At 39.7% G+C, this 121896-nt stretch overlaps 1 protein-coding gene across 1 annotated transcript; it reads left to right on the top strand.

Moving 5' to 3' along the window:
* The first annotated feature begins 1699 nt into the window (after positions 1-1699).
* SPOCK2 (SPARC (osteonectin), cwcv and kazal like domains proteoglycan 2) lies at positions 1700-100364 on the top strand. Its single transcript, XM_072129989.1, has 10 exons — positions 1700-1987; positions 77033-77078; positions 79371-79485; positions 81693-81807; positions 84629-84758; positions 85301-85420; positions 89500-89718; positions 92735-92797; positions 95489-95626; positions 96809-100364. The coding sequence occupies exons 1-10, from the start codon at positions 1820-1822 to the stop codon at positions 96952-96954; spliced, it is 1260 nt and encodes a 419-aa protein (XP_071986090.1). The 5' UTR covers positions 1700-1819; the 3' UTR covers positions 96955-100364.
* The last annotated feature ends 21532 nt before the right edge of the window (positions 100365-121896 follow it).

Raw genomic sequence — 121896 nt, 5'->3', positions numbered from 1 at the left:
AAAGAAAAAATATTCATGTCTAGTATCCCCGTAATCATACTGACCCATAGAATAAAGATAACATGATTATTAGGCCGTATTTCACCGTGTACGGTGAAAACCAAAAAATCTGAATTGATGCTTTTCTACTCCTGCCCTCAAAAAAAAGTTTCTAGATTTTCAACAATAGGGTATACCAACCCCAAAATGGTAACACTGGAAAAAGCATCTCATCCCGCAAAAAAAAATGCCATCACATGGCCCCAATAGCGAAAAAGCAAAGATTTTATAGCCTACAAAAGGGGCCAATGAGGAAACTAAAATCCTGGCAGCTGAAGGTCCCTCCTTCCCTTTTGCATCTCGCTGTGCGCCCATAAAACAAGTAACGTCCACATGTGGGGGGTCTCTGTACTCGGGAGAAATTGCAGAACAAATTTTATGGTGGGTTTTCTCTTTTTGTGTTTTGGAAATGTGTAAATTTTAGGGCTAAATGAACGTATAACCGACACAATTTTACCATTCTAAAATTCCCCTCCATTTTGATTCAATTACTTTGAAGATCTCAAGGGGTTAACAATCTTCCTAAAAGCTGTTTCTGATAGTTTGAGGGGTGCAGTTTTGATTATATAGGGGGTTTTGATGTTAAATATGTAAAATTTCATTCAAAACTGTGTTAATCCCCAAAATAGTCAATTCTGAAATCCGGAAAAGCGATATTCGATTTGTAAGCCGCGTGACATTAAAATAAATTATCCAGACATTTAAAAAATTATGAAAAAGTAGACATATGGGAAATGTTATTCAGCAACCTATTAAGGTGGTAAATCTATCTGCCTGAAAATGCAATGATTTCAAATTTCGATAAATGAAATTTATATGTAAATAAACGCACAATTTACCACTAAAATGAAGTACAACATGTGGGGAAAAAACAATCTCAGAATCACTCTGATAAGTAACAGTGTTCAAAAGTTATAACCATATAAAGCGACGCAAGTCAGAATCCAAAAAATGGGGCTGAGCCTTAAGCTACAAAGTGGCTGCTTCCTTAAGGGGTTAATAAATAAAACTACGTGGCTGTTTATGCCCTTTGAGACTATTTGCAAAGTTACTTACATTATTGTTTATATTTTAAATACTTTGGACAAAAAAGGAAGCAGAGTAGTTTCAAAACTTGCAATAGAGAAGGATTAGGATATCCTCTGTAACTCCTCCTGGCATAGAAAACGGCCTTTTGCATTGACCTGACATGTACAGAGTTTTCTGCGCAACTTACTGAGAATAAAAAAGCCATTTATGTATGTGTGTATGGCAAAATCAATGCTGTATGTCTAGACCCAAATATTTTAGTGTAATACAGCAGTGATAACAATTAGCAACCCAGAAATTGATATGTGATGTGTTTCCTCTAGTTACTCACAATGATTAGTGTCATCACTATCCCATTGATTGGTATGATTATTGATTAGTATGCAGCTACAATAGATCACATTGCTACTGATGTGTGTGATGAGGGGCAGGTTTATGTACAGGTTACATTGGGATGTATGTGCACTGTGGATGTGATGCAGTAGTGTGTATGATGGTGATGTGTTAATAGCACAATATCTTTCCAGCATGCTGTCAGGTTAGAGCAGGTGTGGAGCCAGAGCAGCCATCCCCTCCCCCACCTTCCTATGATGCTGCTGTGGCGCAGGCTCTGTGCTCCCCCTCCATCCATCCATCCATCCATCCATCCTGTACAGTTCCTTCCAGTCTGTGCCTCTGCTGTCTGCTCTAGGGCTCTCTCCCAGGCAGCTCAGGTCTCCAAGCACATCTCCTGCAGCATCCAACCTGCAGCATGAGGAACCCCTGCTTCTTCCTGCTGCCCCTGCTCCTGCCCTTCGTCTGCACCCAGGGAGACGGCAAGGAGCTGGAGAACACCGGCAATTTCATGGAAGATGAGCAATGGCTGTCCTCCATCAACCAGTATAGTGGCAAGATCAAGCACTGGAACCGCTTTAGAGATGTGAGTCCGGGGGAAGGGGTTAAATGGAGCCAATGAAGGGGAGGATGGGTGTAGTAGTGCACCATAGGCATCAAGAGTGACAGGGATTCACTGTATTAGATGTAGCTGCAATGCAAAGGGGCATCACTATGCTCAATATGCAATGCACATGGGGTGTGGGGGTTGCTTGTTACTTGGATAAATAGGGAACTAGGCATGGCTGAATGAGTAATGCAAGTGATGCTGATGTGGACAAATGCAAAAACCTGGATCAATGGAGAGATGTGGGGTTAATTGGTTTATGCTGTGAGTGTAAGACTGCATCCTCTGTATAGTAGTTATTGGTATATACTTACTGTGTTCTGGGCCATCTTCATTGCGTAGTAGTAGTGAATTGCATATATGACTGGACAGTACAAGGTTATAGAACTAGATGGTTGGAGAATTCTAAAGCACATAAGAAATACTAAGATGTTCTAGAAGAGGTTGTGGTGCAAGACTGTGCAGGTGGGGTTTGGGGGCTGTAGTCAGTCTGGTATGGGACTTCTGCTAGAGTTCATGCTGTGAATAAATAAAGGTCTATCCATCTATCGCCAAATTTGTTATGTATATGCACCAATATGTAAATGTTCTATTACAACAGATATAAAAAGCTAAAGGTGACTAGAACTGGCAAATGTACAGAATAAATATAACAAATCATTTTTAAAAATGAACCAATATGGAAAAGCTAAACAAATTAATACAATCTAATAAAACTGTTACTTTGTTTACTGTTGTTACTATTTCTATTGTTTTTATTTAGTAAACATTATTTGTAACTGAGTAACAGGATAGAAAGAGCAAGCAAATGTCTGCAGCCAGGATCAGAGGCTGTCATAAATGAGTCTAGGCAGGACAAGGTGCCAAACTTAATAGAAAAATAGCAAGAGGAAGTGATTTGTTACCAGAACTACAAAGGTTGATATTTTATGTGGCTTGTGCTATGGGTTGTATAAGGTAAAGGAGTGAGCTGAATACATCAAGCGGTGGTATAGTACAGATGGGTGTTGTCAACATAAAACCTGATGGATGTAAGATAAGTGGTTTAGTAGCTTTTGATGGAGGAGTGAGGTGGTGCAGATGAAAAGGAAGTGCAATGTTCTTGGTAGGATCTGTATAGCTGCAGGATATGAAGTATGAGCACAAGAGTAATATTTTGTACTGAAGTGATGACCTGCTATAACACTGTTCCTCAGTCTGTAGTCATACATGGGACGTATAAGCTGAGACTATCATAGCCTGCTGGTAATATACAGTGCAATAAGTTAGAATGAGAGTTTATGATAAATAATAAGCAATACTAGGAAGCTGGTGGCGTGTACTCAAGCTCTGTTTGTAGTCAATTGCAAAATAATATAAGCAAATTTGGGATGGACAAGGTTTGCTCTTGTGCTCCCCTAAGGATGCACTAACTAGCAATGTAGAAAATGTCTATTATTTTGTCCAACACATTAACAGATCCTCCAGAAAAAAATGGACTTACTGGCTTATGAATATCAGCAGCTATTCTATTATAAGCTTTAATATTTGCAGCTTTATGTATTGTAATGCATCTTGTCCTTTCAGTTTACTGGTCCTTTACTCATTTTAGCGTGGGCAGTGCTATGATGATATATTATCTCAGAAAAAGGTGATAGGTATGATCTAATGAATTCAGACACTGGGTGGAAGGATATTAGGACCCTTATGTGAGCCCTAGAACACAAAGAGAATTATAAAGGACTATCTGGAGACAATATGTCTAGGGTTTATGCTTAGACAATCAGAAAAGTACTATTTTGGATAATAGGATATAAATATTCACATACATGACTGGCTTATAGCATCACTCCCTAGAGTTGAATTGAAGTGTTTATAATTCTATAAAAACCTGCTTTTGCCATATTTATTTGCCTGGATGTTATACGCTGATATACCTCTGTATAATTAGCATTACCATAGAACAACATATGCATCTGTGAATGGATACTGAAATGACTGGCCGTCTCACAACGTTGGCTAAGAACGCTTTGCAGAGCACTGCTGACCTCCTTCTCTGTAAAGGGGTTAATGAGTAAAACCAACACTCCATTCAGTAAACATCACTAATGAGAGAACAGGAAAAGAAGCAGATTTGTTAGTAGAGAAATCTGAAAGAGGTCAAACAGCAGGTTGAATATAAAGCAATTCCCCAGCCTATTCCTCCTGCAAATATCTACAGGAATAGGTGAGAGACTGCATCTACCCCTTTGTCCACAGTGTCATTTGCTTCTTCTTCATGTAGGATCTTTCAGATTTCTCCGTAGATCCTGCACATAGTCGTCTTATTTGTGTTATTGACAACCTTCCAGAATGTATAATGTCTGCATCTACTCTCAGGAGATGTTTGATTTCAGTCTAAACAGCTGGCGCTGTATCATCACATATCATTATAATATTACATTGTTTCTCATCATTTCCTACTTTAATGTGTGCGAATAACAATAAAACACAGGTCTGGAAGGCAATGGTGCTGGCAGTGCCACTGCAGACCCTTTCTAATTCTCTACATAGCTATGGCATCGCTGATATTGTTCATAATGAGTACAAATATTAATTTCTATGGTATAGTTAGTTGCTGTTCACATTCTCTTTATTAGCTGTGGGCTGCATCTATTTGGCTCTGTAAATAAGGCTACTTGTATTGCCATATCCAGGAGTTTAATAGATAGGACTGTGGGGGAGTATTGGTGTCCACAAATGATACTCCCACACATCAGCAGAACAGGGAAGGTGCTTGTTAGTGGGAAAACCTCTGCATATTGTATGAGGTGCTTCATTTGTTTAAATAAGCAATAAATTGGGCCTTTTTTTTCTTCTCTCTGCAATTCCAGGACTGCAGTGTAGCTGATCAGCCCCTCCCTATAGTACATCTCCACACTCTCCACTGTATAATAAAGGAGATTGCCTTCTGCTACTTTATTGAGCTGTACAATTAAGAGGAAAGTCAATAAATCTGTAGGAGGAGTTTCTGAATACTGTAGCAGTTATGCAGAGCATCCATTGCTCCTTTAATTCCTTATAGCAGGATAATAATAGGACAGACAGATCCTTGGTCCGACCTTTGCTACTAAATTTCATTATGGAACAGTATATTTGATATAATGTAGATACAGGTCATAAGACAAGTTACTGACATGAAAATTAGGATAAGATAAGGAGCTTACAAAAGTGCATTGTTCACATTGAATTCACATGTGAATTTTAAAGTCAAATAGTACCCCCAACTATAAATAAAATGCAATATTTATAAGATGACAATGCATATTACATCGTCCAATTTTGCTTTACTTGGTGTTCCAAAATGGGAGGCCTTTCTGAATGAAACTGCTCACTCTGCCTCTAGCACAGCACTGAACAGGAAGTCACAGCAAGGTCACAATGATTTCTCTTTCAAGGTTTCTTTAGGTTACCTTTACATATTGAAAATGTAGTCTTAAGTATTGATGTCTGATGTGCAATATAACTGTCCTTTGGTTATCTTTCTTCTATGCTAAGAAAGATTGTTCTACCATCACTCAGAGAAGGCATTAAACTACAGAGCAAGGAGGAGAGAACCAGAACTGTACATATCTTTGCAACCAGTGCAATTTTAACAAAATGATAGATCCAAAGACAGGATGAAATTGATGCTGTAACTACATTGTATTGACCCAATTAAAAGTAGAAGAAGGGGCACAGGTGCCACAAGTTGGAAGTGTAATAAAAGAAGATTCTTTAATGTTCAATGTGTATGTAATTTTTCAAGTGAGTGCCAGCCCTATTTTTGACCATGGTGTGACTTGTGTCCTGAATCTGTAAATTAGTATCTCTAATAGCAGTAGTGTATCTGTGTGTCTCTGACTAAGCTATAGTGGGTGATAACTGTCACCTGATCTCTCAGTGAACAGACTTCTGTGTTTGATTTTTATCACTGGATATTTCATATTATTATATATTTCTGTTTTTTATCATATAGAGTACATGGGTAATACAGGAGGTAGAGGCTGCAGGGACACAAGCTTGAAATGCAATTTTAATATAATATGACAAAATTTAGATAATTTAAGGTTGTTTAAAGGACTGATATACTTATTAACGTTGAGAGCAATTTCTGTCAGCCAGGACATAGTATTTGAGATGGGACAACATATTTCATGAATAATATGAAATCTCATAAGTATAGGCCACCATAGTACAGCACTACGGGCCTCTTCCCTTGCTTCTTCCTAGAGGGCAGGACCCATATATCTATTCAGTGGTGTCTTAACATAAAAATTAATGACGTGTTTGAGGATAGATAAAAGACAATGTACACATTCTTCTGTCAGATCCCATACATACCATATTTTATTTGCTCACAATACAATCTGTATGGGGATATACTTTTGCAATTTGTATAGAGAGAATGAAAGCGGGGGTAGTCAATAGCAAGCAGAAAGGAATGCATTATCTGGTCAATGGTAGAATTTATATTTCTATAACAGTAGAGCTTTCCACTTGGTATTCAGATAATGGGTTATGGATTTACTGGCTGGTTGTATGGTAATCTATGCAGGACGTGCATTGATTTGGATTTTGAAACGCTGTTTCACTGCAAATGTAGCCTTGAGGTATGTTTGCTCCTGAGAAATAAAGTCAACATTCATGTAAATGTCACAGAATGTTGTTGCAAATTATAAAGTCACATATATAAATCCTTGAAAATGTAAAATTATTGAACAGGTCCATTCAAAGATGCAGCCCGGCTCTACTTTTCCCAGGGCTAAGATAAATTGGCCTCCACGTACAATTACTTGCCAAAGCAAGTTACCTAGTATTTGGCCCACACTTCCCAGCAGCTATCCCTTAGTTACCTCCCAGTGGTTGTTCTATGAAAATTGTGTGATTTGATGATTCCATTAGTTTTAGGATGGTGAAAACCATAGATATCTATATTAATAATAACAATTTCTAATAATTTCTTATGGACCATCATATTCTGATGCATTTTACAGATAATACGGTAGATCAATAACATGATCAGATAAAACAATACAATTATCAATAGGTTGTTGCGTTAAAGAAAATCTACCATCAGAATCCATCATGATAAACCCGGGACACTTACTCATAGATCCAAGCACTGTGACTGTGGTAATCTCCTTATATTTGTTTTCTGTGGCCTTCTTCCTTCTAAAATCAACTTTCAAAATTATGCTTATCATCCAAAAGATTACGACAGCTTTGGTGCCTGGATCTATGAGTAAGTGTCCATGCTTTATTATTTTTGATTTTGATGAAAGATTTCCTTTAAATGTTCAGTTGTATGGTAAGTTATTAATAAAATCTCACATACAAAACACCATTATAGTGACATGCCAGTAATTTGGCAAATTTGTGTTTATTTCATATGAGAATTTGAGAAACAAAGAGAACATGAAAGATGAGAAACAGGATAGGAAGCGTGAAAAGAAATTTGATGAATGAGAATGTGAAACATGAGAGGAAGAGTAAAGAGAAAAACGTTAAATGTTGGTAATGTTAGGTATAGCTCAAAGACAAAGGTGTTAACTATGTGTTTTTGTAAATAAATAAAACTGATTTTTTTCAATCTAATCAATTTTTTTATTTTCTGAAAGTATAAAAACATTTTATAAACTGTACATGATTATGGGAGGTGACCATCATTTTCCCACTAGGATAATAATGTGTTGACTGCTAAAAAGTGATCTCCAGAGAACAGGAAGTGTCAAACTCTCAGTAATCTTAGTAGCTAAAGTGAAGACTAAAGCTTTAAAAAAAAATGTCTGAAATCATCATACCCTCTTACAATTAAACTTTTTTTTTTATTTAAAAATTATTTCCACTAAATTTAATCTGTTAATTAAAATGTAAAATTTTGTGACAACAAATTCAGTGTAAGCAAGTTGGAGGCAATGTTGGAGGAAATGAATCATTGAGCATTCCAGGGCTAGATAAATTACATGAAACATTTAGTTAATGGACCTAGAATGCTATTTTATAAGTTTTCCCAACTATTGTGGTCAGAGGGGTGGGGTTGTTGGTGTGTCAGCCCTGGCCTGGTCTGGGGGTTCTGGTGCTCAGCTCTAGACTGGTCTGGTGGGGCCTGGTGCATCAACCCTAGCCTAGTCCGGGGGGTCTGGTGCTCAGCCCTATGCTGGACTGGGTGTTTAGTGCATCCGCCCTAGCTTGCAGTGGGGGAGGGGGAGTCTGGTGCGTCAGCTCTAGCCTGGACTTGGGGGTCTGGTGCATCAGCCCCAGCCTTGACTTGGGGGTCTGGTGCATAAGTCGCAGCATGGACTGGGGAGTCTGGTGCGTCAGCCCTAGTCTGGATTTGGGGGTTTGGTGCATCAGACATAGCCTGGACTATGGGATCTGGTGTGCTAGCCCTAGCCAGAACTGTGGGGTCTAGTGCATCAGTCCTAACCTAGACTTGGGGGCCTGGTGGTTCAGCCCAAGTCTGGTCTGGGGACTGCGTCAGTCATAGTCCGATCTGTAGGTTTGAGGAGATGAAAAAAAGGTTGTGCCCTTCTCTTTAATGCATGATGTAAGGTGACTAGAATTGTCTCAATCTGCAATTTATGCACAGAAAACATGTTCTGCAACAAATTTCTTGTATGAATAGACGTCTATTAACATTATATATGTCTAGGAGTTATTTATTTGTATTTCATACTCCGCCTCAGCTAAAAATACTTTTCAGAAAAGGTGAGGGGGGTATTATTACCCTTCAGGAATAATGTTAGTGCAACCTCAGACGGTAGTCTAACCACATACATAACCCTACCCCTACATTTTCTCATGAGAAGCAACTGTAGGTCGGAAAAATTATTAGTAGACCAAGGGTAGTGTTAAAGCAAACATTGACAATCCCAATACATAATGTTCCTTTAATGTGATCACATAGGAAGTGAGGCTGGTTGTCACATTTTTTACGTATACAGTACTACCTGTGGTCACACAACAGATATGTAGATGTAAATCACACACTGTTAGCTAATTGATGAACATGCTTAAGTTTACTTTCAGGCAAGTTGTCCCAGCTGTTCCCTGACACAGTCTCCCCTCATGCGCCTTCCTCAGCAGACACGGATAATTTAATCTGCACGGATGGTGAGTCTGCGATCTTGCCTTCAAATCATTTCCCTCTGCCAAATTGCATGTGACAATCTTCTAAAGTTTACTGTCATTCAGTCCCACATGCAACTATCAAACATAAAGCTCTCAGCCATCTTCAAGACGTTGGTCTGCGGCCTATAAATTAAAACTGCTGTGTCTGCACTTTTGTACATCTCAATGGCTTTTCTGCTGGGTCCTGTCTATTATATTCTATTGCATTACCAGTTTTCATCAAAAGTCCACATATTCATGTGTGACTTCAAATACAGGCGGTCCCCTACTTAAGAACACTTGACTTACATATGACCCCTAGTTACAAACGGACCTCTGGATATTGGTAATTTATTGTACTTTAGTCCTAGGTTACAATAATCAGCTGTAACAGTTATCAAATGTGCCTGTAATGAAACTTTAGTGTTAATCCTGATTCTTATGACAACCCAACATTTTTAAAATCCAATTGTCACAGAGACCAAAAAAGTTCTGTCTGGGATTACAGTGATAAAATATACAGTTCCGACTTACATACAAATTCAACTTAAAGGGCACCTACCACCACGATTCTACCTATAAAGGTAGATCGGGTGGTAGGTGGATGTAAGGGACGTGAGGAGAGCTCTTTTTAGAGCTAATCCTCACGTCCCCGCTAACTTTTAATAAACTTTATTCCCCTAACATGTAAATTTACTTATGCGGCTACTGGGGCGTGGAGTAGCCGGGCACGAGGCTACACAGCGCGGCTACTCCACGCCCCAGTAGCCACGTTACTCCGCCTACCCTGTGTGTTCAGCGCGCGGCATCCGACAAGCCGGAGTTCTGCGCATGCGCAGTAGCTCCGGCCTCGGAGCTGTGGCTGCTCAGCTGCGTTCTGCGCATGCGCAGAACGCCAGCATGTCGGGCGAGGGCGCGCAGCTACGAGGAGCTGCGCGCCGAACACACAGGGTAGGAGGAGTAACGTGGCTACTGGGGCGTGGAGTAGCCGCGCTGTGTAGCCTCGTGCCCGGCTACTTCACGCCCCAGTAGCCGCATAAGTAAATTTACATGTTAGGGGAATAAAGTTTATTAAAAGTTAGCGGGGACGTGAGGATTAGCTCTAAAAAGAGCTCTCCTCACGTCCCTTACATCCACCTACCACCCGATCTACCTTTATAGGTAGAATCGTGGTGGCAGGTTCCCTTTAAGAACAAACCTACAGACCCTATCTTGTATGTAACCCGGGGACTGCCTGTATTGAAAACTCATTTTGGTCTTTACAGAATTTATTTTTTATACTGGTGACAGAAAGAACATTGTAGAAATACTGTGTACAGGCAGTCCCCTACTTAAGAACACTCGACTTACATACGACCCATAGTTACAAACGGACCTCTGGATATTGGTAATTTACTGTACTTTAGTCCTAGGCTACAATAAACAGCTATAACAGTTATCACAGGTGTCTGTAATTAATATTTATTATTAATCCTGGTTCTTATGACAACCCAACTTTTTTAAAATCCAATTGTCACAGAGACCAAAAAAGTTCTGGTTGGGATTACAATGATAGAATATACAGTTCCAACTTACATACAAACTCAACTTAAGAACAAACCTACAGACCCTATCTTGTATGTAACCCGGGGACTGCCTGTATTGTAATATAGTGGATTAAATTATGTTCTATCCAGGATGGGCAGTCTGGTATCTCATAGCAAGTCAAGACAAGTTCACACTACACTGGATTCCATCTACTTTTAATAAGAATAGAAAAATGTCAATCCTAATCCTTCATGACAATAAAAACGGATCCCAAGCGGGATCAACTGCTGACAATAATGGAACTTTTGGCATCTCTTTTCCGATATGTTTTTGCATCTAGGGTCTTTTATTTGTCCACATTTTCAAGGGGAAGGAAGCTGCAGAGTCTCCAGTTTTGATGTGAGCATACCGTAAGGCAGATATTTGTTCTTTCAGGATGTTGATAACTTACAGGATTGTCTACACTGGATGCAGAAGTCTCTGTGTATAAACCGGGATGTTCCTATTCAGAAAAGGAAGTACATTTCTTGAAAATAGAGAAGGCCAAACTATACTAAAATTTGTTTCCTTAAAAGGGTTTTGATGACTTTCTCTCAGTTTAGCTAGCTATTTGTGAATATTAAAATATTTAATTTAGTAGGCCAATAAATACCGTACATGCCCTGCCCTGAACGATTGCAGGCAAAAAGAAGTGTACAGGAACACCCTGTGCCGGCCCAATCCACCACCTGTAACTCCTACCTTCAAATCCTTCTACACCTTCCTGCTGTGGAGGTGGTGTAGAGAGGGAAAAATGGCTTAGTGGGTCAATAAACATTGCGATTATTTAAGTAAACTGGTGTACAAGCCCTGAAAAATGTCCCCCACTGGGTTTTGCGGGTCAGGTGTTGGTTCTTCACTGACCAGACAGTGATATCCTATGCCGAGCATACTTTAGACCTGTGATGGTGACCCTTTAAGAGACAGAATTCCCAAGCTACACTCAAAACCCACTTATTCATGGCAAAGTGCCATCACATCAATTTAAGAAGTACTTTATTGCTCTCTGCTCAGTCACAATCGTATCTGCATCCTAAGGATAACAATACAGTAGGATGATACAAAAAAAATTAGTATTATCATTGTAGTTTACCTCCAGAGTCCCCTGAACAGGTAGAATCACAGATCCCATGGCAGGTGTTCCAATGTTAATTGAGCTTTTTGTCATCCCCCGTTGAGTTCCAGTTGCTTTAAAATAGCACTGAAGGTGGCACTTCATGGGCTGCTTGGGACTTCAGGAGGGCTTGAGTCCTGTGTGGCGAAATTTGCGCTGGAGTGAAAGCCTGGGAGCCCAAACAGAGGGTTCTGAGTGCCACCGGTTTACCACCACTGCTTTAGACTGTAGACAACCCCCTTAACACTGACTGTTTTCTAATATTAGAAGTATCATTTCCACTAAACACGGTTAATTATAAAGTAAGACATAATGGGCATCTTTCCATAAGTTATTGCCATTCACAGTTAGGGTTCCTACTGATACAGTTATGATATTTCACTGCAGGGGTGGATTAAGACTGCCATGGGCCCTGGGCTGCATGAACATTATAGCTCCTACAAGTCAGGAATTCACTTCATATGGTTCTAGAATGAAGCTTCATGGGAGATGGAGGATGTTTCCCTTCCGCCTGCTTTCAATCTGCGGTTTCCAGACCCTTGGAGGTCCTTCAGAGGTGCTGAATGGGCTTTTGTCTGCATGTGTATTTAGAGCCAGAACAGATGTATGAGAATTTCATGGGTGAAGGTCCTTGTGAATATAATATTTTGTGGGTGGTTTCAGTGACCCAGGGCCTTCTATAAGACTTAGCCCCCAGGTTACCACCCAAACCGCCTCTATTACTATCCACTGTTGTTTTGCTGCTATATAATTTGGTAATCAATGTCATCCTTTGGATTTAGAGGAATTCTTTAGTAATATATTTATACCCATTTCTGTGCTTTGGTGGAGGGATATAGCACATTCACAGGCCCATAATAAACTACAGAGCTGCAGAATACAGACTGCCTCCATTCTATGTAAGGCACCAGAATATAGAGTATATGAATGAAATCTACCTCTATGGAGTCCATTATAGAATAGCCGTATAGACTTACATTGATCATCATCACGTTTTAGGTATATACAATGGTAGCACTCAATAAGCAGCTTTTACTTTTGCTGTGAAGCAAAGTTTATTCAGTGCTGCTCCGCCGTGGTCCCACAGATTTATTCCATTTTATGTAACTATCTCTCAATGTTTGAATTGCAAATGATGAGATCCTGTCGTGCAGACATGCAAATAGGATTTCCTGCCATCAAATCTCCATAAAAGTATTAGTAGAATATCACAATTTCCACTTTAAATAGAATTTGCAGAAACTAATTGTGGTCTAATGAGTTTAAAAATCTTGAAACTGAATGCCTGAATAGATTACTCACTCGGTAGCGTTGTGGATCATGCTGGCGCAGGTTGTGGATTGACGCACTATGGGAATTCCTTGTGAAATATTCACTTAGAGTTAGGCATTTTTCTTTGATTTATAAAGTTCTGATTTTCCAGTAGGTAAAACCTCTTCTCACCCTGTACAATAAAGTATACATAGGATATAATAGGTTTTTACCTTAGTCATGAAAATTAGCAGATTTAGCTCATTTAATCTTTGTTTTCTTCTTTTTCTTTGCCTTTTTTTAAATTTCTTTTTAATGGTTCCCATATACTGTCTGAGCTAACTCCAGTAGGGGGATCCACCTACCTTCATCCGGTCCTGATTGTATTCAATTGTTGCCCTGCGAGGGTTCATTGCTTACTATGCTACACAGACCAGTGTTTACTGTGACATGACAAATCAATTTATAGAGGCATTATCTTATTTATTCAATGCTGTGGTTGCTATCCATGTGCCATGATATTATAAAATGTAATATAACAGCAATGTGCCCCAGTTTTTATTCCTAACCCACTCCGTGTCCCTCACTGCCCCTTCGTAACATGATAACAATTCGTTATAGCTCCTATAAGGGAGGATATAACCCCTACTTTTACTGTTATAAGATACATTTTTTATATGTTATTTTATGTTTTGTTATCATGATTTGTGTAATTATGAGCGGACCCAAACCCCACTTTTAGGATCTGTGCCGTACATTGTAGGTTTGGGACCCTGGACCCAGACTTAATACAGAAGTTATGAGTAAAATGGTTATCATGTTTTGATTTATGCTTTTTATAGATAGGTTGTTAGTTTTTACTGCTTTATTAGATTATTCTTTATCCGTCTGTATATACATAGAGTCTAGTTGCTCACAAATTTTTCTACTCCATTTTTGCTTCATATTTTTTTTTTTTAATCAGATATTTTTATTGAACATTTTTTAGTAAATAAAAAAAACAACACACCCAACAAGTACAACTTGGAGGGGAGTATGTACATATTTTTACCATAAGCTCTGGCATTGTACAATAATACAAACTCAAATTATGCTCATTGAATCGTTACAAGATAATTACATTTGTATCCAATGTCTCTTACAGAATGTGTATATTTTATCATTTATACTTATTATTAGTAGCATACTCCCTCCCTCCCTTCCCAACTCCCTCCACATTTTTGCTTCATATTACATGCTTTGCTCTGAGTACGATAGACCCCTTTCCATTGGAGATATTTGGTATGATTATCTAGGTATCCCTATCGCTGTAGTAAATGTATGTACAGTTATTCATATTGTATTCCCATATTGGATGTCTGACATCTTCCACCCGGATAGTCCTTTTTTTATGGTAAATATATTTGTTGTTTTATTAAAGTGTTCATCTGAAATGTAATTTGTCACAGTCACAGAAGAGTGATTAAATGTTCGGTTCTGCTGTCATGTTTATCTCCTCCAGTTTTTGTGCTTTTTCTAAACATGTAAAGAATATCCTTAAAATGCACATATTGATATTTGTATCTTGGCAGGAGCTGACTTTTTCTTATATAAATTCCCCAAGGCAATAGACTAGATTAGAGTGTCTGATTGTTTACTTAAACCTCACAAGTAATGTTTTTTTGGGGAATTGTACATTCTTCAGTTTTCTTTAGCATTGCTTTATGGCTATACAGTACAATTTTTTTGGTAACGCATCTGATGGATGACATGCTCTGGATATTAGACATGTAGGAGTATCAGGCAGATGTGGACAAGTTACATAGGTTATGTTCAGGTAGGTTGTTCCTCAGAGGTGTTATGAATATGCCCATTTACTTGAATCTTTAACACTTGTCCTTATTTTATGGTAGTATTGTATTATAAACTGAACTGTATTATAAGCTGGCTGACTATATACTACAGGGGGCTGGTGGTTGTATTCTACTGGGGTCTGGTTGGCTATATACTACAAAAGCCTTGAGAAGCTGCAGTTTGTAACACAATCACTGGATGACCACAAATGGTAAAATCCAAAAACGACCCACACTGCTGGAATAGTTTTTTAGGTTTTTATTAGATCAATACAATGGGTGGAAGTTTGTTAAGACTGGTGTTTTAAATGCCAGTCTTAAAATTGCCCGCACCAGTGCCTGTATCTACTAATAGGCACTGTACCTGTTTAGATCAGGTCTAATCTGGTGGAGATTTCTGCTGTGGTCTCCATCGGTTTATAGTAAATATTTCCAGCCAGGGTCCTCACACCACCAACCACTGGGGAGATTTGTGTGCCTTCTCTGGCAGAAAACGAATCTCCCCCAAAGCATTTTGTCTCAGGACTTTATTGGGTTCATTGGCTTCTCTTAAAACAAAGTAACAAAGGCTTGTGCGATAATATGTGCATAGGTGTGACCATCCAGTGGTTGTGTTGTGAATCACAGTCTTTCAAAACTCCAATAAGCGTGACATGAATTAGTACCAAATTAGGTGAAAAGACTTAGGCTATATTCACACTGCCGTTGCCTGCCCGTACCGTACCGTAGCGGGCAACGGCAGTGTATGGGCAGAGGAGGAGGAGGTGAGCGCAGCTCACCCCCGCCCCTCTCCATAGGAAGATAGGGCGCCGTACTACGGAGAAAGATAGGACAGGTCCTATCTTTTTCCGGGTACGGAGCGGTACGGTGCCGCACGTGTGCTGCACCGTACCGCTCCCGTAGGGCGCCGTGCGCCCATTGACGTCTATGGAGGACGTATATCGGCCGTATATACGTCCTCCATACGTCAGTGTGAATGTAGCCAGATTTTAACTTATCAAACAAATTTCCAAGTCACCACCTAACAAGTATATTTCTGCTCCTTTCATCACTATGGGGATTATCGGATATAGTTAAGTGTTGTATTGTTATCTCTGGCAATCCCCATATAATTATACAGAGCAGTGATATTATGGATAGTTGACCTTATATCATGGTCCATACCTTTTAAAGGTATATCTACAGGCTAATATCTACTATTTGTAATCGTGTTGTAGAAATCAAATTTTTACTACATTTTTTCCATTTTGCAGTTATTGTATATTAGTTTGCTATCACACAGAGTTCAATGAGAAACGGTTGAGGACAGTGTCCATTTAATGTATGAGGCGCTGTAAGTTATTTGGTCGTATATTGTTTTTGAGAGACAGAGATATTAATAGAAAAGAATTGCCTGTCAGATCATATTTCCCTCTGTGGACTCCTGACTGCATTGTCTCCATACAAGTCTCTGTCCAAAGTAATTGTTGACCTTTTGACAGTTCTTTAGAAGTTGCTTGTCAAGAGAACTGAGCTGAATGGCTCAGGACATGTAACTGGTTCGTAATAGTAATTTGGGAAGAGCTGACTTGACACGGTGTACAATTGAACCTTTGCCCGACTTGACATTTGGAGCACTAAGAAGTTGGATTCTTAAAAAACCAATCATTACCGGTTGTCTAATTCTATAGTTTTATAAAAAAATATATTCCTAATAATTTGTGATATTTATTGCCAGACAGGTTCACTAGGAGGAATTTTACCTAATGATGTATGTTAATGGTTCATATCTTAAGGAAATATAGCTTTTATCACTACAGGATAAGTTATGAATATGTCCTTGGTGGAGAACATGCCTAAGGGTGCATTCACACGCCTGTCTGTGGAGATCTATATGCGGCCGCAAATGGTGGCCAATGGTGGCCCGGCGGCGGTCCTGTGGGACTGTTCCGCACTGTACACTGGGAAAAGATGGTGCATACTCTGTCTTTTCCCATGTGTGCGCCCGTGTGCCTCCTCCTTCTCTCCAGTGCACAGCAGTATGCCCGCCCGGCGTGCATACCACCGTGTGCATGTACCCTAAGAATTCCTGCAAACATGAACAATTACCATATATACTCGAGTATAAGCCTAGTTTTTCAGCACAAAAATGTGCTGAAAAACCCTAAGTCGGCTTATACTCGAGTCAAGGAAAATAAAAGTGAACTCGCCTTCTGACGTTCCCCGGCATCCATCGTGGCTCCGACATTGGGTCCTGGTCCATCACAGTCTTCGTGACGTCAGCCGCATCGGCACACACTATGATGTCAGCTTGCGGCTGAAGTCATGGTGCCTGCAACGGACCGGGAGGAGCTGACAGGCTATATACTCGAGGGGGCAGGCAGCCTATATACTCCAGGGGGCTGGCAGGCTATATACTTGAGGGGGCTGGCTGGCTATATACTACCGGGGCTGGCTGACTAAATACTCCAGGGGGCTGGCTGGCTATATACTCCAGGGGGCTGGCAGGCTTTATACTGGGGGTATGTGACCAATGAATTTCCCACCCTCAGCTTATACACGAGTCAATAGGTTTTTCCATTTTTTTTGTGTCAAAATTAGGGGTCTCGGGTCGGCTTATACTCGAGTATATACGATAGTTAAATGAATGACAGTCCATGTAGTGTTTTATAGGGAATGATAATTCTCATGGGGACGCGCACTCCATCTATGCAGTACAAGGGTATGTCTACTTTTAATGACATCATAGTCTTATTGTTATGCTTGTTATTGACACAAATATACCATATTGAAAACATAACTTTACGTGGGCCTGTTCTCTGATGGTCCATTATTTTCTTGGAGTCCGGGCTCATGAGAAGATCTTCTGGTATACTGCCGGACCAGTCTCACACCGTGTCCATGTGAAACATGGACTAATCTGGTGTGCCTGAGTGGGGGCTGCTTATATAGACAGTATTGTGGTTATGTACAGGATAGGTTCTTTAGGTTTGTACTTAAAGGGGTTTTCCCATAAAAGAAAATTCTCAAATTTTAATCCCCTAGTGATGTTTACACAATAAAGATCATTTAACCCCTTACTTTACAAATTTACTCAGTTTTATTGCAGTTTTGGCTCCTATCACAATCTAGGCTGGTCAGTGTAAAATTCCAGAGTGTGGACGGGACTCTCTAACCAGATAGTTCATGATTCCTCTAGTTGTGTGAGCTGACAATGTGGTTAGATGATCAGGGTAAGTGTTTGTATACACTTTCATTTAGCTTCTGAATATTCACTAGTATCTGACACATAGAAAGAGAGATGAGACAGATCAGAGATGAGATCCATGAGATGCATATTACACATGACATTCTCCCCTCTGCTATCACAGCCATTACATATTGTCAGCTCTGCTATTTGCCTCCCTCTCCCCTAGATAAAAGTCTTATCTGCTTGTAGCTTTACTCTCCCCGCAATGGGGAACATTTACTAAAAACAGTGAAAACTGTACTTTGTGCAGTTTGCCTGTGTAGGGTGCAGTGTGCCCCAGATTCATGATTTGTGTCTCGCATTCTTCATTAATCTGGCGCCCCCTATACTGCTCCTACACCACTTTTCTTTTCTGGTTCTCCTTTAACATGAGGCCTGCAACACATTTCTGTCAAGGTCCAACTGAGCAGTGTACCGCCCCCTTCAGTCCAGAAATTTGTGTGGTATCGGGTACACTGCAGCTTGCACAATAATTGTGTTGCATGCGCCAGAAATGTGTCTCGGACACTTTTTAAATACTGTGCTGTGCAAGCAGTTTGACATCACTCCGTACATTGTCCCTGTACTGTGACATTACTTTGTTTACTATCCCTTTACTGTGACATAACTGTTATTATGTTTGTTTAAATTTACATTATTAATATTGATAAAGATAATCAATTATAAACCAAAAAATAGTGGCATCATTAATGGTCAATAAATCATATACACAAGTAGGGGGTTTCTGCTGTTCGTATAACCCTGCAGCAGAATGTCATTGCTGCAAATAGTAAAGCAAGAAAATACAAAAACAAACAAATAACAGAGAAATATAGAAAAAGTCTTTATTATAAGTTTTCAATAAATTAACATGTAATATGTCATAAAAGACAAGTTATGTGAGCAATAAGAAAATAACCAGAACTGCTTGTGTTGGGGTATGGGCACCAAGCGGATACATTTTTCATATTCAGGTGTCTAATACTTGTACTGAAATTGGATGTTTCTAAAAAATGCTGAAAGGAAATATATTGCTTTTTTTTAAACTTGTTTAATCTTGTTTGATCGCCTGAAGTTAGTTCTGGCTGTAACGTTATATATAAAGATGTTTAGTATTGAGCTGAATCTTATCTATTGACAACACACAAACCCGGAGGCTGATGAAATAAGCAGTGGTATGTAAATAGACAATTGAGTAGGGGAAAAATAATACAAGTACAAATCTGTGTTATTTCTAATATGATTGTAACAATGCTTTCTGTTAATAATTATCTTTACTTCTAACAGATGTGTAAGAGAGTCAGTAAAATAATATAACTTTAGATCCTGAGGGAGAGATCCTGCATCTTACCCTTATTGATCCTTTCCTCCCTTTATAATATTTGATGTTTATGATGTAAGTTAGGTTTCTCTGTGTGATATCATTTGGCACTCATAACTTACTCTTATGACTACAGTATTTAGTTTATTTTTGACCATTCTAATAAAGGACAGATTAAGACAGCCCTGGGCCCTGGATTGTATTAATATTATTTTCAAGAAGTCTTGGCGATCCTTATTAGAGTTATTTTTGAAAATAGTAAATTCTATTTGAGTGAAAGTTAGAGTAGCAATCCAAATTAACATGCCGCACCTCTCTCCTACCCACTACTGCAGACATTGCCAGATCATGCTTGACAAAGGTCGTGATGACCGAAACGTTGTAAATTAATTCTGATCTGTATAGAATTACATAATTTATGTTCATTTTTTACGGTGAAGGCTCCACTGTGTGAAATATTCGCTAAAATAAAAAAAATTAAAGAAATCCAGTTTGGTGTGTGCCATGTTCTCTATGTGGATTATGGATGGACTGAGAATCCTAAATTGAGCACCACCCATACATGGTGTGCAGTCACTACTGTTTCTACGTGTCTATGGATATGATATGTCCTGGGTGGATGGGAGCATCAATGTTGTGCACGGTATCAGAGGTAACTACATTGACATGGTGTAGGATATGATATACATCATATATTGGCCAGTAGTACCGTAAGTGGTGTAAACATGTGTCTAAATAGCGTATGTTTAGTGATATTGGAACAAGACCCAGTGATAGACTATGCAGGCAAGGTGTATAATAACAACAAGTACAGTGAATGCTATTAACAGAGTGCTCAATAAATAAGGTACAAAAGAAAGTTCAGCAATTTAAAGTTCAGCAACATACTCACCAGATTGCAAGGTATATAGCGGGGGATACAGGTAAGTGTGCAGTGCTGTGACTGACTGAGCGCGGAGAGAAGCCCCGGCTACTACCCAAACCGCCTGTATTATAATACACTACTGATTCCAAACCATGTTAACAGCCCCAATTTTTTTGGGACAGTCCTGTGAACCAGGTCTCAGGAGCTAAAAGAGGTAGCATTTTAGGGAGTAGCCTCAGGCATCAATTTAATTGGTAAAATCAATCAATTAAAGCAAAATTACAATCTACCAGCTTTCCATTGTCCATGGTATCACGGATTGTGATGGTGTCATGGGTCAGTGGGGAGTCATATTTTTTCAATTTATTTGAAACTGTGTGAATATTCTAATTTCACATTTACTCATAACCTGATTTCTTAATGGCCTTCATAATGCTTTATCAATGGGGAAATCAGTGGTGGGGAGCCATACTGGCTGCTCGTTATAATACTCTCAAGAAAATCCCAGACGGAAGTAATCCCTGCAAGGACAGATGGCAGTTTCAGTTTCAAGCAGTCCTTCACATTTCTTTGGAGATGATCTGCTACCAAAGGTGTTGAGCAGTGTATTTCTCCCCTTTCCCTATACACAACCTAGTCAAACCAAATATACATGAATATAAAAGTTGGGTTGATATAACCATCATGATCAGCTTTACCCACGTTGATTGAAGAGAATTAATTGAAGAGAAATTTAGACTTTTCTGGATATCGTGTGGTAGCAGAACCTGGCCTAGTAATTGAGGAATGCATGATGGTGTGTCAAAAAAGTGTATACTAAGTGTATAATTTAGTAAAAAAGAGATTTGGAGACAGTTGGTAGACTCTTAAAATTGTAGTCTTGGTGTTGCAAAATTTCCTTTTATTCACATACATGGCCAGGGGGGAATGTTTTATGGGATCAGGAATATCTGCAATATTTACTTGTAATGTATGAAAATATGTGATTACGGATAATACTTATTTGTGTAACTGTAAAATTACTTGACAAAAAATAGTATTACCATAGTATTACCAAATTTGGAGAAAGCCTTTGACAACAATTCCAACAATACCTAAATTATGCTTCTGGCTTCTTCCTTCATATATCTTTCAGCCATATCTGTAAAATTTTCTCAGCTTGTCCTGAAGTGGGTGGGACTTCCTGGGTGTGACATCAGCTAACGGTAGTGAGGCCAGAGCACTAAGGGCATTCATGTGAACATGCACAAACAGCCCAGGCAGTCAGGACACAGAATCAGCTACTGTTTGTATAGAGATCTAGTGCAGAGCTGACAGCACAGAGCACTGGATCTCTACATCATAGTCAGAAATTATCATACAGTAATCTACTACACCACAAAGAAAAAGATATATTAAAACATGCTTGTGACAGCACTCAAGGTCCTGGAGTTTTTTTTTTACTGATATTATCATGCGCCTAGCAGCTACAGATTGTCTCCTAGTGCCCTTCCCAACAAGATCCACCCGTCCTCCTCTGCAGTACAGGTATGGATTCCCATTACAACCAATCCAAAAAAAGGCATGGAGAGCATCCATGGGGACATGGTAAAACCCCTGCTAGCAGGCAATCGGCTGAAGATAGCTTATGAGTAAATAAGAGAATTGCTTTAATTTGCTTAGTGCAGAGGTATTCAAAAGGTTCTATACTTTACAGTTGTCCTTTTAACTAAGTTTTGCATCAGTTTTTGTATTGCAGTATATTGTACTAACAATTAGGTTATAAGAAAAAAGAGATTTATAAACAAGAGAATTGCATAAAAATTTCAATTAATAATGTATTTTTCCTACAACAGTACCAACAATAATGACACCCTCCCCAAAGTAAAATCCCTTGCACGGAATATGGTAACACAAAGTACAAAAACAGAAGAAATCTAAACGATTCAGTATGTCAGTAATCATACTAACCAAAGCAATAACGTTAACATTTTATGTGAGGGCTAAAAGGCAAAAAAAGGCAAAATTACTGTTTTCATTTTTATCCCCCCCTAAACATTTTTTTGAATACAGTTAAATAATATACCGTATATACTCGTGTATAAGCCGAGTTTTTCAGCAAGTAAAAAAATTAAAAACTTAATACTCACCCTCCGGTGTCCGGATCGTTGGCGCTGGTCCTGATCTTCAGCGCGAGGCTCCCGATCTTCAGTGCGGGTCCCAGCAGCTCCCTTTCTCTCTTCATTCTTCTTTCTTCTGTAGCTGGCAGATCGCGTCCATACGATGTGCCGGCGGGCGCGCACTATGATGCGGCAGTGTCGCCGCTGAAGAAGAGAGAAGAGGACCGGCGCCGAAGATCGGGAGCCTCGCGCTAAAGATTGGGAACTGCGCCAATGATCCGGACACCTGAGTATTAAGTTTTTTTTAATTTTTTATGCGCTTGGCAGGGGGCTGGCTGTATACAACATGGGGGCTAGCTGTATACAACATGGGGGCTGGCTGTATACTACATGGAGGCTGGCTGTATACTACATGGGGGCTGGCTGTATACTACATGGGGGCTGGCTGTATACTACATGGGGGCTGGCTGTATACTACTTTGGGCTGGCTGTATACTATATGGGGGCTGGCTGTATACTACATGGGGGCTGGCTAGCTGTATACTACACCCTCGGCTTATACTCGAGTCAATAGGTTTTCCCAGTTTTTGGTGGTAAAATTAGGGGTCTCGGCTTATACTCGGGTCAGCTTATACTCGAGTATATATGATATATAAATTAAATAATATATTACTTGGAGCTTTAAATTGTACGGTAAAATATACACCTAGTTCTGCAATAAACAATTATGCTAAATATTAAATCTCAAAAGAGAGTTAAAAAAAATGTGATGTAAAGGAGTTCTGCATAAAATAGGCAGCAGTAATGGTGTAAGTCACTTTGTAACTGGTATTCTGAAATGTTTGGCTTGTCACCTACTATATATATTAAGTATAGGAAAAAAAACCTGAATACACCTGAATAAATGTTCAACCTAAAAGCCCAGAAATAAAATTCTGATTGAATGAACGCAGCAACATACATTTGCATGCGGAGCCTGACATCGGGCTTGGAATCTATGTATAATGCTTTTTCTAAGTCAGACATATGGCTTTTAGTTTCCTAGCACGCTGCATGAAATATTTTACATTGATAGAGAATTACTATATCCAGGATTAACGGTTTAAGGCTGGCGAGTGAAGCTTGATTTTAAATATGACTTGAATAGAGGATTGGTATTATTTCATTACGTGGATGCACTTTTAGTAAGCACTAGGTATGGATGAAAAAGCACTCAGTAGACAGCTGTTATTATTATCTCTGTGGGTCTTTCCCCCCTGTTTTTCTTGGCAGAGCTCAGCCTCTATATGGATGGAGAATGGAAGGAGGCTTTCATCTGCTAGCAAATAACCGAGTATCTGATAGAGACATGGATGTCTTATGCAATAGATCCCCATTTAGACACCTTGCTTCCCAGTGGGCAGTGGAGCTTACAGTCTAGCAGAGAAGCAGGTGAAGGCAATATTTGCTGATTCTGCAATTTCGGCCAATTTAATTAATTCAGTGGCAATGACAGATCCTCCAAACTACAGCTGGGATATTCTCATAGGAGGGATAAATGTGTTATACTCAGAATGACTGAGTGTTTCCTCCCAGACATAGGGAGCTGGCGAGATAACAGAAGGGAAAAGAAAACCTCATTGCTTGAAGTGAAAACGTGCGATAACACATTATAAAAGGTTGTGTTGTATATCATGTGGTGGCTGATCACTAGTGTGACTCCTGTTTATACTACCGGGAACCTGTACATGGCACAAGGCTACCATGTTATTTCCATCAATGAACACTGTTTATTAGATTATTTTTTTTTACTTCTATTATATTACACTTTTGTGCACCTTGCTTCACTGTGCAGGATGGAGGTGACTTATGTTGATGAGCTTGTTGCTTAACTCCTAAGAGAAGAGCCTTCAACTCATTAGAGGGATTTTATAAAAATATCAGAACACCCTGTGCAGGATAAAAAAAATGGTAAAAATGCTTTATTTTTTTTTTTCCTTTTGCCCTAGACCAGTGATGGCGACCTTTTGGAGACCGAGTGCCCAAGCTACAACAAAAACACACATATATGTCGCAAAGTGCCAACAACTTATTGATCCCTGCTGTAGCACAGGTTTTAATCGTATTGGTGTCCAGAGTTCACCAATACAATAGAAAGATGATGGAGAAAATTGTATTGTAGCTTTTCTCCAGGGTCACCTGAAGAGGAAGAATCAGGGGAGCCAGAGCAGGATCTCCAATGACAATCCATCTCGATCCGCACCGTCTCGCTCCTCCTGTAGTTCTGGCAGCCAAGGATGTTGCTTTAAAATAGCACTGGGCATGGCACTTTCTGGTCTGTATTGGACCACAGAAGAAAGTCTTGAGTCCTATCTGGCAAACTCTGTGTTGGGTTGAAGGCCTGAGTGCCCACAGAAAGGGCTCTGAGTGCCACCTCTGGCACCCGTGCCATAGGTTCGCCACCACTGCCCTAGACCCTTTAGGGTTTCTGGACATTCTTGATAAAAAAAAAAATAGTTATAGCGCTCTTTTAATGTACCGTAACATAGTTTGGACAAGCTTAAAGAAGGACATCACTGTCCACCTATTACCGATGAGGATAACTAGTGGCAATTTGGGGGCTTCCTCACAGGTTACCTTTTAACGTTGTGAGCATTAAAGGAGTGAGCTGCATCTACAATCAGCTACAAAACCGGTCTTCGTGACTAAGGCTAGAGATAGGCTGCAGCAGTTATGAGCCATTGAGTTGATGTCACTGTTGCAGACTCTATGCACAAAGATAAGATAAGATAATCCTTTATTAGTCCCACAGTGGGGAAATTCACAGCGTTACAGCAGCAGAGAGGGTACAGAGAGTGAAGTACAAACTATGACAACAACAATATTAGGGATAAATGAACAAAAAGAAAAGGGGGATAAAAAGACAAAAAAGAGACAAGCAATAATCGTCAGTTTGATGTTTAGTCTGTGGGTGGGACTTGCAGGGACTGGTTAGGTGGGGGGCGCAGGTTACTTCTGTTTGGGCCTTGTTTGTTGAACAGCCTGATGGCAGTGGGGAGGAATGACTTACGATAACGCTCCCTCTCACACTTGGGGTGAAGCAGTCGGTCACTGAATGTGCTCCCCAATGCCACCACAGTCTCATGCAAGGGATGGGAGCTATTCTCCAGAATACACTTCAACTTACACAGTGTCCTCCTCTCAGCTACCACCTGCACTGTGTCAAGAGGACCCCCCAGGACAGAACTGGCTTTCCTAATCAGTTTGTCCAGTCTGCTCCTCTCCCTAGCTGAGATGCTGCTTCCCCAACAGACTATGCCAAAGAAGATGGCTGGTGCCACTACAGAGTTGAAGAAGGTCTTAAGAAGAGCCCCCCGCACTCCGAATGCCCTCAGCCTCCTCAGCAGGTGTAGCCGGCTCTGACCCCTCCTGTGAAGTGCGTTTATGTTCTCTGCCCACTCCAGTTTATTGTTGAGGAGGACACCCAAGTACTTATAGGACTTCACTGCCTCAATGCCTGTCCCATGGATAACCACCGGTTGAGAAGGAGGACTGTGCTTACGAAAGTCCACCACCATCTCCTTGGTCTTCCCAGCATTAATCCTAAGGTGGTTTCGCTGGCACCAGTCCACAAATTTCCGTATCAGTTCTTTGTACTCCCTGTCGTTCTCACCTGTAATGAGGCCTACTATTGCAGAGTCATCAGAATACTTCTGGAGGTAGCAGCTACATGAATTGTACCTGAAGTCTGCTGTGTACAATGTGAAGAGGAAGGGAGCCAGAACTGTACCTTGAGGTGCACCTGTACTACTCATCACAGTATCCGACACACAGTCCTGGGCTCTCACATATTGAGGTCGGTTTGTGAGGTAATCTAGGATCCAACTAGAGAGATGGTGGTCCACGCCAGCCAGATCCAGTTTGTCCCTTAGTAGCCCTGGCTGTATGGTATTGAAAGCACTGGAGAAATCAAAGAACATTATTCTCACAGTGTTCCCAGGTTTCTCCAAGTGAGAAAGAGTTCGGTGTAGAAGGTGGATGATGGCATCATCTACACCAATGCCTGGCCGATAAGCAAACTGTAGGGCGTCCATAGATGAGCTCACTACAGGGCGGAGATGTGTGAGAAAGACTTGTGATGACGATGGTGGTGCTGTGCTTGACCAGAAGGGATGAGAAATGTAAAATATGGGAATGTTTGGTGTTATGTGGCATGCCCTGCTAATGGACAGAGATCTCTTAATCTTGGACAACCCCTTTGGAGGTTATAGTCCACTCTGCACTGTTATTCCTCTGGGCTATGGTAGATATGAACCTTGGCTTTAAACCATAAGTAATCAAAGGTTCTCATTGGTGATAATAATGTCTTCCCTTGAATATTCAGTGTTTTAGGATTGTATCCTGATTTTGTGCTAGCAGGATTTTATCAGAATGTTAGTTAACCACTCTGCGACAAGGATATATGACGGTGACCTCCTTATGGCTTAATGTGTCATCAAACTTCAGTTTGTCCCCTGACTTTCTGCTCTGAGCGCTGTGTGCAGTATACAAATGATGCTGAGAACTCGGTGTGCTGCATCAACATATTTCTTTCTGTTGATTTATGATGTGTACATTTTTCCCTTTTAATAATAAATCCAAGAAGGGAAAGAAAAAGAAAGAGCGCAGGGGCGCTCGATGTGTAGGATCTTCCAGATGGTGGATGGGTGAATAAAATGATTATGCCCTCACCTTATTGTGTTGCGCTGATGGCGCAACTCATGTAGATCGCATATCAGGTAGTATGTGGAACTTGATGCCGCCTTGATGGGAGTCGTCTCGGTTAGGATGCCGGTAAAACAATGGTAAAGGTAGATCTCTATTCCTAGAGTTCTTCAAGACTCCTGCTTTGGTTTTAAAACAAAAAACCTGGGCGCACTTCGTTCCAATGGAAAGACAATTTTATTTGTTCCAATTAAAATAACATATTAAAATATATGGAAAAGCAAGACGCGTTTCGGATCCGAACGGGATCCTTCCTCAGTTGCATAATAGGTGTTCGTATATGGAGTTCTATATATACATATTGTTTTGGCGCGCACACGGTAACGAGACCGGGGTGCGTTACTGCAGGCATATAAATCAATAACTAATATGATCGATGGCACACATAGATAAAATGTGTAAAAGAAGAATAGTTTGAATGGTTACAATAAATACAATTAATACAATTAAAACAATGAAAAGGATTATAATGAATAAACATATTAATAAAAATGAATGTAGGTATTTGTGGCTAGGTATAGCCATCGATCAATAATAGGTATAGCCACAAATACCTACATTCATTTTTATTAATATGTTTATTCATTATAATCCTTTTCATTGTTTTAATTGTATTAATTGTATTTATTGTAACCATTCAAACTATTCTTCTTTTATACATTTTATCTATGTGTGCCATCGATCATATTAGTTATTGATTTATATGCCTGCAGTAACGCACCCCGGTCTCGTTACCGTGTGCGCGCCAAAACAATATGTATATATAGAACTCCATATACGAACACCTATTATGCAACTGAGGAAGGATCCCGTTCGGATCCGAAACGCGTCTTGCTTTTCCATATATTTTAATATGTTATTTTAATTGGAACAAATAAAATTGTCTTTCCATTGGAACGAAGTGCGCCCAGGTTTTTTGTTTTAAAACCAAAGCAGGAGTCTTGAAGAACTCTAGGAATAGAGATCTACCTTTACAATAATAAATCCAAAAGAGACTTTAGTCAGGCCAGTTAAAATGGAGTGAGTAAGGGTTACTGGTCCAAGTGTTATACTTGTGGGAACTGGTACATTGCCTTGGTTAGTGATATTTCATATACATTTTGTCTAATACTAACATTCTCATAAAAAGATGTAAAGTAACTTCTCAAATGGCTAGGGTTACAACCACTGAGTCTCCTAGAGATAGGAAGAGCAATAGGACCAAATAGCCACCAAAGAATGGAACACTATTATACATGTGCCACCAGAACTCAATTCACTTCTATCAAACCGTAAAAAATCACTGACTGCTAGACCCATAGATATAATAGAGGCTCCTCTTTAGCATGCCCACCAGTGCTCCATCACAAGGAGACGCCCCTTTCTACCAATCACTGATGGGTCCCAATGGCCGTACCACTAGAAGCTAACCATCCATTGAGAACTGTTTTCTTTGCCCGATAGTGGCTCTTGCCCATTCCATAGCTTAGTACATAAAAGTACAGGCAGGTATAGGACACAGATATATTTCTCTGTCGGTAAATGATGTGTGCAGCCCTCCGATATACACCAAAAGAACACCCTCTGATCTGGATGATGAGTGGGGAAAAAATAGCTTGTTTAATGTAACCAGAATATGATATTTTTAGAGAAATGGGATAAAGTAACTGAGATAAAGTGCCTTTCAGTTTTTTTCATCCTGCAGATTTTCCTGAATCGCCTGCCCCTTCCCTTTTCTTTGCGTATAAATAAATATCCCCAATGAATTCTCATTTTTTATCCCGTCTCCTTCTCCCAGCAGAACACCTGCCCACCGGCTCTGGCTGCTGCAGTATTAGTAAGCATGACACAGGATGGGTGGTTATTGATTGTAATGAAAATGCCACTTCAGACAGATAATTCATTGTTGTATTCTTAGCACAGGACTCTGGCTGCAGTGCATGCCTATAATTTGTCTTTCCCCAGATGGATGGACCTAGCAACAGTAATGTAAAGAGCCAATGAGATTGCCTGCTTAAAGGCACAGGGGACAATTGTGCTTCTATATACACAAACTGTGTTTTGAAATTATTCCTTAACTACCAGCATGAAAGCATCATTAAAACATTTTATCTACAGAACCACGTCCATTGTTTTTGGATCATTAAAAACATATATTCTTATTTAAAAACATTTATATTATATATACAGGCAGTACCCAGGTAAGGCTCAGTTCACACTACAGTCGGGATTTCCATTACTAGTTTCCGTTTTAAAAAGTAAAAAACCGAAATTGAACGGATGCATTTAAAATCCCATTGAAATCAATGTACCGTATATACTCGAGTATAAGCCGACCCGAGTATAAGCCGAGGCCCCTAATTTTACCACAAAATACTGGGAAAACCTATTGACTCGAGTATAAGCCGAGGGTGGGAAATGCATTGGTCACAGCCACCCCAGTGTATATAGCCAGCCAGCCAGCCCGCCCCTGCCCCAGTGTATATAGCCAGCCAGCCAGCCCCTGCCCCAGTGTATATAGCCTGCTAGCCCCTGCCCCAGTGTATATAGCCTGCCAGACCCTGCCCCAGTGTATATAGCCTGCCAGACCCTGCCCCAGTGTATATAGCCTGCCAAACCCTGCCCCAGTGTATATAGCCTGCCGCCACTGCCGGACAGATCGCACAGAAGATATACAGGCGTCGCCGGAAAGGTGAGTTTAGATATATTTATTTTTTTGACTCGAGTATAAGCCGAGTTTGGGTTTTTCAGCACATTTTTAGTGCTGAAAAACTAGGCTTATACTCGAGTATATAAGGTACATTTTTATGTCATCAGTTGTACAGTGATCCGTTCTTCTTTTTTTTCATGGAAAACATGGCGGAGCTTGCAGTACTTTTTTCAGTTTAAAAAAAAAAAAATGATTCATAACAGATCGTGCCAAACTGACCACAACAGACGACATGAAGTCAATGGGACAGATAGTAAGTGTCAGTTCTTACATATTTTTTTAAGATAAAGAAATAGATATAAATAGACAAAAATAGTAAAATAGTTGATGGATCGATTATAGATAAATGTGAGGTGAGGAAAAAAGGTAGGTAGGCAGATAGAAATGAAAGATCAATAGGTAGATAGATAAAAAACTGATAGATAAGTGAGATAGATAGAAAGAAAACAAGATCGATAGGTAGGTAAAAAACAGCGATAGATAGATAGAAAAAAGGTAGGTAAAAATTAGACATCTATATATGGCAACTATTATGAGGGATAGAAAGATAAACCGATATAGAAGCTGTAGATCAATGTATTGAAAGTAAAAGTAAAAACAATGTAATCCGTACAGAGCTCTGCTCATGTTCTAGATCAGGGGTCCCCAAACTACAGGCCGCAGACCGTTTATATCCGGCCCCCGTCACTTGGAGCACCAGCGCCGAGCCCCCGGATCTGGATCTATTGTTTGGGGGCCTATGATTAAGCCGGGGCAGGGGCCTCCATCAGTCCAGACAGGAAGTTCCTGCCCGTCACTGTATAGAATAATTAATGGTGGGGAGCAGCATAGGAAATAATTGATGGTGGGGGGGGCAGCATAGGAAATAATGGTGGAGGGGCAGCATATGAAATAATTAATGCTGGGGGAAAGCATAGGAAATAATTAATGGTGGAGGCAGCATAGGAAATAATGGTGGGGAGCGTCATAAGAAATAATTAATGGTGGGGGCAGCATAGGAAATAATTAATAGTGGGGGAAAGCATAGGAAATAATTAATGGTGGGGGAAAGCATAGGAAATCATTAATGGTGGGGGGCAGCATAGGAAATAATTAATGGTGGAGAGCAGAATAGGAAATAATTAATGGTGGAGAGCAGCATAGGAAATAATTAATGGTGGAGAGCAGCATAGGAAATAATGGTGGGGGCAGCATATGAAATAATTAATGGTGGGTAATGCATAGGAAATAATTAACGGTGGGGGCAGCATATGAAATAATTATGGGGGTAGCATATGAAATAATTAATGGTGGGGGGCAGAATATGAAATAATTAATGTTGGGGAGCAGCATAGGAAATAATGGTGGGGGGGGGGCAGCATATGAAACAATTAATGGTGGAGGGCATCAAATGAAATAATGGTGGAGGGGCAGCATATGAAATAATTAATGGTGGAGGGGCAACATATGAAATAATAAATGGAGAGGGATCCCAGTAAGTATTTTTAATAATTTATTTACCCAATTAATTGGTTCAATAGATAAAAAAGTTCACAAAGGGGTGCGGTATATTAAATAATTAATTGAGGGGGAGGCCTGTGTATTACAGATGCGGTCACATGTACTGCTATTTATTTTTAAACTTTAGTCTGGCCCTCCACAGTCTGAGAGGTACAGGTATGTAAAAGGTTTGGGGACCCCTGTTCTAGATTCTAGTTAGTATTGTTTTTATACCTGGTACCAAGCAAACATCTATGGAGCTAAGCTACGTTGTCACAGATATCTTTTTTTGATATTATATTATCTTTTGATAATTTGATCATAATATTCTCATATATATGTATAATAATGTACTGTATATATACATTGTTATACACACTAGCCACTAGTCCTAGCTGACCTGCATCCTGCACTTTCTATGACTCATCCTGTGATCCTAACATTGTAGAAGGAGGAAGAATAATGACTATTTCCTTTTGTTAGATGTGATATTCTCGCAGAGGTGATGAGGGCATCTTTAATTGAATGATGAGATATTCGCTGCTTTCCAGACATATGGATGGTGCCATCAAATACTGCCAAATAATTTTACTTCTCATTTCCACCAATTTATTTTTGGCTAACGTATATATCACCATAGAATTGTTCAGTAAATAACTGGGATTGAAGTGTTGCATCCTAAAGAGAGCTGGAAATGGTGTAAACTGAATCAAACCTGTATTAAAAAGAGACTCAGAAAATGACCTTTCTTTTAACCCCTTTGTGACCAATGGTCACTGGTGCCTGAATGTCCAGGTCAATTTTTGATGTTTTGTTATGTGATATCTCTGGACAAGGTGTTCATATCATAACAATATTTGCTTAGTTTTTTTGACATGTGAGACTTGATAGGATAGTCTTATTAATTGCATATGTTTTCTTTATAAAATTTGCCAATAATTGACTACAAGTTTGAAAAAATAAGCTTTTTTTGTCATTTTTCCTGAAGTTTATTTTAATAAGTAGTAACTTATATTTCTGGTTCTGTGAAGCATCCATAGACATAAAACATACAAAAGAGGAGATTCCCCTGTTTATTATGAAGTCAGATTTGAGTTTCTAGGTGCCAGGGTTCTGGAGATGTGGCTGCTTGACCACCGTCATGAAGCTAGTAAACTACATTTTTATGTTAAGTGTTTTTTTTTTACTGATTACGGTGATATTTATTCAATTATCATTTATAGTTTCAAAAAATCTTGAGCCTGGTTGCATCTTATCTGACATGTCACTGCCAAAGACAACTCCTGCACAAGTCACGTGCCATAAACATCTCCAGACTATTGTGTCTATTAACTACAAATCAGACGTCACTTTCATATACATAAAATAAAATAGGCAACCCAAAAATGTATCTACCTACACAGGGCTGATTCTAGCATATTTGCTGCCTGAGGCGAATATTAAAATGCTGCCCCCCCCCACTCCCTGTTAAGTAAATCCTTAAACTTTACTAACAATTAACAACCCTACAGACAGCTCCCTGACACTGTGTGACTGACTACAGGATCTGAGAGGCATTAGTGGCATCTAGTACCTTATAGATGACAAGCTCTTCCATCAGGACGACTTTATTCCGGGTTCTCCAATCCATGACGTATCACGGCTGAATTCACGGTCGGATATCTTCAGCTCCGTGCAGCATCTCCACCCGGCGTCCCTAAAAATACCACAGTCACTTACAGTATGAAGTCTCCTGGATAACAACACTGTGCTCCTAAATAATATATACCCTTCACAACACAACTGACCGCACACTACCCCACATATAAAACATCCCTCATTATATAGGGATAAAATCTTGCCCCACATATACAGTCCCCTCCCAGCTTAGTAATATACTGTATCCCATATACAGCCCCCCAGCTTAGTAATATACTGTATCCCATATACAGCCCCCAGCTTAGTAATATACTGTATCCCATATACACCCCCCCAGCTTAGTGATATACTGTACCCCATATACATCCCCCAGCTTAGTAATATACTGTACCCCATATACATCCTCCAGCTTAGTAATATACTGTATCCCATATACAGCCCCCCAGCTTAGTAATATACTGTATCCCATATACAGCCCCCAGCTTAGTAATATACTGTACCCCATATACAGCCCCCAGCTTAGTAATATACTGTATCCCATATACATCCTCCAGCTTAGTAATATACTGTATCCCATATACAGCCCCCAGCTTAGTAATATACTGTACCCCATATACAGCCCCCAGCTTAGTAATATACTGTATCCCATATACAGCCCCCCAGCTTAGTAATATACTGTATCCCATATACAGCCCCCAGCTTAGTAATATACTGTACCCCATATACAGCCCTCCAGCTTAGTAATATTCTGTATCCCATATACAGCCCCCAGCTTAGTAATATACTGTATCCCATATACATCCCCCCAGCTTAGTAATATACTGTACCCCATATACAGCCTCTCCAGCTTAGTAATATACTGTATCCCATATACAGCCCCCCCAGCTTAGTAATATACTGTATCCCATATACAGCCCCCCAGCTTAGTAATATACTGTATCCCATATACAGCCCCCAGCTTAGTAATATACTGTATCCCATATACAGCCCCCCAGCTTAGTAATATACTGTATCCCATATACAGCCCCCTGCTTAGTAATATACTGTATCCCATATACAGCCCCCAGCTTAGTAATATACTGTATCCCATATACATCCTCCAGCTTAGTAATATACTGTATCCCATATACAGCCCCCAGCTTAGTAATATACTGTACCCCATATACAGCCCCCAGCTTAGTAATATACTGTATCCCATATACAGCCCCCCAGCTTAGTAATATACTGTATCCCATATACAGCCCCCAGCTTAGTAATATACTGTACCCCATATACAGCCCTCCAGCTTAGTAATATTCTGTATCCCATATACAGCCCCCAGCTTAGTAATATACTGTATCCCATATACATCCCCCCAGCTTAGTAATATACTGTATCCCATATACAGCCCCCCAGCTTAGTAATATACTGTATCCCATATACAGCCTCCCAGCTTAGTAATATACTGTATCCCATATACAGACCCCCAGCTTAGTAATATACTGTATCCCATATACATCCCCCTCCCAGCTTAGTAATGTACTGTACCCGATATACAGCCCCCCCCAGCTTAGTAATATACTGTATCCCATATACAACCCCCCAGCTTAGTAATATACTGTACCCCATATACAGCCCCCAGCTTAGTGATATACTGTACCCCATATACAGCCCTCCCAGCTTAGTAATATACTGTATCCCATATACAGCCCCCCAGCTTAGTAATATACTGTATCCCATATACAGCCCCCCCCAGCTTAGTAATATACTGTACCCGATATACAGCCCCCCCCAGCTTAGTAATATACTGTATCCCATATACAACCCCCCAGCTTAGTAATATACTGTACCCGATATACAGTCCCCCAGCTTAGTAATATACTGTATCCCATATACAGCCCCTGCAGCTTAGTAATATATTGTATCCCATATACAGCCCCCCCCAGCTTAGTAATATACTGTACCCCATATACAGCCCCCCAGCTTAGTGATATACTGTACCCCATATACAGCCCTCCCAGCTTAGTAATATACTGTATCCCATATACAGCCCCCCAGCTTAGTAATATACTGTATCCCATATACATCCCCCTCCCAGCTTAGTAATATACTGTACCCGATATACAGCCCCCCCAGCTTAGTAATATACTGTATCCCATATACAACCCCCCAGCTTAGTAATATACTGTATCCCATATACAGCCCCCCAGCTTAGTAATATACTGTATCCCATATACATCCCCCCAGCTTAGTAATATACTGTATCCCATATACAGCCCCCCAGCTTAGTAATATACTGTATCCCATATACAGCCCCCCAGCTTAGTAATATACTGTATCCCATATACATCCCCCAGCTTAGTAATATACTGTACCCCATATACAGCCCCCCAGCTTAGTAATATACTGTACCCGATATACAGTCCCCCAGCTTAGTAATATACTGTATCCCATATACAGCCCCTCCAGCTTAGTAATATACTGTATCCCATATACAGCCCCTGCAGCTTAGTAATATACTGTATCCGATATACAGCCCCCCCCCAGCTTAGTAATATACTGTATCCCATATACCTCCCCCCAGCTTAGTAATATACTGTATCCCATATACAGCCCCCCAGCTTAGTAATATACTGTATCCCATATACATCCCCCAGCTTAGTAATATACTGTACCCCATATACATCCCCCCAGCTTAGTGATATAGTGATATATAATATATACAGCACCCCCCAGTATAAAATGATTCTGGCCCCATATAATATATACTGAATCCCCCCCAGTATAAAATAATTATAGCCCCAAATAATATCTATAGCATCCCCCCCCCCAGTATAAAATAATTATAGCCCCAAATAATATCTATAGCATCCCCCCCCCCAGTATAAAATAATTATAGCCCCAAATAATATCTATAGCATCCCCCCCAGTATAAAATAATTATAGCCCCAAATAATATATATAGCGTCCCCCCCCTCAGTATAAAATAATTATAGCCCCAAATAATATATATAGCATCCCCCCCAGTATAAAATAATTATAGCCCCAAATCTCCAAATAAAATATACAGAACCCCCCCCCCCCCGCCCCTAGTATAAAATAATTCTGGCCCCATATAATATCTATAGCATCCCCCCAGTATAAAACAATCATAGCCCCAAATAATATATATATATATATATAGCATCCCCCCCCAATATAAAATAATTACGGTATAGCCCCAAATAATATAAATATATATTGCATCCCCCCAGTATAAAATAATTATAGCCCCAAATAAAATACATAGCATTCCATGATCCCCCCCCCCCCCCAGTTTAAAATAATTCTGGCCCCATATGATATATATAGCGCCCAACCCCCCCCCCCCCGCAGTATTAATTATTAGCCACAATTAATTAAATACATGAAAAATAATAAAATCATACTCACCTGCAGGCAGCTGCTCCCTCGGCGCGACTCCGGTGTTCACGCGGCTCTCCTGTGAGCCGCGGCTCCGCACAGTGACACAGGCGCGTGACGCCTGTGTCACTGCTTAGAACGGAGCGACGCAGCTGCCGGAAAGGCGCTGCGTCGCTCCGCATATAAATCGCGCCTGTGTCTTAAAGAGACAGGCGCGATTTATTTAGCTGGCGGGCGATTCGGGCGTTAATGGACGCCCGAATCGCCCACTTTAGAGCGGCGAATTTCGCCGCCCTTTACAGGGACCCGCATTCTGCCGCCTGAGGCAAGATTTTCATCTCGCCTCATGGCAGATGCGGCCCTGTACCTACATAATTGTTGCTTGGCATACACATATAATGCATAGTTCACAAGTTCAGTGTTTCTGAAGCCAAAATGGAGATTAAAAAGAGCAAGAAGCATTATCTGTTCTGTTTTTATTTTTCTCACTTTATGATCCACACCTGGTTTTGGTTTTAAAAACTCTATAAAAAAAACTAGGAATGTGTAAACATATCCATTGGGTAAAGACACGTGATGCAGAACCTGCTGCCGTGTTTTCTAGTAAAACACTGCTTCTTTATTGCATGTCTTCCCATTAACAACCATAAAGTGCTGCAGGTTTACCCACCAAACCATGTGACCGATAACATGTAACAAGCTGTAAGGCTAAATTCAGACGAATGTGTGCCCGCTGTACTGTAACACAGCAGGCACACATCGGCTCCCGGGAGAGAAGGAGGGGTGAGAGTGGCCTGGGCCCTCTCCATAGTGTTGTATCTCTATCTCTTCCCCGGCTATGGAACGGTACGGTGCGCACGTATGCCTCTCCATACGGCGCCATGCGCCCATTGCCGACCTATGGGGGACATATATACTTCCCCCAAGGGCCCTCTGAATGCAGCCTAAGTTCCCAATAGTAAAGATCTGTGGCATAAACAGCTGCATGGTGTGACTTTGTTTGCGAACTTAAATATTGATCACCTTATATGTTGTGATACATGAAAGGAGATGTATTGGCATTTGTCAATCTGTAATATTTCATGTTTTATTATATGATCAAATTGTCCTTAAACGGCACAGTGGCTTCATTACCCAAGACTCCCCTGTAAAAGGCCAGTAGCATCCTTTGGAAACGAGAACACAATGGGGGTCATTTACTAAGGGCCCCATTCGCGTTTTCCCGACGTGTTACCCGAATATTTCTGATTTGCGCCGATTGTACCTGAATTGCCCCGGGTTTTTTGTGCACGCGATCGGAATTTGGCGCATCGGCGCTGGCATGCACGCGACGGAAATCGGGGGGCGTGGCCGAACGAAAACCCGACGTATTCGGAAAAACCGCCGCATTTTTAAAAAAAATTGTGTCGCGAAAATTTCACTCACCTTCATCCTGGATAGGCCGGTGTATTTCGAGGCATTCCAGCGGACTTCAGCGCAGCAGCGCCACCTGGTGGACGTCGGAGGAACTGCTTTGATGAATCCCGGCCGGACCCGAATCCAGTGCAGAGAACGCGCCGCTGGATCGCGAACGGACCGGGTAAGCAAATCTGCCCCAATTTCTCTAAAACAACAGATCTGTAAGAAGCCTGTATTATAGTCATTCTTATTCCATGACATCATTCGTAATGGATGAGTTCGTACAGATCTCCACTCGTGCTCTAGATTCTAGTTAGTATTGTTTTTATACCTGGTACCTGGGCTACACTAAGTTGTCACAAGTTGATCATAATATTCTCATATATGTGTATAATAATGTACGGTATATGTAACTGCAATAATATATAACGATACATTGATTTATTTTAAAAATACATAGTGAATATAGATCCAAATCCGAGATACCTTTGGTCACCCTGATATTTCTTGTATACATTTAATCAGCAGTGATTTTCTTACGGCTTATACACAGACCTACTGAGCGTTTCCCATTTACCTGAGCAAGTGGCAGGGCAGTGTGCACCAACCTTCAAAGCGACTTGGTTTTAATGTGAAATCTTCATCCAGCCGTCAAAAAAACATGAATCTAAGATGATGAAATGCTCCGAATTCATTGATCTGAAGAGCAAGATGAGTAATAAGAACAAAATCAGAACAAACACAGTAAACTTTGATTTTCTTGCTGACATTTTTATTTGGAGCGCTGCCCAAGACCAGACATCAAGGTCAGAAAAAAGGAAAATATATTTAATTGCTTGATAGCAGCAGACACTGTCACCAGTGAAGACCGGAGTAAGGAAATCTGATCTATTTTTTTATTTCATCTTGCTTCTCAGTAAGTCAATAGCTTCTTGATGTATCTAGGAAATGATTGCCAGGGCTATTCATTAACCAAAAGTGGTTGTATCTAAGGCAGACAAGATGGCAGCTTTTGACAGTGTTAGTTGCGTGTTTACCACTTGGCTCTGCAAACAGGGACGTTACTAGAAGAGTCTGGGCCACATAGCAGACTTTTGAATGAGCGCCCCCTTCCTGTACAAAAATATATACATATTTGTATACACACATTTATATACTAATATACACACACATAAAGCTCCATACTAATGCACACACACGCTGTATGCACTTGTCCAGCGTATGCAATTCAGGCAGTCTTCTAAACCTAGGAGATGTCCGAGGTCACACATATGACTTCATACAGTCCAGGAGGAAGTAGACATCAAAAAGTAGAGATCAGAGTCCTGTCCTGCTGCCCCCTTCCCGACATTTCTTATCTGAGGTGTTGGCCAAGCTGTGTACTGTGGAAGATGTGCACTGTTATATACATAATATTCTGTACAATGTGCCGCATAATATTATGTATATAATGGAGCACATGCTTCATTCCTTATTGTGGCAGGTTGTGTGGCCGGGCCCACTGATACTGTGGGCCCCATAGCAGCTGCTACTGCCATAGCCTGTCTGAAAATTTGTCTATTATATATGATTCTGGGGGCTTGGAAGCATTTAGAGTTTTTTGGGTTGGGGAAGATGCTTGGGCCTTCAGTAGCCACTGAATGGGCTGGCATTACCATGGTCATCTCTCTTAACATTGAGGCCCATATAAAAATGGCCACTCTATTTTCCCTTACACATGGCATTAATGCTATAAAAGGGACCAAATGCTGCTACTATTATAATAATAAAAACCTTGTAACCTCTTTCTATCTTCCATTGAGTCAGCCAGGGAGGTCCGACAGTCTCTGTTCAATGACTGCGGATACGAGTGGCTGAGCAGTGATGTGTCCCACGTAGGCACTAGGTCACTAAGCCACTGATTGGCTCTGGCAGATAAATGCCGGTGGTGCATAAACTAAGACCATAGAGGCTGTGAGACCTGCCGGGGCAATTAGAGGTAACAAGTAGAAGCATTGTTTCATGGGGAATACATTTATTAAAACATACATGTGAGATCATCATTAAGTAATGTTCTATTAATCTATGAAGAATCATCATTTCTGTGCATGTCCAAACCCAATCAGGGCCCATATTTATCATGTTCCGTTTTTAATATTGCTGTCCACTTGTGGTAACAAGGCTCTTATGGGATTCCCTTCTCTATAACCTCTGTGCCTATAGACATACTGTACCCTAAAAAGCCTTTTAGTTGTATTACATGTATTGAAGGTAAAGATGAACTCATACAGTAGAGGGTTATCCCATATCTTAGTGCGCCTTATTTATGTGTCTCTTACAATCTAATAATGCGTGTGGTTGTTATATACTTTGAAATGTATATAGGGCATTAATGACCTGATTAGTTTCCATAGGCAAGATCTTAAAGGTGTTACCTTATGTACTGTAAGACCAACAGAACATCCCTGCGTCAATCCTCTCTGAATAAGTCACACTTTTGGTGTAGACACACATTAGGTGCTAAAAAATACAATTTCCTCAATACTGTACATCATAAAAAATTCGACATGAAATGTGCCTCCATTCTGCGTAAATATATATACCTTATATACTCGAGTATAAGCCTAGTTTTTCAGCACAAAAAAATGTGCTGAAAACCCAAACTCGGCTTATACTCGAGTAAAAAATATATAGGTTTTACCATGTTTTTGTGGTAAAATTAGGGGCCTCGGCTTATACTTGGGTCGGCTTATACTCGAGTATATACGGTATATATATATATATATGTTTGGCATGGTTGAAGTACAAGTCCATTTCAGTGACTTGATTCTATCTAGTAAGATTAGGAGGACAGTTTCATGTTTTAGAAGCCAATGTAATTCTGAATTATATAACACATTATACAGTTACTAACAAAATATATGTAATATTAATTAACTGCTCTTTAAGTCATGGACTTTGACACCATATTATGTATAGGTAAGAAATGTACTTTATTTTATTCAAATGTGATAGGGCTGGACTAAGCAAGACATTGGGCACATTTACTAATGGCTTTGTTGGATTGTGCACGTTTTTCTAAGCTAAAACGTCTTGCACAGGTATTTAAGAAGTGTCTGTGCTGCGATTGTGTCTCACGCGACCCTTTTGAGGCGCAGCTGCGCTGGCTTTCACGCAACACAAATTAGGGGCGTGCTGACTGATTTTGACCGAGCGCCGTATTTAACTTGCCCTATACAGGCGGTCCCCTACTTAAGAACACCCAACCCCTAGTTACAAACGGACCTCTGGATGTTGGTAATTTTCTGTACATTAGCCCTAAGCTACAATAAGCAGCTGTAACAGTTATCAAATGTGTCTGCAATTAAACTGTATTGTTACTCCTGGTTCTTATGACAACCCAACATTTTTAAAAATCCAATTATCACAGAGGCCATTAAATTTTTGACTGGGGTTACAATTATAAACTATACAGTTCTGACTTACACACAAATTCAACTACAGAGCCTATCTTGTACGTAACCCAGGGATTGTCTGTATACTTGCATATAGTTGTATATACTTGTTTATAACGCCCTATGTTAAGGGTGCACCACAAAAAAGATGGCGAACCCATGTCAGTCCAGTGTGGGGAACCAACAGATTTATGATTTCTGGGGCACAATCTGAGTCAGCATTATGCATGAAAATAGCTTTTAGTGCCTTTTCCAAATTTTGAAGTAAAGGTGCCCCATTATATTGTTGCAAATGTTTCTTGCCAATATATATTTGTAATATAATTTTAATTCTATTTTTATTGGAATATATCTTATTAGGGAAATCGGGCTCTTTTGTACCCCCGCCCCCCCAACAATTTCAACACGTAGAGGTATCAGAATACATTTGTGTGTGCCATAAAAGTGTATGGAGAAAGATGAAAGCTTATAGACGCTTATGCAGGGAATCAACCACTTGGATTTAGTGGCTGAAACCCAAGCATACTTACACACTGGCATGTGTCCCCTGAAACAGGATCCATTCTTTATTTAGCTGTTAATGGCTTATTTTTTAGATAAAAAAAGACTTTAGAAATATGCAAATAAGCCTAAGGTCTTTTAGGTCTCTCATTTGTCCCCGACACTCTGGCAGAGGAAGGAAGGAGGAGACAGGCATAAGCATTGCAGTAAAGTTTAAAGAATTAGCAGCTGATGGAGCCAGAAGGGCTTCTGTGATGTACACAGGAGCCCCTGAGGCTCATTTGCATATTTAAAAAGCATTTTTCATGAAAAATAAGCCATTGACAGCGTAATGAAGAATGTCATGCGGTAGAGTGTAAGTATGCTAGGGTTAAAACCAAAAATCCATTTGGTTTATTTCCTTTAAGTAACAGAAACTTCTGGGAGGAGTTATTGGACTTTCCTGTTCTGTATGTGTTGTATAAGGGAGACCTCATAGATGCTAGTCTCCACCAACCTGCTCAGAGAAAAATGAATAACAAAGTGTGCAGAAGGCAAAGCTTCTAAAATGCAGAATAGAAATCTGAAATGCTTTAATTTATTAAAGGAAACCTACCACTTGAAGTGGTAGGTGTAAGAAGGCAATACGGAGCACCAGGTCAGGGTGAGCTGGTGCCGGAGCTTATTTTTGTTAGTGTTTTAAACCGCTGTATCGCGGTTTAAAACACTTTTTAAACTTTATGGCCGAAGCTGCTTCGGCGCACCATGCGTGCGACCGTGCACGCGGCTCTCCTTCACTTCTTATGTGGTCGCGCGCATGGTGCGCCGAAGCAGCTTTTTCCTGGGCATATTAAATTCTTTGTATCTTTCACAGCAGTCAATTAGTCAAGATTTTTTTAGGAAATGCAAATATCGTATTTGGATAAGTCAAATATATGCGTCTTACAGTTTAGTAGCAGAAACATATTCACAGTATCCTGGAAGCTGAGCTATTGCAAGGTGTCATTTACTTAATGTTGTCTATGCTGCAAAGTGTGTATTGCTCATTTACGCCAAATAGAAGCATTATTTAAATAAAGAAGACGACGTCTATACAAGGCAATTATGTAAAGTGCACTCCACTCGCGATGTCATTCTCTGTTTTATAAGACATTTTCTTTTCAGTCTCATAGCAGCTAAATTTAAGAATGTAGATCCATCAATTAACTGTAAATTATCTAATCAGAACTACACGGAAACACAAAGACTTGAATCTGAAAATATTAACCAGGGTGCAAAGCATTTCCTGCATATTGATTATGTTTTCGCACAGTACCTCTCATAAGAGTCCTCGGAGAATAGTTGTTGGAATTATGTTCCGGAAGTCATGCTGAGATATATCAAAAACGTGTTTCTGTACATCTCTGATGATTAGCGCAGTGGAATCTTATCTGAGCCAAGAAAAGGATGACAAGTGACAGGAGATCATAATAAATTCCTATCACAGAGCTACATTCATAGCATAGTCATACATGCAGAAAGAGGAGGCCCAATACATAGAATTTAAGAAGCAAGTAAAATACTAACAAAGTCCTTTTCCATTCTAAAGGTTTCAGTTTGAGGTCACCATATGTAAATCTTCAAGAATTGTGATGATTATGTCGGACTGACATAGGTATAAGACTTGTGTTAAGAAAATATCTGAGCTCTGCTGTAAAGTAGTTGTATCAGTTGGAGAAGGGCAGGATAGGTGTTGTAAGATCCATTTAGTACTATTCACTAATTGTGGACATTACATATTATGAGAAATAACATACAAAGTGTAGCGGTCTCCTACTTAAGAACACTCGACTTACAGATGACTCCTACTTACAAACGGTCATCTGGATATTGGTAATTTACTGTACTTTAGTTCCAGGCTACAATGATCAGCTGTAACAGTTATCAAAGGTGTCAGCAATTAAGCTTTATTGTTAATTCTGGTTCCTATGACATCCCAACGTTTTTAAAATCCAATTGTCACAGAGACCAAAATAATTTTGCCTGGGGTTACAAATTATTAAGTATACAGTTCCAACTTACATATAAATTCAACTTAAAATCAAACCTACAGAACCTTGGATTTACTGCCTGTAAATGCTAAATTAAGAGTAAAAGATTTTCTATAAATCTCAAAATTATCAATCTCTTTACATCATTTCATAGACCTAGCCCCTCACATTCTATAGTTGTTAGTGTAAACTTTCAATATCCAGTTAGATCCTTAATATTGATGAGTGGACCTGTTGAAATTTGAAAAAACTGTTCAAATACCGAACCCATATGCCAATCAGTTACACCCACCATTGGTGCTGGCACTGATCATGGGTGTTAACTTTTTAAATTCCACAGAAAAAATCTCCATTTTGCAGGGGGTCACCGTCATGTCACTATGGAGGGACGGTCCTCCCGAAAATGGCAGCGTTTAGCCAGGAGTAATTTTTAAGAGTGTTCGCACTGATTGTGGATGTTAATGCTGGGGGTTTTGAGCCAAACAGGGTCTCGAACTTTTAATCAAGTACTGCTCAACTTTAGTCTTTAACTGTAAGATGGGTAGATCTAAAACGTTTGCCCTGTGCCAAGACCACCAAGCTGACAGAAGAGAGCTTAATTAGCATATTTGTTACCAAAACACTTTCAGATTGTGACGGAAGAGTGAAAGCTACACTCTTGAACTAGTAGAGCGACATCTTTTGCAAAGGGTTAATGGAGGTGGTAGATCCTCTTTGAGCAAAAAAGCTGCAGTGCTACACAAGTCCCACTCAGCCTATAATTCGAGGACCTACCATCATCACTAATATGCAGCTACCAGACCTGTCATTTGCGGCTCCCTCTTCACAATCTTTGCCTCGTCAGGTTTTCTATTTGTCGGTGAAGTACAGCCACATTGGCTCATAACCCCAGACCAGCCTCTGACATTTACCGTACATACACTATCAACCATTTTTGTTCTTCTTTTATGTTTTTTTTTTTTAAATGTTTCTGCTTTACTTTTCCATCCTTCTTCATGAGACCCTACCCTACTGTACGATGAATATTTCTTAGATAAGCAAAGCAGTACGTGAGGTTGTTTTCTGTACAGCAGCTGGTATGTCGCAAAATCTCTTGAATAATGTAGTAATAAATGAGGCTGGCATCGTCACCATAGCAGCGTGGCATAGAGGAGACATTATCGGCAGTCAGGAAAATGTTTACTTCTCATGTTCAGTAATAAGGGAAAATTAGCATCACCCATGTGTGTTCGCATTAAATACTAGTATGTAAACACATATAGGAAGAATGGTAAAACGTTATGAGCATTATACATAGGGAGAGGGGAAGGAGAAGCAAGTGAGTTATTGATCTGCATGTATATAGAGAAGATCTTACAGTCTAGCTATTTAGCATCAGAAAGTCACTTGTAATAGGTTTCCCGACCTTTCTAGTAATGTGTGATAGGGCATCTCATAGGCCGTCCATATAAAATGCTAACACCAGTCAGACCTTAAATTTCATCTGCTGCAGGTACCTGGCATTCTCCCAGGCGACGTTGTCCTGTGCAGCATTACTCCTGGGCACTGTGGACCTTTATGATGCTACGATTGTAATAGCGCTTGTAGCAGTTTAGATTGTTTGTTATGTCATGCTCACCTAGCCATCCCAAATTAAATGTGCTAACGTGAGAGATACGGGCATGCTGAGGCACTCGATTGTTAAGGAAGTCACTGGTGCTTGGAGGATCCTCTGAGGACAATTCTGGCTGTTATTTTAGGGCTTGTGCGAGAGATAACATGCGCTATTTTTAACCATGTTATTGACTCCATATATTAAATCCCATTCGTATAAGATTATTTATGCTCAGCGAATATGGAAATATGCTTTATGCCTCTCAGTTATCACCGTGGACCAAAAGGGTTACAAAGACTTTCAAAATTGGGGTTGATTTTTGAAATCTACATCTTAACACTCTCGAAGGTCAACGTTTGGTTTTTAAACAGTTTATTCAAATTATTTTAAACAAAATGAAAATAAACAGACAGCACAAATAGTGCATATATAAAATTCTAACAATATTGGTCAAGGTAGCGCAAGAGTACAACATTCAAAAGGGAACATTGATCAAATAGAGGAAAAAAAGTGGGGAGTGGGGACAGGAGGTGATGGGGAGAAGAGGGCAGATGTTGTACAGTATGAAAGGCATCCTTCAGCAGACGTGAGCAGGCATCGGCAGAGCGGAGAACATCCAGACCTAGGAAGCAAAATGGATTAACCAGTTCCATTATCTCTACCCTGACAAACGACTTGTTTCTTTATGAGGGAGCATGTCTAACCTGAGCATGTATCTCATTTGGGAGGTTACCGCTATCATTGGAGGTACATCTTGGGCTGACTAGTTGGCTATTATATATCTCTAAGTAGAGATTATATATTATATATGTCAAAGTAGAGGTCCCGTTCAGTGTTTACTAGATTTCTGCCTTTATGTAGCTGTAGCCTGGTTTTACAGCTCAGTCCCATTTCATTGGATGGAATACTGTAATATGTACTGTATATGTAGTATAGCCCTGGGCCTAGTAAACACTAGACCAGGACTGGACTAATCCTATTGCAACAAGTCCCAGGTTCCTGTAGAGGAGTTAAAGGTTCAATACCAATAGCATCACTTGGATAACGCTCATGGGTGACTTGTTAAAGACCGACTAGTCCTTATAAGTCACCATGGCCTCAAGGATGTTCCATTGTCCCATTAGCTTGTCATTTTTGCAATGATGTTACGGAGTATAAAGGTCTTAGGTACCACCAGTAACACTCTTGGAGTAGATCTCCAGGCAGCAACAGCTCAAAGAACATTTACAATATCTTTATCCAGGAATAAGAAAAAAAAATTTAACATTCTGCTGGAATGAGGCTGACATCAATGACACTCACTGAGTACAGAAGGAACGTAGACATTAACCTTTAAAGGGAAACTACTGAGCTAACTTCTTTAATTGACTGAGTTGAAAGTCAAGCAGTGTAGAAAGTTATTAAAATCTTATCATTCCCTCTGGAAGTCGGAGCCTGGCATTTTGGGCATGCATCTTGTGACTGAGCAGGATTCAATAAAAAAATTTCTGGAGCCATTCTATGTCCTGTCGGTTGTCATGGGTACAATAGAGAAATTAAAATTGTTGGCTCTGCTCGCTGCAGACTGTCTGTGATCTCTGAGATCTTGTACTCCGCAATGGGTCGAGACAGCCTCAGGCAAAGCTGCGGGCACATTCAATCTGTGTGTCGGGGTCAGGAATGTAGGAAAGAGACTGGCACATAGAATATTAGTAGGTATTAAGTTGCTGAATGCATCTTCTGCTATTCCTATGATATTCAAGTATTGTTATCTACAAAAATATTTATATCCACCCAAGAATGTTATGTAATAATGAAATCTTTATGAAAATAAAAGGTTCCTTTGACCTTATCCAGGTCTAAAGTGTTATTAAAGAGGAGACTCTCCTGACATATTTGGTTAGTGAAAATATTAATTCCAATCGAATTCTATAAATGTAAAATTGTAATATAATGTTGTGTTATCACTGCATTTGTCAGGTGGGTGTTTCCCTATACCATCTACACTTCCTCAACCTATAACACCCAGTTGTCAATCTATCTATGAATTTCTGACAGTAATAACTGCGAACCGAGGGCACAATGTAATTAGCTTTAAAAGTAATCTTTCTTGTTATATCTGGGGCTTTGTCCTGTACAATTTCAGCATTACGTTAAAGTTTTAGCTACAGTATGTTAGAGGTGAATTTGTAGCAGTGGTGACAGTTATCTTTTTTATGTTCTTCTCATTATTGGAACATGTGAGTCTAAGAGCTGTCATAAGGATATACAGCCAATGCTATATCCCCACCTAGGCATGATGACACTATCATATACCTTAATCCTTTTGTGAATAATGTACAGATGTAATACCATTGTTCCTGTTAAGTCGTCACTATATACCCAAGCATGAAATAATGATACTGGGAATATAGCTGACAGGCAAAACATTTTAGCAAAGCTAAATCATTCATTGGGAATTGGGAGCTAAAACAAGAGAGATTATGTACAAAGGATATTAGGGTTTTTAGGATATGTTTTGTTTAAAGCCACACAATGAGGATTTCCAACTAAAATAATAATTTATTGTTGGTTAGAGATCTACCATCAAAACCAGTCCAAATGTTTATGGGTTTAACCTTATTTTGAAGACCTTACAGCTGGTAAGAGATAAGCCAGTTGACTTCCTTGGTAGAGATGAACAGACCCAATGTTCCTGTGCAGGATTGGCCAATGTAACCAGGACATATTGCTGCATTGGTGGCTGAACAGCCAACTTGGTAATTTGACGCCCCTAGCTACTAGCCATGGCCATGATTGGCCAGGGGAAAACTGTTTAGCCACCAATCTGGCAATATTTCTGGTTTGCACAGGCCGAACCATAAACAGAAACATTCGGTCCGCACATCGCTGCCTCCCTTTAAGCACAATACATTTCTTAAAATTTTCCTATAAAGAAATCAGTATTGCATCATAATTCATGTAGCCATCTTAAAACTTTCAACTCTATTGAAACCTTGAACGATTCTCAGTGTCAGGAAATGTGTTGATATTCTGTGTAGAGAACTTTAAATACACCGCTCACTACAGGAGAAAAAAGGGGCATGGGGGCCAATCTTAATGAAGTAAATTACAAAGTTTACCTATTTATTTCTGCATTAGTAAATATAAAAATTCCTTCAAAATTGGTTTATTTACGCTTTAATTCACATCCTGTTTACTAACTTCATACTAGTATGTGTTTCTTTACTTGTACAGGCAGTCCCCGGGTTACGTACAAGATTGGTTCTGTAGGTTTGTTCTTAAGTTGAATTTATATGTAAGTCGGAACTGTATATTTTATAATTGTAGCTCCAGACAAATTTTTTTTTGGTCTCGGTGACAATTGGATTTTAAAAATGTTGGGTTGTCATAAAAACCAGGATTAACAATAAAACTTAATTGCAGACACCTTTGATAACTGTTACAGTGGTTTAGCGGTTTATTGTAGCTTGGGACTAAAGTACAGTATATTGCCAAAATCCTTAGGTCCATTTGTAGGGGGCGTCTGTAAGTCGGGTGTTCTTAAGTAGGGGACTGCCTGTATTAACTTTTAAACCATGTAAAACTGATCACATAGTAATATTACATTCCCCCCTCCCGCACTTACAGCAACATTAGTGCTGTAATTTAATTAATTAATTTTTGCCACCCAAAATTGCCTCAAAGACTGGTATTCTAGAAGATGTAGAAGATATAAAATATGTTAAAAACTAAACATCTTTCAAAGAAAATCTTGAAAGGAGGATGTTCTTCTCAAATGATGTGGTCTTTTGGAGTGATTTTTGAGTAGTTGTGATGTAATGAATTGCAGTATTGCCAGAAAGCTACTTTCTTATAGAAAAAACTCAGTCACCTGACTGTAGGGTATAGATCCATGTCTCTGCCTGCCAAGCAAAGGTTCTCCTGAGAGGCCCCCATTTAAGAGGTTCATGGATGCATTACTCTGCAGCCTTGAAATCTCAGCCATGCCAGAGTCTCTTAAAATGCACTTAGTTTAAAAGTCCCTGTTTCTTTCTGAAAATTCCCTTTTAACCACTAATTGGATCATCTAGTTAGTTGGCATAATTTCTGCCTAATTATTAACTCTTCCCATTCCTGTCAAAGGCGCGATTAACCAAAAAGGCTTCAATTTCATGGTACAGAAATGTACAAAGACTCTTAGGAGAATAGTACGAGAAAAACATGAGAAAATAAAGTTACAGATGTGAATCCAATTTTACGGGAAATCCAAATACTTTGTTAAAAGGGAAGAAATAGGTTTCAAAGATCAGTGATTCTGAAAATTAGCTTTTTGTGTTGAAAAATTACTTACAAGGGAAAAGTGTCTTTGTAAGCCATGTAGATAATGTATTTTGTTTAAGTTGGGAATGCTGTGGCTTTAAAATAGAGTGGTTGCTATCAATATGGTGTTGATGTAATATATGGAAGACGTCAGATCTAGCCAGTATATAATTGGATGTGCTCCTCGTTCCCGTCTTTGCAAAACATCTCCATGGTTACTTCATTTACTTTATGCTAATGACTGAATATGTATGCATCGCTTATACTGAAAGTCCATTTCAATTATAAGCCTAAAAGCATGCCACCACATATAGATAGTATCTTTAATATGAAAAAAAAATCCACTCTATATCCTTTAACTTTGTTACAGGCAACCAAACAGATATAAAGCAGAAATAAAATTGTATCTATATTCTTGCCATGACATTAACAAATATGAATTAAATAATCTCAGGAGGAGAGTGGTGATGCTCATGGAGAACAGGCCACACATTGACGGGGTTTTTATACTATAAATTACTGCAGATTTTGGAGCCCGTTTTGGTGGAGTGTCCATTAAAGGAAATCATTAAATTTTCACTTTATTAACTATTAACACTTCTGGTTAGATCCCAGAAGCGTGGATTTAAAGGGCATCTACTAGCAGGATGAAGGACTGTATGCAAATGTGCCTCATTTGTACTCAGTGTAGGCTCACGGTAGGCTCATTTGCATACAGTCCTACATCCTTGTGGTTGGTCCCCTTCTAAATATATGTTTATTAGGAGCTTTTCTCCTTTAGTTTACTTCTAAAATGAACTAACTTTATTCAAATGAAGCACAACTGCTTTGTGGGCTTTCACCAGAGATCCTCCAGGCTCTAGGAGTGAACTGGAGCCTAAAGGGGCTTTGTCTGACGCCCCCTGAAGCACTTGTGCTTTATTTGAATAACATTAAAGTTAATTTTATAGGTGAGTTATAGGAGTAGAGTTAAACGTTATATATAGTCTTCTTACATTGTTAAGGGGATCCTGTCAGCAGAAATGTACCAAATAAACCACTTCCAATATGTTATGTTATTACCTTCCAGATCATGTTTCTTTCATGGCACAGCATATTGACATCATCCAGAAAATCTACTTGAAGTGAGACATAAATTGGCTGTATAAAGTCCAGGAGGAAACAAGTTAAATAATGAAGAGCTTCACTTCTGTAGAGCTTCACCTCACACACTCTTAGAATGGAGCTTATTATGAGCCCTATAATGGGACAGTTTATATTGTTTGCAGTTTCTACTTGTGGGAGCTGAAGTGGGTTGAAGACTCACTTTTAACCCCTTTAACATACATGTACATCATAATGCCGTTAAGGACATATGAAGAGGGCTCACAGACTGAACCCTCTTCATACATGGTGGCTAAAGGTTGCAGTATGTAGTTAACGCCCACTACTCACAGATTGTGGGTGTTAACTATTTATGTGGTTGTCAATTTGGATCGGGTTGTCCCTCCGTGTGACATCATTGCCGATGATGATCCATTCCCACAGCAGACTGGAGTCTGTATGAGATTCTAGGACCTCTCATTGGGCAGGATTTATAACACTGTGCCGGGGCAGTGTTAGAGATCCATAGCAAATTCTTCAAATACTGCAATGTTGCTTTATTGCAGTAAATGGTAGGAATGATCAGACCCCCCAAGGGGGTCTTAAGAATAGTGGGGAAAAAAAATAGGAAAAGTAAATAAAATAAAAAAAATTAAAGTTCAAATCACTCCCCTTTCCCTAAAATCATAAACATGTTAGGTATCACCACGTCCCAAAATGCCCGATCTTTTAAAGGGGTTGTTTGAGAGTGATTTAAAAAAATGCAAGGTGGTCGAGGAGGGGCTGCATTAAAATAAAACCACCTTGTTCGTCGCTCTTAATGTTCCATGCCACTGTCTCGGAGCATGGGGCACTGGGAGCAATGAACGAGTTGAGTACATGTTCATTATTTATGCAGCCCCTCTCTAGCCACCTTGCCTTTTTTACTCACTGCGGACAACCCCCTTAAAATGTAAAAAATAGTTAGTCTGAAACGCCACTTTTATAATCAAAAGTTCATAGAGTCCCCAAAATGTTAGCAATGTAAATGTTTTTGTTCCCACAAAAAATACACCTTATAAAGGTCTGTATGCCAAAGTATGAAAAAGTTTTTAGCGTCAGAATAGGGCAAAATTAAGAAAAAAATTTAGTATAAAAGGTTTATTTTTTAAAAAAATCTATTAAAACATAATAAAAGCTATAGAAATTTGGTATCCTGTTGATTGTACCAACCGAGGCATAAAATAGAGGTGTCAGTTGGAACCTACTGTAAATAGAAAATGGTGCAATTCTACTATTTCCTCGCATTCAGATTTTTTTCCTGCTTCCTTGTAACCGGCATGGAATATGAAAGGCTGTCACTAGTAAGTACAGCTTTCTGTTACACAGAAAACAAGCCCTGATACAGCATTGTAAACAGAAAAATAAAAAAGTTATAGATTTTTAAAGACGGGGAGTGAAAAATGGAAACTCAAAAGACTAGTTAAATTCTACGGAATCCTGACTGTTAGGTTTGGGGAGGGTTTGCGGTATTATTTTGTAGTTTGACGCTACCAATTTTCCTTGTATAGGCGGTCCCCTACTTAAGAACTCCCGACTTACAGACGACCCCTAGTTACAAACGGAACTCTGGATGTTGGTAATTTACTGTACTTTATCCTTAGGCTACAATAAACAGCTATAACAGTTATCAAAGGTGTCTGTAATTAAGATTTTGTGTTAATTCTGGTTCTTATGACAACCCATCATTTTTAAAATCCAATTGTCACAGAGACCAAAAAACATTTATCTGGAGCTACAATTATAATATATACAGTTCCGACTTACATACAAATTCAACTTAAGAACCAACCTACAGAACCTATCTTGTACGTAACCCAGGGACTGCCTGTATGCTGAAATCTATTACCATCTATGAGATTTCTGGATTTGTATACATTTCCTTTACAGGCAGTCCCCGGGTTACATACAAGATAGGGTCAAGAAGTTTGTTCTTAAGTTGTATTTGTATGTAAGTCGGAACTGTATATTTTATCATTGTACATCCAGATAAAATTTCTTTTCGCTCCAGTGACAATTGAAGTTTCAAAATTTTTTGCTGTAATGGGACCAAGGATTATCAATAAAGCTTCATTACAGACACCTTACAGCTGATCATTGCAGTCTGGGGCTATAGTAAAGCATCTATGGAGCTTCACCAGAGGTCACAGTGGGCAAAGGGGTCTGTCTTTAACTATGGGTCGTCTGTAAATCGGGTGTCCTTTAGTAGGGGACCGCCTGTATTGTCATTTCATCAGTTCTAAGGAAATTCAGGTTAAGAAGAGGTTAACATTGCATTTATTACACACACACGCACACACACACACACACACACACACACACACACACACACACACACACACACACACACACACACACACACGTATATATTTAATGTTTAGACTTTATCTGGACTGGACTGTTTGTATTGGCTAATTTTTGGCACATTCTTAGTTGGAAAGGCATTTTAGCTGGAAACGTAATAATCCACTCAAACCACGTTCTCATTCAGCTGTCGATTGAATAAACTGTTGTAGACTACACGTGTAGCCTTCCTACATTCAATGAGCGCAACTTGCTTCAAAACAAAAAGTAATTGCAGTAGGGAATTTGGAAGCGCCTTATTCCACTCTAATCCTTATCCTTTCATTACTGCACTGCTCAGTCTGTTGCATGCAGATATAATTGGATATGTATCTGCCAACTGTTTAATCATTGTGGTTCGGTGTTGTAAATGGGTCAGCGTATATTGTGCTGTTGTTACATTTTTTTGTATTGGATTTGTATTTTATCATTTAGAACTTGTTGTTTACCCAGGGACAGGTTTAGTTAGGTTCTGTCTAAATAATCAAAGTTGTGAAGGTTACTATTTGTAAAACTATTTGCGAAACCTTGGATATCTGCATATATTAATTGTCAAATATAAATGAGGCTTGGGTTGTCAGTGCATTAACTGAATGGAAAGGTTGGTGACACTTTCCAAATCTCTTTTGGAAACCTGTTGTTTTACTCCATTGACTTTGCTGCATTCAAAATGGGTAAATTGCAGCATGATTACTTTTACAGGCGGTCCCCGACTTAAGAACACAAGACTTACAGATGACCCCTAGTTACAAACAGACCTCTGGATGTTGGTAATTTACTGTACTTTAGCCTTGGGCTACAATGGGTCTGCAATTAAGCTATATTTTTAATTCTAGTTTTTATGACAACCCAAAGATTTTAAAATCCAGTTGTCACAGAGACCAAAAATATTTTGTCTGGCGTTACAGTTATAAAATATACAGTTCAGACTACCATAAAAATTCAGCTTAAGAACAAACCTAAAGAACCTATCTTGTACGTAACTTGGGAACTGCCTGTATTATTATTATTATAGGAAAGTTCTAAGTGCAGGACTTTTGAACATTTTTTTACGTATTGATGTTTGTGCGCTTAGTAGGTAAATCTGCTTTTATGTTTATGTAACCTAAGTATTACTTTATCAACTCAAGCTATAGCTATTTCAGTGATCATTAGTATCAGCCATGCTGGTCATATGTTATTCGAGGATTTAAAGGACAGCAATGAAAGTCAAGGCAGAAATGGCATACTCATATACTCAGAATACCCCATGGTAGACGCATTTATTCCCCTCCCCATCTGGTGCCAATATGCAGTAATATTCTTTTAGTATGTATAAGTGGTGCAGCGTTTCTGAGAAATAAGGGCTTTAGAAATATGTAAATTAGACTGAGACGCTCTGCCGAGCCCCTCTTGGCTCCTCAATTTTATAATGAATGGGTCCCGGCTGGCTCCACCTACATAGCACTACCACCGGCTCTTCCTCTGCAGTTCTGAGCAGTATGACGGCCGAACCAGCCAGGCCGGGATCCATGCATAATTACTAATCAGAAGACCCAAGAGGCGCTCGGCGGAGTTTTCAAGAAGCCCTTATTTCTTGGAAAAGCTGCACGCTTATACATACTAAAAGAAGATAACTACTCATTGGCACCGGACACAGAGGTGAGTATAAACATCTACCTTTAGGTATTCTGATGGTAGATGTCCTTTAAGGGGATGTCCTCTCTCCACCACGGTCCTACCATACATTGGCACAAAGTGTGGCAACATCTTTGCCATGTGCATGAAGTATTAAACCTGTAAACTAAAAACGGTCTCCCATTTTTTTTATGAGCTTAGTCACTTCTCCATTGGGGAATGGGAGATGGTTGAAGATAACTGAACCTTATGAAAATCAAAACAGTGTGAATAGAAGCGTATTCTCACATTGCATCTCCTGCCATTTTGATAAATCACCTTTATATCTCCGTGTTTATTGACACATCACTGTTCCTATTTTGAAACAAGATATTAGAAGATTAATTTCCTTCCTTTACAAGAAATTGCAGTTTTATCTGTAGGTATGAGGTTGTACTGTCATTTTTTTTTTTATTCCCTGTGGGTAAATCTTCATCCCTGAAAGCAGGAGATTTCTTTTTTGATGGTTTGTCAAATCTCCTGCTTGACGCCTTTCTTTTATTGACTACAATGCCTGATAATTATATCTCCTATGAGCTAAGGAGAAGGGAAAAAAAGCATGTTTTCAGAAATATAACTTTTCCATCAAATGTCCCCACAACAGATAATACAAGTGTTGCAACTGCATGTGATACAAATAAACCCATCTTTTCACAGATATTTTGATTTTAAAGTCGCCCTGGTGAATAAATGTATGGGCTACTTGTTATTTGCACTGTACATTGCAGAGTCCCTGGAGGCAGGGAAGTATTGTTCCCGGCAATGACTTCTGCTGGGCCTCTGTAGGTCATTAACGTCTTTCTGCCTATCTTGTCTGCCAGAAGGACATGCTGGATAGAATACTGTCCTTTACTGTCAGAATATTCCTTGTGGCATTTTCCATTTTTGTAGACACAATTATTTTATGTGTATGTTTTTCCACTTCACCTCTGTAATAACCACTTGCATAATTTTCGCCCTCTATAACATTTGCTTAGCTGTTCAAGCAAAGATTGAAATTGGTTTTTACGAACTGCTGTCAATGATACATCGGAGTAAAATGTGGAGCAAATAAAAAAATAATTGCATAATTCTAATTTTATTGAGTGAGACTTCATTACTCCCTGTGTGTCTATTGGTTCATGCTGGGAGCTCGGTGGAGTTCTGCTGTCGTTGAGGAAGAGTCATTAGGGTTTGCTACGTGGCAGAAAGGAACAAATGAAATCCATTATAGCTCTCTGTCGTTCCTACATCAGGTTTCAGATGTTAATGAATTTTTATTGATATGGATACAGCACTGAACATTTCAATCATATACTTAGGTGGTCTGTATTGGATGTAGGTGTTTTAAAGATGATTGCTATAAAAGGTTGACTTTTCTCAGATCTTGGTTCACTTGCTAAGCTCAGGCTAAATAGGAAAAGGTTAAAGGGGTTATCCAGGAATAGGATTTTTTTTAAAAATATATGGCTAGGGGGAGGCTTTAAAAAGGAAAAAGAACTTGTACTTACCTCTCTTCCGCTCTTTTTCTCCCACAGTGCTGCCCATCACTGCCGTATTCTGTTTGTATATGGAGGCCACTGGTGATGTGTGTCAACAGCCGCGTTCCTGTTACTGCACTGGAACTCACCGGGTAGCACCTGTATACAAACTGAATATGGCAGTGACAGGCGGCACTACAGGAGAGGTAATTACAAGAGCTTTTTTTATTTTTAAGGCTCCCCCAGCCAAATAAAAAAATATCCAATTCCTTCAAGCATTGTGATGTTCTTAAATTTGCATAAAGGAAAAGTAGGGTACAAAATAATAACCCACAATCCATCTCTGTTACAGGTAGGTTGTCATTGCCAGCTTTAATGCATTGAAATAAAAATATACTTCTGAAATATACACTTTGCTTTACATACAAGCCTTAATACTTGGCTGTAGAAGCCACATGAATGGTGGCCCTTGTGTAACATTTGGTTAGTAATTCCCTTTTTTTACCATTTCCCTGCATATATGCAGATTTAAAAAAAATCCCTGTAATAGAGAGGAGTGCCTGTTTTATCCAGTCTATTTTGGAACAGACCACAAATGTGAGTGCATCATTTGTCCCGTAGGAAAAATGACAACTTTCATGCAGAATAAGTGGTTATTTTAAAGGGCACCTACCACCAGGATGAAAGACTGTATGCAAATGAACCTGAGGGGCTCCTATGGAGCCATGAGCCCCTCAGGCTCATTTGCATACAGTCTTTCATCCTGCTGGTACCTTTAAACCATAACTTGATCCAAATACTTTAAATAACATAGAAAATTCAAAACACTCATTAAAACACATTCAAAAAGTAGTAGACAAACCTCATAGTCATAAGATAAATCCAGAACAACCAAGAAAGAATTCTATAGAAGTTCAAGTGATTGTTCATTGTTAGTCCTCAAATGCATTTTTAAAATTGGTTGTAAAGAACAATAAGTCACAAGAGGTGGAAACCTTTGGAAAATGTCCAATTTAGGAAAAGACTGGATGACATTAGAGATAATTATATATGTCCCTTATAAGAAGGCCAAAATACAACAACCATTAGGCCAACGTAACTGACGTTGGGAGAATAGGATCTACTGCCAGTAGGGGCAGAAGGTTTGTTGCTTAGTCTAAGTAAGTAATAAAACAAATGCATTCAAATACTCAAATAAATACAAAGAAGTTGTAAGTATTATACTTTAGAATATACACTCACCGGCCACTTTATTAGGTACACCATGCTAGTAACGGGTTGGACCCCCTTTTGCCTTCAGAACTGCCTCAATTCTTCATGGCATAGATTCAACAAGGTGCTGGAAGCATTCCTCAGAGATTTTGGTCCATATTGACATGATGGCATCACACAGTTGCCGCAGATTTGTCGGCTGCACATCCATGATGCGAATCTCCCGTTCCACCACATTCCAAAAGATGCTCTATTGGATTGAGATCTGGTGACTGTGGAGGCCATTTGAGTACAGTGAACTCATTGTCATGTTCAAGAAACCAGTCTGAGATGATTCCAGCTTTATGACATGGCGCATTATCCTGCTGAAAGTAGCCATCAGATGTTGGGTACATTGTGGTCATAAAGGGATGGACATGGTCAGCAACAATACTCAGGTAGGCTGTGGCGTTGCAACGATGCTCAATTGGTACCAAGGGGCCCAAAGAGTGCCAAGAAAATATTCCCCACACCATGACACCACCACCACCAGCCTGAACCGTTGATACAAGGCACGATGGATCCATGCTTTCATGTTGTTGACGCCAAATTCTGACCCTACCATCCGAATGTCGCAGCAGAAATCGAGACTCATCAGACCAGGCAACGTTTTTCCAATCTTCTACTGTCCAATTTCGATGAGCTTGTGCAAATTGTAGCCTCAGTTTCCTGTTCTTAGCTGAAAGGAGGTGGCACCCGGTGTGGTCTTCTGCTGCTGTAGCCCATCTGCCTCAAAGTTCGACGTACTGTGCGTTCAGAGATGCTCTTCTGCCTACCTTGGATGTAACGGGTGGCGATTTGAGTCACTGTTGCCTTTCTATCAGCTCGAACCAGTCTGCCCATTCTCCTCTGACCTCTGGCATCAACAAGGCATTTCCGCCCACAGAACTGCCGCTCACTGGATGTTTTTTCTTTTTCGGACCATTCTCTGTAAACCCTAGAGATGGTTGTGCATAAAAATCCCAGTAGATCAGCAGTTTCTGAAATACTCAGACCAGCCCTTCTGGCACCAACAACCATGCCACGTTCAAATGCACTCAAATCACCTTTCTTCCCCATACTGATGCTCGGTTTGAACTGCAGGAGATTGTCTTGAGTTGCTGCCATGTGACTGGCTGATTAGAAAGTAAGTGTTAATGAGCAGTTGGACAGGTGTACCTAATAAAGTGGCCGGTGAGTGTATTTTCCTGCTTAACCAATACAATGATGTAGAATAGTTTCTAAGCCTGGTCCTAGATATCAGTAACAGATGTCTTTAAATGTAAAAGATTTACAGAAGACAGGTAAATCGGGAATAGTCTATCAACCAATCAGGATGCTGCTCCAATATTTCAGTCTCTCACAAGAAGACAGGACCAGCTTAGCCTCAGGGTTAGGATTGTAAACCAAGTCCACTGACATCCTCTGGCAGGATCTGCTCTCCTTTTAGCTTCATATGCCCCGTTTCTGTTTTTTAAAAAAAAGGTTTTAAAATTATGCAAATCAACCTGAGGGACTCTGGGTTCCATATGTCTTAATGGAGTCTGGAGCACCTCTGGCTCATTTGCATAATTTAAAGCCAATTTTTTTCCTTAAAAGCAATGGCATTGAACACACCACTAAGTCAGGGTGCTTGGTTTACAGTCCTTCATCCTGGTGGTAGATGTCCTTTAAGTTCCATTATGTTGCTGCTAAATATACTGCTTATGAAGCAGCATTTAAACCAGTATCAACCTGTTCCAATTAAACCGAAATATATTGTATACATTAAATATCTTTGCTGCCTTATAAATGGCAGATGCTTGTGTAGAAACTAGTTATATCGTCATACATAAAAAAGAGGCTTTCAGCAGTAGAATGAGCTGAAAGCTCAATAACTGCCGGTGTGTAGGTGTAGAAAATAAATTGCTTTTACAAAGCATACGTTGAGTACTATAGGAGAAACTATATTATTACTATATCACTAACCCAATTACACAATAATAACCTATATTCCACTGCTTGACATTGATGACTTTTTATGTAAAACTTAAACAAATTAAGATCCAATGCCATAGCCTAAGTAAGCAGAAGACAATCCATGGTAACAATGGAATGATGAAAATTGTACCTTACTTCTTTTTTACATGTACACGAGATCAAGTTGACAGAAGGAAAGGAATCATGTGACCAGGCTACACAAGGCTTATACTCTCCAGTGTATTGTAAAGTTGTCCATAAACATATATAGATTTTGGCCAGACACGTATACACTTAGCCGGGTCTACATGTCTGTATTGGAGTTTATTTATTGTCATGATGAAAAGTTCTTACCAAAATTGTGAACTTACACCATTGAAAAAGTGTTTTTTTGAGGGATGTTTAGAAATAAAGGGGCAAATTCTTAAAGAGCACCTGTCAGACGTATTTGGGACTCTAAACAACTACAGTTCCTTATAGACATGTGGTTTAGGGTCCCAAATTGACATGTTTGATGGCTGTAGGTTAAGAAATAAAAAATAAAAAGATAAACAGCCCTACTACAGAAGCAGACTAGCAAATATACCCCACAAGCCAATAGTTACAATGCCCCCCCCCCCCAGCAACAAATAATCAAAGGGACTCCAGCTGCTAAGTTACAGAGTCCCCAAAACTCCAAAATCACAGTCCCTCTCTGTAGTCAATACCTGCAAACCCCCATAGCCAATAGTCACAGTACCTCCAGTTGCCAATAGTAACAATGCCCCTAATACTCAGTAGTCACAGGGCCCCTATAGCCAGTAGTCCAATAGTCTCCAACTCTAACGTGACTTTCAAACCCAATAGTAACAGTGACTCTCATACCTAATAGTTACAGGGCCTCGTGGTAGCCATAAAAAAATTGTAATCACCTCCTCCCTAGGAGCATCCTCTGCACAAGCATCAATGAATATCAGTGTGTACAGGATAAAGACTTGTACCTGCTGCCATGGTGATCAATTATACCAATGTCTTAAAGAGACACTGTTACACTTAATACGGGGGCATCCGAGTGGGCCCCTTCAGAATCTTTGTACCCTGCCACTTGCACAAGTATGCTGGGTGCTGGTCCTTCCTTGATTCAAGACCTATGGCACTTGTGCAGTCAAGCCAGGGTGTACACAGGCTACACTTGCCGCAATATGGAGGCGCTGAGGAAAAAGTTTTTTTTTTTTTTTTTAAATGATCTCTCAAAAATACTATTATTGGTTTGTCATGTTTGACTTTGATGATAGATTTCCTTTAAAAGGGAACCTGACATTAAGATTTGGGACCCGTGGTTCAGTATCCCAAATTGCCATGTCTGGTTCCCTTTTAAAGGAAATTTACCATCAAAATCCAGCATGATACTCATAGATCCAAGCATCATGGCTGTGGTAATACTTATATTTGTTATCCATGACCTACTTCCCTCTAAAATCAACTTGCTAATGAGCCATAAGGGTTATGGAGGGTGATTCCTAAGCTATCCCTGCTGTAACTTCACAGGTTTTTGCACTATGCTGGAGCACTTCCCCCCACTACCACTGTCTGAGGCATAAAGGAAGGGGAGGAGTGCTGAGAGTGCAGGGGGGACGCGCTCAGGAAATGCCCCCAGAGCTTTTATGGCTCATGAGTATAATTTAAAAAAAATCCTTTTAGAAGGAGAGAGGCCATGGATAACAAATATAAGAAGATTACCACAGCCACTGTGTCTGGATCTATGAGTAAGTGTCTCTGGTTTATCATGATGGATTTTGATGCTAAATTTCCTTCGAAAAAGAATTGATAAAACCATCTAGTATCTAGAGCCTTTTTGTTTAACTTTCCACCACTTATTGGTTGTCTTATGTTTCGTTAAAATGTTTATGAATGATATGCCAAGCCCTCACCCTGATACCCCTTTGTGGGTGAAAATCCGCACAAATTTTCAGCTTATAAATCTCATAAATGGAGTTTACACCCAGAACTTGAGTAATGTGGTTTGTAGGAAGCAGGGCCGACGTCCGCACTGGGTATGCCTGGGCACGTGCCAGGGCCCAGAGTTGCTGGGGGGCCCACATAATGCTGTACATAAGGAATCCATGTATCCACTGTATCTAATGATTCCATAGGACAGTGGTGGCGAACCTATGGCATGGGTGCCAGAGGTGGCACTCAGAGCCCTTTCTGTGGGCATTTAGGCCATCACCCCAGGACAGAGTTCACCAAACAGGACCAAATCCACCAAATCTTCCTGCGGTCCCAGGCAACTTATGAGATGCTGCTCTCAGCTCTATTTTAAAGTGACACTTCATTGGCTGTTTGGAACTGCAGAAAAAGTGAGGTGGTATTGACAGAACCGCGTCATCTTTGGAGGTCCTACCGCTGGACCCACCATTCTTCCTCTACAGAGCGATCCTCTTTCAACTGTATTGGTGACCTTAGGCAGCCGATACAATTGAAAGATGTGGAAGAACAGGTAGTAATAAGTTACTGCTTAAAATGCCACTTTGGTACTTCGCGGTAAATAAGTGGATTTTGGTCGTAGTTTGGGCACTCGGTCTCTAAACGGTTCGCCATCACTGCCATAGGGTGTAAAGGGGGCTTATTTTATATAACTATGAGGGGCCTGTTTGTTATGATAACCTAGGGAATAGGAGATTGTTTTAGTTTCTGAATTTGTCGCCCTGTGAATTCACTGCAAGGGAGCCCACTGAGGCTCTGTCGCCCAGGGGGCTACTGAAACCAGGAGCTGACCCTGGTAGGAGGTCACCATTGTCACGAGATCTAGAAAACAAAAGTTTTTGTTTCCCTCTGTTAAATATGTGATAATGATAGATGTCAGACTGTTTCCAGATTGATGTTACTGCTGATTACAATGGGGTGTAGTTATCAGCACGGCTGGGCTCCCTCCTCCATTAGGTCTTTAGCCAAATTCGACATTTCCCTTTTAGTATACCACAGCACCATCTGCTTAGAGTGAGAAAGATCTGTTGTAGCATTAAACAAGGAAAACAGTAAACTGTCAGGTTATTTTCCTCCAATGTACTTTCACAGATTATCCCATAATAGCTCCTGTGCATAGCGTTTCATAAATCACCGCCATTTCTGTGCATCACAAGTTTTTAATTACATCTGCCTGTGGAGAGCAGACTCTAGCTGAAGAGTCAAAGTTCCCCCTCATTTTCTGCCACCATCCGAATTGAAGCAGAGCCGTTGGTGTGATCTGTGCTTCTGCAGAGCATCTGGACACAATGTGGGAAATGTCGATAAGGGCTTAATGCATCAACTTGAATAACCACCGGCATTTTGTATGCAGAGCAGTAGAATACCAAGCTGTGGTCACAATTTGCAGACCAAAAATAAAGTCAAAGCTGAATTAAATTAACATATTCCCATTTAACAAAGTGAAGAGCAAGGAATATTAACTCATCTGCATCCTAATATCGTAAGAGGTGGCCCAGAGGCCACCGGTGTCGATGCAGGTTCTCGCTTTGTCTCATTGAAATCAGTTGGCTGGATGCCTTGGAAGGCATTGGAATTTTCCATGTTTTAAGGGCAAGAAGACAATGAAAGTTAGGAGGTTGTGTCTACACATTTGGGTGAATTCATTAATACCATCTTACATTTACCAAGCTTAAATAAGTCGGACAATGTCACTAAGTTATGACATATCTACCGGATAGTTGTTAGCTTGTTTACTGATGGGGTCCTGACTGCTGGGACCACCACTACTTTTGTACCTTTACCCGCCTCCTGCAGTCATTTTGCTCTGTCCACTCCATGCATCTGGTGTCGCAGTCATGCCTCCTAATTGTGATGTCATTCTCTGGCTATCTCAGAGGGACGGCTGGAACTCCAGATGCATGGAGTGGGCAGAGCAAACTGCCTGCAGGAGGCAGGGTTTCCTGACTGCAGGAGGCGGAATTGCCTGATTACATCATACAATAGCATAAAATATGATTTTTCATCCATGCTGCAACTTAGAAAGGGGACAATCATTTAACAGAAGAAGCTACTATTTGTGGGGTTGACAGGTTTCCTTTAAGCTGCACTTTGTTAAACTTTGATATTCTGTATGACCCCCAGATATATACCAGGATGAATGATTTTATGATATTGTACTTACATTGTATTGTCATGTATTTTAACTCAGCAACTTGACTAATTATTTTTTCCTCTTTTCTTTTCATGCTTCTGTTTTATATGCACAAAGGAGGTGGAGGTTAGTACAAAATGTCCATTGTTTGTCATTTTCCGCTAAGTTTGCTACTTAAAGATAATGATGACCTACCCTGGGCAGACCAGGTTACTGTAGATGAGCTCCTTTTTACTTGATTAAGAGCTAAGCTGCAGTGACACATACTGGCCACTACAAAGAGCATGGAGCAGTCTGCTTTTTGTTCTGTTTTATTTTGTGTATTGAAGGAACCACAGATCCATGGGTGGAGGCAAGTGTCAATTAAACCTGTTTTTTTGAAGATTTTAACTCTTTATAGTTCTTATAATCATATTTTAGAAAATGGACAACCTTTTTAATGTGTTAGATATTCCCCATTGTATGTGATGGTCAAATGATCAGGCATTCATTCATACAATTAAATCTATGACTTTGGCGCTGTCCATTCAGCACCACACAATCAGCGGCTAAATAAAAGCAAAATTATGAGCGATATATTTTCTCTGTGGATGAAGCAGCAATGAATGAGATAAATTATCAGGAGACATATGATTGTCTTTGATGCTTTTAATATTTCATATACAATGTAAAATAATGTGCTCGAAGTTTTAATGCTGGTAAAAATCTTTTACTGTGTTGTTTTCTGTCTTTTATCATTGAAAGATCCGTATTCCCCTATTATTTGCATTAAACGCTTACCTAAAGCAGTTTTCAAAGCAATTCTATGGAATCTCCATCAGTACTATAAGATACACGCTCAGATTTGATGCATTGATTTACAGGGAACATGTCACTACAGGGAGTTGTCAAGCAGCTTATCATATTTTTTTTTAGATGCAATCAAGATTTGGACATCAAAATGTTCAAAAATATATATATATTTTTGACACCGATTAAAACTTCCCTTTTTTGCAATTGCTCCGATACATGGACACACAGAGATCACTCCTACGTTCAAACACACAATCAGCTCTGATACTTTTTTGCACGCAGACAGTTCTATTACATTTGCACACACAGAATTGCTATATCTGCACATATAGCTCTGCTACATGAAAGACCCCCCACCCGTGACAACCAATAATACTTTTCAACCACTTATGATGACTACCCCCCCCCATCAACTCTTTATCCCCTGTACATAACATCCCCCCCAGCCCTTCATAGTATAACATGCCCTCCAACTTTCCTGCAGCCCCAGAGGTATTCACAGTCTCAATGTAGCTGAAGAGCACGACCAGCTCATTCTATATATCCAGAGCCTCTGCTTCCAGGTCACTTGACTTGAGACTCACATGCCCAATTGATGTCCCTCAAGGTCTTTGTATATTACCATCAGGATGGTCAGGGAGGAGGAGAGTGCACAGAATCTGCTCTAACAGAGATCATGTTAAGTGCTTTGTCTGCGCTTCACCCGATCTCCAGGACAGCGGTCAGGAGGGTCTCACATTCTGAGAATAGTCAATAGAACTTCCAGATCATGTTTCTGTTATGCTCCAGTATAGTGGCATCATCCAGAAAGTTAACTGTGAAGTGAGATGTGAATTGGTTGTAAAAAGTCAGGGAGGCAGAGAGTTCAGCACTGAAGTCAGGCTCTCTCCACCTCAGGATGCCTCTCTCAGTATCCAAAATTCCAAAGCCCTCCCCAAACTTCAGGGTTTACATATGACAAATGTCTTGTGTATGACCAGTCAGTATCTTATTTCTTGGTTGTTATTTTTAGTGCAATACTCCTAATTCACCTTTGCTTGAAAAGGATTTATTTTTGGAAGACAGCCAAATGCAGAAGTTTAGAAGTCGACCTTTACAGCATCGGCGTTTATATATGGAAACCACTTTAGTAATGGAATTCATATGCCACAAAAACGCATCTTAAAATAAGACTTTACCTGAGGTTAAAAGGAAGAAGTAGATAGCTGAGGATTGATAGATGTGGAATAACTCAAGAAATATGTTGTCAACACCATCAAAGAAAAGAAGATATCATCTCAGCCAGTAGAAATAATTTGTACAAGAAGCAAAGCATTTCAGATCCTTGGACTGTGACAGTAGATGACATGGCCATGGCATGTGCTCGAAATGGCAATAGATGGATACTCCATCTCTCATTTATTTCCCACAAGAGTAATACTGATATTTGTTCATAACAGACTGGAGATATAAAAGCAGTGTGCTCCCTGGTAGTGTAATACATGTCATGTGGTTGTGTGGTTATTATTCATGGATGATGGCATTTAGGGTCCTGGTGATGATTACCTTAAAGGAGTTGTCCACTTAAAGCAAATTACAGCAAATTATCAACATTATACAATTTTCCAATATACTTCCGGTATCAATTTTTCTAAATCCCTGTTTGCTCTCTTTCTAATGGAAGCTTTACTTCTTGTAGATAAACACCGGCCCTTGGGCATGTGATGTCACACAGGTGCACAACCTGATAGCATTACACAGCTTTGATTACAATGTGTGATATATTACGAGCCGTGCACCTGTGTGACATCACATGACCATGGATTGGTGTTTATCTACAGGAAGTAAATGAAGAAGCTTCCTGTTACATGACCATAAGCAGAGATCTTGCAAACCAAGAGGAATTGGTACAGAAAGCGTATTGGAAAATTTTATAACTCTCTATGACACAAACAATATCAATTATTTGCTCGAATGTGCTTAAAGTGGACAACCCCTTTAAGATCCACACTTGACTACTTGAATACATACATACTTGTAGACAACAGGAACACAACAATAGAGTAATAAAGTAGAAAAATAAGATTCTAGCAGAATACACATCCTTCTTTTATCTGGTGGGATGGAATTGTCGGTATCATACTTTAACCCTTAATTAACTTTAGAGCCTTATTTAATGCAAACCTTTTCAGCTTTACTCTTAAATCTTTTTAGCAATTTGAGATACCACATTTGTTTTTGGATCAGATAGCGTTTGGCTTCTTCGGAAAATCTTGCTGTGGGTGTTTAATTACATCCACATCAGAGCTGCTCTAATCAGATCTATAATTCCCTTGTGAATGGGTAAATTAGTCAGATTCAGCAAGGGCAGCGGGATAGGAGCCTTCACTAGAGGACCTTACACTATTGAGAACAATGCACATTTTGTCAAGGTGGTAAAAGGACTTTTCAGTTTGGTAATAGTTATATCACTTAGCAATAATGAATGGGATTTAATTGTAAGGCCTCTGGAACATGGCAGAGCTGTGACTAGGAGACTTTATAGCGGCTAATAAAGTCCCCATCAGCTACTGAGTATGTAAATATGGTTCTATGTCTGCCTTATTTCAGATATTGGGCCCACTAAGAAATAAATTCATGCATGACGTGGAAATGTACAGTAGAGTTGCATGTCCTATAACAGTGATGGTGAACCTTTTAGAGGCCCAAAAGTGCCGACACTGTAATTCAATCAGAAACTGATTAGTCCCTGGTCTGCCATAGCTTTCAATAGTATTGGCATCTTGAGGAATAATATAAAAAATCAATGATAATCCAGCTCTGTCCATACATCCCTGCTCCTCCTAAAGTCCAAGGAAGCCCAGGAAGTGCTCCTATGAAATATTTCCCCACACAGCACATCTGGGGCTACCCAGGACTGCAGGAAGAAGCCTTAAATCACTCATCCTCTTGCGAACTCTGAGCTTGAGTGACGGCCTGGGTGTCCACAGACTGTCCACATAGGTTTGCCACCACTGTCCTAAACTACACTCAACGGCCACTTTATTAGGTACACCATGCTAGTAACGGGTTGGACCCCCTTTTGCCTTCAGAACTGCCTCAATTATTCGTGGCATAGATTCAACAAGGTGCTGGAAGCATTCCTCAGAGATTTTGGTCCATATTGACATGATGGCATCACAAAGTTGCCGCAGATTTGTCGGCTGCACATCCATGATGCGAATCTCCCGTTCCACCACATCCCAAAGATGCTCTATTGGATTGAGATCTGGTGACTGTGGAGGCCATTTGAGTACAGTGAACTCATTGTCATGTTCAAGAAACCAGTCTGCGATGATTCCAGCTTTATGACATGGCGCATTATCCTGCTGAAAGTAGCCATCAGATGTTGGGTACATTGTGGTCATAAAGGGATGGACATGGTCAGAAACAATACTCAGGTAGGCTGTGGCATTGCAAAGATGCTCAATTGGTAGCAAGGGGCCCAAAGAGTGCCAAGAAAATATTCCCCACACCATGACACCACCACCATCAGCCTGAACCGTTGATACAAGGCGGGATGGATCCATGCTTTCATGTTGTTGACGCCAAATTCTGACCCTACCATCTGAATGTCGCAGCAGAAATCGAGACTCATCAGACCAGGCAACGTTTTTCCAATCTTCTACTGTCCAATTTCGATGAGCTTGTGCAAATTGTAGCCTCAGTTTCCTGTTCTTAGCTGAAAGGAGTGGCACCCGGTGTGGTCTTCTGCTGCTGTAGCCCATCTGCCTCAAAGTTCGATGTACTGTGCATTCAGAGATGCTCTTCTGCCTACCTTGGTTGTAACGGGTGGCGATTTGAGTCACTGTTGCCTTTCTATCAGCTCGAACCAGTCTGCCCATTCTCCTCTGACCTCTGGCACCAACAAGGCATTTCCGCCCACAGGACTGCCGCTCACTGGATGTTTTTTCTTTTTCGGACCATTCTCTGTAAACCCTAGAGATGGTTGTGCGTGAAAATCCCAGTAGATCAGCAGTTTCTGAAATACTCAGACAAGCCCTTCTGGCACCAACAACCATGCCACGTTCAAAGGCACTCAAATCACCTTTCTTCCCCATACTGATGCTCGGTTTGAACTGCAGGAGATTGTCTTGACCATGTCTACATGCCTAAATCCACTGAGTTGCCGCCATGTGATTGGCTGATTAGAAATTAAGTGTTAACGAGCAGTTGGACAGGTGTACCTAATAAAGTGGCCGGTGAGTGTATATTAACCACACAAATTGTGCTTCCATAAGTATTACCCTCCTAGGTCGACATAAAATACACAGTCATAGTACTGCACTTTGCCTTAGGTCTTAGATATATCATTATACGTTCCATTATACGTTCCCTGCAGTGATCGTACTCATTTGCAACCACACACTTGGGCTTAAAACACACACTGTGTTTTAAGCGCAAGTGTGTGGTTGCAAATGAGTACGATCACTGCAGGGATCGACTAACATACAATATATCCTGAGTTGATACTCACCTCACAGGCGACACCATACAATAATCTGCAACCATCATCTGCAGTTTTAAAAATGTGTGTGAATTTAGTTTAAGTTACAATTTTACTCAATTATTAAAAGTTAAGTTTTAGGCCTGACCGAGAAGGCATCTCTCTGTCTTAGGGCAGAATAGTTCATTAAGGTTTTTTTTAACCCCCTACACTTGAATCTTGTGCAGTCTCGTTTCTATGTTTTTATCCCTTCCACATGGATATTCCCTGCCAGGAGTTTCAGATACATATATTCCAGAATCAGAAACAGGACATGATAGAGTAGATAGAACAATTTGTCTAAGGCTATGCTTGCACATTGATAAACAAAAGGAAGGAACAGAATAGAGAACACAGAAGAAAACACCTAAAATCATATGAACTATATATGTGTCTGTTTAGTCTTTATTACATGTCTGTTATTTTGTTAGGCCATATTTAATCTAATATGCAATGGTAGAAGCTTTAAAGGGTTCACTGATGTCATCACCAAAATGTGTTCAGTAGGATGGAAAGTAATTACATAGTAGGTTTTACAGGCTTTTATGTGTCCTGTTGTTTTTATGGAGCAAAAGATAGGTCTCTAGCCCTGGTTCAGAAAACTGTATAATATGTAATATAACAGTTCCGGAATGTCAAAAATTAAAGTCATGTGTATAAGACTATTTATGAAGGTAGTAGAATAGATAAAAAAGACAAGTATTTTACAAGGTGTTCTTTACTCTTTATAACACGACAGCCATTACAGCAAAGTATCTACCACATTCCACGTAATATCCAAACCAAATTCAGCTTGTACTTATGTGTCCTCGGAGAGCGGGCAGGCAATATTTTATGGATGAACAGGTTGACATTGTAACAGCTGCTCTGTGGCCAATCAATAACCTATCGCAGCAGAAATGCTATGATCTTACTGGTGTTTAAGTATGTTGCTAGAGCAATAACAAGCTCGAGCAGGTAGTAAAACACTGGGTGAAATGTGACTGCAGATATACAAGGAGCGCGGGTTATACTGAGCACTGATGTCATGATGTCATAGAAAATGAATTGCAACCCAAGAACAATGGCGTTGATGCAACGAATCAGACCTGGATTCAGGATACAGCCATATAAATGCAGCCGAGCTTTATGCAGGGTTTACTTGCTGTAGTAACAACATGTTTTATGGCTCCATACACTGCAGCCATAGATGTCATCACTTGGTCCAATTTAGTTAGGAAATAAAAGGGTCCCATAGACTTCTTAGGGCGTTATATTATGGCGCCCAACAACTTGCTGCTATATATCAATTCTAATATTCATTTCCTTACAGCATTATGCAGCACTTGCCGTAATCAATAAGAATCACTTGTTTTAATGGATCCTGGTGTTCATCCAAAGCCCTTTCAGGTTGCGTGATCCTGACCATCCCTATAAATATAGCAAATATCTGGTAGATTGTTATTGGTCCAGAATATTGAATGCATGCAGAATAATACATTATGGATTTCAAACCCTACTGGATGCTACCCAGCGCCCCCCCCCCCCCATATTACTTTTTTTTTGGATAATTTTAATAATCATTTTTCTAAAGATTAGACAGCAAAAAAATGGATGCAGATGTGCCTTTACCTTAATATATGCAACGTGTTTGAAAAGACTGGAAACAGATATCTATTGACTTATTCTGCAGTTCATGTTTCATGCTGCTGGTTATTATTTTCATTGACTTTCATCCTTTGGATCATTTTGTGATACACACCGTACATTGTACAGACCGTAATGATATGTAGTTATACAGCAATTATTTTGTAATGAGTTTCTATACAGCTTATGTCTATATATATAAATGGCACGTGAACACCAGATCAGACAATGGTCCAAACATCATTCATAGCTGTAATGCATTCATGAAAGTATATAGATATATTGGGGGAGATTTATAGATAGAGCTAAATACATCAGTTTTCTGCACATGTTACATCTTGTACTAGGTATATTTGTTTTGGAACCTTTTTCTGCAATGACCACGGCCAAGTGAAAAGGTCTGTAGCTTAAAGCAACATTGGGACACATTTATTAAAGTGTTTACGTACGGTTTTCTTTCTGAGTTTGCACTAGAAAGTACGTGCAAACTGCTTGCACATGTATTTATAAAGTGTCTGCGCCAGTTTTGTGTTGCGGTCGCACTGTGTCCGACAAGACAGAAAAATGTGCACCTTTAGGGACGGCACAGTTATTACTGACGCGCGCCACAGTTCTGCCTGCGCCACTATTCTGCATTATGAACAAAGTGAAACAAAATAATGGTGCACACTTCCAGAGCAATGATTAGTGAAGACCCTGCACCAGTTTTGATGAATCTGGCGCCCCCCGGTACACTCCACAGGTAAACTGCACATAGTACGTATTGCACTAGTTTAGATAAATTTGGCCCATCGTGTGCAAAATTTATACTGAAAATGTGTAGAGCAGAGGACGAGTGCCTGAACTACAGCCAAAACCTCCTTTTTTTTATCACAAAGTGTAGACACGACTATTTAATCAGCAACTTATTGTCCCCTGCTCTGCCACATCTTTCAATCATATTATCATCTTGAGGAAACCAATACCATTGGAAAAAGAATGGAAAAATCTTAATTGTCATTGTAGCTTCCCTCTAGGGTCCTTTTGAACAAAAAGAATGATGGGGCAGCAGCTCCAATGATAATCCAGCTCTGTCCTCACCTTCTTGCTCCTCCTTCAGACCAAGGAAGTCTTGCTTTAAAGTAATGCTGAACTCAGTGGGGGACATTTACTATAGCGTTTCTGCCAGTTTTGTGGCGCTCTCACTGCATGCTCTGTTCTACGAACTATATATATATATATATATATATATATATATATATATATATATATATATATATATATATATATATATATATTTATTTATTATTATTATTATATATATTTACTACATTAAATTTCTAACAAGTTGGGACTTGACAATGGAGGAATAGTTGATACTGCTGGTTACGAATTGCCCTCCTTATCCTTTTTTTTAGCCATAGATTCCTTCTAGATAACATAATTGTGATCCACCATTTAATGCACTCAGTCGCAAGTTCAGGTGTGAAGTCAGCAATTTACACAATAAAATCTAACACAGATTCTTGCATGTTATTTCTTATGAGGAGTGACAGTGTTGCTGTGCCTTGGTGTCATGTTATTGTAATATTACTTGTATATTTCTATACAGATGTTTTGGCACCTCGTGCTGCTATTGCTGATCTCATTTCTCTTGCTCTCGCCATCCCTCACTATTCTTCACAGTGTTGAGCATATTTTACTGAGCCTGTGACATTTATTAAAAGTCATGTCTTCACTGAGGGACATAAACCAGCGCAGGTCTGAATAGAAGCCCAATCAGAGCCGGCTTACGAGGTAGAAAGAGAAATAACTTGGGATAAAAGCAAACATTTCATAACACACTGATATTGTTTTCCTTCCTGTATGTGTATTGTCCAGCACGTAACATTTATCAAACGCTAGGCATTCTTTCCCTGCGGAGATTGCATTTTAATTCACCGGGAGTAACTGGATGTTGTAAGGTCACAGTCTAGATGGATGGTCGGCTCTATCCGTGGGTCACATGGGAGGAAAATTACTAACATCAGCGCCAAGTTTTTGGCTTGTTTTTAGACAAACATATTTACAATTTGTATAATTATTGTTCTCATAATAATCTCCTTTACTATTTACATGTCCATATTTCACATCCTTATTTGAAAAACACTACACATCCTAGTTTTTTCCAGTTTTTCAGCTAATTAGACAATTTTTGACATTTATGTGCTATCCGTTAGCGTACTGACCCATTGATTTGTATGGGTCTGTTCAGATGTCTGCAGTATTGCTGCATGCACTATTTTTTTCTCAAAAACAGACCATGGAACTCAATGGATGCAGGAAGAAAAAAGAAAACACATGTGATATGTGTGCAGTCCATATTGTATCCACATTCATATTTTTTTTACATCTGCATAAAAAAATGGATGTCCTTCAAATCTACTTTCTGCCCAGTTGTGAGAAATAACGGACCACATACGGATGTCATTTAAGTGCCGTACATTGTTTTGCGGATCCATTGACTTCTATGGATGTCGGTTTTCCACACAGTCTGCACATCCGTGAAAAAAAACAGAAATGTGAGCAGAAAACGATCAGTATGCGAAAAAACTAATTGATAGCATACCGATGTCAGAAATGAAAGACATCATGAACCCTAAAAGAGAGTGAGCATATGCATCAGTATTTCATCAGTATTCCATCAGTATTACTTTTAGTGACAATATTTATATTTGGCATAAAAAATGAATTTACTGAAATTAAATGTTCCAGGCTTATGTAAACCCATTTTCTTAGGGTCAACCAACGCCAACTAACCTTTAACTTATAATTAAAATATATCCCAAAAATCCAGTTCCCATAAGATTTGATATTATGTCCAACAGCTATCCCGTGGTGATGAACCCCGAAACAAGGTGGCCGTGCAGGCATCAATAGTGCTTTTTTGGCCACTGCTGCAAGAGTGCAGGGGTGGTGGTATCCAAGGACAACCATGTCGTTTCTAAGGGACAACATGGCTACATTTGTGGAAAATCATCTTCACACAAAGACATTTTTTTAATAACATGTAATTGAAGAAATTATATATTGTATATCAATTAAATTTGAATGCCAACATGAAAAGCCATTTAATTTTCTCTGGGGGGTGCTGCAGGGAAACCTGACACTGGAAGGTTTACCAACAGATGACTGTGAATAACTGGTATTCCTATCAGAATGACACATTGTGAGAACTTGATTTCCATAGAATGCCTCTAACAAACAGGGATATCATAAGCTGTGAACCCCTCAAAGGGTTTAGAATTTTTATGATGGCCCTTTCCATTAAAAAGGAAATAACTGTTCAGCCAATCACTGGTCATGGCTGTGACCCATTTGTGGTATTCTCTGTATGTTCAGAGGGACTAGGAAGTAGAAACTGGGGGCTGGGGAAGGCACCTGCAAAGCATTGGAATGGGATACATTATCCCCACCCCAACCCTGACTCTTCTAAAATACAACAAATTAAAGTATAAAAACATAAGACAAAAAATGTACAGCTTTGTAAAAAAAAAAAAAAATTATTTTGTATGCATTTCAGTAGTTATTGTGAGATCACCACATAGTAATATGGCATTGGGCCAAAACTACTTAGCAGAGTAGTGAAAAGTAGAGAACAGTAAGACCCTGGAGGGGCAGATATCACTTATATATGTGTACATCACATTATTCTGCACTGTAGAAGCCCTGAGCAGTTAGTAGTAGCTTTATAAAGAAAACCAAAAATAATGTGCCAGGGCACCAGTAGGAATCTTGCTGTATCTGCTGGATGTCAGGAGCACTCTGTTCCATTGAGTTATGATTTATGGATGTTACGGATGCTTTGGGGCAGGTCAGCAGCAGATTGTAGATCAGCACAATTACCTCCGCCTCAGATAATAGTTCTCAGAAATCAAGACTTCCATTAAGGTTCTTATGAGAATGTAGAGGCTTGGAACATCTCTTAACCCGATGATAATAACATTTAGAGTCTATTGTTACTGCTATGTAAATAATCAGATGTGATGTTTTCATTGCCTAAAGGTTACATTGAAGGGTTGGACAAGCTAGTTAGCAGACAGGCAATAGGCTTTGGTGATTGTCTGTATTTTCCAAAATTGCCTCATTGATTGAAGTCACTGGACTGCAGCTTCTTCATGTTCTCTATGTCATTTCCAAATATAGTAATCTAACATCATGGATGAAATATTGAAGAGTATCTGTGTTATGGATGTGGCTGGGTCACTTATTGTATTGTTAGGGAGTTCTTTATTATGCCACAAGTTTAATACACTTGACTTTTTGTAATGTAGTGGTACTTATAGGAATATTCCAGGAAGAAGCATAATTCATATAGAAAAGGGTCCTTAAAATTTAAGCAAATATGTAATTACTTGTTATTTATGTTATTTAAAATTTTGCTCCGCTTAGCAGAAAAATGCTGTGGACATAAACTTTAATGAAGAATTAAAATGCCACTGGTTTTGTAACCCCTTAAAGGACCAGGCCCTTTTTTGTTTTTGCGTCTTTAATTTTTCACTCCCCACCTTCAAAAATCTACACCTTTTGAATTTTTCCATGTAATGAGCTGTGTATGGGCTTGTTTTCTGCATAACAAATTGCACTTCATAATGATGGTGTTTAATATTCTGTGCCGTATAGTGGGAAGCAGGAAAAAATATTCTGAATGCAGTGCAAATGATGAAAAAACGCATTTGTGCCATTTCTTGTGGGCTTGGATTGTGCGGTTTTCACTGTGCGCCCCAAATGACAGGTCTGCTTCATTCATTGGGTATCACGGAGATAACAAATCTGTATAGGTTTTAGAATGTTTTCATACATTAAAAAAATTAAAACCTCCTGTACAAAAAAGAATTCTTCATTTTGCCATCTTCTGGCACTGATAACTTTTTCAAACTTTGCTGTACGGAGCTGTGGGTGGTGTCATTGTTTTCGACTTTTGATGACTTTTTCAATGCTTCTATTTTTAGGACTGTATGACCTTTTCATCACTTTTTATTGAATTTTTAATTGAATTGCTAGCACCGATCACGGGTGTTAGCGGCGGGTATTTGCTTCATTGTGAAGCAAACATTTGGTGACTATGTGGAGGGCTCAGCCCATTCCCCCCAACACAACAACACGTACAGGTACATCTTTTTGCACTATGGGGTTAATCAGTCCTGTGATTTTCTCTGCATGGAGGAGACACAGGACAGAAGATGGCCACTGGTCACATTTCCACATCACATGTCCTGCACCTGGGCAGGTCATGTGATCATCACTGTGTTTGGCTGTAGTTGGTAGGTTGCAGTGCATCCATTATCGCCAGTGTTGAGACGTCATCTCAGTAAGGTAATGCACAGTGATGGCATTTACACATCATTACTATGGTAACAGAGCAGGACAGTCTGTTACATTATCACTGTGAGCAGAGCATAACAGGAAGGAGGAGTTACTGAGAACTAAAGGATCATGGGATTTGTAGTTTCCAGTGGCGTCCATCTTGGTGATAACTTCACCTACCTTACAGAGGCCATAACATTTTGTGAATCTTAAAACCATACTATTCAAGCTCCATTATGTGACGAATGACATTGAGCTTTGTTATATTCATTTATTTATAGCATTATGGGTTTTTGTATCAGACGTTCATATTCCCAGAATACCCCTTTAAATCCATTCTTAATAGGGTCTCCCATATGAAATTACTCTGGTAAACTTTCCCATTCTGCCTGGAGGAGACGTGGTTCATGTGTTGAGTGGAGGAATATATGAGGATATACTTGGTATGCACCTCCAAAGGGGCGTTACTAGGAGAGGTGGGGCTCCACAGCAGACTTCTGAATTGGGCCCCATACATGCTCGTAAAATAGACATATTTGTATACTCACACATATGTACACATTTATACACTCATGATCATGCATACAGGCTGTTGACTACATGGGGGAACTGATTGGCAGGAATTAGAAACGAGAGAAACCTAGTCCTGTTCTGTTGTTCCCTCCCTCTCCCCTGACAGTTCTTATCAGAGATGCTGATTTATGCTGTGGAAGATGTGCACTGTTCTATACATATTATGCTGTACAATATGTATATAATGGTGCACATTCTCCATTCTATCCAGCTGCTATGGCTGCTTCATGTAGTTACATCACTGCTCCTCCGACCAGTTAATGTGGAAGTATTGTTTATGGAGGAGGTGTATGGAGCTCTGTAAGGTTTCATTTTTTGCAGGATGAGACAACTTTGCATTGCATTTGGGGGACTTCATGGGTTATGTATGCATTTAGTAGACCGTACAACCTTTTAATCTTTTTATTAAAATTTTTATGTGTTGGAAAACGGAAAAAAATGTAGCCCCCGATGTAGACATTTGGGGGCTTGTTTCCATTAGGGGATTCACTGCCTGGAATAACCGTTATAATATTTTAAAAGATCAGGCATTCTGGGACATGACGGTACCTAACAAGTTTACAATTCAATTTGTTTACTCTTATAGCAGTTGTAAGGAACGGGGGTGATTTGAGCTTTTACGTTTTAATACAATTTTTTAGTCCTTGTTTTTAAAATTTTTCTACTGTATTTTTCAAAACAGACTCCCAGCTGTCACAGCAATTGGGGAGTTGTACACCTATAAGTTTTGTATATAGAGTATAATTCACTTTAATAAATATTTTACATGAATACATTTCTGACCACTATGTTACTTAATAAATGGTATGTTCATTTTCACAGGATGACTACATCAAGAGTTGGGAAGACAACCAGCCAGGAGATGAAGGTAATGTTATGGCTTTCCTAGTATCATAGTGCAGTCATTATTGTTAATTGTAGTATAATTTCAGGTTTCTTGCAACTCATTTATTACTTTTCTGTTTATACTGGCAAATCTACCATCAAAATCCACCATGATAAACCAGGGACACTTACTCATAGATCCAGGCACTGTCTCTTATAATCTTCTAATATTTGTTTTCCATGGCTTCCATGTTTTCCTCCTTCCTAAAATTATGCTAATGAGCCTGAGGGGCTCCATTCGGTATTCTTAATGATAGTTACCCTCTTAATGATTTTCACAGGCTGTTACAATGAACAGAACAGCAGGAGGTAAGGAGGTGATTCCGCCTGTGAATCTGCAGCACTGAGGGGCTCTGGAAACACCCCCAAAGCCCCTTAGGCTCATTACCATTTAAGCATTTTAAATGCATAACAAATATAAGAAAATTACCACAGTCACAGTGCCTGGATCTATGTGCCTGTGCCCCTGCTTATCATGCTGGATTTTGATGGTTGATTTCCTTTTACCTCATACCAGGTCCTTATAGCTATTGAAGTACTGATTTCATAGCTTTTTATTGTTAAATGAAACCATTAAACCAATAGAGCCGGCAAGACGTCGCGTCTTTTGACCAGAGCCCCGAATATCCCTGTCTCCTGTCCGTCGGCTCTCTCCACAATGATCTCTATTTTCATCCTCTGAATGCATACAGAGATGATTAGTGTAGTGGACCAGGTAGCCGGCAGCATCCGGCTCCACTACAGAGCGCACAGCAGATCCATCGATTACATGGATCTGCAGGAGGCAATGGCATCGAATCTCCTGCTTCAAGCAGCTCCTTGTAGCAGCCGGAGCCTGTGATGCGATGTAGTGACGTCACGTCGCCTCTCTCTTCACACACACCGAGAAGAGGACAAGTGAAGAGAAGTGACTATTAGTGGTTTGTATGGGGTTTTGGGGGCATTACTGTGGGGTGGGAGCTATCCATGATTTAGGGGAAGGCTATAAAAGAATTAAGTGCTATTCCTGAATATGGGGGCTATAAGTGAATGTCAGGGCTTGTACTAAATATGGGGGCTAATGGTGAGAGTGGGGGTTGGGGCTATTATAAATTGTGGACTGGGGCTATGAGTGAGTGGATGGTTATTACTGTGTGTGGGGACTATTAGTATTACAAAATATTGGGGCTATTAGTGAGTGTGTGGAGCTAATAGCAAGTGTATAGGGCTAAAAACGAGTATGGGAGGGCTATTACAAAATGTGGGGGCTATAAGTGATGGGGCTATTACTGAATGGATGGAGGGCTAATAGTTAGTATGGATGGCTGTTACTGAGTGTGGGGGCTTATTTCAAAATGTGGGGGCTATTAGTGAGTGGGGCTATTACTGAATATAAGGGGTTATGAGTGCGTGGGAAGGTATTAGTGAGTTTCAGGGTCTAATACTGAGTGTGGGGCTTTTTACCAACTGTTGGGGCTAGTTGGGGCTAGTGAATGTGAGGTTAATGTAAGGTGGTAATTAGTGAATGAGAGGGGGGTTAAAAGTGAGTGTCAGGGGGGGGGCTATTACTGAGTGTCTTGGGATATTGTGTGGGGGGAATCTATTTCTGAGGGGCATTGTTACATGTCAGGCCACATTACTAAGTGTCAGAGCCACAAGTGAGGGTTGTGATGTAAAGTATCATTCTCAACACGGAGTGGGGCCATAATTGGGAATATTAACCAGAGTCTGGGGTATAATGCTGTGTGAGGGGAGATTATAAAGTGAGGGTTTATGTATTGGGGCCCGTGCCCCAGATCTTTTGTTACCCTAGCAACGCCCCTGAGAGCCGGTATGGAGGCAGAACTGATCATCCTTTATCAGGATGACACCGTGACTCGTTTGCTGATGATGCCCATGTGACTTTAGGTACTTTCCTGGCAAGGTGAAGGACCAAATGGTTTAAATGAAGTACTTAACTAGCTATAAGAACCTATAATTAGATTGAAATGCACAAATCTGATGTTTTTCAAATGATCAATTTAGCTGCACTTTTGGAATAATAATGCTTCTCTCCATACTTAATATCTTCATTGACATTCCATTAAATGTAAATGATATTAAATACAGATATTATACATATATAATATTTATATGGATGAATCTTAGCTCAGGATTTATGGTAGGTTGCACCATGTTCTAGAGCCACAGGATCATTCTTTTTTATAAGAAGGGATTGCTCTACATTAATATTTATAAAGCCCTTAAACCTTCTTGATATTACTTTTATACTGTTAACATACTGTTCTCATTCCAGGTCTGGACACCACAAAGGACCCTTGCCAGAAAGTGAAATGCAGTCGGCATAAGGTTTGCATAGCCCATGGATATCAGAAAGCAATGTGTATAAGTCGGAAGAAGTTGGAACACAGGTGAATATCGTAGATCTCGGAATAAGTCCCAGTTGTCCACTCTTTGCTCCTCATAATTTTTAGCTTAACTTTACAGTAGTTTCTTTCACTCTTGCTAGTTTAGTGTTAATGTTGTGCTGTTCTGTTGTAAAAGAGGTTTTCCATGCTTTTTATAATAATGACAGATTCAAGGTTAATCAACCAGTAACACATTCCAATCAATGGAGAGTTACATGCCAGCTATGGCAGTGCTAGTGGAGGTCTAACCATTTACCACCATCCATTTCAAGCGTCAATTCTGTTTATTGATGTTGGTGACCTATGATTAGGATAGATCATCAAATTGGTGGGGATCCTGAATGAGAGCATAAGGATGGGGTTCAGACTTGGAATTTTTACGTGTATGATTTTTTTTATACTTACGTTCTATCTTTATTGATCTAAATCTATTATAGACTGCTAATACAGTATTTTATGTCATTAATCATACTGGCGCTAAGTAGCGGTGGCCAGTGATAGCTACACATTGTGAGGAGCAAATGGAGAGAGAGTCCTTCAGTTACAGGACAATTACAGTTGTAGCCTAGGATCCACCTACAGACTTAAATGGGTATTCCTATGAAGACAAAATTCTTAAATATACTCATGATAACAAAATAACACATTCTCTAATTAACTGTTTTTAACAAAAATACAGCATTCACAGATATAATTCCAACCTGTCCCTATAAGTCCTAGTGTTTACCTTTTTAGTTGCCACTGAATCCAACCGTAAATCTCCTGACTATGGTCGGATTAATATCATAAATAGCTTCACTTGTCTGCACAACTGTAGTGCTCTCTGCCTTCTGCCCCTGCCCTTTGCATTTCAAGACAAACTTAGACACAGACACTTCCTGCCAGCAAGCAAGGTGCAGAGACTTAATCTACTAACTACTGGCAAGATAAGGTCTTTACCCGGCATATAGCAAAGCTTACTGTGTGTGTGTGTGTTATAGTTGAGTTAGCAGAGCTGAGAGTGTCATTGTGTTTTATATCCATCTCATGGATCTCATCATCTCTTATCTCTGAACTATCTCATGTCTCTTTTTCTAGTAAAATGTTCAAAAGCTAAATGAAAGTGTAGATAAACCTGTGCCATGATAATCTAAGAACATTGTCAGCACACAGCATCTTATAGCACAGATGAATCATTCAGTGTCTGCTTAAGGGAGTTCCAGCCTACACTCCTGAATCTTGGGGGTTTAAAATTATCTTTATTGTGTAACATCAATAGGGGATTAAGATTTGAGAAATTTCCTTCATGGGAAAACCCCTTTAAGATCTGATCCCACAATCCCCCTTTCTAACCACATGTTAGGAAAGCAACTGTTCAAATTTGTCCAAAAATCTCATGTTGCATTTTCATCCATAAATGACAAATATAGATAAAAGACTATATACCTACAATGCTCTAACAAAACCTACAAAGAGAAACTAACACCTTGGTGGTATAAAACATACCATCTTTATTTGATTAGTAACATTACATAAATATGCAATCAACATACAATATCATAACCATTAACATTTAAGTAATTTGGAGACAAACCTTAAAAAATAACCCATCGGTTATCAGTTAGCTGACCCACACATATAACATGGCCCCTGGTACTCAAATAATATCATAGGAAAAACAATGGAGGAGGAATAAGCACCAAAAATCATGTGTGTGAAAAAAAGTAATAATGCCAGGTTAAAGTTATCTACCCAAACGAAAGAAAAAAAATAACTAAAATGTACTTGATGGGAGGTAAGAAATCGACTGTCAACTGAAAATGTGCTGTTGTATATAGGTTTTAGGTGTATATGTTGTATTTTAATGTAGTTTTTAATCATACTTTATGTATGGTGATGTTCAAACCGCTTAGCTGATATTGGGTGAAAGAAGTGTCACACGCGTTGGGCTTCAGCAGTTGTTCCTTATGGTAGATGTGTCACTCTCAAAGACGACTGGTAGCTTCTTCTTTTCATCCTCTTGAGGATACATGCATGCTTTGCTGAGCTAAATGTGAATGTATATGTTGTAGTAAGGAGGAATAGCTGTCGGAAGAGTAAGCATTCAGCCAACTGATAACTAAAATGTTTGACTAGGTTAGGTTGCTCGTTAATGTTTGAAACTCTCAATTATACAAATTTGGTCAATCATCTTTATTCTCCGATTTCAAGCATTTTGTTTCCTCTTCCAGAATTAAACAGCCAAACCTGAAACTCCACGGAAACAAAGATACCCTCTGCAAACCATGCCATGTAACCCAACCCGCATCAGTCTGTGGTTCGGATGGACACACGTACAGCTCTGTGGTGAGGAGTAAATCCATGTCTAAAGAATAACCAATATTGAGTGAATACATACATATTTTAATAATAAAGCTGCATAATTTAATAACAAAACAAATGGTGCAAATGAAAGTGTTAATTTAACCCTACCTTAACAGGTTTTGATAAAACTTGTAGATAAAAGGGATTTGGATATGGTGGGTGGCCGTTGTTGTAAATCCATGCCACCTGAGTTGCATGAGAATGTGAAACGTGTATAATATCTGTAAATACATGTTAGAAATTTTTCAAACCAGTATTTATACTTTGATCCAATATGGACCACTCAACTCATCCTAATTTTATTTACCGTATATACTCGAGTATAAGCCGACCTGAGTATAAGCCGAGGCCCCTAATTTTACCACAAAAAAACTGGAAAAACCTATTGACTCGAGTATAAGCCGAGGGTGGGAAATGCATTGGTCACAGCCTCCCAGTATGTAGCCAGCCAGCCCCTGCCCCAGTGTATATAGCCAGCCAGCCCCTGCCCCAGTTTATATAGCTTGCCAGCCCCTGCCCCAGTGTATATAGCTTGCCAGCCCCTGCCCCAGTGTATATAGCCTGCCAGCCCCTGCCCCAGTGTATATAGCCTGCCAGCCCCTGCCCCAGTGTATATAGCCCCCCATCCCCGTCGTGCAGCACAACAATACCGGATGGATCGCACAGAAGATCTACGGGTGCCGCCAGAAAGGCGAGTTTTGATTTATTTATTTTTTTGACTCGAGTATAAGCCGAGTTTGGGGTTTTCAGCACATTTTTTGTGCTGAAAAACTAGGCTTATACTCGAGTATATAAGGTAGTTCTCTTATTCGGGGACACGATCACTTGTGTATCAGTTTGATAAGTTGTGCATATGCATTTGTTTCCTTAAGAAATCATTTACTGTAACACGCTGAAGAAAGTTACCATCCAAATCCATCATGATAAACCATAAAAACCACAGGCGCTGTACCTATGGTAATCATTTTATCAAACTTTTATCAAAGTCCAGTGTGTTATGCACAAAAGAAAATATTCTTAATTTTAGCAGCTCCTCTTTCTGCAGTCTCTTTTTTTGAATTTGCATTCCTCCATGTTCTAGTGGGTGGAGACCTAGAACCGGAGTAGTGACAGGAAGTCCAGCCTAATGACCCAGCTTAGTAAAAAGAACTGGCTATTCGGGCTCTGGAATGACTCCCTATTAAATATTGTAGGGAGTCTCAAATGAGGAGCTAGACAGTAAAAAGGATGTGGATACCTAATTCTAGGTGTGGCTAACCATAAAAGGGGCAGGGTTAAGAGACAAGGGGAAAAAATATATACATCTCACTGATCTGATACTCTACATATGCTGGGGATCCTCACGGATGCCGTGCTGTACTCAATGAATAAACAAAGAAAGGATCTCTGCAACAGTGTTGGTTCAAATTATTTTCTTCATAGAACTTTATTTCATATTAGTGTCCATAAAATGTATACAGGTATACTCCAAAGACCATATGAGGAGGCCAAAGCACTTCAGCCGCACATGGCACCTTAATCATGGCTAACTTCCATAGTGGAGATACAGGAATATGTATCGTCACAACCACCTCCAACTCGATTACCTGATCTTAGGTGATCCTGAAAAGACGGAACAGATCACGCATTTCCATATGTTAAAACAATACATTGAAATAATGTATAAAAACCATTGGATCCTGATTATGTTTTATTACTAACCCTCCAAATTACATAAAGTTCATATCCATGAATTTATACTGCTTCAGTTTCTGGTCATGTTAGAGTTGATGCAATTGGTCACGGGGTGTTTCTGTTTGGAGCATGCGCTGTTGGGTTGTTTGAGCCCAAGGCCTGTGTTCCGAACCGGAATGCACCCGTAATGTTTAGAGCCCAGAACTTATAGCGGAAAACACATAGCGTAGGTAAGTTATTTATGGAATGCAACAATGTTTTTCATAAGATATATCATTTATTTATTTATTCTATAAACGATATCGGGATCTAATGGTCTTTATGCATTATTTCAACATATAGATATGCCCTGATCTGTTTGGTCCTTTCAGGGTGACTCGAGATCAGGTAATCGAGTTGGGGCTTGTCGAGACAATACATATTCCGGCATCTCCACTATGGAAGTTAGCCAAGATTAAAGGTGCCATGTGAGCCTGAAACGCGTAGGCCTTCCTCCTCACATGGTCTTTGGAGTATACATTTTATGGACACTAATATGACAAAGTTCTATGAATTTTTAACCAACACTGTTGCGGACATCCTTCCTTTGTTTATTCACAGGGTTAAGAGAGACTTCAGCTCACTGCAGAGAGCGGCCTTCCGTGATTCACCTAAGGGTGCCAGCAGAGTTTGATCTGATAACATACAATATATATCAAACTTTCTTGTGCTCACTTGTAGTATTGTTTTATGTAAAGTGTGTTGAAAAGTTAGTGACTATTATAGCTTTAGTTTGGTTTATAGCATTTGATTGATTCTTTTCAGGCATGTTATTTTTTATCACAGTAAAGTTATACATATGCCAACTACTGTTTGATAGTTGTTAAGCATGTTTACAACCACTTTTATTTACTGCCAAACCACAGTGGACCTTGTAGATTTCTTTCTCTACACAGTTACAATTGTCAGCGGTGGAGTGATGATGTTGTACTGCTCCTCACCTTCTGGGAATGGTATTGAAATGTATATTTCCAATTACTGGTTCAAAAATAAGTCAGGTTGTTGGGAAAACGCTGCCGGCATGTTCAGACATTTCTCTGTAGGGATTGGCATTGCAAACCTCTGATCATGATTCTCTCTCCTTTATTAGTGTAAACTGGAGCAGCAGGCATGTCTTAGTAGCAAACAGCTGACTGTTAGATGCCAAGGCTCATGCCCGTGCCCAACAGAAAACACTCCCACAACAACCACAACCACAACTGTGGATACCAGCAGACAAGGTGAAGTTTTTCTGATACTAACGGAATTGAGAAATTTGTCATAACATAACCTGTTTTTAGTGAAAAAGAGCCCTGTATCAGCAAAGGAATAACAAGAACTTGGACTGTAGCAGTAAATATGCAGACTGGACAAGCGTAATAATAAATGTGGAAAGCATAATAAGAAAGTGGCAATGCAGTATACTTTATAAAAATGTCTACTAAATCTTCTATTGATTCTGTGGGAATTCGGCTACAGTAGCTCTTTTGTGGGATTAGTTTGGCTCCAAAAACATATTTATGAGCCTTGGATGCCCACCATCCTGTCACATCTGGTTATTTTCATTGGGATAATTTTGCTATTGTATACCAAGGACGCAAGACCTGTAATGGAAATGTAGGCATCATAATGTGGGCCAAATCATTCATATTCTAACATTTGTCCACTTTTTCTACTGTTAATACATTAACTTCAAGATCTTCCTACTGATATGGCCAATTGATGTAGATGTAGTCATGCCTCGTTGCCCTTTTTGAATGTTTTTGCGTTTTGCCTACTGCAGGAGAAACATGCACTGGTCAGGATTTAGCGGATCTTGGTGACCGTTTACGGGATTGGTTCCAGCTGCTTCATGAGAATTCAAAGCAGAATAACACAGCAAATCCTGGAAAACAAGTGAATGGTACTGTATCATTCTAGAGTCGCCATCATTGTTATTTTGTTATATATAAAGGAGATAATGCTAAGTTATAAACGGGGACGCATTTTGCCCTGGATGTTCAGTGTCTAGAATTTTAGTAGTCAATGAACCCATCGCCCTCTTTTATCTTTTGAGGACAAAAAGTTGATTTTACTGGTAGGGTAAGAATTGGATGAGACCCCTTAGATTTCAGAATCCCTTAAAAACTTTTCATTAGATTGAAGCCATTGACAGACCAGTCCATGATTTTTATATTTAATTGCTACAGATTACTTAAGATCAAGATCTTTAGATTTGATTGGAGGAGTCAAGGGTTCTTTTCCAGGTTCTTTAGATTTTAATTGGGGCTGGGTGAGATGATAATTTATTTATCCATTAATTAAAATAAGTAATGACATTACCTCATATATACATTTCCGTATTAGCATAAACCCCCAGTACCATGAGACAATATTACAATTTATATCCACAAGACTAATTACTGGTGGCATGAGACTGAAGTCTTCTATGACTGCACCACCAAAGCTTTGGCCTGACTTGAAATGTGTGGTCTTCCTCTCTTTGAAGATGCCAGAATAAAGAGTTCCAATAGAAATTAATGAATATGGTTGAGGCATATGTAACAATAAGTGCACTGTCAATTAAAAGATTCAGAAGAAGCATCTGGCCTTAGTTCTCCAGGCAGTTTGACTGAAACGTGGGCCAATAATTTATTGGAGCTCTTTGCATTCCAAGAGAGCTTGATCAGTTCTTCGGAGGAATGATTCACTGCTTAATTAGCACCTCGTTAGTAAAGCAAAACATTTTAGACGTTAATTATCAGAATATCCTGGCAGGACACTGGGACGATAGCTCCACCAGGCGATGTTGACAAACAGTTGATCATGGTCCTGACCAGAACATGAGGATACATGAAGTCTAACACAGTATTTCACTGATAAGCCTGCGCAGTGGAATATTTGGTTAAATCCAAGAAGAATGCTAATCTTATGAAGATTGAGGTCATAGTCTTAGAATCGGACAATCCCTTCTCTGTCCTTTAGTTTATAGTCTTATTTGTTCCTTCTTACCTTCAGTACAAGGTAAATAGCGTGGAGTATTAAATCTGTCTAAGTGGCTTTAGCCCTGAATGAGCACTATGGTCCTCATCCAACTTTATCAGATTTTGCAGGAAGTAATTAATAAAATCACAAGACAATTTGCCACAAATTCCCTATCACTATGTTATCACTTTACATAATGGAAATATAGCTGTTGGCAGCAAAGGAGTTAAAGGGGCTGTCTGGAGGTTTAAAACATGGCTGCTTTCTTCCAAAAACATCTCTAGGGACCATGGGTAGTGCCTGGTATTACTGTTGAGCTCCATTAATCACTTTACAGCAGAGCTGCAGTCAAGGACATACTAGGAATTTAAGGTGGCCCTGGAAAAAAATTTAAAAGTGGCCCCATTCTGTGGGCAGGGTCAAAACAAATGGGCGTGACCACGTGATGTAGGTGGAGTAACTAAACTGCACACAAACTGTTTATAGATGGTCTAAATAAACATGTGCAGCAAAAGAGACTCACATTACCACCGTTATACAGAAATAAAGCTTCTTTTTTAAAAGAGCACAACTTAATACTGATGTATATATACAAAGAAAGAAACTACTACAATACCTTCTCTGTTAAACAAGAATATAACTACTATAATACTGCCCCCGATGTACAAGAATATAACTACTATAATACTTCCCCTTATGTACAAGAATATAACTACTATAATACTTCCCCCTAGGTACAAAAATATAACTACTATAATACTACCCCCTATGTACAAGAATATAACTACTATAATACTGCCCCCTATGTACAAGAATATAACTACTATAATACTGCCCCTATGTACAAGAATATAACTACTATAATACTGCCCCCTATGTACAAGAATATAACTACTATAATACTGCCCCCTAGGTACAAGAATATAACTACTATAATACTGCCCCCTAGGTACAAGAATATAACTACTATAATACTGCCCCCTAGGTACAAGAATATAACTACTATAATACTGCCCCCTAGGTACAGGAATATAGTTACTATAATACTGCCTTTATGTACAAGAATATAACTACTATGCCATATACCACCACCCCAGTATATAGATAGCCCCTCCAGAATAGGAAACAATAGAAAGAAAGCCACCGCTCACTCACATAAGCTGCATCCTCAATATAGACGAGGTCCTATTCCTCCTTAGCTCTCGGTGCACGGAAAGGCAGTCCTGCCGGTTGACTGAATGATGCACAATGAAACGAAGGTATTCCAGCACTCAGAATCTTCTTTAAAAAAATATTTGAATTTTTATTTTGTAAATATTAAAATTGCAAGGTCACATCCTGGCATATCATCCAAAAAAGAAAAAACGCGTAGATCTTTTCTTTTTTGGATGATATGCCAGGATGTGACCTTGCAATTTTAATATTTACAAAATAAAAATTCAAATATTTTTTTAAAGAAGATTCTGAGTGCTGGAATACCTTCGTTTCATTGAGCCCCTCCAGAATACAGCCAATAAGTCCCCTTGTATATTGCCTGCCAGTCTCAGCCCTGTATATAGCCAAACAGCTCCCCCAGTATACAGACAGCCCACTCTGTATATAGCCAAACAGCCCCCCAATATATAGCCAGAAACCTCCCAGTATATACCGAGAAAGCCCTCCCCCTGCAGTATATGGCCAGCCAATCCCCCCAGTATATAGCCAGCCCCTTCACAGAAAATAGCCAGCCTGCGCCCCCCCCCCTCACTGTATACAGCCTGCCAGCCCATTCCAGTATACAGCCAGCCCAGCGCATTAAATTAATTATCCATCTACTCACCTTTCCGACGCTCCCCCGAAGCTCCGCTGATACAGTCCTGTCAGCGGTGGCAGCTCATAGTTTGTGCAACGCCGGCACACACGGAGCTGTCACCGCCGGCCGGACTGTATCAGCTGAGCTTCGGGGGAGCAGCGGAAAGGTGAGTAGATGGGGGGGTTTTTTTCAATTGGCGCCAGACTGATCGTCCCACCAGTCATATGTCCAGTCCACCCGTGGCTGCAATATTAGAACAAACCATGGTGAGGTGTGGAGCTGTTTTGGGAAGAAAGCAGTCATGCTTTTATCCTCCAGGCAACCCTTTTAAGTCATTGGTCCCAGATACTACCTTAAAATCAGGTCTTTGGAGTCTGCTGGAGACCCTCAGAATATAAAACTAATAATACTGGAGACCCAAGAGCAGACAAAAAAAACTAAATAAATTGTCTCTTTTCCTGACTCTTCTCCTCCCTGCACCACACTGCACCTTCCATGCTACTCAGCTCTGTGTCCTGTGCTGGATGTATGCTGCTGTAGGAGAGAACCCGGGAGCAGTGACATCTCAGCTGTACTCACCACTACCCAACCTCCTGCACCAATGAACAATTGCATTAGTTATGGAAGTGTTCATTGACTGTCAGCAGGGTAGGCTGCACGTAGACTGTCGGTGCCGGTTGTCCACCCCTGAATCCCCTTATAGTTAAATAGAATGTGTGCTGCACTTTATGTACTGGCCGCATTTATCTCAAGCACTGATAGAGTGACCAGGAAAACATGATGGGTGAGTCATGACCATTTTGGTGGAGCTGGAGTCGAAAGTTCAGGAAATTGAACTTGGAGTCGGAGGTGTGGCTTACAGACTGCACAGCCCTGCTTAAAATTATGTAAATCTTTGAAGAATCCGTTTTCTATTGTGTCAAGCTTCACAATGAAATTTGTACAATGACTTGGCAAATCTTTGGTAGCATGCAAGACATTTGTTTTGGATATACCCTGCACACTGCCCCTACAACAATCACTACCAGAGAAATCTTATGGTCAGCTAGTAAAAGAATTATCATTATGATTCAACCCCTTTGTGGGTCAGTGTTTAATAATATTAATATAGTTGTGGTCTTCATCACAAAAAGGACATGCATTAGTGTGAGGCAGATTCACTCTAATGTTGCTTTTATTTTTATACATTTTATAGAGGTTATTAACTAAGGCTTTTCTTTATTCAGTGCTAGACAAAACCCTGGTGGCCAGCTGCAAAGACTCAATAGGCTGGATGTTCTCTAAGCTGGACTCCAACAATGACCTCTTTCTGGACCAGGCAGAGCTGGCAGCCATTAACCTTGACAAGTATGAGATCTGCATCCGGCCTTTCTTCAATTCCTGTGATACTTACAAGGATGGGCGAGTATCTACTGCTGAGTGGTGCTTCTGTTTCTGGAGAGAGAGTAAGCAATACATTAAATAAGATTTCATTGTATTACTAGCTGTAGATCCTGGCGCTGCCCGGGAAATGAAATAACTGGGTTAACAAAAAATATTTTATACGCATCTATTGTTTTCTCTAACTCTCTCCGTGTTTCTCTCGGTCTCTGTCATTGACTGTCACTTACCATCTGTCTCTAACCGTCTCTGAGTGACTCTCACTCAGAGACTCCCTGACAGTCTCTTTCAGTGACCGTCTCTGTCACTTTGTCTATGGTGGGATTTATCAGACGTGTCTGAGAGCAGAAGTGCTCTAGCTGCCCATGGCAAACAAGCTGCGCTCGAGTTTCATTTTTCCACAGGTGTTCCTAAAATTACAGCAAGTCTCTGATTGGTTTCCATGGGCAACTAGAGCAGTTTTACCTCAGACATTCTTAATAAATCTCCCCCTTTCTCTGTATCACTATCCATCTTACCTCACACATGAGCTCTCTTATACTCATTGCCTATAGTAACCAATCTTAGCTCAGAGCTCATATTGTGGCAGAATACCATCCAATCACGGCTTCTAGCTATTACAGCAGAAGACAATGGCTCCTGTATAAGGCTAAATTCACACTGCCGTATGGGGGACGTATATACTCGGTGGTCACGTGAAGTGTCTGAGAGCAGAACTGCTCTAGTTGCCTATGGCAACCAATCAGCTCAAGTTTCATCTCAAACAGCCATTTATAAAATGACAGCTGCTCTGATTGGTTTCCATGAGCAATTAGAACACTTTTACCTCAGACATTTCTGATAAATCTCCCCTATCTCTGTATCCCTATCCATCATACCTCACACATAAGCATCTTATGCTCATTGCCTAAAGTAACCAATCTTAGCTCAGAGCTCATATTAATGACATGTGGCAGCACCGTAACCAATCACGGCTCAGCTCCCAACTGCCACAGCAGTAGACAATGGCTCCTGTGTATGGTGGTTAATAAGTGGATTTTGGAAAATGCATGGTGCAGATTCCTTTAGCGGACATACATACACACATACTCAGCTTTATATATTAGATTGTTATTATTATTACTACATTAAATTAGGAAGTGGGTACAAATCTGAAAATGTTGTATTTGTTTGGCCCCTGTGTTTCCTACAAAGCCTTCTGTCCATTTCAGCATTTATTCATCGATACATCTTCCCCAATTAATTAAATATCATACTGTATAGATGAATAAATGCTGAAATGGACAGAAGGCTTTGTAGGAAACACAGGGGCCAAACAAATACAACATTTTCAGATTTGATACATCTTCCCCAATTAATTAAATATCATACTGTATAAATAGTCTCTTAGAGCAGAATTGTTCTAGCCACCCATGGCAACCAATCGGAGCTCAGCCTTCATTTTCCCTTAGCTGTTTATAAAATTGAAGCTGAGCTCCGATTGCTTTCCATGGGTAAACTTGAACAGTTTTACCTCAGAATCTTATGATAAATCTCGCAGTATGTGTTTTACACATGCTGTTTTACCATGCTTCTGCCAACAATATAGCTTGCATCTATGTCGACATTATTTATCATTGCCTTGTATGTCACACAGTACGCTTCCTTAATCAATGCATAGTTTTTCTCATTTCTATAAGCAATGCCTCCTCCTTGGGCTTTATATAAAGAAGAGAGTGACAGAATACAGAGGGGAAAAGACATAACATCCAGCTGCTTGGATGCGTTTATATATATATATATATATATATATATATATATATATATATATATTTATTTATTACACATATATATATATATATATATGCATATATATATGCAATAATTATATTATTTGGAGATCAAAACAATATTCAGGGTGGAGATAAATTATATTTCTTTATATATATATTTCTTTTTATGTGATGAAATTGTGTAATTGACTAGGCCATTCTATGCAGAGACAAATACAATGGAGTGTAGATATTTTTAACGTGAGAGTCAAGGGGGGGGGGGGGATTATCAGAGCTTATTCACCAGTTTTCTGGCATTCTGACCTCTGAAATAGTGGCCATTCCTGGCCATGTTATTTTTCCCCTGAAGCCACCTCCACACCAAGTGGTTGTGGAGAGGTGTAAAGGGCCTAGCACCGGAATGGACGCAGGCTATAGTCCAATTCTACCCCAGGCAGGACCTCGTGTATAACACTTTGTGGGGCACATTTACTTACCCGTCCTGTTACGATCTCCGCTGTGCGACAAGGATTCAGGTCTTCCGCGTTTCACTAAGATCGTGCGTCCAATTTCCTGCATGTGTCGCTTCCCCCGCTGAGGTCCACCGGAGTTCACCTTCTTCTTCCCGGTGTATGTGAGTGCTGATCTAGCGACACAATTTGCTTTAAATTCCGCGGTTTGTCCGAATCGGGTTGTCCAACGTCCACGCTCCCGATTTGTGTTGCATGCAAGCCGGTGCCGGGCAATTCAGCGCAAAACAGAAAAAATGCGACATCTAAAGAAAATGCGTCCGACGGACCCTTAGTAAATGTGCCCCTGTGTCTCCGTATATATCTGGCACATGCAGAGGGGTGGAGTTCATCACATGGAATAGCCAATAGTTGCTAATGCAGCATTGTCTATTAAAGGCATACATAAGATAATCATCCTGACCTATTTCTTCAGTGGAAAAGATAAGAGTGAATTCACCTAAGGAATAATTAAAATTTCTATTCCATCTGTTGGTGTAGACTGGGAATTAGCACTAAGTAACCAAGTGTGTCTTAAGATGGCCAAATCAAACTGCATAGGGGAAGTGGGGCAGTCTCTAATGTGAACAGGTGGAGGAACAAAGAGCCATGTGTTGCTGATAATCTTGCATATTTTATGCATAGTAAAAGATTAGGCGATCATCCAACAAGCAAACATTTTACCATGTGCATTGCGCAATAGTTGGGACAAGCTATTAACTAATTATCCCAATATAACTCCCTCATAGCTACTGTTATCTGTCCCCGATTTCATGCTACCTGTGGGATTTTGGTATTGAAGTTGTGTTTTTTGTTTCTAGAGCCTCCATGTCTTGCTGAGCTTGAAAAAGTACAGATTCAAGAAGCAGCAAAGAAGAAGCCTGGTAAGCAGGGTTCTAAGGGTGAAGTTGCACTGTGGTCACCAGAGATGGCACCAACACTTGCGTGTCAGAAATATTAATTGTGTAGTAGTTTTATATAAACATTTTAAAGCACCAGAGACATAAGCGAAGCAGACAGTACAGTTGCCCCTGGGCCAAGGAGCCACAGGGTTGATGAAATGCCTCTTTTCCTTACAAATAGACCAGTACTGTAGAAAACCCACTATAGTTGGGGGCTTGGTGCTTCGGATCTTCTAAGATTTTTTTCTATATCATAATCTGTGAGCATTTGGGCAACAATGTAGTTTTATATTCTTTATTAATGTGGGTAAATGATTATGCACAAAGCATATCCTTATGTATGGAGGCTTCACATGTTACAGGTCATATACAGTTCAAATCTAAGATCATACAGTGGGTACGGAAAGTTTTCAGACTTTAAATTTTAAACTCTTGTTTCATTGCAGCCAAATGGTAAGATAGAGTTCTTTATTTTGCTCATTAATGCACACTCTGCACCCATCAAAAAAAACAAATGTAGATATTTTTGCCAATGTATTAAACATGAAAAATTGAAATATCACATGGTCCTAAGCATTCAGACCCTTTGCTGAGACACTCCTATTTAACTCACATGCTGTCTACAGTAGACCTCACAGTGCATGTCAGAGCACATTAGAACCATGGGGTCTTAGGAACTGCCCAATCCGCTCGGAGACAGAATTGTGGCAAGGCACAGATCTGGCCAAGGTTATAAAAGAATTTCTGCAGCACTCAAGGTTCTTAAGAGCACAGTGGCCTCCATAATCCTTAAATGGAAGAAGTTTGGGACAACCTCAACTGTTCCTCGACCTGGCCATCTAAGCAATCATGGGAGAAGGTAGGAAGAACCCCAAGTTTACTGTGGCTGAGCTCCAGAGATGCAGTAGGGAGATGGGAGGAAGATCCACAAAGTCAACTATCACTGCAGCCTCCACCAGTCAGAGAAGCTTTATGGAAGCCTCTCCCTAGTGCAAGACATATGAAAGTCTGCTTACCGATTGCTAAAAAAAAACACATGAAGAACTCCCAGACTATGAGCAATAAGATTCTCTGGTCTAATGAGATGAAGATAGAACTTTTTTGTGTTAATTCTAAGTGGTGTGTGTGGAGAAAACCAAGCCCTGCTTATCACCTGCCAAATGCAACCCAATTTAGAACAACTCTGTAACTCTCCCAGACAGTTCCCTGACCTAAACACAATTGAGCATCACAGGAGAGACTTGAAACTGTCTGTCCACCAACGTTCACCATCCAACATGAAGAAAGTAGAGAGGATCTGCAAGAAAGAATGGCAGACAATCCCCAAATACAGGTGTGAAAAACTTGTTACATTGTTCCCAAGACGACTTATTGCTGTACTAACTCAAAAGGTGCTTCTACTCAATCCTGAACAAAGGGTCCGAATGCTTATGCCTATGTAATATTTCAGTTTTTCCTAAATAAATTTGCAAAATATCTACATTTGTTTTTTTCTGTCAAGATGGGGAGCAGAGTGTACATTAATTAGCAAAAAAATAACTTATTTTGATCTTACTACTTGGCTTTCCATTACAATATAATTGTGGGTAATAACTTACATTGCATGCTTGCAGAATCCTCTGTGTAGTCCCTGGTGTTTGGCTTTGGTTTGGATGCATTTAAAAAAAACAACACACAACTTGTGTGTGCTGCTCACGCCTCAGCTCTCAGCCCCCTCATTTGTGACACTGATGTCATGAGTTCTATACAGCCAAGCCAAAGCCAACCCCTGGGACTAAACAGAGGATTGATCGCAAGGCAAGTTACAACACACAATTATATTATAATGCAAATGCTTAGAGAAGGCAGAAAGGTATATTTGTAATGCATGTGTGATGGACTTCTGTAACCTGTTTTTAGTGAAAATGAGCTCCATGGTGACAGGTTCCCTTTAAAGGGGTGTGAATATTTTCCATATTCAATGTACATAAACATATAATAGAAACATACAGACTAAATATGTCTACATACACCTGACAGAGCATGCCTTGTACATATTTCAACGATTGAGGCCTTATGCACCTCCATGACAGCCCAAATATGACTCCATCAAATAAAGAACAGAGATCCAAGGAAAACACGAAACTCCGCAACAGTGCTGATTAAAAATATTTGTCTTCCAACTAAGAGCTCTTTATTTCAGGTAGATCCATTAAAAATTGGCAAGCATAATCCTACGCGTTTCTGGTGCACAATGCACCCTTAGTCATGGCTAAACTTCCATTGTGTGTGTCAGAATAAGGGTGCATTGTGCACCAGAAACGCGTAGGCTTATGTGACCTACCTGCACTTGCAAGGATTATGCTTGCCAATTTTTAATGGATATACCTGCACTGTTGCGGAGTTTCGTGTTTTCCTTGGATCTATGTTTGGCATCGGCACAGGTGTGGATCTCCAGCACGTGCGCAACTAAAAGTTATGGCGAGCTTTATATCTTTCTGTTTTCTAAATAAAGAACAGCCATACTTCAGATGAATGCATGAGCCAACTTTGAGTGTTTAGGTGTTAAGGTACAGTTTCACTTAAAAAGTTGCTTAGTGGTCAAATATTGCACAGTGTTCATAAAGATAATATACATGGAAATGATATATGCCTGGACTTCGCACATGTTACAACCATGATTCTCCGTTTTAGGAATTTTCATTCCCAGCTGTGACGAAGATGGATATTACAGAAAGATGCAGTGTGAGCAGGCCAGTGGGGAGTGTTGGTGTGTGGATCAGCATGGTTCTGAGTTAACAGGCACCAGAATACATGGGAACCCAGATTGTGGTAGGTGCCACTTATGCAATGGGCTAAACCTCACTAATTTATATATACTACGAAGAGTACTATGTGCAGATATATGAAGAATTCGGGAGTACACAGCCAATACTTTGCCAAAAATACCCTACATGTTTTTGTTATGCCAACTTCATACCAAGCGAACTTCTAGCATATTTTTTACACAAATTTTAATGAAGAAATTCCACTGCTTTAGGCCCCCTGCACACTGGTCAGATCACTTGCGCCAAGGACATTGCAGTTGGTGGGAGTCCTTTCATCATACATACATATCATATTCCTGTCTGTCGGCCGAACAGCAGCACTAACCAGGGGCGTAACTAGGAGACACAGGGCCACATAGCAGACATCTGAATGGGGCCCCTTTCCTCCTTAAAAAATAATATATATTTGTACACATGTGGGTTACACTCATATAACATTTATACACTCATGTATACACACATTTACATACAGTATATACACACATACAGCATAAACATGGATACACATTCCATATATACACCCATGTACCACATAGACATCACATATTGTGCCTACAAAGCCATATACAGGCATATAACACATACATACTGCATATACATACCCAAAACACACTCAATACTGCAATTGCCTGGGCCCCCTGACTCTGCGGGCCCCATAGCGCTGCTACCCCTGTAGTTACGCCCCTGACACTAACACTGTAAAGACTGTGCTGAGTCTGTTGTATCTGACCACAGTCGTGTCTAGGTGGCCTTATATGGTAGCATTTAAGTAAATGTGACGGCCTTGTGAATGTGCCCTTACATGTAGTCGGTGAGCAGCCAGCGCTGTAACATCCCGGAAATATAGGACATGTCCTATATTTCACCGTGCACGGTCACGGTGTGGTGAGACGACGTGTGCTCACAGCACAGTGACCTTGCACCATAGACGTCAATGGGAGAAGATAAGGGGCTGCAAATCGTTTGGCCGCAAATTGGTCCCCATTAGGTTTGTGTGAATGAACTCTAAATGTGGGTTATTGCCTTCTATCCAAGGAGGCAGCAACATTTTATTTTGTATACATTGCACAGAAACACAGCCCCAGAGAAAAGATTTCTGCCGACTTAATAATAATTGTTTACATGCAAATTAGCTCATTTAAGTAAGAGTCACAAAACCAACTTTTCACCTTCTCTTTGGTACCAGATGACGTTGTTGGATTCTCTGGAGATTTCGGAAGTGGTGTTGGCTGGGAAGATGAAGAAGAGAAAGAGACAGAAGATGCTGGAGAGGAAGCAGAAGAGGAAGAGGGAGAGACAGGCGAGGCAGATGATGGAGGATACATTTGGTAGACCCCGAGCAGCACAGCCCTGTATGGGCCATGCCACCAAGTTTGGAAGACTGCAGTAAATAGTAATCAGATGCCACAGTGATCAGGAAACACAGCTGAATGTACATTATATTTCAACAGAAATTGTGAGTGTGAGCATGCAGGTGTGCTTGTTGACTGACTGCTTTGAAATTGCAGCTCATCTTCTCCCCATAATCCATGTGAGCTGTTCTACAGCAGACTAAAGAAATCACATGTATTCATTTTCCTTTAAAGACATGGAGATGTGGGCATATAATCTAGCATTGGATTACCCCACCATCTGTTATTTCCAGAATCAAGCACACATGTTTGGGATGCTCTTCATCTTTGGCAGAGGAGCTGGCTATAGCCACAACATACATTATACAGTGTTTCTGTAGTTAAAGGAGGAAGAAGGAACTGCGATGCTATGTAGATATCACTTCATTAAAATTCCTTTCTTCTCTTTGTTTTACAATGCCCATAAGTGCAATTCCATGTAAACATCCTCCTTCCAGCTCACAGCATCAGTGTCACAGTCTTGTAGACATCTAGTTGGTTGTAGACTATTTCTCCAAATATTATATACACATTGCCGACTTCTACCACCAAAGTCTCATACCCGTACAGACGCCTTCATTAATATGCGCAGCTTGTAATCACAATTACTGGATGATTCTATTACATCTAGTCTGCTCTATGTGTTTATCCTCTAGCTTTATATATCCTTTGACAACAGAAATAGTTATTAACATATCTAGCAGCAGCCACCTTCTCGAAAGTTAAAAAGAGAAATACAATCATCATACTACATTAAATGGTGCAGATATGTATAAACTAACCAAAAAAAACCATAACATAGTACTTGGTTTACACAAAACTACATTAAAAACCGTAAAAGAAAAAGGGGGTGATATTGGGCCAGTTTCAATATTGCAATGAAATTGGGCTGGAGGTACACAAAGTACACACATCCATAATGTGACAATGTACACTGAACTTAATGAAATTAATCATCTTTGGAAAAACAACATTTGCAAAGGAAAGGTGACAGAAACATCAACAGCAACTCATTAGATTGATTGGTCCGCTCGGGCAACTGCTCGATATTATTATTGAGCAAATAATACAGTAATTCCCTTTTATATTAGTTTTCTCTGAAAGAGCGCTGCTCGGTTGTGGCCTGGTATTGCAGTCGATCACAAAGCTCGACTGCGATACCAAACATGGCCTAGCGAGTAATGCTTTCATTTTTTCAATATAGGACAAGTCTTTTGAAGACCTGTCCATGTGTCATAAATTATAATCCTTTACATATTAAATAGAATTTCCTCATACAATTTCAGAAGACATATTATTCTAAAGCTAATTAAAACTAGTACAATAACTAGAAGCCTATCTGAATGCAGAGAGTTGAGCTCATGTGGGGCACCTCTCCATTTGTTCACTACCTAGGGCAAGTGGCTGCCAATTCTGAAAAGAGGTCCATGCTATAAATGTCTAATACGGTAATACGCTTTCATTAATTATTGGGACATGTATTTGTCTAAGGCTTATTGACCTACGTTCAGCCCTAACGTTCATACACAGGAACTGAACTGAAGAATCAGTACAGTTCCGGTTCATGAGCGTTCGGGCCAGACTTTCCAACAAGCACACAATGCTCGTGAGCAATAGGCTTAATTCTCAGTTCTTTTCAATGGGCTAGAGATGACATTGTATAACTACATGTGTATACATACATATAATACACAAACCCCACATCTGCATTAACTTTATAGTAATATGGAAAAAGAACGTAGCCACAGTTATTTCTCATTCTTTAAAGCGGAGAAGTGTTGTAGATCTATTAAAGGATATATAAATTAATTGATTTCTATGGGACTCCCTTAGTTTTCCACCACCCCTGTGACTTAGCTGCTTGTTAAAAAAAAAGAATCAATTTACGGTAGTCTTATGACTTTTCATCCTGCCAACTAAATATTGCAAAAACGTGTCAGGCAGCTGTATGGAGCCCTTCTTGTTTCCAAATGTTCATTCTTGCTGCAAAATCATTCTGCCATTGGGAATGTTCACTCTTCTCTATTCTACAGCTAAAAGTGCTGGGCTGAATTGTAAGGGTGCGGTTACATGTTGCATTTACATTGCAAAAACCCAACACTGGAAATTTGATGGGATATGTCTTACGCATCTGGTACCTGCACCTTTTTTAATAATTGAGATCTCACAACCATTGATCGACTTAGAAGAGTAGCCCCACATTAAGGTGGAGAATACAGAAGTGACTGCGCTTGTGTTAGTTGGGAACTGGGGGGGAGGGGGCACATCTATCAGACATTTTGGCATATCCTGTGAACATACCATGCAAGTACAGGGTGGAAATACCCTTTAATTAAATAAAAACATGTGTCCTCAACAAATGTGACAGCTTGGTTTATTGGAATGTAATACAAACTCATAGGGGGAAATTCCCATTCTAACCCCACTGTTTAGGCATTTAGCCTTGCATGAGAGATTGTGCGTGTAATATTACAATTGTGATAGATTGTAAAAAAAAAATAGCTGTTTGTGTTCAAAAAGATGTATATCTTTTAATAGAGACACCTAAATAGGAAACAGAATTCCATCTACTACCAGGAATACCCATATATTTTCTAACTATACTAACCATTATAGTCCATACCTCTATTGGAGAATAAAGAAGTGGAACAGATTGGAGAATGTGAATAAAGTTGACAGTGGCGGCAGTGGAATAGATTGGTAATTGATAGACCATTCCCAGTCATTTGTTATGGTTCAGGCATCAACCTACATCAAAACTTGAGGTTCTCACAATGAATTTAGCACATATGGCTTTGTTGCTGCAAGGCATTGTGCTTTGTAGTTAGCAAGCTTACATTTATGCTTTGTAATAGTCCAAGTCGTTGGATAACGGAAATCACGGATATCAATGTTGCCTTGGTACTAGGAATATTATTGTGCTTTAGCCTCCTATGGAAAATTTTATGATTATAGATGGTGGCTTCACCCTTGACATATGGTAAGTATACCATATGACTAGAAAATATATGTTGGGTTGTCACCCCCAGTGATGAGTTCTGAATGAGTGTGCTGCTTTTAGGGGCTCTCCACCCATACAACCACCTGAATGAGCTCTTAGGGTGTCATATTATACGACCGATGCGAAAAATAGATTTCATGTGTGCTTGATCCTTATTTCTTATGTGCTGACCTGTTGACATATAAGTTATGTCTATGAGGGTTACAGAACAATTGCATGCATGTATCCATACTTGCCTTTAATATACATTATGGATTTTGAAGGCGTTAACATTTTCTTTTCCTCTGTGCTTAAAAAAAAAAAAACTAAAGTCCTGAAAGATTAAAATAACTACTGCTTTAGTCTAAAAACACGTCTTACCATGTGCAATACCTTTGGAAGTTAGATCAAACCTTGTGTAGGTACTAGGACTTCAGTTTGTATATTTATAAGTGCTGACATTGTATCTCTCGGTAATTTTAGATGTAAAAAAAATAAATAAACAGTGTTAGAATGTATATGTACTAATAGGGCGCCAAGTTCAAATGTTTTACGAATTCTCGCTCGCCGATATAATTCATCACAGTTCAGGCGACCCTCACAGTGTCTTTAACTGCCTATTACCTATGATTCAGTGAAACTGATATACACTCGCAAAAGTTGAAACATATTTTTAAAAAATAAATGAAAAATATTTAAAAAAAGGTTTGTGTATGTGTAATTTTTTTCCAGGTCTGCTATACATGCACTTATACAATAGTGTAAGTGCATTATCAGTTGAAAGTACTCAACGAATGAATGGGGGAGTACGTAGAGGCGGCATCCCACATCCCTGGTTTGCCACTCACTTGCCTCCCTTTTTTTTGTAAAACATTTTATTTGGTTTTCAAAAACAAAATTGCAAAATAAGCAACAAATACAAGGTACATGTCTTGCCTCTTTTTTTAACACACTGGTGTGGGAGAGCTTGTATCCCCCCATTGTGGATAGGATATGGGCAGCTCCATGTGACTTGCTCAAAATCTATAGAATGAAAAACTGTATATACTAGAGTATAAGCTGACCCGAGTATAAGCCGAGACCCCTAATTTTACCACCAAAAAGTGGGAAAACCTATTGACTTGAGAATAAGCCGAGGGTGAGAAATGCATTGGTCTTAGCCTCCCAGTATATAGCCAGCCAGCCCCCAGGTAGTATACAGCCAGCCCCCATATAGTACACAGCTGCTTGCCGCAGCTCCCCGATGCTCCGGTCCCTGCGGCTCCTCTTCTTTCTTCTCTTTGTTATAACAGCCATCAGAGACACATCCAAGCCATCTGCCGGCCGGCATGGACGCGTCTCTACTGGCTAATACAGCATAGTGAAGACGGAAGAGGAGTTGCAACGAGCATCGGGTCACTGGAGGGTGAGTATGTAAGTTTATTTTTTTAATTTACTCATGTATAAGCCAAGGTGAGGTTTTTCAGCACATTTTTTGTGCTGAAAAACGTGGCTTATACATGAGTATATACGGTATATGAAAATAGATGAACAGCACAACACAATGGCAAAATGTGAATTCAGAGAAATTTCCTACACATTTCAGACCAGTATGATCTAAAACTTGTCATAATGAATTCCTATTTTACCGTTATATTGTGCTGTTCGTCCATATTTTGGATTAATAAAGTGGAAGCCGTTTTTTATTGGAACATCAGAGTGCTTACTAGAGGATTATGTTTCTGTTATTCCTAAAGGGAGATGGAGATTACCCTCTACCCATGTGGGGCATGTAGTAACCCTCTCTACTACACCACAAATACTCAGCTATGTACGTTTCATACCGGCAGTGCACATAGAAGCTTGGTGCACCCTTACTTTATCTCAAAAGGAAGCCATTTGTTGAGAGATGAACAACTTTTACACATACATAGAGACATTGGCCAGTTTTTACACAGTGCAAATTGGCTGTTGTAGATTAAATTGAGTAAGAGTCCCTTTAATCCAGCACTGATAAGGGAACTTCCAGTATAAACAATTTTATTCCATTCTCTTCTTACAGAATAAAACTTCTCAACACCAACATAGTGTATGTCTTAATAAACTGGGCTAAAATCAATGTGTTTTGTGTGGCTTTCTGGCACACACATGGTTCATAGATTAACACTTTTAGTTCAAACCCATGGCTGAGCATGTTGTGTACCTTGCTTTGAAGGGGATCAGGCCATGTAAAAGTATAGACCAGTGGTGGCGAACCTATGGCACGGGTGCCAGAGGTGGCACTCAGAGCCCTTTCTGTGGGCACTCAGACCATCACTTCAGGACAGAGATCACCATATAGGGCCAAATTCTGCAGTCCCAGGCAACTTGAGATAATGTTTTAAAGCGACATTTCATTAGATGTTTGTAACTGCGGAAAAAGTGATAGGCTGTTGACAGAACTGCAATGTCTTTGGAGGTCCTCCTGCTGGACCCACCATTCTCATTCTACAGAGAGACCTAGGAGAGAAGCTACAATGAGAGTATGAATTTGCCCTTCTCCTTTCAACTGTATTGGTGGCTTCAGGGGGTTGATATGATTGAAAATTGAGGAAGAACAGGTAGCAATAAGTTACTCCATAAAATGTCATGTTGGCACTTCACAGTAAAAGTGGATTTTAGTTGTAGCTTGGGCACTCTGGCTGTAAAAGGTTTGCCATCACTGCTTTAGACAGTATTAGGTGGGAACCTGTAGAGATGTGTAACCATATCTTTGTGTGTGTTGCGAGTAGAAGCAGCACTGTAAGAAATGCAATTATATTTCAGGATTGTAGCTGTACTTGGTGCACTGTGGGCTACTTGTGTGTCAATTCTCTTAACTGAACAGGACCTGGCTCCACCACTCCGAGTAAAAAGAGTAACTGCTGAAGTATTCAAACAGAAGCCTGCTACAGCAGGGACTCTTCTTCAGTTCAGATCACATGAAGGATTATATCTCAGTGCACCAAATTAAGCTACAATCAGAGAATATAAATGCATTTTTTACTGTCTGATGCTAATAACAACACACACTAAATCACTATGGCCAATATCCAACACTGTCTGAAGCTTTGTATAGTCAACACAGCTGGTACACCCCCAGCAAAGGCAAAGTCCACAAACCCTGATAAGTGTAAAAAAGCTACATAGATATAAGATTAAAAGCTTTACAGTAAATGAACATATTAAACTCTTGAATTTAGCTTTCCTATTAAGTTTAAAAAAAAATATTTGATGCAAGTTGTGGAATATATGCAATATCACTAGAATTACAATTCACTTTCCACTCACTGATAGCAGTTGAAGGGTACGGTCATGGGAGTTTTCTACAGCGATAGAGTATCAAGTGTTCATGCAATGTTCTAAAACACCTGAAGACAAGGATGGATAGGCAAGATCCTGACACAACCAATTAAATCTCTGCCCTGACATATATGATATACAATGTGCCACGAGAGACGGGTGCATTAGTGATGGAAGTGACCTAACAATGACTAATAGAAGAAAAAGAAAAACATATTGAAAAAGACTAATAGAAAGAAACATATAATGGCTCTCTGGGATCCCTTTTAGTGGATACTTCAGTAAGTGACTTATAAGAGAGCTCTTCTCTGACATGTAGATGGCCAACCTGCCACTAAGTGTAGTTACATGCTTCGAAGGCTTTATATCTATTTTAAAAACATCATTATCCATTTGACCAGAATGACAATACTTATTATCTTGAAATTTCTCAGTTGGGATGCTTAAAAAAACCCTTTGAAGGGGTAGTCTAGTCTGAAGTATTCCTGGCCCAACCACTGCCTAGTATCATAGTTTATACGGTTGTAGAAAGACACTTGTCCATCAAGTTCAACCTAGGAAGGGTAGGGATTGGATGAGGAAAGGATTTAGGGGAAACAATTCTATATAACATAACCATCAATTTTATTTAGGTGTAAAAAACAATCTAGACCCTTCTTGAAGCGCTCTGCTGTCCCTGCTGTGACCAGCGCCTGAGGCAGGCTATTCCACAGATTGACAGTTCTTATAGTAAAAATCCCTGTCGCCTTTGCTGATTAAACCTTGATTTCTCCAGACGGAGACAGTGCCCTCTCGTCTTTTGATTTTATCTGGAACAACTTTCCACCATATTTTTTATATGGACCATTCATATATTTATATAAATTAATCATGTCCCCTCGTAGTCTTCTCTTTTCCAGACTAAATAAATTTGGATGTTTTAATCTTTCCTCATAACTGAGACCCCCATACCCCTTATCATTTTTGTGGCTCTTCATTGTACTCTCACCAGCTCCAGGGGATCCTTTTTATGGACCGGTGCCCAGAACTGGACAGCATACTACAGGTGAGGCCGAACCAATGCCTTGTACATGGGTAATATAACATCCCTATCCCGAGAATCCATACCACTTTTCATACATGACAAGATCTTGCTGGGTTTAGAGGTAGCTACAAAGATGATGAATGTTAGATTAGTAGGAAAACAACTACTGATATTGAAGACCCCATACCCTTATTATATTTGACCTCAAGACCAGGGTTGTGGACATATCTAACTGGAGATCAGGATAAGAAGATCACTGCTTGCTGTTAATATTGAGTCCTATACAAAAACAAAAAAGGCTGCAGCCACTGTGAAGGTACAGTATTATTGGGCTAATCAGAACATATGATCATTATGCTATAAAACTGCAATACTAAAAACAAAATGCATCTATAAACTGTAAACTCAATGGTCATTATAGAAATCCACTTTTGGAAACACGTATTTTTGGTTCCTGAAACTCCTACTGATTACAAGACTTTTCATGTACAGACATGTATCTACTCATTAAGAACGTTGGCTGAAATAATTGGAAACCCAACTCTTTCCACATGATTGGCTCAAAATGCTGTAGCAGCTCATCGCTGCCGGGCTCGTTCAGTTTGACTATAGTGTGAAAGCCCAAACCCAACACCAGTAACTACCACCTGTAATCTGGTTATTAGCAGATTATCCGGTACACAAACTCTCCATATAGCTCACACACAACTCAGAAAAGCAGATAGTGGAACAGCACAGCGAGAACGGGGTCGGGGTCTCTACCTGGGTGTAAACTTCAACAAAGCAGACTCAAGAATGTGTAGGTAATCCGCAAACAACACAGAGGAGGGCAGCGCTCCTGAGAAGTGTAAAGATTTATCCACAAAAGGGCAAGATGCATCTTCACACTTCTCAAGAGTGCTGCTTCCCTGTGTGTTCTTTGCTCATTTACAATGTGCTTCATGGGTTTATCAGTTTTCACTGCACACAGTCTCTCGCTTGATGAGCACTTCTAAGTACTAAATTTAAAGTGGCCCTAAAAAAAAAAAAAAGTGGCCCCATGTTGTGGGTGTAGCCAACAAAAGTAGGATGGTCATGTGACATGGGTAGAGTAAGCAAAGTGTTATTATTGACTCTCTACTCAACCTATGTACAAGAATAAAACTATAATACAGCCCTTTATGTACAATATAACTACTATAATACTGCCCCCTATATACAAGAATATAACAACTATAACACAGCCCTTTATGTACAAGAATCTAACTACTATAATACTGCCCCCTATATACAAGAATATAACAACTATAACACAGCCCTTTATGTACAAGAATATAACTACTATAATACTGCACCCTATGTACAAGAATACAACAACTATCATACTTCCCCCTATGTACAAGACTATAACTAATATAATACTGCTCCCTGTGTACAGGAATATAACTACTATCATACTTCCCCCTATGTACAAGAATATAACTACTATAATACTGCCCCCTATGTACAGGAATATAACTACTATAATATTTCCCCCCTATGTACAGGAATATAACTACTATAATATTTCCCCCTATGTACAAGAATATATCTGCTATAATACTGCCCCCTATGTACAAGAATATAACTAATATAATACTGTCCCCTATGTACAAGAATATAACTACTATAATACTGACCCCTATGTACAAGAATATAACTACTATAATACTGCTCCCTATGTACAAGAATATAACTACTATAATACTGCTCCCTATGTACAAGAATATACCTACTATCATACTTCCCCCTATGTACAAGAATATAACTACTATAATACTGCCCCCTATGTACAGGAATATAACTACTATAATATTTCCCCCCTATGTACAGGAATATAACTACTATAATATTTCTCCCTATGTACAAGAATATATCTGCTATAATACTGCCCCCTATGTACAAGAATATAACTAATATAATACTGTCCCCTATGTACAAGAATATAACTACTATAATACTGACCCCTATGTACAAGAATATAACTACTATAATACTGCCCCCTATGTACAGGAATATAACTACTATAATACTGCCCCCTATGTACAGGAATATAACAACTATAACACAGCCCTTTATGTACAAGAATATAACTACTATCATACTTCCCCCTATGTACAAGAATATAACTAATATAATACTGTCCCCTATGTACAAGAATATAAATACTATAATACTGACCCCTATGTACAAGAATCTAACTACTATAATACTGCCCCTATGTACAAGAATATAACTACTATAATACTGCCCCCCTATGTACAGGAATATAACTACTATAATACTGCTCCCTATGTACAAGAATATAACTACTATAATACTGCCCCCTATGTACAGGAATATAACTACTATAATACTGCCTACTATGTACAAGAATATAACTACTATAATACTGCCCCTGATGTACAAGAATATAACTACTATAATACTGCCCCCTATGTACAAGAATATAACTACTATAATACTGCCCCCTATTTACAAGACTATAACTACTATAATACTGCCCCGATGTACAAGACTATAACTACTATAATACTGCCCCCGATGTACAAGACTATAACTACTATAATACTGCCCCCTATGTACAAGAATATAACTACTATAATACTGCCCCCCTATGTACAGGAATATAACTACTATAATACTGCCCCCTATGTACAGGAATATAACTACTATAATACTGCCCCCTATGTACAGGAATATAACAACTATAACACAGCCCTTTATGTACAAGAATATAACTACTATCATACTTCCCCCTATGTACAAGAATATAACTAATATAATACTGTCCCCTATGTACAAGAATATAAATACTATAATACTGACCCCTATGTACAAGAATCTAACTACTATAATACTGCCCCTATGTACAAGAATATAACTACTATAATACTGCCCCCTATGTACAGGAATATAACTACTATAATACTGCTCCCTATGTACAAGAATATAACTACTATAATACTGCCCCCTATGTACAGGAATATAACTACTATAATACTGCCCCCTATGTACAAGAATATAACATACTATAATACTGCCCCCTATGTACAAGAATATAACTACTATAATACTGCCCCCTATGTACAGGAATATAACTACTATAATACTGCTCCCTATGTACAAGAATATAACTACTATAATACTGCCCCCTATGTACAGGAATATAACTACTATAATACTGCTCCCTATGTACAAGAATATACCTACTATAATACTGCCCCCTATGTACAGGAATATAACTACTATAATACTGCCCCTGATGTACAAGAATATAACTACTATAATACTGCCCCTGATGTACAAGAATATAATTACTTTAATACTGCCCCATATGTACAAGAATATAACTACTATAATACTGCCCCCTATGTACAAGAATATAACTACTATAATATTGCCCCCTATTTACAAGACTATAACTACTATAATACTGCCCCGATGTACAAGACTATAACTACTATAATACTGCCCCAGATGTACAAGACTATAACTACTATAATACTGCCCCCTATGTACAAGAATATAACTACTATAATACTGCCCCCTATGTACAAGAATATAACTACTATAATACTGCCCCCTATGTACAGGAATATAACAACTATAACACAGCCCTTTATGTACAATATAACTACTATAATACTGCCCCCTATATACAAGAATATAACAACTATAACACAGCCCTTTATGTACAAGAATATAACTACTATAATACTGCCGCCTATGTACAAGAATATAACTCCTATAATACTGCTCCCTATGTACAAGACTATAACTACTATAATACTGCCCCCTATTTACAAGACTATAACTACTATAATACTGCCCCCTATGTACAGGAATATAACTACTATAATACTGCCCCCTATGTACAAGAATATAACTACTATAATACTGCCCCCTATGTACAAGAATATAACTACTATAATACTGCCCCCCTATGTACAGGAATATAACTACTATAATACTGCCCCCTATGTACAAGAATATAACTACTATAATACTGCCCCCTATGCACAAGAATATAACTACTATAATACTACTCCATTTAAAAGGAGCCTGTCAGCAGAAATTGACCTAATAAGCCACTACCAGTATGTTGTCAAGCAGCTGAACACCATCTAGATAAAGTTTCTTTCATGAGCCTCCGTGGTGGCATCATCCAGAAAATCTACTTTGAAGTGAGATGTAAATTGGTTGCATAAAGTCAAGGAGTTGGATATTTTAATACTGAAGTTAAAGGGGTATTCCCATCTGGGCATTCACATTTAATTTAATTCATTTGCCATATGTAAACATTTCTTCACTTGGATGTTATTAAAAAAATGTTCCTGTGTGAAGATAATTTCTCATAAATGTGGCCATGTTGTCCCATAGAAATTAGATGGCTTCCTCGGATACAACCACCAGACACTCAGGCAGCATTGGCCAGACATGCGCTATTGATCCCTGCCTGGTCACCTGGCTTCAGTGGTCATTATCACAGGACGTCTATAGGATATGCAATAACTCCTGGATATTTGATATACAGAAAGTTTTTCTTTCTTTGTGCAATAATTCCAGCAGAGGTGGCCGTATCCAAGGACACAGTCAAAGGTAATTTTTTTTTAATAACATCTAATTGCCATATATCTACATTTCTTCAGATTAATGAAATTGAATGTGAATTCTCAGACGAGAATACCCTTTTAATCTCTCTCTTCCTCAGAAAGCCCCTTTTGCTGTAATTGATGGTTTTGCATCCAGAGACATCACTAATCAGATCTCCTGAAGTCTGATGCATGAGGACAATCAGAGGAGAAGATAAGAGCCCCCCCTGGTTGACTTCAGTATTAAACTTCCCGCTTCCTTGATTTTATACGAATAATTAGCATCTGACTTCAAAGTACATTTTTTTTATGATGCCATTCCACTCCACCATGAAAGAAACAAAAACCTGAAGGTAATACAGTATTGACAATATACTGGTAGGGTGTACTAGGCCAATTACTGATATCAGGTTCCCTTTAAGGGAGAAAACCTTCAAATAATCTGCTATGGCTCCTTAAAGAAGCTCTGCAGCAGATGTGTACTATAGCCTTAGTAAAGACTGATTTGTCAGAAACGCATTGTAAAATATGGAGCTATTAGCTGCTGCAGCTTTCTAGATAGAGCAACTCTAGTCATAAATACAAAAACATTGAATGTCCCAAGTCATTCTTGTGTTATGCCCATTATGGTCCAGTCTGCAGTACAGAACACTCGGGCTCAGGTATTCATTAAGAATTTATCTGTAAGCTCTTTGCTTTCACATCATCATTATAGAGGGATGATTGGTTGGCTCGCGCTGGTGATCACTACCATCACTCAGTAGTTTATTTCCACCGATTTTGCATTCATCTGTTTAGGACTAGAAGAACTCTCTTTCCCGTGGAACAGCCGTGCAATGCTAAATCATGATTACTGTTGGGCACTGTTGTTCTGTGAGGAAGAAGGGATAACTCAGAGATCTATGGGCTCATTTACTAAGGGCTCCGCGGCCGCACTTTCGTCGGGTTTCACGTTTTTTTTCCCGTCAGCGCCAGCTTTCACGTGACAGAAATCGGGGGGGAGTGGCTGTCGGACAACCCGCCGGATTCGGAAAAAACTCAGAAATGTGTCGCAAGATCAATCACTTACATGCCCACACAGCCCCCCAGTAGGTAATGTCCTCACACAGCCCCCCAGTAGGTAATGTCCTCACACAGCCCCCCAGTAGGTAATGTCCTCACACAGCCCCCCAGTAGGTAATGTCCTCACACAGCCCCCCAGTAGGTAATGTCCTCACACAGCCCCCCAGTAGGTAATGTCCTCACACAGCCCCCCAGTAGGTAATGTCCTCACACAGCCCCCCAGTAAGTAATGTGCCCACACAGCCCCCCAGTAAGTAATGTGTCCACACAGCCCCCCAGTAAGTAATGTGCCCACACATCCCCCAGTAAGTAATGTGCCCACACAGTCCCCAGTCAGTAATGTCCTCACACAGCCCCCCAGTAAATAATATGCCCACACAGCCCCCCAGTAAGTAATGTGCCTCACACAGCCCCCCACTAAGTAATGTGCCTCACACAGCCCCCTAGTAAGTAATGTGCCCACACAGCCCCCCAGTAAGTAATGTGCCTCACACAGCCCCCCAGTAAGTAATGTGCCTCACACAGCCTCCCAGTAAGTAATGTGCCTCACACAGCCCCCCAGTAAGTAATGTGCCCACACAGCCCCCCAGTAAGTAATGTGCCCACACACAGCCCCCCAGTAAGTAATATGCCCACACAGCCCCCCAGTAAGTAATGTGCCCACACACAGCCCCCCAGTAAGTAATATGCCCACACAGCCCCCCAGTAAGTAATGTGCCCACACACAGATCCCCCAGTAAGTAATATGCCCACACAGCCCCCAGTAAGTAATGTTCTCACACAGCCCCCAAGTAATGTGGGTCAAATATAAAAAGGACTGCCAAGGAACTCGTAAGGGCCTTTCAGAAAGTCAATCATTTATATTTTGCTGAACTTTAAAATGGGATTAGAAACTTTCTAAGGATACCAGTATTGTTATAAGCTCAACATTTTTATGTAACGTCCAGTATTTTCAGCACTCGACTCTTTAATATGCTTTAATCTAGTGAATTTCAGTTCAGAAAATAAAAAGGATTGAAACAAGTAAGTAGATTAGATTTTTATCCCTTTTAATGACTGTGGAAAATCATATCATGCCAAACCAAACACTGTCAATAAACTTCAACTACACCGATGGTTATTGTGGGTTCAATAGATTAAAAAATGCTTTTCAAAAGTACAATAAAACATTTCTACAATATTTTTTGCATGAATTTCCCAGGCTTTAAGATTTCTGGCATTCCATGTAAAAAAAATGTTTTAGTCATATTGCAGCTATATAGGTCATTGATACATACTATACACAGCACTGATATATACTGTAATGATCCGTACACTAACGAGTCTATCATATGACCAGAGCAGATTTTACCCACTGAAAGTATATAATAAAAGTTCCTATTGGATGAGCCCTAAGCTATAGTTTTGAAAACTGATAAACTGATGTAGTAAATAAATTGTAAGATGAAGAGCCTTTTTTAAGATGAAACTGTAATATCCCTTTAAAGTATATCTACCATCAAAATCGAGCATGATAAACCAGTTACACTCACTCATAGATCCAGGCACTGTGGCTGTGGTAATAGTATCATAGTTTATACGGTTGAAAAAAGACACTTGTCCATCAAGTTCAGCCAAGGAAGGGGAGGGTTGGATGAGGAAGGGAAACAATTCTATATAACATAACCATCAATGTTATTTAGGTGTAAAAAGGCATCTAGACCCTTCTTGAAGCTCTCTGCTGTCCCTACTGTGACCAGCGCCTGAGCTCGGCTATTCCATAGATTGACAGTTCTCATAGTAAAAAACCCTGTCGCCTCCGGTGATTAAACCTTGATTTCTCCAGATGGAGACAGTGCCCCCTCGTTTTTTGATTTGATTTAATCTGAAACAACTATCTACCATATTTTTTTGTATGGACCATTCATATATTTATATAAAATAATCATGTCCCCTCGTAGTCGTCTCTTTTCCAGACTAAATAAATCAAGTTATTTTAATCTTTCCTCATTACTGAGACCCTCCATACCCCTTATCATTTTTGTGGCTCTATGTTGAATCCTCTCCAGCTCCAGGGCATCCTTTTTATGGACTGGTGCCCAGAACTGGACAGCATATTCCAGGTGAGGCCGAACCAGTGCCTTGTACAGGGGTAATATTACATCCCTATCCCGAGAGTCCAGACCACTTTTGATACATGACAAGATCCCACTAGCTTTAGAGGCAGCTAAATGACATTGCATGCTGTTATTCAATTTATAATCTAATAGTACGCCCAGGTCCTTTCCCTAAGGACATATGTTGACTGTGAATTATTAGCCCCCAGGTGCATAACCTTACATTTATCCACATTGAACTTCATTTGCCAAGTGGACGACCAAACACTCAGTTTGTCCAAGTCACCCTGCAGCTTATGACTGTATTACACTACATAGCTTGGTGTCATCTGCAAAAATAGACACAGTGCTATTAATTCCTACCTCTATATCATTAAATAAATATATTAAATAGTAGTGGGCCAAGCACAGAACCCTGGGGTACACCACTCATGACTATACCGAGTAGGAATCATTGAACACAACTCTCTGGATACGATCCTTGAGCCAGTTCTCAATCCAGTTGCAAATTATTCCTGCCAAACCAATAGACCTTATTTTACCCATCAGGCGTCTCTGAGGGACAGTGTCAAATGCCTTTGCAAAGTTCAAGACCACAATATCCACACCAGCTCCTCCATCTAGGCATCTGCTCACCTCTTCACAGAAGCAGATTAGGTTATCTTCTTAGATGTATTATCCATTGCCGCCTTTCTTATAAAATCAACTTTTGAAATTATGCCAATGAGCGAGAGGGCGTGTTTTCAGAAGCCCACGGTTTTGTACCATTTCTCCCTCCCACTGTGGGCTCACTGCGGGGTTCTCTACCCTCCTGGCTCTCTGTACACCTCCATCACCCCGTGCATTTGTTCCCATGAGGATGATCTAGCTGGGTATTATATCAGTAGGGCAGGTCTTATACACTAGTAGATATACCTTTTCAGTACAGATTATTGTGCACTTGTCTACCCTACTTTGCAATTCTTTGGTACTCTAACATATCGCATTGGTGGGCAGTTTGAACCAGGGGATGTTGGGTCGCCATTGACCCGTGAGAGCTATGTACATATACCTGCTGTACCTTTTTAGTGTTTTTATTGTATTCATGTCTTGTCTTGTTTTCTTCATTGATTATTATTAGAGATGAGCGAGCACTAAAATGCTCGGGTGCTCGTTATTCGAGACGAACTTTTCCAGATGCTCGAGTGCTCGTCTCGAATAACGAGCCCCATTGAAGTCAATGGGAGACCCGAGCATTTTTCAAAGGGACCATGGTTCAGGAATAAAATGTGTTATTTAATTGAAAAAGAATGTCTTCTGATAAGTTATCAGATGTATGCAAACATCTGCAATCTATTCTTCACTGTTCCGCGCGTATATTATCTCCCGACAAGTTATCAGATGTGAAGAACAGTGAAGAATAGAATAAAAACAGTGAACACAGGATCATTTAAGTGAAAAACACAGTTAAGAATAGATTACAGATGTTCGGCACATCTGCTTACTTGTCGGGGTGATACGCTGTCCCTGGATCCGCTCCTCTTCTTCCACTGAAGTCTCCCCGTGCTGCCCGATGTCTCCCCCGTGCTGCCCGATGTCTCCCCCGTGCTGCCCGATGTCTCCCCCGTGCTGCCCGATGTCTCCCCCGTGCTGCCCGATGTCTCCCCCGTGCTGCCCGATGTCTCCCCCGTGCTGCTTGATGTCTCCCTGCTGCCGTTCCGCGCGTATCTTCCGACAAGTAAGCAGATGTGCCAACATCTGTAATCTATTCTTCACTGTGTTCTTCACTGTCTTTTTCACTTAAATGATCCTGTGTTCACTGTGTTCACTGTTTTTATTCTATTCTTCATTGTTCTTCACTGTGTTTTTTTAATTAAATGCTCAATCTCGAGCAGGGGAAATACTCGTCCGAGCAACGAGCCGTTTCAAGTACCTTAATACTCGAACGAGCATCAAGCTCGGACGAGTATACTCGCTCATCTCTAATTATTATTTAATAAAAACTGTGTTTGTACATTGGTCCAGTATATGCATCTATCTTTTCTGGTGTTAATTACATGTGTTGTTAAGGATGCATGGACATTTGTTGATTCTGGCAGTGCCTGTACCCCCCTTGTGTATAATAGCTCACTGCTATTACAGTGAAGGGAACAGGGTGAGGGTGAGACAGTGTGACAAAAACTTGTGTAGCCAGAGCAAAGAGGGCTTCTTTAACATGATCATAGCACTTCTGACTCATTAGCATAATGTAAAAGTTGTTTTTAGAAAGAAGGAGGTCATGGACAACAAATATAAGAAGATTACCACAGCCACTGTGCCTGGATCTAGCAATAAGTGCCTCTGCTTTATCATACTTGATTTTGGTGGAAGATTTTCATTCAAAGGTTTGTCTACTTTTCAATAATTCTGTTCCACTAAACATATCTCTGCATGTACATGTACCTGCACCATTGCCCCCAGAGTCATAACTCTGCTGCTATAGCACCTCCTATTCAAGCAGAGCTCAGAGGAGCAGTGTGCTCGCACACAGTACAAAAGTAAGTAACAGGAATGTTGAATCACTGGATGATCATTCAGTTTAACCATACAACTATACAGACTTCGCATTCCTTGTACAATATCTGAGCATTTGACAGAATGGCTCATTCATTCGGTCATGTAGAGATTGCAGTTAAAAAGACATCCCTTTTAAAAATGTTAGTAAACTCCTCCTCTATAGCTTTCTGCTATGCAGAATCCAGAATGTAAAACAAAGGTCTAAAGAAAAGAGCAAATTACAAAAATGACAGCTTAACGAACAATTATAAAATAAAACCTCACAAAATAACCACCAAAAAAAAACTAAAGAAACTGTTTTTTTGGTGAGATGTCCTCTTGAAACTGAAATGAATATGTTATCAGAGCAAAGTGCTTTATTCTCTACTTTGGTTCTTACCACCTACTCTACTTCCACAGGCTATGTTCATATTGCATGTTTAGCCCTCTGTTGTAAGGAATACGTGGGGGAGGGATTCCTAAATTGTCTTTACAATGGACAGCTAAACCGTATCTCACTGTCAGCTTATACAGTGGCATACGTTGTTCTGTTCCTCACCCTTGTTGGCAATGTTCAAGGTTGCTGCCCAATGATGTAACTGTCCTTATATGGACTATTACATAACCGGGGACCTCCCCTGAGTGTTCTGTTGCCTCCACCCCCCTTAGGAAGTAGGTGCTATATCTTTCCATCCTTTGTCCATCACAGTGGGCAACATTTACTGTACAGACAAAGACAAGAAGGAGGTGTCCGTTTGCATAATAACTCTATGGATACGCTCAGCATATATGTTTTTCATTCTGAATTATCTGCCACTTCCAAACCTCCCCTAAAAGTGGACAAAAGGTAAAAATATATTAAAAAGAGAAGGGCCCAAAACTGACTCCTGTGGCACATCACTGATAACATCAAAGCAATTTGAGTATGACAACCCATTAATGGCAACCCTCAGTTTTTGTCTCTCTTTTTAAAGGCAATGGCTAACCAAAATTCATACATATTCATTTGATTTCAGTCTCGTGTCGCCACATTTTCATGAATGCAGCTTCTGACATGTTCCCATAGAGCACTATTAACTAAATGCCACCCTTCTTTTATCTAAAATTGTTTCCCTCAGATCACCATCAACTTTATGTAGTTCTATTGCTTGGAATGGGGGGGGGGGGGAGGCATGCCTTGCTCAGCTTGCCCCTTCTATCTACTCTTCTCCATGCCCCGTGCATCCTCACTATACAGCACTTCATAGCATGTGGCCAGGATGTTGTCATTTAAGATCCTTTTCCTACTAAAATTTACCATACCTACCCCTTGTATGTATCTGATCAAATGAAATCACAGCATGCCTCCATGGAGTATTTGAAGGAGTAGAAATCCATGGGGGCATGCTGTGTTTTCATGTGATCAGATACATACCTTAGATGACACCGCACTGGTGACATGACATGAATTTAACACAAGGCACCAGGTAAACAAATCGACACAATATTTCCTATAAGTAAAAAGACCTGTGTATGTCTGTAGTTGAATATTGGCAGATGGTCCCTAATCATGTCCTAGCAGTGAGACCTGTCAATCAGGAACAAAAAGGCACAGAAAGAAGTTAAGAGACACAGAGCTCAGTCAAAATAATGTGGTTTGGTTTAATGGCAGCCTGGGAGAAACCAGGAGTCATATCCAGGATTAAAAGAGTATGCTAATTTGCATATCAGAAAAACCGCTGTAAATAAAGTACTTATAACCCACTACCAGCAAGCATTGATGGTTTGGAGGGTGAAATTCTGATTACAGGTCGTCTTTAAGAATAGGTCACACGCACCTACAGTTTTCCACTCATTCATTCTCATGAAGACAAGATTCCTAATTAAACTCAGGATCACAAAATAACACATATTCTAATTCACTGTCAGTAACGAAAATACAACATTTCACAGATATAATTCCAACCTTTCTCTATCAGTTCTGGTGTTTACAGTTTTTGTTGCCCCTTGATACAACCGTAAATCTTTTAACTATGGTTGTATTCTTCTCATGAATAGCTTCTCTTGTCTGCACAATGCAGTGCTCTCTGCCTCCTCTCCATCCACCCTGCATTACAAGTCAAGCTCAGACACAGGCACTTCCTGATGGGAAAGTGGCAGTGTGCAGAGACTTACTCTACAAGCTACAGGCAAGATAAGGTCTTTATCCAGGAGGGAGGCATAGAGCAGTGTTGACTGTGTGTGTGTGTGTGTGTGTGTGTGTTATAGGTGAGTTAGCAGAGCTGAAAGTGTCATTGAGTTTTAAACATCTCATGGATCTCATCATCTCTAATCTCTAAACTGTCTCATCTCTCTTTTCCTATGTGTTAGATACTAGTCGAAGGTTCAGAAGCTAAATAAAGTGTAGCTTAACCCTGTACATTGATAAACTAAGCACATTGTCAGCACACAGCATCTCATAGCACAGAGGAATCATGAAGTGTCTGCTTAGAGAGTCCCCGCCCACACCCTGGGCTATCACTGAGTGAAAGGAGCTAAAATAGCAATAAAACTGTAAAATTATAAGGGAGTGAAAAAATTATTTCTTTTGTGTAAACATCCCTAGGGGAAAATTTGAAAACTTTCTTTCATGGGCAAACCCTGCATCAGTGTACCTGGTTTATACCTTAGTTCATTGTCCAATAGCTGATAATACAAATTTTCCAACTTTTTAGTTTTAAATGCTTTCTTATAAAAAAAAACTAACTTCAGAAGTTCTCTCTCCACATCCCCTTTCTATTACCAACAAGCCTGATGACCATGAGTCATTTATGATTCTCCAATTCTTTGTAAACACCTTAAAACATAAACTGAACCTGATCTTTTGAAGCATTTTCAAATAAAAAGGGCCAAGGCTTAAACCGCACTTTTATTCTATCCATTAAAAGATATCAGGTCTGTAAGGTTAAAAACTCTAAATAAGCACAGACACAAAACAAAATGTCCTACTAGGAAAGTCTTCAGAGGACATGTATAGATAGATATCCATCATAACAAAACAATAAATTGTACCTTACCCACTTAAAGGGTATTCTGGGAATATGAACAAATTATAATATGATACAAAAACCCACAATGCTACAACTAAATGAATACAACAATAGAAAATGGAACATATATACTTATTTTAGATTAAATTTTATTAGGAAAAGTATATAAAAAAGGGGAACAAAAAACAGGCGCCAACTTTGTCAAATCCGTGATAGGTAGAGAGCTTAATAGGTATATTGTTTTAGTTGCGCTCACCTTTCGTAGTTGTACAAGCAGTACAACGCGTTAAAGGGCTTGGATTGTAATTGTTATATGGATCCGGCTGCCTCCCTGGTATCCGAGACGTGGAGTCGTCTAGATAGTGTAGTAACAGATAGATAGTGTGTATCCAGGTAATATTCCGCAGCACCAGGTCCTCAAATTAAAGAAACCTCAGTTGTAATTTTATGGTTTCTTTATCGGTTAGAAGACGCGTTTCGGGTCCGCACCGGGCCCTTCATCAGTTCAGTACATTATCCATTACAGAGACAAATGCAGCATTATACGCATTATAAGCAAGTAAAAAATTCAATATATAAAAATACATCTTGTTAAAACCAAACATATAACAATAATATTAGGCTACCAGGTGTATGTACATAGAGAAGTAATAATATAAATCAAAAGTACATAATTAAGTTAGAGGAGGAGGATACCGGAGCAGAATAAGGTTAATAGAAATATATTATGTCTTGGGGAGTTACCGAATGGGCTACCTTATGGTACTATCGCTTAGAGGAGTTCATGTAGTGCTGGTTTGATGGATGCGGTGTTTGTCCCAATGATCCGACTGATAACTACGGAAGCCGATGGGGTGCAAAAAGAACCACCCGTGGAACCCGTGTAGCTCCGAGGCGTCAGGGCCGATGGATAGAACATTAGAAGACCCCGAGATGCAGTGGGAAGGTTGAGTTTTTGCAATTAGTACGATTAGTGTAAATTCAGACATATTGGAGGCTACGGGAACTTGATTAAATTTTATGGGCTTTCCAAAGATGGCCGACACAGGTTACTACAACTTCCATGAGTGCTCATTTACAGCTCCTGTCTAGCATGTTCTGCTCCCAGATCTCAGAAGTTATACTATAATAGACGGTCTTGCTCTGTTACCAGAGCAACTAATACACTACATGTTTCTGTAACCTACTATAACTGTGTGTGTGTAATCACTGCACCTTTCATCAGCCCCCTGAGATGTTGTCTCACAACACTGCCCAGGCTAAATGTATCAGTGATGTGGAAAATATGAAAATACATTTTCCAGGATGGGATATGGAAAACCATGCCTCCTTTAGCTAACTTGTATGGCATTTCTCTTGACATCAAGCATGACCTACAAGAGGCTTATGACTTGATGCGGGATTAAAATAAAACCAGTATATCTATTAGAAGTAACAGATTCCCAATTGTAGACAGCACTGTTTCGACCTGGTTGGGTCTCCTCAGTACAGGGTAGGAAACTGGTTTGGCTGAGTGAGAAAGTTTTGACTAGGGTTGGGAAGTAAGAGTTCTCCTTACGGAGACTGCCAATTAAGGCCACCATGTAGGTGTGTGGAGACTTGTAGCCATACACGCTTCACTAGGGACTCACTGTGAAGCTTCAGCCCAAACTATTTCTAGAGTGACTAGAAAACTCAATACTATAATCCAGTAGCTTGGGGGAGTTGGCATTACCAGCACAAGTGTCATACACTTGTGTATATGAGTCTCCTTAATGTGGATCTAAAAAATGTTACTTGGCAATAAGAATTATTTTTCCACCAATGGCACTAGGCAGGGGTGCCCCCTGTCACCCCTCATGTTTACACTAATAATGGAACCTTTGCTGAGGCTATTAGAAAATCTGCAGCCATTTCCAGAATTAAAGTGGGGAAGGTGATACATAAAATCGGCTTATTTGCCGACGATGTCATCATCACAATAACAAAACCTATCAAACTGCTAGCAGTGGAAAACATTCTCTTGGAAAAATTTTAAAAAGTCTTATATTACAAACTAAATGCTAGTAAATCCCTTATACTAGATATGGGTATCCCAAAAACAAGAAAAAGAATTCCTACAAATGGTATACCCATTTGTCTTAACAGAGGGGAAGATCCCATATTTGGGGGTGCAGTTAACTTTCCCGGTTAGTACTACCAACAACAGAGTGTTTTTCTAAAGACATCTGGAGCAACTGTGTACTAATTATTCTGAATCTTTTTTCTAATTCAATCCCGGTCTTTGTGGACTGTGCTTGTTAAAAAGATTTTATATCTGCTAATAACTATTATTGGATTGTGTTGAATTAACAAACTAACAAGTGTGTGGTGAATATTGTTTTACATAACATCCTACCTGATATAGGACACCTGTTGCAGAACTGTATGCCAATGGTCATGAAAGTTTGATCAGTCTTTCATATCTATGTGTGAAAGTTGTCTGATAACCGTATATTCTATTTTAGCATCTCTTATCAGAGTTAAAATCTTTAAAGGAAATATATAGGCCTCTCTGTGTAGTGCTCAATAGTTTTTCTGCCAGTTTTTATTATTTGGATTTTATTACTTGCTTGATTTCATTTGTAAATCTGTGTGGATTTTAGGGGGTATATAAGTGCAACCATATAGTATCTAAGGGAAAAATTAAAGATGACGGGTAGAAAGCTTAACAAAACAGGGCCTTAAATTAGGCTATCAGATGTTGGCCTCTCCCCCAAGGAAAAAAAAGTAGAGATGGGAAAATGGAAAAGTATCTTCAGTCACCTAATTTGGATCAGGGGAAAACCAAAAGACAGGAAGAGGTTGATTGCCCCCCCCCCCCTTCCAGCTGTCATAGCCACTGACACAGATGAGGAGCAAACTGAAATTGAGGCAGGAGCTGTGGGTCAGAGGTGGAAGATGGACCTCCTTCCCTCTCTCTTGAGGATATCTCAAAACAATGCTTTACTGCACTTGGAGAAGTTCTCAAAGAGTTTTGAAGTATTAAATCTGATGTTGGTATAATCAGGGAAGATATGAAGACCAGGGGTAGGGAAGACTGAAGATTTATCAATTGAATGTCAAAAACGAATTGAGGAATTGGAGAGAGACGGAAAAGCTCAGGAGCAGAAGTTAGTGGATCTGGAAAACACATCAAGATGGAACAATTTGAGGCTTGTGGGATTCCCTGAGGGAATAGAGGGTACTCATGGAATGTGCATGGAATCTATCTAATGATAGATTGAAGAGGAAGGCGGTGTTTGATCTGTGCAATTCATATCAGTCTGATATTATCTGCCTGCAGTAAACACACTTGACAAAGGATACATCCTTTAAAGTTACAAAACCCTGGTTGGGATATTATCACTCAACATTTTCAGTATATGCCCGTGGAATTAGTATCTTGATTAGTAAAAATGTGAATTTTCAAGAAAGTAGATTTATTGGGAAGATATGTTATTCTACATCATGTAAATGGCATAGAGGTTGTGCTTGTCGGGATTTATCTACCTCTAGCATCTCACCTAGATATGTTGTTAAATCTGGGGAAAATTTTGGTTAACCCCTTAACGCTCTACGGCGCAGAGGTATAAGGAGTGTATGAAGAGGGCTCACGGGCTGAGTCCTCTTCATACAAAGGTGGGGCTTGCACCGATCGCAGCTATTAAGCCTCTCAACACCGCCGGCAAAGTCACCGGCGGCATTTAAAAGATGGTGGCACGCAAGCGCCGCCATCTTTATTATGATCGCCGCGCCCCCCGATCGGTTGCCATGGTAGCCTCGGGTCTTCTTTTGACACGAGGCTACATGGCTTCTGCAGATTCGTTACAATGAGCCAGTGGCTCATTGTAATGAATGTGCTGCAAAGATGCCATATATTGCAATACAGAAGTATTGCAGTATATGGTAGGAGCGATCTGACCATCTAGGGTTAATCTACCCTAGATGGTCTAAGAAATAATGGAAAAAAAAAGAGAAAAAAAAGTTTAAAAAATAAAAAAAATTAATAAAATATTAAAAATTCAAATCACCCCCCTTTCCCTAGAACTGATATAAAACATAATAAACAGTAAAAATCACAAACATATTAGGTATCGCCGCGTCCCAAAATGCCCGATCTATCAAAATATAAAAACGGTTACGGCCGGCGGTGACCTCCGAGACGGGAAATGGCGCCCAAATGTCCGAAATGCGACTTTTACACCTTTTTACATCACATAAAAAATTAAATAAAAATGATCAAAATGTCGCACAGACCTTAACATGGTAGCAATGAAAATGTCGGC

Source organism: Engystomops pustulosus, chromosome 11 (assembly GCF_040894005.1).
Source record: "Engystomops pustulosus chromosome 11, aEngPut4.maternal, whole genome shotgun sequence".
In the NCBI taxonomy this organism is placed as follows: Eukaryota; Metazoa; Chordata; class Amphibia; order Anura; family Leptodactylidae; genus Engystomops; species Engystomops pustulosus.
The sequence above is the reverse complement of the archived record's forward strand: the minus strand, read 5'-3'. Positions and strand labels throughout refer to the sequence as shown.

What these genes read in the sequence shown, in the direction of transcription:
- SPOCK2 (XM_072129989.1), top strand. Translation starts at nt 1,820, where the DNA reads ATGAGGAACCCCTGCTTCTTCCTGCTGCCCCTGCTCCTGCCCTTCGTC. An exon ending in CAACCAGCCAGGAGATGAAG is followed by an intron (nt 77,079 to 79,370) that starts GTAATGTTATGG and finishes TTCTCATTCCAG; the next exon opens with GTCTGGACACCACAAAGGAC. An exon ending in GACACACGTACAGCTCTGTG is followed by an intron (nt 81,808 to 84,628) that starts GTGAGGAGTAAA and finishes CTCCTTTATTAG; the next exon opens with TGTAAACTGGAGCAGCAGGC.